Genomic DNA, 144,179 nt, shown 5'->3' on the forward strand with positions numbered 1-144,179 from the left:
AACAAGATAATGTCATATGCTATCTCTGTTCCCCTTGTTCTTGCCGTATTCAAAGCAGACTGCATTCTCGGGAATGATGAGCGATGTCTGGTACTCAGTTGTCTATCAGATGGCTGCCTTGTTCTTTGAGGCAACAGGAAGACTGTGGTACATCAGGCTGGGAATTCTCCACAGAGAAAGGAGGGTTTCCTGGCTGAAGGCAGTAACTTAGGTGCTCTGTGCCTGCATTTCCCATGGAGTTCCTATACAAAGCTAATCAAGTTATTTATGTTGCAGATTTCATGATTAATTATGCCTTGTATCCTGTGTCCAGAGTGCTTTCCTTAGAGGGACGATACTGAATTCTGAGCATGACATCTGGGCTTGTTCAGAGCTCTGTTTTAGGAAATAGCCTGCTCCAAGATGCCTATTATTGAAAACTCACACCCTTAGTTTTTGAATTGACCCCTGAATGAATATGTTAATATTATTTTTTCTGTGCTCCTGCTTTCCATATATAAAATGGAGATGATATACCAAGGTACTTTCTCTCTTCCTTTACAGCAGCTCATTTTATAACTATTGCTATAAGTACAGGACAAGTGAAATATCTGTTGTGGAGAGCCATGTAGGAGAATACTCTCAGAATGTACTATAGAAATTTGTTATGAACTTAAAAGATGGGTTGTTTCTGTGCAGCTGAGGCTGATTATAGAGTCAGCTCACGTGGGATTCACTTTAAATTTCTTTCCTACATTGGCCTATGGTGCATGGGAAAGAATTGAGGGGAAGCTAATCCAATATGCCAGTTGCTAAAGTCATAAGAAGATTTTATTTCACTCCTATATCTTTCTTTATCATCATCTGTTTCTCTTAATGATGTAGAAAGAAACTACTGAGATGCATTTTTCTTTAGAGTAATATGTTTCTGTCCATAAAACAAAGGAGTAAATGATAGGAGATATGAGCAAAGGTCTGACACTATATTTTTGTTCCCATAGGAAACCTATTTAGGAGAGAAGGGCAGTGATGGCTGTAATCTGGTTTGGTGTTTCTCATATTACGCAGGAGCTATAGTTTTGTCCAGAACACAATAGACCTATCCTTCCTGACTCGGGATTTCCCTAGTTCTGCTTTGCATGGCTTACTATGTACCCAAATATTTCTCTGATGTACATATGGGGTGTATTTGTATGGCAAATGAACATGCGTATTGTATGTATATTGTTTCCATGCGTGTTTTTGAGAAGTTATTCAGAAGGATATACCTAAAATGCTGTGTAATGGGATCTTGACAGCAGAACAGAAAAACAGCTAATTCTTTTACCTTTCTGTTAGTACTAAGTGCATGATGTTTTGCATTCCTAACGCATTGAAGAGCTGCTGGCTCATCTTACCCCCTGTAATGTGCTTGAATAAAGCATCCCAAAAAACCTAACAATTTAGAGGTTTCCATTTTTTTCTATGTTTCATGTTAGTACCTGTATGAAAAAGTTCATAGAAGGTGCAGGATATGGGAAAGGGGAAAGGAAATTAATATAGAGCAATAAATCCAAATCTCCTTGCTTTAGAGGTCCTTTCTCTCAAGTAACATTAGAAGTTTGCTGTGCCTTTGGTTTAAATAACACTTCTACAAGGTATTTCTCAATTAATTGCTTCTCTTTGGGCAGTTGGCTAGCATAAATATTATGCCAGTTCACCTGAATCCTATAGTAACACCTTCTCTAAAGGCAGCTCTCTTGCCTGTCCATTTGCTCTCTGTGTTCCTGAACATTACATTGGCCAAGTGTCAGAATGCTCTGATGTTTCAGGCTATGTTATGGCCTAAAACATTATATTGATGTACTTTTTCCAACTTCGCATGCCTTGGCAAATGTTTGATATCTTTAGGAACAGGAACGAGTAGCTATTGATTTTGTGATTTGCTGTCATCTTGGATTTTGCAACATTAATCAAAAATGTTTCTGACCTGGCTATTACAATAAACTCATTAAATTTCAATCTGGCAATTTATCCTGGAATGTTCTGACATTCTGTAGCAGCCCTTATGTCCCTACACTTTTGGTTTGCTACCTAAAGGCAAAACACACACCTTTCTAATGAAAATGTTATTGCTGTCAGGTAATAGCAGAGGAAACGTGAGTAAATGTTGAAACAGATTGTTACCTGCCTTGTCTGTTGGACCTGGTCTTGCTGAGAAAACTGCAGGAAAAAATCAACATGTTCAGAAAAGCCTTCTCATATAAGAAGAATGAGAATGATTGAAGCCACCTATCTAGTAAAAATCACTGAGGGAAAGATGATGAGGGAAAGGTTTTGAGGAAAGAATAGAAGGAGAAGAAAAGGCAGATATCAAAATTTGACCAAAAAAAAAAAAAGTGAAAAGAGTAGGCAATTAAAATGAAAATCTTTTAGGCAGACATCTAGATGCAACTTAGAAGTTTTTTCTACTTGCAAGGGAATTTCCAAGGCAAAGCATCTTAGATCTTGTCTGAAAAGCTCCAGCCGTGTTGAAGGTTTTGCTGTTTTGCCTGAGTGGGTGAGAGCGGGAATGGGAATGGGAGAGAACGGCGCTCCAGGTCTCTGACAGGCTGGGGGAAACAAAAAAGCCGTTCAGCTGAGTCCCACACTCAAATCTAAGGGAATTTCTTCTTGGAGTGAGCTCAACCTATTATTTGCCAGTGTTTGGATCAATTAATTTTAAATTAAACTAGATTTAAAATAATAAATTAAGAACACTTAATGTTCTTTTCTTGAAATGTGGTATATATTAAAACACTTTGAACTGAAAGTAAAATGTCATCAGGTTTGGAGAGCTGAGGTTTGAAGTAAGGAAGTAGCCAGTAGTATGATCAAAAGATTGTTTTCTGGAAGAAGGAAGAGGTATTTCTACTAGAACAGGAACAGTAAATATTTGGAATTGAGTTTCACTAAGGTACAAGAACTAATTGATGGCTTTGGAATTGTTTTTAAACTAAGTTACAAGATTATTCATCAGATGTTATTTAGTAATTTATTTTCTAATTTTATGTAGTGAACTATCACTTGTTTGTTTGTTTGTTTGTTTTTCTTTTAAAGGTGAAAGTAATTCAAAGAGTCCAAAATTGTTGTGTTTTTTAAGGATGTTTTGTAAAATTATATTTCATTTTTTTTGAGTCCTAATGTAGCTGAACTCTATAATCTATTGTTTTAGGAATATTTTCATGTCAGTTCCCAGTATACATATGATACGGTGATAATAATATTCTAGGAACTGAATTCTGTCTGCTAAACTGAAAATTACAAAACTTTATAAAGGTTCAGTATAGAATTTTGTTGTTATTAGTAAGAATGATTTCCCCAACAAAGATATTTTTGTTTATAGTTTCTCCTTTGCATAAGGATCTAACACCAGTAGGTGTATTGATATTTGGTTTATTGATATTTCTAACACTTCTAAATTATTTTTTAATATTAGAGCTGCTTTAGTTAGGCCCTTTGAAGCAGACTGTCTGTTCAGGCACATCTTACATCATGCAACATTTATAGTTTTTCCTATTTGTGCTTGTATTGGAACATAAATTCACTGAATGTTATGTGCAAGTTATTAAGTGGTTTAAGGCCATGAGCTTCTGGGTGGTGTGGTTGACCATATTGAAGTGTGTGGTTAATTAACTTAGAGATGATAAATGCATAATTATAGCCAGTGAATTATTCACTGCTATTTAAATAGCAATATTAGAATACTGATCAGGATGATAAAAACAATGACTTGAAATAGACTTTGTTCTTGGCACTACTAAGGGACAATTTTTGCTCTCATTTCTGAGTGTTGGAACTTCATATTTGCAAAAGCCAAGCAGATTCAGCCCCAATCAATCTACTGATTTCTGTTTCAAGGTAGAGGTGTTTCTTTATTTTGCCTAGAATTTACACCACAAATCTAATAAAAATTTTCATTTTGCTTACATTAAAAATCACTGTTAGGGCCCAGCCTGACAAATTTCAGCGGCAATATCGTGAGATGTGAATGGAATTAGTTTGCGGTACAAAACGCTACGTCCTTTCCTTCCCTAGAAAGGTTGCTTTTGGATTCACAAAGTTTGCCAACTTGATCACGTCTTTAGGTGCAAAGGTTCGGCCTCGTTCTGCGTCACTGCTCCTTTCCGAATGCCTGACTTCTGACTGTGGCCGATGCCTTCAGCTCTTCGGGGACATCGCTCTGCGCCCGCACTCCAGATCTGTCGCTTCAGGCGCTTTTTAGAATTCTCTGCGTGTCCTCAGTAGGCATTCCCTTGTGAAAAGGCATAGCTGCTAGTAAAGCTTGTTATTAACAAGGTATCTCCCTTAATTTTCATCTCGCTGGATATTAGCTGCGCAGGATCACTAGGCTTCTCAGGTTCAACAGTATGTGGGATGTCTTATTTGCTATTGATTAGGCTTTTTCAGTGAGGATTCTCAACCTTTAGCTTTTCACTTTCAGTTTGTTAACAGGCTGTTGCAATCAGTCTTTCAGCTGTCCCAGTCTTCATGGAGGTTCTTTTTCAACTCTGTAGGCTACATATAAATGCTTAAAGGATGGTTCTGCTGGAAAAGTGTTTTGAAAGGAGAAATGTGTGGGCCTGTTTTGACAGAGGAAAAGGCTTTTGCTCATTTTTTAATAAAGAAATAGAAACATGCAAACCAGTATTTTTGAAAGACATTAAAAATAATTTTGAAGTTCATATACCTCCTCTGCTGTAGTATATAGTGGCTTATGGGATAGAGAGGAATAATTAGCACTACATTCATTGCCAGAACAAAATGCCTATACATGTGTCCTTCATTAATCTTCCATCCCTCTTGCTATCCTAGCACACCAGCTGTCTGGAGCACCATTTGCTGTGCAGGTACCTGTATGTCATGCAGACAAACAGGACTCTATATAGGGCCTAAAGGTATTACCATTATTAAGGACAATATCAACTTCAAAAGTACAGGTGTGTTCTCATTTCTTTTCCATGTGTATATGATATCAAAAAATCCCAAGAAGAGAACAGAACTATATTAACTTCTTTCTTATCTGAATGAAATTATTGTTTTGTGCTATGTTTTGTATGCCAGCGGCCCTTTGTGAATGCAGTATGTGCAAGCAGGGTGGATCTTCCAAATGAGAGGAGACTGAGCTTAGCCCTAAAGAGACACAGAAGCTCTTAATTAGATGCCATGCACATGTAGAACCCTTGCTGATGGATGTGTAATTTCAGTTGGTGTGAAAAAAAAGACAAGAAGAAAAGACAGGAATATCAGCTTTTTAGGCGCGGTTTGTGTGATCACACCAGATACATCTGTGTTCTTCCTCGTCTCCATTTGTTTCTGGGTTCTGCTTGAGGACCCCTGGGAATTTCCATGAGCTACATGTCAGGTGTTGACAGGAGGATTGCTAATTTTGCTAGCCTGCCATGCTAAATACTAATTTTGGCAATTTAGCACACTGTCACTTAATAGAAGCATTTCTGTAGCGTCTTGTTTTTCTTCTCAATGTTAAGTATATACGAGATGCAGGTTTGATTTCTCTAAAAATCTTTCTGTAATGATGATTGTGGCCATGGGATGAAATAAGAGGAAGTTTCCATATCAAAACCCCCAAATTATGTTCACGTGCTGTAAGGTAACTGTTATGTTAACAGCTTTTTACTTCTAGTTTCATTTATTTTATGAAAACACAATATCTACAGAGAAGAATTGACTTAAAACATTTCCAAAGTGGTGGTTGTCTTTCTGAATAATGAATTGAACTTTAATATATTAAATACAAAATAGTAATAAATTACAATTGCACAATTTCTTACAGAGTTTTTATTAAGATCAAAACTTATTTGTTCAGACTAGATTTATATAAATAAATCACAGTACATTTTTACTTGTGTTTAGAAGATTGTAATACATATTATAAAATTAAGAAATTTTTTGTCCCTCAAACCATCACTGTGAAAGTAATCATGCATTATTTCTACTAAATGAACAAAATGCCCACCTAATTGAGAGAGCCTCGATACAGGTATGGCTCTACTCTCCAAAATTTGACATGAAACATAGAGATACCAGGACTATTTATTGAACAAGAAATAATAAAGCATAGTACAATGTTCATGTGTTATTAAAAACAAAAGTATACCAAAACAACACACCTCTCTTCACGCACCTTTGCAATGGGTATTAAAAATGACAGCTGGCCAGCATGCAACTGAGTAAAACATTCCAGTTTTACAATGTCTACATTTGAGCAAAGGAAGGAACTAAAAAACCCAGACAAAACAAACAAATGAACAGCCCAGATGCTTACAAGTTCTCATGTCATCTTCCCCTCTGTGCCACGGGTGCCGTGTTCGGTCAGCAGATGAGGTATGTCCTGGTGGTACCTTTCCTGAATAGTGTCCGTCACTGCCATCTGGATTAGTGCGCTTTACGGACCTTCAAGGAGATGGAGGTCCTTTCAGACAACTGCAGAACCCTGGAGAACTTCTACCTGTAGTTCCTGCTCCTTGCCCAACCCACTGTGTTAGGAATTAACTGTAAATGCTGATCTTAAACCCCCTCAGCCCTAAATGTGAAGCGCTCTTACGAGATAACTCCCATCTTGCACAGCCCGGTTCACATATTGTGAGGTTGTCACTTCTGAACAGAATGATGGTTGCAAGCAAGGTCTTGCACTAATTACAGCAAGATTCAAGGTGATGCTGTTACCAAGTCTGTCCTGCTGCCATTTTTCCCAGCACAGAGGGCATCTATGAAATTCTACAGTATTGTGGGTTACTTTCTCTACATGCTTTTTTCCTTGTAGATAAGAAAGACACTGTTTCTCACTGATACTGAGATGTAATCATCTGACAACACACTGTTCTAAAGTGAAGAAATCATTTAATTGATGACATGTCAGGCTGACTCAGCTAGTTATATTTTTTTTTGACTTCTGTCTGTTCAAACAAAATGCATTAACAAGAAAGAAATTTCAGATAGATTTCTAACTGGGTCAAACAGATTTTTCAACCAAATTTCCAGTCCTCTTCCTCCCTTCCCATTTATTATTTATTATTTTTAATCTGAAAGAGAGTTGTCAGCTTTCTTTTTTTTTCTTTAATGGCAAGTAGGTCCCCTCAGTGCTCTAATGTTGCCAAGTGATAAACATGTAAATATGTAAATATATCTCTTGTACCTCTGACTTTGGGTGTTTTTGTTAATATAGCTACGTATCTGGCTTTGTGTTTAAATTGATACAAATGAAACCAAATCAAACAAACAAAGAAAAAGAACTAAAACAACAAAAACTCTCTCAAGCCGAGAAGAATGAACTAAAATAACCTCTTATTTTTCATTATTTTGTGTTTGGATTGACCCAGCAGTTCTGCTACTGGTAGTTAAATTGGACCTGTATATAACATGCTTCCCATATGTACTGCTTTGTTTCATGGGTCTGTTGGCATCGAAAGCTGAAGTGTGCACTGACTGGTGGGAACGGTTTGAGCACTGGGTCTTTTATACTATATGTTTGCTTTCTCTTCTGGTAGTTCCTGCTTCCCCAGATTGAGATGCTTGTGTGTTTGTCCAATGCCAGGATTATTTACAGGGAAAAATGAAACAAAAGACAACAGAATGCTTTTAATGTCTTGTGATTTCAGTGGAAACAGATAAAGAAATATTTCAGCACTCAACTGCTGAAGGATTGTGCTGTATTTTGGCATGGGAGTATCACACAACTGCCCATTCTACTCTGCTTCAGTGTCAGTAGCCTGGAACCTCCCATTGACACTCACTGCTTTTTGATAAAACATCTGAAATGGTGGCCTGTTATGGAAAATTAAAAGTAACAGTTTAATGGCACATTGTTACTGAGTGAAGTGGGATTAAAATCTTGATGAGATGCATTTCTAAGGGATTTTCTTTTCTATTTTAGAATTACAATATTTGTCGCGTGGTGTAATTCTGCATTAACAAAAAATAAGAAAACAAATGAGAGTTGTGGGTTTGAAATTATTCTTGTGAGCCTTCTACTAATTTATCTCTCAGAATCACAGCTCAGAAAAGAAAAACTGAACAGTATTGGGATCATAGTTTTCCCTGGGCTTCCAGGTGATCTTGCAGCAGTTGATCCTCTGTTCCTTCTAATGTGCTGTTATACTATTGCAGTACAGTCCAAAGACAGCAGCAGTGTACTGGCTCACCAAAACCATAACTTGAATGTATCTCAGGTCTAGAGCATAGCACTGGTTAAGTGGAGTACAACGGTGAAGAATGAAGTATCCAAATACAGAAAATAGCTATCATTCCATATATGTGCTGCTACGATAAGGCAGATGTTTGTAAAAAGCACATAGCAATGCCACAGCCTGAGTAACAGTTTGCAAGTCATGAATCGGCAAGAATTAGGAGAATTTAATAAAAATTAGGTTTTCTTCCTCATGCCTAAGCCTTTGAAGTGTGCTAGATTCCACTTTAAATGCTCACTGTGTTCAAAATAATTCTCTTGATGCCAGACCCTTGAGCATTAAATAAACTGAGTACGGTAATAAAATAAAAAACACTGGCAATTATAATGATACTGCTTTTCAGCTGATGCCCCTTTGAGGTGCTAGAGACAAATCTTAGAAAGGCTTCTGCACTCTTCCACAAGCATAAAACGAGCCTGCTGCGCTGGTGTTTTCATTTTCGCACAAGTTACCATTGCCGGCACTGCAGTGGGAAGGCATGCAGCTGCCTGCTCTGCATTCCAGGCAGGGATGCATGTAGAATGATTTCTCCAGGAAATCAAAGAACTCCCCTCCAGAGGAACAGGTTTTCCTCCTTTGCCCAGGCACATCTCCCCTTGTTGACTCCTGGGAGATGGGCCTGAGTGAAGAGTGCAAGATTTTGCCTGAAGTGAGGATCATGCATGAACAGATAGGAACATCAGATTGTGTCATTGCCCTGCTGATACAAAGCTTCGGTAGAAAATGTAGTAAAATACTTTTGTCAGGGCAACTTTATATCTGTATTTTTCATTCTTCTGGAAATGCTCAGTTACCCATCTGAAATATTGCTTGGGCAGGTTTTGAAGAGTTGTTCAGTTGGCCAGGGGTAACTTTGTATGTGGTAGCTGTATTCTCCAGAGTATGGGATGAGATTTTTGAAAACCATTTTCTGCAAGATCCTCAGTTGATAGGTTATAAAGCTATTTTTTCAGATTTTGGATCAAATTTTCAAATGTTTTCTTCAATCTGTGCATGCACATTAGTGTCAGGAAAATTGTAAACCCAAAACGCTTGGCGCACTTTCAACAAATACAACATATGAAGCAATGCTTGCGCACATAAACTTATCTGAAATACATATGAAGACAAGGGCTCCCTATCTGTAAGTATGTAGCAGGCAACTAGATTGTATAAAACAGCCATACTTTGCATCTGCATTTTTAAAATAAAATTCCCCATGTAAAAGCTTGAATCAAATTATCCTAGAAAAGTTTGAAGGAAGAGAAAACTCTATTCATGGCTAAATAAGTGGCAAAAATGGTTCACAGGAGCTGTTGGTCTGGGGCATAGATTTAATCATGTGAAAGAGTTCTGTGCTTATTTTTTTTTTAATGGTCAGAATTTGTCAGCATTTAGGATATACCATAATGTAAGATAGCCCTGTTAATTTTACTACAAATAATCAAGACTTCACAGGCACTATATATTTGGAGCAGCATTTCAAAATGACATGAGTTGTGTGTGCTTGTGTATATGATAGAATATAGCCGCCTGTGATATGCTGCTAACTTTTTGCAGTCTCATGGACACAACTAAGAAACATCGACTGGAAAATCATCTACAAAGGTTAAGGACTAGCAGCCTCCATAATATACAGATGGTTATCTTCTTTCTAAAAGAACATACTGTCATTACAAATACCATATGTATCTTGTTCTCACCCAACAGAACTTTTTTTCAGATTTGAAGGATTTCTACAAAGAACCATATTAATTTGTTTACATATAAGGTGAAAAGAGGCACCAACTGAGACTGAGGACGCAACTTGTCATCAAAAAATAAATGTTTGATGACAATCATTCTTGAAAAAAAACTATTTAGAAAGCTATCAATTCACAATACTACACCTTTTTGTAAATACGAGAACCATATTTGTTGCTACTTCCCATATTTGTTTTTCATTGCTATCATGTTGCTTGTAAAACCTGGGTTATTCTAGTTAACAGAAATTATGACTCGAATTTGGGTAATGCTTATGACCATACAAATAATCTATCAGTAGCAATAGTGTCAGCTGGAGAATTAATGCTACAAGTGGATAACATTACGCTACTTGAGACCAATAGCTCTTCACACAGTAGAAGACTGAGGGTCCTATTCAGCAAATATTCAGGGTCCTATGGCTGTGGCCACAGAGGTTCCAGAAGCTCTCGCTGAGTCTAATCCTGATTCAGGAACCAAAATGATATGCTGTGTATATATTTCTCTGCACAGCCTGGGTGCGCTGGACACCCTCCCCCACTTGATTCCTGGGAAGGAAAAAAATATGTCTCTGTTTAGCTCAGTGACATGAAAAGCAATCCACAGTAATGAAATCTAAAGAAGTTAGTCAGGCATGTATGAAAAGAACAGGATGCCTGTAAAAAGGGAAGAGCTGTCAAAATCTAATTGTGGGCTCTGGCTGCAATAAAATTCATCAAAGAGGGAAGACAGGTCAGATGTAAGGATGCAGACAACTTCTGCTAAGAGACACCTCTCGTATTCTGGGAAATATACCATTATACTACTCCTCACGTGCTTTGTCAAGCCATTCCTATCAATGCTTGGCTACAGCTGAGAGCTTGGTGATGTATTTTCTAAACCTAACTCCCAAATGCCCAGGGCACAAACAAATAGGAAGAGCTCCCGCCCTTTGCTTCATCTTCTTTCACAGCACACTTGCACGTGGGCAGCACCCATGCTCTGAAAAGGCACAGGGGGTCCCCACCGCGACAAAGCCTGGGAGCCCTCCGAGGGCTCCTTGCTGACACCGTGCTGCTGTGGTCCCCGGCTACCAGTAAGTGGAATCGCTTATGGACACAGGGCAAGGTGTTTTGGTCAGTTTGTAGCATCTTCCTATTGCCTGACAATTATTTCTGGAAGGGCCTAGGATTATTGCTTATAACCAAGAAGCTAAAGCCCTCAGCAGTGTTCTAGTAACGTGGCTGCTCTCTGATGCATAAAGTATATTCAGAGAGGCTGCCTCTCTATGTTAGGTACTTACGGCATTATTTGTGGCTTGATATGGATATGATGGGCTTTCCTATCTTTCAGCATTGGGGGTAACTTTGTGGCTGTTCATACACATCGTATTTTCTTTTGGCTGGGATTACTGTCTGACTTCAGCTAGTGACAGCAACAATAAAAGTCAGTCGTAACTTTTAGGAAGCAAGTTCAGTTAGATCTTTGATGAATTTTTGTGTCTTATGAATCAGGATTAGCATTCCCTGTATTGGGGAGGGGATTAGACAGAGGGATTAAAAGGACATCTTTACCCCACTGGACTCTGTGGAATAGCCCCTGAGGATATGGCTAAGAAAGAGTTCAACAGGAATGCCAAATTTCTGCTGAATAGGTTAAAAGGGTGAGGAAGCCTCTTCGGCAGCCATCCAAGCGCAGAAGACCTGCATAACATTTCTGCTCAATAGGGCCCTAAAGACAAAAAACAAAACAAAACAAAACAAAAAAAACCATAGGAACCTTGAAAAGCTTTTCTGATTGCGTGGCTTCTTATCAATGCCTCAGATCTCCAGAGACACTTAAACATTTTTTTTTCCAGTGCAGTTAGGTATCCTTTGACATGTGCTAGTGGAATGGATGATATATTCTTACAAGAGAAGAAGTCAAATTAGGTTGTTATATATATATAAAAAAATAGGTCTTGGTTGTTCTGTAAACAAAGTCCATTTCTTTATATCAATTAAGAGTGAAAATTACCCAAGATCCTATTTAAAAAACAAAACCAAACCCTTGATCCAGTTTATAATGTTTGGTGTTTCCATGTATACATTAAAGCCATTAATTACTTTATGTCACCCTAAAATTGAAAGGAGCAGACTTAACTTGTGTGTTATGTTTGACTTTTAATATTGATGTTTCTGGGCCCTCTTCTAGTATTTAGTGCATGCATGTGGATCTTGGTTTTGTCCATAAAACTTTATCCGACTTCTAGTGCCATATGGAAGAATTTTCACAATTATAGTAATGGGGAAGCAGGAAATAAAAGTCTTACCTCCACAAGAGGATGCCAGTGAGCAATGGGTTTCCGAGGGTATGAGAGCATTTCGTTCCAGTGGTCGCGACCCAGACTTTCTGCATCGTTGCCTACTTGACATACTCCGATGACCTCATTGTGACCTACACTGTGAAAATGTTCCATAATATTTTTTGTCTTAAATTTTTACCTTTAGAAACATACCACTTACACACTTCATTACAAACATTAATCAAATTTTCTTAGAATGATTTCTTGCCTGAAAAATGTAATGAATTATAAAATACTTGAGTTTGCTCTTTGCATTTCCTACTAATCAGAAGAATTTAGTATAGCATACACTGTATGGCTGTGTGCATTTGTTTCTTATTTTTGCATAAAGAACAGAAAGAGTTCTTTGCCTGTGTTCTGTAATTAGTTGCAAATACAAGTAAACTCAGTTTTAGAAATGGAGGCATGTGTCTAGGAAGTTAGCTTAATTGAGCACAAACAGAACATCAGTGTATGGACTGTTTGATTATATGTTTAGTTATTTCAGTTCTGGTAAGCATATATGCAGCTTAGTTATGTCAGTAATGGATGCAAATCTGTATTTAAAAATTTAGAAAGGAAATTCTGCCTGATAATGCAAGACATTTTAGTCTTCTGCCAAAGTTAACATGACATGAATTTCCCAATTACTTGTAAAAAATGATAACTTAGTTTCTGGATGCAAATCTACTGTGCAAGATTTTATAAGCCAATAGATGATGTTATTTTACAGCTACAGGTATCTCACCGGTCATAATCCATAACAGCTATCGACAAGTTAATTTGGTCAATATTTTCTGGAGGGACGTCAAAGACTATGGCTTCATTGTAAACGGGATTAAGGGTATTCCTCTTGGTGGAAGTTTTTCGTTTCTTTAGTCGCCTTCCTTCACACATTAAAGAAACCTTCACGTAGGGATCTGTGTGAATCATAAGAACAATGTTGGTTTTCTGATGTTGTTTTTAAGCAAACATACATGGAAAGTGAAGGGAGAAGCCTTCTTGTAAGCCCATACCTGCTTGCAGAATTATTCACCTGGACCTGACTGGAATTTGAGCTTCTTTACTACCATGGAATGCCCAGGAGGCAGCAGAGCCTTGAAAGCTTTACCTGGTTGACTGCTTATAATGAACAATTTAGGATCAAGAAGCTCCTTGTTGTGTACCAACTTTTCAAAGAGTATTAAAATATCCACTGAACCGTGTTATACATGACTGTTTTATACAACAGCCTGTGTATCAGCCTATTTATAACAGCCTAATTACTTGTACGAATTTGTAGGACAGACAGAAGATGACAACATTTTACACAGTGGGATTTACTGATGTGTGGTTAAATATAATTCAAAGTGTAACAATTAGTGGCTTGTATTTCTCAAGAGAATTATGATTAGGTTTATACTCCTGAATGTAGTAAAAAAAGCTATTTCTTTGTAGCTCCTTTCTGGGAGATCTACAACTCCCTGCTAGTATTTAAAAATCATCTGTGAACTCTTATTTACATAAGTTTCTTGCTTTCACCATCAAATTTTGAAAGGGTTGCTGAAAGGAGTGTGGGATGATCCCTGTTCTGTCCATACGCCAACAACAGCAGAATTGGCTCAGTGGCTCTTGGACATGGTCAAAGAGGGTCGGTGTGTCTCTGTGCCACAGCCCCGACAAATAGTCTGCTGGACAAATTCTCACTACTATGAATGAAGTTGGGCCAACTCGTGCTGTTCTGAATCACAGTGACTTTAGAAATAATAATCTTGCTGTATTTTTAAAAGTAGATTGTTTTAAACTGTTGGTTGCAACAGAACAAACTAAAATATATGATTTACTTATCAGAAATTCCTGTACTTGAGTAACTCAAGAGCTTGCAGTGTGAGAACCCTCTTCTCAAAAATCAGTCTAGTAATTGACATTGCCGAGTTCTGTGACACAGGAAGGAAATGGGACAGGAAATCCACACTGGGCATTAAATTCATTCCTACCTGATGCTCCTGTGATATCCATTGCCTTTAAATTTCTTGCCTTTATTATTGTAATAGTTAGTCTACCAGCTGTTGGAAGGTAGCAGAGTGAAAACATCAGGTCACCAAGATCCACATTATCCTGTTTCAAGGAAAGAGAGACAATGTGAAGCAATAACAGCAATTTTCCCTGCCCATAACAGGAGCTAAATTATACCTTTAGGGATCTACAGTTATACAAGCAAAAGCTGAATTATCCTTCTGAAACATACCTGAAAAAATAGATAACCACCTGCATACAAGAGTCAAGTCACTACACTTGTTGCTACATCACCAAAGTTCTCAAGTGTAAATATGGTTATAGCTCCTAGCACTCAGTCCCTGGAGATGAAACATATTCCAGTGATGAGGTACACTGGAATACCTTTGTTTTATTTTATGTTTTGTAGTGATTTGCATTATCATTCACAAGTTGCAACAGATCTCTGTGCCTTCCCTTCTGGTCTGCAGAAGGATAACCATAGAGAAGTTCACAGAAAGCACATGGATTGGGCAGGGGAATGTTTTATGCAGCTCTCAGGCTGGCATAAACTGAGGTGTGATGGCTGTGCAGTCACTATGGTACTGGGGCAGTCTGTACTGGAAGCAGAGTAAGGACATTCTTTCCTGTGCCTTGCACAGACAAGCTCCTTCAGGTCACCTTATCCATCTGCTTCACTGACAGAATGATTTGCAACCCTTTCTTGTGTCAATGGCATCAGGGTTTCAGAAAGATAGTAGAAAATGAGCAAAACCTGTTTGCAGTTACAAAGCATCTGTCTTTTTTCTTTTTTTTTTAAGGAAATCCAGCTGTTTTATAAAAAAATATAGTGAATAAAGGATTGTAGTAAAAGATATCTGAGATTTAATTTGTATTTTTTTTTGTCTGAGCTGTGAACTGGTAGCTTTGTAGACTCATCTCCTGTAGCCTAATATTTCATTCTTAAATGAAAAAAGTTATCCTGTCCAGCAAATTCAAAGCCACATTCTAAGTTTTATAGGACAGGCAGATACAACTGTTGAGTAGTGTGTATCTTGCCCACTTAGCTTTGTGCAACAGCTTCTCTCCTTTCCCAGGTTGGCTTCTTCTGCATTAGTCACCAAAAAATGAAAGGTGACGAATGACATAGAAGGTGAGTGAAAACGCCCTGAAACAGCAGCTAACAGCTGTTTGCCTCTGAGCCAGCTGCTGTATAGAGCAATGAGCAGCCTGAGCAGCCACTTCACGTAGCTTCACGAGTTGGCCAGGGAGACATGCAGGACAGAAAGAATTGATTTCACAGAGCTGTAGAAAAATGTTATGTTGGAAGGGATTTCTAGAGGTCACTTGATCCAACCCCTTGCTCAAGAGAGGCATTTCTGCTTTATTTCTTCTTAGCTTACGCAAGGGGGAAAAAAATAATGTACATTCATTCAGAAAAAAGGTCCTTTCCTTGTGCTGTTATTGGAGAGGGCTGCTGTTGAAGAAGGAAAAAGCTGATATTATGGGCCCTTTGTCAGTAAAAACTAGCGTTTAACCCTGACTTGACTTCATCACTATCACCTTTTTCATTCTAAAGATCAGTGTTTCACGGTAGCTGTAAAGCTATTAAAGGTTGTGACAATAACAAGATAGCTGATATGACTCACCCTGTTTAGTGTCTCTTGATGGTTCATACTTGGAAGCAAACCTGCTGCAACAAACTGTGTCACTGACTCACTTGGACTGTGGGAAGATCCAAGTGCTATTTGAGAGGGTGATGCTGTAAGAAGTCCTACAGGCTAAACAGATGTCAGCACATCCAGGAGAAATTCCTGTTGTCTAACACCTGCACTTAGCATTATAGGAGGAATAATTGATGTCTGCAACTTTCCCCGTGGTCAGCCAAATTGGGGAACAGGAAGCAAAGATTTCACTTGTTCTTCCCATTGCGAGGAAGAAAATCTGTTTTAACTGTGCATCTTGGTATTCTTAGATATTGTCAATCATGTCAAAGTCATTCTGTATTCAACCCCCGTGCTCCACCTGGTGACCAGGTAATTAATTATGTGAGTACTGTGGGTACTTTATTGTTACTACCAAATACAGGAGTTTTCATTCCAGACTTGATCATCCTGAGTGAACATTTTAAAACATTTTATCAGTTCTTATAAAAAAATTAATAAGTAAATGAATTACTATACAATTGTTTTAGTTACAAATTCCAAGAAACATTTTATCTCTCTGCATAAATGAACTTCTTAGGAAAGAAGAAATCACATATGTTGGATGCAGTATTAGGAATTATGACATAATATACTTATTCACAAATTTTGCCTTATGTTTGAAAAGTAATCTTCACTTACACTGTGATGTAATTTTATCAAATGCTACAATGATAAAAATACTTTGTTAATGCTTTTCTAAAAATTGCACGAAGGATCACACAGAAAAACATTGTTAAACTGGGAACGGAGTTCCAATTTCTTCAGTCTTTTCCAGTTCTAGAAGTTGAAGGTGTTGCAGCAATAGATCACAGATGATTGTGAGATTCAGTCTGTTTGTAAGCCAGTGCTAGTAGTAATCTCACCACGGCAGTCTGAGAATGTAATTGAAGGAAAACTTGCTGGCAGAAGCAGGAAAGACATACTTTTTTGGCATGCAAATCCTCCCCTTAGTCTGAAAAAGAAAGTCTGTCTTCTCTCACTTTCATTTTGATTTGTAGGGAATTAACTAATACTCTATAGTACTGGTTACTTGTAAATGTTTTTTTAATTTTGGAAAGACAGATTTTCTAACAGACTGAGCTTTTCCCAGTGCCCTGGCTGCTCCACCCTGCTTATCTCTGAAAGGGCAACATTTTTAACTGTTTCAAACATTGTATATTTTGCTGTTGGAGCTTCATGGTTCAATTTAATGAGGGAATGCTCTTCAGAGAGTGCCGTAATCTGTGACAGCACCACAGAATGTGTATGTGTGTGTTCATCTGTCTGGGTAACTGCAGTGACTGGAGATCAGTGGTATGACCCTGACATCCAACAAACACAGCTCCTGACTACAAATTCACTTTCTTAACAGAACCAAGGTCTCAGTAACAGAGCACAGAGAGGATTATTGCACACCTGCATTAGTTTAAAATCACTGAGCCATATGGCTTAAGCCACGGATTGTCACGAAAGGTGTACTGTACTATCAAGAAATAGCTTTAAGGAACAGAATTAATAGGCATGGAAGGCAGGATCTTCTGCAAGGATTACGCTTCTCTTTGAATCGACTGCTTATGTGTTACTATATATGCTTGACAAAATGTGACGATATAAATATTACACTGCCGGAGACGTTTTTTAAATTCCTGTTCAGGAATAGATTTAATAATATTGCAGGTTATCAAGTCATGCATTTTGTACAATCCAAATTTATGTCTAACTTTATTTAGTGGGGAAATAATAGCATACTGTGCAAGTTGCAGTGCAACCAAGATAGCCCTAACATAATCAGACCAAAAGGCTGGTTAACATTTGAAAGATAATTAAATTACAATAATAATGTATTTATAGGAGTATAACCTACGTAATTTTTATTTTGGTCCTATTCAGCAGGAAAGGTATTTTAAGAACTGATCAAATATGCTGTGATAAACACACCTAAGGTCCAAGCTCCTCTCCCATTGTCCTCAAAAACTGTCCATGATTGAAAAAGAAAGCACTGCCTCCATTTTTAATCTATAACCTGCTGATTGCTGTATTCTAAAAAAGGCAGAACAAGATTGGTGTCCGCTTTGCTTTTCCAGTGCCCCAGGCTTCAGCTTCAGGCTTGGGGTGATGAGTGACAGCGTTGATGTTGTCAGCTGTGCCTCACAGTGGGCCACACAACCTCTGCGGTGGCTGTTGCTGATAATCCTGCCTGGATTTCGCTCCGAGGACACGTTCTGTTAACGTAATCCTTTATTCAACAGGACAAGAGCATGAAGTTTCTTCCTTAAAAAACTGCCCAGTGTTACGTGGGAGAGTTAGGTGTATGCAGTACCGGGTGAGCAGTCAGCTGGAGGGTTCAAATCAGAGGTGTAAATAACAACGTTCACCTGAAAACTGTGTTTTCACAAAGGGAATGAATCCCTCACTAGAACTTCAAGATTAAAAAAGACCCTTTCATTGCTGTTAGAAGCATGGAAATATGACCTCCCTCACATTATGCTTCCTCCTTGTTATGTTTCTGCTGGAAATATTTGATATTTCATAAAAATAATATTATTTTAATAATTTTCAGTGTCTTCTACTGAAAGGTTTATTGTTCTGCCTTTCCCAGAAAATATTTCTGGTTTGCTCCCTCTAAAACCAACAAGGTGATAATATATCTTTTTAAAATGCTGAATTCCAGCAGTAGTGTTAATAGCTTGTTAGTCTACAGTCACACAGTATTTATAGATTTTAAAATTATTAATTTTGTTAGAGATTAGCCTGCAGGATAATTCACTTCCTAGCACTGTGTCAACAGCTCCATGCTGGTGCTTAGGTGAGTATAACTCAGCATATTAAACAGGGATATGTGTAATTTTAAGAGGACTGCGATGATGGGCCATTAAGTGGCTTCACATTTGATTCCTCAGAGGTTGCATTAAGAAGCACAGGTTGGATCAAACCTTCTCAGTGAAACCTGGAAGTTACCTCGTAGTTAGAGAGTTTCTGACAAATGGGAATGACATTTGGGCTGATATTTCTCTGGTGGATGGGTTATCCCTTCTCATACATACATTTGGGCGCAGAGAATGGCTATGTAAAATCATGCAGAACAGTAAGGGATGGAAGGAAACAACATGAATTACAGGTTACAACTTCTGCTTTTGCCTTCAGTCTAGAAAAAGCTATGTTGTCCTTGAGTTAGGCCATCATAAGTTTTGTGCCCATTTCTTTGGAAATTTGTGTTTTGTATTTCTGGAGCAGACAAGCTGTGAGAGGCCTGCTATGAAGCAGTGCCTGTGCCACTCTAATTAAAGCATATGTCTCAATTACGCCAGGTTCCTCGGCTCCCCATCTATAAAAAGACAGACATTAGTTTTTTACTTTTCTGGTAGGTTGCAAAAAATACTCCAATTATGGATTGTGAGGTGCTCAGATGTATTTTTATGCATCTCATCAATTTACCATTAATGGGAGCACTTACAGGCAGTGAGATGCCCTTGCTTATTTCTTTTAAAGTTACTGACTGTTGAAAGAGGTTTTCAAGGCACAAATGATTACACAGATTTTATAAATTCTTATTGCCGTGTCAGAGCTGTACAGCTCAGGCAATGGTAACTTTGCACACTACCTGCTTTAACAGTTATACATGTCTCCGCAAAGGTCTCTGGAAAAGGGAAAAACAGCAGAGGTTTCATGAAATGAGATGATGTCATTTGAGCTTCTGAAGCACAGAAAGGATCAATTACCAGAATTTAATTAAATTATCCTCCTTTCCCCCCCCTCCTAGCTGAGGAAGATTAGTTGTATTTTAAACAACAACAACAACAAATCTTCCTAGTTATTTCATAATGTTTACTGGAATTAATGGAATTACGCTTATATAATGCAAGACAAATTTTGCTGTACATAATTCTGATATTTCATAAGGTGGGGTTTTGAATTTTGCAGGTATTTATTTTAGATGAGGTTCACTTTGCTAAGATGAGGATAATTTAAGTCAACTAGGTATATGTATTAAGTCTAAATGAATTAAATATACTTCAAGAAGTGCTATCTGCTTTTTGGGATATACATTTCTAAATTGTTCATCTGTGTTGAGAAAAAGTCTGGATTCAGGTTTCACAGAATCAAAGAATGGTTGGGGTTGGAAGGGACCTCTGGAGATCATCCAGTCCAACCCACCTGCTAAAGCAGGTTCACCAGAGCAGATCACACAGGAATGTGTCCAGGTGGGTTTTGAATGTCTCCAGAGAAGGAGACTCCACAACCTCTCTGGGCAGCCTGTTCCAGGGCTCTGGCACCCTCAAAGTAAAGAAGTTTCTCCTCATGTTTAGATCGAATCTTTTATGCTTCAGTCTGTGCCTGTTGCTCCTCATCCTATTGTTGGGCACCACTGAAAAGAGTCTGGTCCATTCTCTTGACATCTACACTTGAGATATTTACAAGCATTGATGAGATCCCCTCTCAGCTTCTCTCCTCCAGGCTGAACAGACCTAGGTCTCTCAGTCTCTCCCAATAAGAAATGTGCTCCAGATCCTCATCATCGTTGTAGCTCGCTGTTGGACTCCCTCCAGTAATTCCTTGTCCTTCTTAAACTGGGGAGCACAGAGCTAGATGCAGTACTCCAGATGTGGCCTCACCATGGCAGAGTTGAGGGAGAGGAGAACCTCCCTTGACCTGCTGGTCACACTCTTCTTAATGTACCCCAGGATACCATTGGCCTTCTTGGACACAAGGGCACATTGTTGACTCATGGTCAACCCGTTGCCAACCAGAACTCCCAGGTCGTTCTCTGCAGTGCTGCTTTCCAGCAGGTCCACCCCTAACCTGTACTTGTCCCTGGGGTTATTCCTCCCCAGCTGCAGGACCCTACACTTGCCTTGAATTTGAGTGAGCTAAGACATTAATTCAGTTCAGGTACATGTCCAAGACAGAAATATTACGCAAATACCATACTAAACAAATTTTAGACTCTAATGAGTTTGAGAATGATTGTAAATCTAAAATATCTAACATTATGAACTCATGAAGTTAGCTCTACATTTTTGATTATTTAGTCATAGAATTATTTTGAGTTATACATATAAGAAATGCATATTCAGAAAAACTCTTTAGAAATATTTGATTTTAATTGAATTTGCACATGACTAGAAGAGTGCCAGTTGCTTTCTCATTACACATTTTAAGATGGATATAGAGGATGTGACTGGAAAATTCTATTTTTATGACATCTTAAATCAAAGAAATGAACTCCAGTAAAATAGGCATTTATTAATGCCTCAATCAAACTGTTTCTATAGAGATATGATTAAGTAAAGTTTGTGGAAAATGAATGGTCTATCTTTTACAGTTATTATTTCAATACATCAATGTCAGGCTATATTTCATTTTTTAAGTTAATTGCAGATTGTATTAATTTCTCAGTATGATTCCATTTTTTTTTTTTGCACTTGTCTATTTCTTTTATTCTTGGTTTTCTTGAAAGCAAATAAGTAAAGAAGCTTCTAGAGCTATGTATGCAAAAATGAGTCTGATTTCATTTCCCAGAAAAGAACATTAAAAATCAATTCTGAAGCTTGGTTTCACTACAGCAAAGGAATATAAGAAAGCTGAAGTGTTTGCATGCCATTCACTCTGGATTTTATATTGCTTTGGGTACACAATATAATTTTCATGTCATGTCCCAGACTGGCTAACACCTTCTATGCCTATACAACAGTACAAAGTATATATATAGAAGCTAGCCTGATGGGATGCACAAAAAGGCAGGATAAGAAAGGGCACCTTTGAATCTCTCCATGGGCTTGTCAGTGGCACAGCATTTGCTCCTTAGCACACATCGATAAAAATGAGAGATTCTTGCATAACTAATACAGGGAAAAGTATCACCAGCTAAAGAATTTAAGTGAAAAAGCCTTACAAGGGGGAAAGAAAGCACTTAGGTCAGACAGAAGGTGTTTCGCGTTTTAATTAAAAAAAATAAAAATCCTCTGACAACTAAGTTCAATGTTGTTGCTTAACTAAATAGGTAGCTTGATTTGTCCTCCATTAGGATTTATATTAGGAATGCCAAGATGATACCAGCTCAGAGTTTCTACTGAATTTTCTCTGTGGTATTCTGGAGCACATTGTAGCCAGACAGACGTCTTGCCCGACAGACCAAATGTGAACACCACAACTGTGTGCTGTACTTCACAGGGACTGAAAGAAGTCAAAATCTTTCCTGCAGACCGGGTCGTAGAGAGCTGCTACGATTATCAGCTCAGGGAGAGTATGCTCTTATTTTAACTTACTCATAGTTTTGTCTAGCATCTTGGCAATTTCTATATAAAGACGATATCAAAAATAAAGCAGACAGCATATCCTTCATCTCTGCTTCAGAGCCTGGAGATCTTTTGATGTACTTTTTTTCTTTTCTCTCCTTTTTTCCATCATCCTTGTGTCACGAGTACTTTTCTTTAAGGCACATCCCTGCAACCCACACAAGGAGGATCCTTCAGACACAACTTTGTGTTGTGCCACTCAGTCAAGGGTAGCTGGACTCAAAGGATAAGCCTTTCACTTTCATAGATTTCAGAAAGAATCCATGTCTTTGGGAAGAACATGCACATAACTTACCCTTGCCACAATGCCCTTCATAAGTGAAGGGTAGAGGCCTTTTCCTGTAGGCAGTCTATGTACTTCTCTCTCTAAAGACCTAACATCTCCATTTGTCATCATTTATATCCTTTAAATAGGCAGACAGTGATTAACTGAAACTGCTTTTCCAATCGGTTAGTTTCATACTGTCCTCAGTTATCTGAATGCATTTACAGAATACATTTGGTCTTACTGAGTCATTTAAGACTTTATAGACAAATTATTCTGTAATAACATCCTAACTTTAAAAACGCCTCCGTTCAGTGAACTTCATACACATACTTATTTTTCAAATATGCTTAAATCTTATAGATTTTACTGTCTTTGAATCCTCTACATAGATTTTCAGTTCCAAACAACTCAAGTGTTTTGCTGAATGTGGGCATAAGAGTGAATCTAATAAATTATCCTGTAGCTATTGAGATAATGTCTTAATTTGTTCCAAACTAAATTGATGAACTAAGGAGACAGTCTGAATTGAGCTAATGAAAATTAGTAGAAACATGATTGGAAAAGCTGGAGTACTTGTCTTGTTTATATGTATGTGGCTGTGTCAGAAATTGATTTCACAGGAAAACCAGAAATGAGGAACTCTGAAAATGAAACTTCTGTAGGAAGTCAATGTAAGTAATTTTTAACTTCATTGTCAGTTATTAAGAGGAAGAAAGAGTGTATACACAGTTGTTTCTGAAGGCTTGCTAGATGGCATTGGTGATCAGAGCAAGAAGTAGTTAATTGAAGCTCAAATTTCTCCTTACAAGTTAACCCATTCCTCTGAAAACGATTCTGTATTCTTGAATTGCTTCTGTTTTATGAAACTCTTCTATGGCTTCTTGCTTTCTATAAATGAAAAAGTTCAATACAGATTTAATAATACAAAAAAATCTTAATAATACAAGAAACTCTTATTTTCCAGGCATTGCAGGCTGCTTTTTATAATTTTGATTGTACTGAGAAGCAGGAGATGTGTGTGTATGAGTGTGGAGGATGGGAAAAGCTTCAGAGCTAGAGAAGATAATTGCATCTTCAGGATCTAATGCTTAAGAGTCAAAATATCATAACCTCTAAGATATGAGTTTATAATTGAGGTGCTGTGGACAGATTTACTACTCCTTTTCTTCCAGTATATCCCACTTCAGTGTATCCCACCTTGTTACTGTTTACAGGTTGCCACCTTTGGTACTGTGCTTCAAAAGTCTTTTGAAAAGGAAGTCTCTTGAGGGTGGGTTTGATTTCACAATGCTAAAGCTTTAATGAGAGTGCTCCAGCACAGAGCTGGCTCAGACCTTTCTTTCTGCAGAGGAAACAGTGGTGCTTTGGAAATGTTGACAAGCTCAGGAACAGCAATGAAATGTAAATTGCACTATATAGGAATAGATGTTTGAAGGGCAACTGTTTACTCGAAAGGAAATGTAGAGAAGAGCTTCAGCTGGGAAACATAACAGCTTTGATGTTAGGTGAAGATGGTAAAAATGGAAGGACAAGTAGGTCAGGCAGACAAGGGATGCCTTAAAGAGGGAAGGTTCACAAAACAATCTAGCAGTGTAAAAGTGCGGACCTAAGCTTTTAATGAACGTCCAATGAACTGCCATGCCAAACCAAATATTTTTTCAACAAACTGTAATCCATTTGGAGTAGACCTCAGTTTATTCAGAAATACTGAGATTGACAAAACAAAACCAGAGGTTAATGGCATTGTAGAGTGCAGTATCTTAGAATACAACCTAACCTGGGTAGGCTAACCTTGCTGACTTAAAAGAAAACTCTTGATGACCATCATGCAGATGGAAAGAGATGAGAAAATAAACCCTCATGGTTTCAAGGCTAAATGTTGGCTTATTGTAAGAAGAACAGGCTAAATTACGTGTTAAGAGTTCACTATCTCTAGGCAAACATGAGCTTGAAGAAAATGAAGCAGCAAATCCATTCTAACGCATATTATTTCTACAGTGAATTATTTTTCAGTTACCTCTTGCTTCCATTCTGTCATAAGTAGAAAGTAATGTTTAATTATCTCAATATCCCACTAATAATGAAAACTTCAAATACATCCAAGAAAAATTGCAAGGGAGGAAGCTGGTTTTAAAAATAAGTTAACTAATCAAAATATTTTAATCCAAAATGCCTTGCCTGTTAATACTTTTTTTTTCATAGTGTGTTAAAATGAAAATGTCAATTTAAACTAAATCTGTATGCAAATTAGTGGCTTGGCCTTTCACTCTGCCTTGAGCTACAATGCGGCTGCATTTGCACTTAACAGCTCCACTAAAATATCAAACGATGCTCTCTCTTCTAACCCCACTCAGTTATCTGTTGGTGCACAGGGACTGGAAGCAATCAGTATATCAGGGTCCCCAGTGCAACCCCCCCACCCTGCCCATGGCCCAGGACCCCACTCCAGCCCAGCCCAGGGCTGGTGGTCCCTGCCCCAGTGACACTGTGGGTTGATGGTCTCAGATATTAAAGGTTTCGGTCCCACCACCAGTTTTTCACCTTTCCTTAGCACTGAATGTCATTCTCAGTGCAGGAATTTTGTGCTGTGTAAAGCAGCCGTCTTTAATCTCCTGTATTCTGAGCACATCATTCTGCAAAGGAGAGAAACGAAGTATCTGGGTAGAGCAGGAAAAAGATGGAGGGTGTCACAGTATCAGGAAAAAGGAAAAAAATATATTCTTTTCAGTCTGTGTAAGCGCCTATAGTGTTTTGTGGACATATTCATTATACCTACAATAGGTGCTCTGTACTGACTTCCTTGCTACTCAGGCTTAGCACAGGTTGTATACAAAATGGATAATAAAGAAAGGTCATTTTTGTCAATCTGAACCTACTTTCAGTCTAAGTAAAAGTTTGTTCTACAATTTTGCTTTTGAAGAAGCTGATATGAAAAAGAGAATGGTTCAAATAACTTGGTGTGCTTGAAAAATAGAAAGCTCATGTCAAACTCTATGTTGCAGCAGCATGTCTTTCTTGCCATTCCAGAGCTTTGTTCTGAGATATGCTTCATTTTTTCTTTGAAATCAGATATCTCTTGTCGGATTTTGCCATCTGCTTTGTAGCTCCATGCCACGTCCAATTTTGGCAGAGAAGGCACGGTGGGCTGCTAAACGTGTATCTGGGTATGTGTCCTGCTCAGGACTCTGGTGTAATGAATGCAGAAGCTGGAGAGGCGTGTGTGCATTCTTCATTGTAAACAGGCAGTGAAGAAGCACTTTGCCCCTAGGTTTTGATGACTTGGATATAATGGATTCCTTACACAGACAACTAAAACAACTGCTAGTGAACAGTGCGTTGCCATGAATCCAAACTCTGTCAAATAACTTTAAAATTCTTGCGATATCTGGAAATCAAATCCAATTTCAGTGAAATCCCTGGTGTACCCTTTATCTCTCTCTCTATCTCTTTCTGATCCTTTTTGGCTTCTCATCCCTCTAAAAAGTAATAAAAGAATTATTACCTCTGTTAATAAGGTATACCTAAGGCAAACTTCTCAAAAGCACTGTTTTCTATGTGTAGCTCCTTTTAAGTTCAGTGCCCATTTAGCAAGTGGGGATAGAAGCATGGTTTTATGAATCTATTTCTCTTATTTTTTTTTCCCATATGTGTTATGCAGAGACTTTTTCATATTGATTTAAAGTTATTTTTTCTTTCAAATGGGTACCTTTCCTGGGTTTTCTTGTGATTTTAAAGCCAAGGATCGAGTATCTTTCTGTTGAAGTTTCTCTATGTATTTTGTTTCTCTAGGGACAATTCTGTCGTGTAGTGTCTTGCACCCCTTCAGGTCAAGAATCACTGAGAATACTTCAAGTTTTTTTCTGGTAGAAAGTAGCTTTTTTCTAGAGCTCCCTGATGCTGAAATCCTGTTACCTTTGAAATGGACCTGGTTACTATTAAGTGGTGTAAAGAAATACAAAAAGTTGTCTTGTGATCTGTCACCTGTATAAACCATAACACTGGTGTCCTGCCAGACTCAAATGCACCATCCATAGAAAGTATCAATATAAGGGAATGGTGAAAAGGGATCATTATGGCTTCAAAACATGTCTGAGAGCATTCCACGTAACCTTCCATTAAATTGAAAGCACATCTAAATTTCACAACATGCATTTTACTAGTAACACTTCTCTGTAAAATTACCCACTTTAACAATAGTAAAGCAATTTCAATAGAAGTTTCATTTACTTCTTAGTAATTTATTTAAAGGGGTCATATAGGAAAGAAAATCACTGCCAATTTCAAAGCAAAGCAGACAACCTAAAGAGACTACTTCACTGCTGGCAATATTCTGCTAATGGATTGGGTGAAAAGGTGAGCAGTTGTACTGCTTTGATTGTCCTTGCACAGCAATTCCATTTTAATTGCAAGTTAAATGGAAGACTAATATAATCATGGACACTAAGGTTAAACCTACAAAACACATTTATTAAATACGTCAAAATAGACAAAACCCCTATATCTTCAACACTGTAAAACTGTCTCATTTTTACTTTAGAATATCTCTGGTTTTTGAATACAAAAGGAATTAAAATTATAGAAGGAGGAAGGAAGAATGAGAATGGCAATAAAATTAATGATAGCAAGGCAGCGTCAATCCAGAGATGTGAAAAAGAGGCCTGTTTTCATCCTTCATTTCTCAAAGCATGCTACAAAGAAAACTTCACATGTGAATGAGGAGAGAAGTTGGGGTTTGAGGGGTTCTTTTTTTGAGGTGCAGGGGAACACAGGAGAGAAGGGAGGCTCTTCGGTGTCCTCCCAGAGATGCTGCTAATAATTTCCTAGCAGACTGCTATGTAAAATTTGCTGACCGCATAACACACGGATACACTGTCGGTATAGAACCCTCTCAGGGGTATGTAAGCCTCCCTGACCGACCTCCTGGATCAGTGCTGTGGAATCTGTGGTGATCTAGCCACAACGGGTTACTTTTGCTGCTTCTCTTCGGCAGTGACAGGAACATTTCAGTGTTTCGCAGTATCATAGCTGCTGATGCTGCCCAAAATCTTTTGGAAATCCAGCTACGCTCTTATCTTTGCAGACATTTCTGGACTATTGCCATTAGGACACTTAGGCTACATGGATATGGTGAAAGGAGAACTTGTGCTGTTGCTGTGTATCATTCACCTACCTTGCAAACAAATAGAATATTTTAATCTTCAAGCTGTTAAGCAGTTTAGCAATCCAGTACTACATCTACTTTGAAGCTGTACAGAGAAAACAGCTTTACAATTAAACTAAAGACTGCGGAAGCTGAAGGAAGGACAAGGAAGAAGACAGAAACGCACTTCAGAAAATGGATTCTCTGAAATGAAGCGTATCATCCAGGTGTCCACAGCGTGAGCAGGAGATGTGATTGTGTAGAGTGTGATAACAGTTTTTCTGGCATACTTGTTCTCTGTCAGATATGCTTATGCCTCCCTATTTTATATAGCTGGGTACTGCGGGCGACTTTAGGACCACTTTAGTGAGCATGTTTTCTCTTAAAGAATGCACAGAGGGTAATGTAAGATGTAAGATAAAGAAAGCCCTAAATACAGAAGTGATTTAGTGCTTTAAGTCCAAAAATGTCAGTCAACAGAACTTCTTAGAAGACTTTGCTTCTAACTTGAAATGTACCCAGTCAGGAAAAGGATTTTTTCTGTGGCTTGTTCTACCCTTTTCCTGATGGCATCATGTGTATTTGTGTGAGGTGAGTCTGGGTGAGCTGTCCAGACTTTTACTTGGTTATATTTATATTCGGAATAACTAGTGTTACCATGTACATACTACCCTATGGGTAGGGAAAAAAGTTGTATTTTTAGAAAGTCTGTGAGTGACTTAGTAATCAGTACTTCACAGTCATTTAGGTGCCTTCTCAATTTTGGAGTTAGTTGTTTATAATTTAAATAATCTGATAGTTTTGAAATGAAAGAGAAGTTGTGAGCTGACTTGTCCTAAACGATGAGTTCACTTTAGAACTTTGTTACTTCAAGAATGATCAAGGATTTTGAGTACTCAATTTGATACCTTAAAAGGGCCTGACTTCAATTTTTTTGAAGTATGATTTTGAAAGAATTTAATGTAGTTATCTCTGACCATACTGACTCATAACTTTTGGAGCAAGACTGTCTGAAAAGAAGATAATATCCTTTTGTGTGTGTGTGTGTGTGTGCTGCTTTAGCACTGAAAGGTTTCCTGAGATAAGTTATTTTTGAGAAGAATAAGAGTGGCTGGATGGGTGTGAAAAGAGTGAGCATCTACTGCTGTATCTATTGGTTTGTTTTTAAAAAAATCTATATTTTCATGAAAAAAATATTGTGGTTATAGATAGCGTGAAACATTTTTTATATGTTGTTTTATAATAAAAGCTTTGTGTTGAATGAAGTTTTTCTCATGGCTTTCCCAAGAATGCTGAAATTCTATATACTCAGTAAAGTGAAGAATTTGGAAAAGGAGCTGGCAAATGAGAAACACTGCTGAGCTACTGAAAGGAATGAGTCAGGGTCCTCAATGCAGAAACCTCGAGGAAAAATAGTCTAGTCTGTTTTCATTCTATTAGGACTGCTGCAGCCAGGCAAAAATTGAAGATGTGGATGTAGAACATGGGTCATTTCTGATGGTGACATTTCTGTTTGCTTTCTCCAGGACCAAATTTTATAACTCATTAATATTTTAGCCATCAAATTTTGGGAGAGGGGGAGAAGATTTAAATCTTTGCTGAGCAGGTCATTGTCATGTATTTATTTTGCAGAGAGGAATAAAAGGATAGTAATTTGCTTGTTCTGCTGTTCTATTGAATTTTTTGTTGTATACCTCAGGTGATTTATTTACATTATTCCATGTGGCTTTTTGTACTGTTTACAAGATACTACCTCCAAACTATAGTAGAAGGATATGCATGAAATCTGAACCGCAGTGGAATTCATGACCTGACTTTACAGTAGAGTCAAGATCTCATCTTGAGTACTCCGCATTTCTACCTGCATAAAATGTTGTGGTCCCAATAGAGTGAAGTTTATTGTTAGATTAGCATTTACTGTAAGAGTCTGTGCTCAGTGAAGTACACACATTGAAAGGTTTTCATTATTTTAAAGAGATTTCTTTCTTCCTGATGATCATAAATAACTCTCTAGGGGGCTTGACACCAAAGTCTGCTGTTTTCTTCCTATTTTTTCTGTACACACTTTTGTTTCCCTTTACTGCACACTTACTGATTTTATTGTTGGGGTTGTTCTGAAGAGTTATTATAATGTAGATCAGATGGTTGATTAAACCACATCTGGCTTTTAAAAATATTTATAAAACCCCAGCATGCTTTTAAAAAGAAAACATGTAAAGAGTGCAATGAATTCTGAAAGAAAACATACGGAATACAGTGTGGGAATTGTTCTTCTGCTCTTCTGTGTTAACTTTCACAGTGTTTGGGTAGCAATTTCTATATGAATGGAAAATATTAGATATTCCATCATATAGCTGATCTCCTAATAATTTTTTCTTTTAAAGTAATTTTACTGCAGGAAATGGAAGAGGAAATGTTATGTAGGAGGAGCAGTGGATTTCAGCCACTGGTACTGTGGTTGCCTGACCAGCAAGGTTATATTTTCTGCTGTTGTGCTAAACTGCTACTCTTTAGATGCCAGACTTGGACCAAGAATCTGAGTGGGGAATTTTATCCCAATAGTTCATGTCATCAACTGTGAAAGCCTCCAGCTGTCAGTTGTTTTCTGCTTCTCTGCCCATCACTACCAAGATGCCATCACTAGTTGGAAATCTTCTTCCAGATGGTGTATGTAGCTTTAATTTTGAGTTTGTCTGATGAAAGGAGTAGCAAATGATTAAGCACTCACTAAGGTAAGCTGTAGCTTGTTACTAGTTTTCTTGAGTAAATAGAGCAAGGTGTTTAATCAAGCAAAGAAGCGCCAGAAACATGTTGTTATACCAATCTCAAATGTCATGATAGCACAGACGTTGCTAATGCCATCTTGTCATTTGAGCCTGTTGTCTCACCAAAGTAAATGGTGTGAAATACTCATTCTAATTCTCTGCTAGGGAGCCATGGGAAGGCTCAGACACTGCAAATGACTGTACGCCTCATTGACCTGTGTGAATACTTCCAGTGATGAAAGTGGGACTAACTACAGAAGTTAATATATCTGTAATTCTAGAATTTGAGTGTGCATTGTAAATTGCCCTTCAGTTTTGTGAGGACCAGTACTGAATTTGGAGCTTTGCATGTGTTTGTCACTTAATCCTCCCCAGGCAAGCACAAAGTGATGTTGCAGTGGCCTGTTTGATTTTTCAGGGAACGCTCTCCTTTTTACCTTGTTCCTGATACACATGTATCTTTCCAAATGTTTAGAGAAATGTATATGCGCATGAGTTAAAATGAAGATCTCTGCTGTAAGAAGATAGTCAACTTGGGACTAATAGTCAGTTTTGCCATTGTTTCTTTAGCTCCATTCTCAGAAAAACAGCTCAATTGCTATGAAAGAAAGATGCCTCTCTCTTCCTCTCCTCTTGGATAGTTTGGCTGCCAAGTAATCTATTTTTATGAAGTGAAAGAATGGAAGAGTGTAGCTATGTATCTTTCCGCAATAATCTGAGCAAGGTTCTCTACAGAGACTCAGAAGGGCAGGGGACTGAAGAGAGAAAAGCTGTCATGTACATCTCTGAGCCCCCCCAGGGACAATTAGGGCCTCTACAATTTCTGGTATTATACTTGTCGACCATATAACCAAATCTTAGAAAACCGTATTGTGTGCCTTTTAACGTTTCTGCTCTCATTTATGTCAGTTGAGTTGTTTCATCTTTTATTTCTTTCAAATTGCATGATCAGCTGCTAAAAGTCTCCTAGATTTTTAGGAGAAAAGCTAGAAAAGCTATACATACATATATAGGACATATTGTTTCCCCAATATGTTCTTCTCCACCAGGCAGCTCAAACCTCAACTGCAACTTCTAATGTTCCCGCAACAAAGACAGTGGGGAAGTCTGAACAGAGCCCTTGTGTGATTCATTAGCAAACAGTATAGCCTTAATTTTGGCAAGCTCCATAATTTAGCCTGTAAGCATAAAAAAAAACATGCCTCCAAAGCACTACAGTTATGGTCCAGTAATTCCTTCCTGGACAGATGATGTTTTACCCTCTGTAACAGGAATCCCAGAAGGTTAAAGTGTGAGCCAGGTCACATCCTCTAACAAGAGTTTGAAAGGGGACAGACAAATCTTCTGGTGAGAAGAAGAGCGGCACTTTCTTTTCTACCTATTTGCCTGAGATACAAGCGAACTAGAAAAGATGAAGCAGATATGTGGGGCTGTGTTAGGATGCCAGCCTGTCAGGTATGATCTGTAGGAGCTGCTTCCCAAGCAGCTGGGCTACCCCTGCACAGAAATCCAGTGTGTCTTGGGAAGCGTTCGGAGCACAGTTACAGTTAATCCCTAAGTAAATAGTACACAATAACAAAAAAGTCCACTTGCTACTTAAATATAATACCATGGGAAAATAACACGAGAACTGGGTAAACAGACACAGAGGAGAACTGTAAAACTCTGAAATACCCTGGTTGGTGCAGACAGATGCCTGGCGGCTGTGATATCTTGTGGGGATTAAAGACTAAAAATGGCTTGAGGCTTTTTCACATAAGCACAGTATGTTCAGAGGGAAGAATGCTTTCAAGTTGGGCTCCAAATATTGAAAATTAATTTAAAGAGTAGGATTTTTCAGAAATTTTGAGGAATCCATAAGCTACTGAAACACTTTCTGTGACCTCTGATGGAAAAAAAAAACACACTAACCATTCCCAAAACTATTCAATAATTAAATGTGTGTTTGAAGCAATTTCTTTCCCTGGCTGGATAAATACATGTTGAAATTGAAAGTTACATAACTCTGTAGAAAAAAAGGCTATGGCACAGTCTAATCTCGAATTGTGTGCAGAATGGTTACAGCCCAGATCACTGTAATACAGCTATTTTAGCCTTAATGCTGTACGAGTGCTCTTCGCTCATCTTGAAGAATTGCTGCCTATGAATTGTAAAATACTAGAGCAATTTTTTTGTGTGTTTGCAGCTCCCACTAACAATTTTGTGTGGTATAATTGAAGGACAGGCTTGGCTGACTGGGATCACATTTTGGCTTTGCTTTATGTGCAGCGTGTTGTTACTGTCAGCTGTTTCACTGAAGGATATCTCTGAAAGCCTTGTTTAGAGAGAGATTTCTGGAAAAAAGAATTGCCAGAGGATTGTGAGAAGAAAGGAGAAGGGGGATGTGTAGAACAGGGATAGTTGCAGACTCTTTCACGCATCTAGGAAAACAGGAATTTAGGATTGGGTCTAAACTTTTTTAGCATGCAACTGATGTGTGGAGGAAACTGTTCTTCATACACTATTGCTGTTCTGGGGCTGTGGCACCAGGGGAACATGTATGATACAAAGACAAAAGAGAGAGCTCAAGAATAGGCAGCATTGATGAGCAGGGGAAGAACCAGTGTGGAAACCAGGTTTTTACTTTCATAAGGAATTTTGAGTTATGTCAATTTTGAAGCAGAATATCCCTCACTGGACTCGAAACATTTTGCTTTGATTTTAAAAAAGGTTGTTTTGTTCCTATTTCAACTTTCAAATTATTTGACAATATTGCAAAAGAAGGGCATTCCAAATGAGAAATCAAAACATCTTACTCTGAAATTGTAGTCTTCTGAAAATACTGACTTAAAAATTCTTTTTCTTTTAAATTCTTTAACTGAAATGGTCCCATTTCTGCTACGTGTTTTGTTTGTTTCTTTGTTTCTTTGTTTGTTTTTCCCCATGCTCTAGTTTTGAGTTTGTTTCTTTTGTTTGTTTGTTGATATGTATGTATGTATGTATGTTTTTTTAGAGAAACATTCAGACTGAAAAAGTTCACTTGGAAACTGATGGCTGTAATCCCAGGTTCTGTAAACTTAAAATGGTACATACTCATACACACAATTACCTGAATTATCATTTTCTTAAGCTAGTCCCCAAACCCCAATAAATGTTAGCCGAGGCTTCAGTGATATGACAAGATTCATCCTGTTTCTGAATATGCTTGGGAGCTACAAGGCTGTTACAGGTAATCACTCACACTGAACAGTCACCATTATTTTTACAGCCAAGCTCAGAGCGCTTGTACCACTGACTCGGGACCAGTTTAGCTGCATCTCAAACCATTTCTTTTCAAGGCATTTGATATTTTTTTTACCTCAGACCCTTCCCCAGTTTTACTGAATATTGTTCTCACAGTTACCCAGTTGCTTCAAACAGAATTAGGCATCTGCTGTCTTTACGTTTTCTGAAAACATGTCAATATTTTATCTCTACCCTATATAATTGTATATAACTGCATCCAGCCTTTGTTTAGCCATGCTGAGTGCTGTTTCCTAATCATTTAAACAGATGTCATTTCTGACAAATCTTCTCCTACAAAGTAATTAGCAAAATTATTAAATTAAAAAAAAAAAACAAACCACAAAACGACAAAAGGAAAAGTCCAGTTTTGAAAATGAACCCATTTAAAAATGTGGTTATCAAAAAATGTAAAAACTGTAGGAAAAACACCGGCTGCAGCCATTCTCCACTGTATGATGACTGTTGTGCTGATGCTGAAGGCTAATTCATTACTTTTTCATCCTTACTGTGGTGATCCTTAGAAATATGAAAGATTAAAGATCTATGACTTTTCAGCATCTTTTGGCTATGAAATGATTCATTACTCTCAGACTTTCATTTTTTTCTGTACATTTGATTGAGTAAAAATAGTCAGAGAAAATCATGAAACAAAGAGTGACCTTTGTGAGCTAAGAGAAGATGAATATCCTCTGATCTGTCTCTTGAAGGCAATTCACATTTCTGTATTTTTCTGAGTACTATTGTGTTTGTTGTTTATTGTTTTTATGGGCCTTTTTTTTGTTTTTTAAATATAACTAAAGTGAGGTGAATTCTACCTCTTGCATTTACTGCCTTCATTTGTCTAGCCATGAAATAATTGTTGTTGATCCTTTTGGCATGTCTTAACGTGGGCAAGAGAGATAGGTCTGCAATCTATCTTTTCTAGAGAGACTTGCATCTACAAGTCAATTAAATGGGTATATGTCCACATCAACAACTGATTGCCTCCCTGATGCCAAAGCTTACTCGTTTTAAAGAAAGGGAACATGAGGTTAATACTCTATGTGTTTTCTATTATTACTAAAAAAATCAACTAGTGTTTCCCATTTAGTGCTACATTCCTCAAGAGTAGATACAGCACTTAACATCGATTGTTTGGATTTGAATTCATACGTAGAGCCTGAGATTTGGGTTGTTTCTTTTCCTTCTCAAACTTTTGACTCAAAAATTTTTCTCGACCATTATAAACATTTTAAATGCTTTTCTGAGATCTTGCTCGATGTCGTTGCTTTTCTAAACCAAGCAGCTTGCCAGAACAGGAATTTTAGCAATACTAGCTAAAACATCTTGACAAGCTAAACGTTTTTCAAAATGGGAGTAGGTGGACTTAGTTGACTGACTGCCAGCTACAGTATCTGTACGCTGTCGAAGAAGATAAGCGTTGCAACACAGACTGGATGAAGGCTGGTGCCAAGGATCTGCAGATTCTGGACCCAGTCTCATTCCTGCTGTTAAGCAGTGTGGTGTCTTAAGCGAGTCAGATCCTTTTTGTCCACCTCTGTTCCACTGTCCACGAATCAGGGTCAGTGTTCATCTGCTTCTTTCAAAGAAGTTAATTTTCCTCAAGTTTTGAGGATGTAAGCCCTGCACCTGTGCATGTGCATTTGGCACATGTTAAATTGCTCACAGCCTCTTAGCAGGAATGGTCCTGAGCAATGCAACCTTTGAGGAAGTTTTTTATCAGTTTGAAGATGGAATAGTTTTGAACTGCAAAAAAGTCTGGTATATTTGGTCAGATTTCAAAGTTTTACACTTTCATTATGCTTTTGTTTAGTCTCTTTCTGTCTCTCTTCCACACACACTCTGGTTGGCATTAACAACTCTGAAACAGGGAACCTGAAACTTCCTTCTGGTGATGTAACGATTCTAGTTGCATCTCAGTTATACAACATACATGCCCAGAAATACAAATTCTCAAATCTTTAGTTTTTGGGCAAACCTGAGAACAACATCAGTGAACAATTAGCATTTCTAGAATGCAGAACTTCAAATACTTATAACCATCTTACTTTTAAACTCTCTCTTTGTCAAAACACTATTATGTACACTAACATGCAACTTAATTTTTTTTTTTTTAAATATAGTTTTGTTCACTGCTTCTGTGCAAAAGGATTGAAGCATTATTTGACACTGTTGTATTCTTGACCACTACATATGCTCTAAAAGAGCTTGAAGATTCTTAAGAACAGATGCAATCAATTTCTTAGCTTTGCAACTTTTAGCATATGCTGGCTCTTTCTGGATGGCTAAGTAAACAACTTGATATACAGCTTGTGTTTCTTTACTGCTTTGAACTGTCCATAACTATATTTGGGATTTTTGGTGAACCATACACATTCTCTAAAGTCTGTGACAGGTTACTTCTCAAATTCTCTAAGTATTACCCAGGGTTTTCTCACTGTAATCCTTTCTTTCTTTCTTTCTTTCAGAAATATTTGCTTCTATATTTTCACTCTACTTTTGTACCCTCATATATTGTTTTTTAACGTTGGGGGCTGGATGCTACACTCTTCAATGCTCAGCTAGAAAGAAAAGCAGAAGGACCTCAAAATAGGCATATTAAAAACAAAGCAACATTTTGAATCCTTTCTAGTACTATGGTTTGAATTCGACCAACTGCTTTCACCTTCATCAGAGTTTCAATTTACTTCACACCTTCACAGGAGGTGGGTACAGCAAAGAGCCTCAAAGGAAGCCCAAGATAAGGATAAATGGTAGCAGTCAATATGGTAGCTATGACGTATAGAATATTAGGTGCACAACCACTGCAAATCTTATTGTAAGTATCCCTTGAGAACAGAATGTTACACAAAGATTCACCAAAACAGGTTAGTCTGGCATGTTCAGCCTCAGGGAGAGATGAGATAAAGGTGCCAATGGGGTGTTATGAATGAGATTTTTTTTTTTCAAGTGTATATATAAAGTTTAGACATTCAGAAAAGAAAAATTCATTGTACCATGCCTAGTTCTTGAGTGTAACTATATTTGACAACTGATAAGATAGCATCAGTGTCAAAAGCTGTATATACTATAAGACCCAAGTCACAAATTTGCCTCCTAAAATGAGTCGTCATTTTGGAAAATGCTGGCCCAGCTATGAATGGAAATTTACATTGTTCTTTCTTACTCCGGTTATCTCCCTGATCTAAGTGGAGGCCACTTTTAAATATTCCCCTTGTCTAGAAAGATAACCCACTTAGCAAGCGACAAAGGCCAAGTGTTTTGAGAATCCAAACAGGCAGGATGAACCAGAGCTGCATTTCCAGTTCACAGAAATCCTCCTCTGTGCCTGGTGATGGTTAACGTGCAATTCCTGAGAAAAGGTTTTCCTTTCTGAGTGCACAGCTAGTTATGCAAGTGGATACCTGGCATCCTCTGAAAAAGAAATGTCTTCTTTACCTGAAATGGGCTGACGGATTCTTGTCCTTCATAGTTGTTTATTTCATTTTGTGATAGAGCCATGTATTTTTGCCTGATCACATTTGAGTTTGCAGATCGCAACCAAGGAAATATTAACAACTATTCTCTCTTCAAAACATGCCATCAGTTTATGAACATTACAAAAACAAACAAAAAAAACCCCACCCCAAACCCTGACTATGTTTTAGAGGCTACTAAACAAAACATACCCACTACTGAAACCCAGCCTGAAAATAAAGAGCATGTATTTTTCTTGATGAGCCAGAAACCAGAGTAATCTGCCTGGTAGATATACACTTATCTAGTTCATTTCATGTTCATCTGAAGTTGATCCACTTAATTATTTCTTCCATTAAATAGTCCACTGCTGCTTTTTTCTGGTTGGAAAAAGTGTCAGCATTACAGGAGAGATTTTATGCTCAGAGGGCATGGGATTAGAAGAATAATCATTTTGATATTGGAGATTTGTGTCTGGAGGTGGATTGCTTTTGAGCATGTAGAAAATTTTTATGCTGACAGGCATCTGTGTTATGAAATAATTTCAAATTCTGGGATGGCAGCAGATGTTATAGTCCAAAGATTCAAAACTCTTGGTTTTGGATAAAAAAAATCTGCCAGTGGTATTAGAAAACAGAAGAAAGCACGTGGCATAATAGTTCAATTTAATGGCATTGTTTGCAGTAAAGCTGACGTTCCAGGCATAATCTGCAGTTCTCACTTGAAATAGGGCATTTTACTGGGCAGAGAAGGATTTGATACATTCTTTTATATTACCGTGTCAAATTGGATTAGAATATAAGAAAATGGAGATTTAAAGGCCTTTGGGACTGCTGGTTATGCATTGTAATAAAATGCACAAGGAATTAAAATGAATTTACTCTTCAGAAGTATGAGAAACTTGTCATTTGTAGTTGTGTAGACCTTCTCTTTTTCTGTTATAGTACGTTACCTTGGTTTATCCCTCTGGTGCTGCACTCCTTCTTCATCTACACTGAGTGAATTTCCTTGTGTAAATTAGCCCAGCATTTGAGTGTTTTGGAATTATCATTATTTCAAACAACAAGACATTCAAAGATAAAATGATTGAAACCGTGCTACAGTTGATACAGTTTCTGTTTGCAACCATAAATTGCCCAGTGGTGCTCAAAACTAATTTCAGAGGTGGACTAATTGTGCCTGCTGGCCTGGTTTGCAGTGCAGCCACAGAGTGTTCACTTCAGCAGCTTCTCAGTTGCTGCTGTCAGTCTGTGAGATATCTAAGCTACGCAGACAAGAAAATGTACTGAAACTTGGTTTCTTCAATGATGCTTGGAGGGCTTCTCATAACTTTATGGACTAACTTCTAACCTTTAAAATTTTGGCGATGTTAATTAGTAAGCTGAGTCCTCCACACTTTCATTTATCTGATACTCTTATCTCAGAATTCGCATTAGCCAGAATTGGATTGTGTCTCCTATGTGCTATGAATCATTTGCTTTAAAAAGGTCCCTGTTAGCTGAAAACCCGGTGGCAAGTCTAGATGGCAGGTCATGTGTTCTGTTTTGATAAACAGGGTTACACTTCACATAGGAATTAATCTTAGTAGGAATTAATAACTGACTCATGTTTCAGTCCTGGATTTAATTTCAGAAATTACAGAAAATCTGAAGACAAACTATGTGCCGCAACTCTTTTGAAATTTGGAAGGGAAAGTGATTAGAAAGAAAAAAGCAGAACCCATCTTCTGCCTAAGTTAGAGCGTAGAAAGAGGACTGGTACATATCAAAGTTAACTCCCACGTGCATGTGCATTCAACTTCCAGTGGATTGTCAAACTGAAAAGTTGAGCTTGGGACACTTAATGCTGTACGAAGGCAGGCTGTTGCTTGGAATGACTGTGATCTGCTCTGGCAGATGCTTCCTTTTCTCTTGTGGCTGAAGAGCAGTCACTTTTCACAGGAAAGGCAGGTTCATCCTTCCCCAACAGCAAGTGTCCAAGCCCCTGCCTGTCCCTCAGGTGAGGGAGCTGCTAATGCTGTTGCCACACACAGATATGTAACACTGACTAACAACACTGAGAAATCACCGTAAGACAAGAACAATATCAGTTTTCAAAAAGAAATTTTAACCAAAAATTAGATTTAATCCATTTGGTCTGACTTCAGGAAAGTAATGGTCTCAGAACATCCTTAACTTTTCAATGGTTTCTTACACTCAGCTAAGCTTATGCTTAAATGCTTTCTTGAACTGAGCGCTAACAAACTTACTCTTTGATCTTAGTGCTAATGATGTTTGGTTTATTTGACTCTAATGTGCCCTCCATTTGAGTACAGTTTGACATGGCAAATGAAATATTTACTGACTCTTGGCACTAGTAGCTTCACCTTTGTGGATTTCCGTAATGTACTATTCTCATTAAAGGTTTATTCTCCATAGGATGCACATGATTAATTTCTAATAGCACTACAAGGAGGCTGGATCATGCTTTCAGAAGAAAGCTTTCTTTTCCAAAAGTGATTTTTGTGGCTTTGTACCCAATCACTGATTGGATTCTTGCATAGAATCTGATACCAGAGACTGGAAAAACAGAAATAGACACTTATAAGTTTCCCAATTGCCTATGTAACACAGTGATGCCAAACAAAGAGTTAAACCAATTCAGTGTGTTTCATTGTTTTCATGGAACAGCATTATTGGAACTCTGTTTGCCTGGATTATAGCTGTAGTTTTATCTCACTGTATGACAATGAAGCCTTTTGAAGGACTGAAGATCACTACATAAGAAATCTGGACTGTGCAGTTCTGGCTGATTGGTACACTCTAATTTATGTGGCAAATCATGCAAAACATGGAAAGACAGGCAAAATAAGAATAGTAGTGTTTTCTTAACTAAATTTTAGATTAAGTAAGATTAAGAGAAAAACATTCTCCAGCTATTCCACCCTATGAGCAGAGCAATGACTAAACCCACTATCTCCTACATAAGACATTCTTTAATATATCCAAGGAATGAGAAATTAGGACTGAAAACGCACTGTCAGTTTCTGTGGATTAAGGTCAAAGCTTGAGAAAGAGAGAGAACAGAGTATTTTCCTTCATAAATTTACCAGACAATTTCAGTTATAATCAGATTAAAGAAACAAAATCAGAAACAAAAAAAGCTCAAAAAGAAAAATGATAATACTTACATTGGTGACATATTCAATATCCTTCCAAATATTACATTCCCTGGGAAAATCTGCCAAATCTAAAAAATTATCCACTATCACTTGGCCAATCAAGTCATGCCTGGAGAATCTGTCAAAGTCATACACAGAGAAATGGAGTTTCCTTGTGTTCAGATCATTGTAGGGGACAGTAAATAAAAAAACTTCATCAAATACTGGATTTAGGGTCTTTCTGTGCACTTTAGTCTGGTGTTTTGTTTTCCTATCAGGAAGCAGATATATCTTCACATATGGATCTGAAGTTCCAGAGAAGTCTTTTGCTGGCAGGTTGATGGCCTTGTGTATCTTCACTATCAGCTGCTCTAAATCACAATCATATTTCAGAATAAAGTTCAGTTTTCCACATGCCTTGCTATTACTTCTTCGGCCATCATCTGTGTCCACTGATCTTTGCTTATAAAGCTCTGGCTTAATGCGGCCAATTCCCGTCAGTTGCTCCTGCTTCTGAACCTGCTGGATGTTGAAGTCAGGGTTGGAGAGGTTGAGCTGTCTTCGGATTGAATTATGCCTTAAGTGAAAATGAAAGAATTTAAATAGATTGTATTGAAGATGACACGAATCTGTGTGCACACAAAAGATCCTGTTCTCATTCGACATGTTTTTGTAATGTACAATGGGGTCAGATTTTTACTCACATAAAGTGATAATGCATGATACCCAACAACCACGAGCTCATCATCAGTATTAGACTGCTAATATCACATAATTTTCTCTTCCTACATTTCAAGCTAGTGGTAGGCACCCACCAAACCTGGCTGGAGAAAGTAACATATGATATGATCAGTTACTATTTTCAAGTGATTCCTTTGGATTAAAGCCTATGAAATGAGTTACATCATGTGATTGGCAGCAGGATCTGCCCTGTTACACCAGCTGAACTTGCTGATTTCTGGTTCTAAGACAAAGCTGGACTAAGGAAGATACTTCCAGACATCTCTGTGTTTTAACTACTTGGTGATCTGGTGATCTCTCTGACTACTTCATTTACAAGTAAGATGTTCTGGGCTGAAATGGTTTGTTGACCACCGCAACAATTGTTTTCTTTTTTTCTCTCATACTTGATGTAATAAGCTTTGTGGTACTTCAGCTGAAAAGCTCCTTTAGTTTCATTACTCCTGGGAGAGAAAGTTGCTCTTAGCTTTGCTCCAGTGAAATTTATTACCTGGAGTCAGTCAGTTACTGTGATTGAAATTTCCACTTCATGAGATGATAACAGAAATCAAATTTGCAAACTCTGTCAGGAGAGTGGGATGTGAAAGTTGGATTAGGTAAAATCCTAATCTTATATGAGTTGGACTGCACTTTTTTGTGTTATTTATATGCATCAGTCAGTGTATTGGAGTAGCATGAGTGGTGGTTGAACATAGAAAGGGCATGTGGAAAATGCTAGTACAGGATTAATCCAAAGCTATTCATGTTGAATGTAATCAGCAATAGTTCCTCTGCTATCATTGTGCATTCATTCCTTGTAGATATGTGTTTATGCATGCTTAAAATAGCAACAGCCTCTTATATACTATCCTATTTTTTTTCTCTTGTTGGATAATAAATACATAATTTTCTAGCTATACATTAGTCATTTCCATGATAAAATATTACCATGTCACAAAAAAAGAGATTTATATTGCTCAACCCTTAAGCTCCTCATAGCAGTGGGAGGTACAGAATATCCTGGGGAGAAATAAAAAGGAGGCCACTGGAGAGACAGCTTAACAAGGATTGTGTAATAGCAGGGGCGGGTGCCTGGGCTCTGGGCCACACAGGGAAGCCACAGCTGGCCACCCAGGTATGCCAGAAAGCAGCAGAGACAAAGGTGAGCAAAAGAAGGATGCAGTACAAGGAAGATCAGCCCCTCCCGCTCACTGAAAGTCTTTTGGAGAAGACCTGGGCAAAAGTAAGGGGCAATGAAAGAGAGGAGTAAAGAGCAAATCCTGTATCAGTGTAGAGGTGGGACCTGGACTGGTCATGCCCTTGTGGACAGAGAGAAGAAGGACCTGCAGAGATTCACAGGGGTGAAGACACTGTCCATGCACTCAGGATGCTGAGGCAAGTTCTTTTACAGATTGGGATTGCTGCTGCTTCTTGTGAGATGACTCTGCTGCAGTGATACTGGGCATCTGTCATTTGATTAAGTACAATTGCTCCCCTGGTGTAGCAGAGAAAGCCTGTCTCTAACTCAATACTTTTACAGTATCGAAGACACACATGAGAGCTCTTGGTGTTAGATGTCAGATATGAATCTTCTGTTGTTAATGAATCTCATGACCTGCTTAATTCCCAGCAGTTTGAAAACAGAGCAGCACCAGCCCTGTGCTGTACTTCTGGGCTGCTGGTCCTTAGCTGGAATTCAAGGTTGTGCGTGGTAGAGTGCAAGCTTCGGTATCCATAATGATGATTTTGACCTCCCCATAGATTCCTACAATATAAGCACAAACCATTCTCATGCTAATCTAAGGAGGAAGGGCACCTGGAGCTTTTGCTGCATAACGTTAATGCTGTGACGGGGAATCCTCAAATTCTGAGACATGTTTTGGACAACTGGCAATTACTGAACTGGCTACTAGCTCCTGTCATCTTGTGCAGGTGTTTCTGCAGGCCAGAGTCTAGCCTAAACTCGCTCTCCCTGATGGCCAGAAAGGAGCCCAGCAAAGAGCAATGGGGCTAGTGCTGTATCTTCTCCAGCTGAAGTGCACCTGCTTTGAGTCAGAAATGTACTGGCTTTTCACAAGCTGATCCTTTTTCTTACTGTGTAAAACATAATCCTTTTACAATATTACCTATGCCTGCACACACTCCCACCCTCTCTTTTTCCTCTTCCCTCCTGTACTGTTCTCCAGTTCCCCTGAACACCTGACTGATTCTTTTTCAGTCACTTCTCTCCCCACAGTCATGACTGTGGCTAAAATATATGATTTTTAACTCCTGCCAAGTGTTTTTTAGCTTGCCCTACTTTTCTTCTTTGGCTGTTTTAAAAATATTTGAGGAGATATTACTGAGTGTTCAACATCAATGCTGTGTGCAAATGAATATGCTTTACAAGCTAAATCTAGGCTGTTCTGGTGCTTTAAGGGACACACAGTGCTTTGTCTTGTCCGGCTTCTGATGGAGAGGCACAAATTAGACAGGAGTTGAGAGGAGAGTGCAATAGTGTTGCGATGCTGTCTTTTCAACCTAAGACATTTGTGCATCTCAAAGAATAACCTTTGTGTAATTTTTTTTAAAAAAGAATGTGGCGTGTGAATTATGCATTTTTAATAGATCAGTGTACTGGATAACCAAGCTGTGCTGTTTTGACTGTATCTCTATTCATTAGTATCAGAGAGAAATTGAAGTTACTGACCGAGCAGAAGAGGTTGGTTCAGTGATCTGACGCTGCATTCGCACATTGTGTACGCAGTTCTCCTTCGTTCCTGCCTGAGCATCTAATGGAATATCAGGGGAGGTGTGGCTGATCTTCATGGAGGACTCCGGATAGGCTGTAGGCTCACCCAGATAATCCTCACTGTAGTCACGGTCATTGGTCTCTGTATCTGTGTAGTTCAGTGATTCTTGTTTGTTGTCTTTGTTCCCAAATGGCAGACCACGCTCTCGCCAAGGGATCCAACAAAGCTTCCAGGACACGAACAGAGACACACCAAACAGAGCAAGACCACAGGCTGTGACAACTAGGGATAGCAAGCTTATTGAGATATCTGCAAACAAGAAAAACACACGCATGTCACATCTTTGTGCTCTTCCAAGCTCTGCATCTCCAAGGCATGCAACATAGGAATCAAACACCTCTGGATTGCAGATCTACAAAAATTAAATTCTGGTCCCTGCAACAGTCATATAATAGAAATATATTGAATTTTCTAATCCTTCTTCCATGCTTCCTCCAAGAAAATAATTTAACTTTATTTGGAATTCCGTATTAAGGCTCATCGTGATATAACATTTTCCCTCCAAAAGCCAGGTGGGATGAAGGGTCATTCTAAATATGAAGAGATGCTCACTTGTTCACTCAGCTTTCTACTGATGCAAGAGTAATGCCTGCAGTACATTTTGTTTGTTCCTCATTTTCATTTTATGTAATGCAGTTTCCTTTATCTCCTTTAACAGATACACTATCTTCTCTTCCAGAGACTTTATTATAGTTACACAACTATGAACATATGCACACAAGCACATACATGGCATGAAATTTTTTTAGGTATTCAACTGAAGTATCTTGTTTCATTACTTTAATTCCCTTCCTTCTAATCATATCTTAGCAAATGTTTTTTTACTATCAATATGTCTTGCAGTTCACTGTTTAGTTTAGGTACCAAATCTCTTAAAACCTGACATTTTAATGGTTTTTTTAACTCCAAAGGCTCTTTTTTTATGTGACCAAGCTGGTATAAAAGGAATGTGAAGATGAGTTTTCTGTTGTTTTCCCCCACATCCCTAGCATTATCCTACGCCATAATCATATCAACACAAGTTACAGCTGGGAGAGGCTTTTTCTCTGTTTTGCGTTGTTTTAAGTTGCACATTGGGAAAATGACTCAGTGGAACAGCTGGTTTTATGGTTACAGTGTTTCTGAAATGAGTTTCTCAGTGGATTACACAATACATCATGCCTTAAACACAATTAGTAAGAACTCTATTTTAGTGCCTGAAATGATAAACACAACCTGATCAAAGCGATTTTTCACATCGCATGTTGGTTCAGCATGTCAGGCGGCATCTCTCTAGCCACCAGCTAGCCTAAATTTTCAAAGGATGGTATGAGGTTGAAATGTACCGCTCCTACTAGGACAATTATTTAAGAATGACAATTCAGATGAAACAGCCTCAGTCAATTTGAAAAAAAAAAGAAAGAAAATAATATTTTTCAAAAAAGTGGAAAAGTCAATACCTTCTGCCCCTGCTGTGAGTCTCATTCTCACTAGCCAGACAGATTAAATTTCTTCAGAGGGGGGAGTGACACTACAATCAGTTTCACACAGGAACTGTCCAGGTTATTTTGTATGCTGAAAACCAATTTCAAACAATTTTCGCCAGCATGGCCCTTTTTGTCCTTCTCCTAGTCACATGAAGACAAAGCTCATTAACAGTGGGGACAGCACAGCAGCTGTCTGGAATTATAGCAAAGAATTTCAGAGCTGAAATTAATTAAAGAAATGCCTCCTGTGCATAAAAGGCAATGAAGGAGAAAGTAGAATGGTGGTTCTTAATATTTTTGGAATATTTGCTGGTAAACAAGTCTGGCAGTGGAGGCAAAGCACAACCTCTCTGATTAAAAAGCAGCGGAACTGGGATGCAGTAGTGAAAGAAGACCTTCAGAATAAAGCAATTTGTCTTGGATTCCCTGGAGGAGAGGGAGAAATACATCAGAGGTCTGCAACAAGGTCACTTTTTCAAAGAACTGATTCAAGTAAATGATCCAGCATTGAAAGACATGAGAAATTGGAAGTTGTCAGAACCAGCCAGAAGATTACAAGGTGAGAACTGGAGACTGCTCAATGCCAGGGATGTGTGAAGATGAGGAACAATTTGAAAGGTTGACCAACAGTCCCCTACCTTGAGGATGACTTTAGCAGAGGATGCAGTCATCTAGAGAACTGACGTCATGAGAAAAAAATACATGAGAGCAAGATGAACTACTTTTCATTTGGAGACTTTGAATGGCTTTACATATACACCTTTGCATTTAATAACACTGAGAACCCTTATCTCACAGCTTACTTTCAAAGAAGCCTGGTAATAAACAGTTTGGGTAACTTGCCAAGTCACAGAATAAGAAGGGATTATTTTTCATCTTCTTGGTTTTACTTCCTTCTGACTCCTTAGGTACCATTTTTGTGTGAATTTTTTCTGTGGATGGAAAAGGGACAGTCATGTATCTGTCTTACTTCTGTGAAAAACAATGGGGCTAAAGAGCAGTGCCCTACACAATTCAATTAATTGCCAGGAATTTTCAGGTACTACACACCTGGCTGGCAGTTTTCAGCAACTGGGCAGATCAGTGTGAGTAGCTGGACTGAGTGCAGTCCTAAGGGAAGAGATTTTTGGCTACATCCTGGAGCTGTTTTTACATTAGCCATTTGTACTGTTACCTACTGTATTTTCTGTATAATTTTTACTCCATCTTTCCAGATGTCTCAGTTTTTCTAAGCCTGTTTATCTGTATCCCCATGTGGCAGCAGTACTCATCTGATGCCAGTGATTTCCTATGCTTTGGAATGAGAGCAAGATAAGTCTTTACTTGTTTGTCCTTACAAAAAAACCAGAACTGCAGCACAGAAAGCGTTCTTCAAAAATCCAGCTGCTTCTCAATTCACTCTGCTTTCACTGGAATTAGTGCAATGTGTTTTCCTGATGTAAGTCTAAACTGCAAATGTGAATCCAAGTGCAGACAGGCACTACAGGCAAGGCTGAGCAGTTTACAGATGGGCATGGACGTTGGGAAGAGTGCAGAATGGTGCTGTTTCAGAAGGAACAGCTTTTTTCAGTAGTGTTGCAACATGTAAATTCATTGTGCGCATTTCGCCACATTTTTGATGATCATCTGGGCTCATTTTTAGCATTTGGCCATCTCCATTTGCGGCTAACTAAGACATATACCCTTGTACCTACTCTGCATTGATAAGAAGCTCTTGATGCTTTGCAAAGGAGAATCTCAACACAAGAAAGGTCCCTTTGCCACAGGTACTTGCCTTTATCTCTCCTGGGACAACCATTGTGCCAGCCAAGTGTCCTGAGGTGTTGATATGAATCCAAGTCAAAATGTCATAACTACAGCTTCTTGATCATGGCTGTAGGGTGACCTGAGCTCCCAAATTCCAGCATGTCAGAATACCTGGACAGTATTATTATAATTATAATAATACCTGGACAGTGTTGATAATGGGTAATGTGTTCCGCACAAAATAAGTCCAAAATTTTTGTTAAAAACACATACTTTTAAAGATTCCATTCAAAGTTCTGACAGTACAAAATTGCAGGAGAGTGACTTATTTTTTTTTTTTTTTCTGATGTAAATGGTTGTGCCTTACCCTCTAAAACTCTGATGTTTATAAAAATTACCAAATATTAAGATGTGAAATAAAGAAATAATAGTGGTGGTTTTGTCTGTTCAAATGTGAAAAAGTAACATTTTTTTTCCTTCTTGTATTTATTAAATTACCATTTGGATTCCTAAATATTACACAAAATCAAATAGCTAAATTAGCCAACAGTGGAAGATATCAACAGCTAAAGCAGATACATGCATGTGTTCAAATATGCAATTGGAGTTACAGAGTCAAAAGTCACAAGCTAAACTATTTGGATCCAACTCCAAAAAATGCAAATAAGAGCAAACTTATGAAGAAAAAACAACCACCTGGAATTTCTGATCAACTGGACATAGACAAGACATTTGATCAAAGGAACTGCTAATCAATAATATAATTATTCATGTAATTGAGTTGTTGATTGCCTGGATGTGATCAGTATTCTATTAAATGAACTACTTTCCCAACAAACTGGCTCTAATCTGGTTTAACTTCAAGCTGAAAGAGTTTTACCAGAAATCACAGAATCATAGAATCATCTCAGTTGGAAGAGACCCTCAGGATCATCCCGTCCGAGCATAACCCAACTCTGGCACTAAACCGTGTCCCTAAGAACCTAATCTATACATCTTTTAAACCCCTCCAGGGATGGTGACTCCACCACTTCCCTGGGCAGACTGTTCCTATGCCCAACAACCCTTTTCATGAATAATTTTTTCCTAATATCCAATCTAAATCTCCCCTGGTGCAATTTGAGGGCATTTCTTCTCGTCCTATCACTTGTTACCTGGGAGAAGAGACCAACACCCTCCATGCTACAACCTCCTTTCAGATAGTTGTAGACAGCGATAAGGTCTCCCCTCAGCCTCCTTTTCTCCAGGCTAAACAGCCCCAGATCCCTCAGCTGCTCCTCATCACACTTGTGCTCCAAACCCTTCTCCAGCTCTGTTCCATTCTCTGAACTCTCTCCAGCACCTCAATGTCTTTCCTGTGGTGAGGGGCCCAAAACTGAGCACAGGATTCGAGCTGTGGCCTCACAAGTGCTGAGTACAGGGGGAATGATCACTGCCCTGGTCCTGCTGGCCAGACTATTCCTGATACAAGCCAGGATGCTGTTGGCCTTTTTGGCCATGTGGGCACACTGCTCGCTCATGTTCAGCTGCTGTCAATCAACATCCCCATATCTTTTTCCACTAGGCAGCTTTCCATCCAGTCTTCCCCCAACCTGTAGTGCTGCCTGGGTTGTTGTGACCCAAGGGCAGGAGCCAGCACTTGGCCTTGTTGAACCTCATACAATTGGCCTCAGCTGATCAGTCCAGCCAGTCCAGATCCCTCTGTAGAACCTTCCTGCCCTCCAGCAGGCCAGCACTCCCAACCAACTTGGTGTCACCTGCAAACTTACTGAGGGTGCAATTGATCCCCTCATCCAAATCATTGATAAGGATATTAAACAGAACTGGCCTCAATACTGAGCCCTGGGGAACACCACTGGTGATCAGCCACCAACTGGAGGTTTCACCCCACATCCACCAGAGGGTGGAGATTCTCCTTAGCCCTCCTTTTGTTGCTCATGTGTTTACAGAAGCATTTTTTGTTCCCTTTACAGCAGTAACCAGGCTCAGCTCTAGCTAGCTCTTCCTAACTGGAAGAGTTCTTTCAACAAGTTCTTATCGAAATAAAACAAGCTTTCTTCTCTATGCTTATTTATGTTTCTCTTTTTATTAAAATGAGTATTCAGATATTCCAGATATTCCAGCACTATTGTAATATACACATTGATCTATTAAGTGAGTTTTGGCTAGCAAGAAGTGAAATAAATCTTAGTAATTTAAGATCTTGCAATAAAGATATTTTTAGTGCAAGACAAGTAATCTTTTCTGATTTAAATCCCAACAAATTTCAAAAAGCATTCAATTTAACATTGCAGTCAAACAGAAAATGGTAAAATTAACTTGTTCTGAATAATCATGTTACTAAACGTTAGGATATATTGGGACATAAAAGTCAATCTTAGTGAATATTATTCAGACCAAATTCAATGGTAATTTCAAGCTGTTATTTGCAGAGGGAGAAATGTTCCTCCTTTTATTAAGTACTTGTTGCTTAGTGGAAGATTTCAAGGAACATGAAGTAGTTAGACATCTAACTTCTTGAAAAACAATGGAAATAGCGGTGCCTGTAGCTTAAATCCTAGCTGTTTTGAAAATCGAAATTGTCTTTCTTCCATGCAAATAGATGTGCAGAGGCTTAGCCATCATTCAGCTCACTAATCATACTGTAAGAACAACTTTTTTTAAAAACCTAGAAGTCTAAGACCCTAACTTTTCCAGAGGAGGAGTGTTGTTTGGGTGAAGTATCTGAAGTACTCTGTGAAGCAGTTTTCACCTGATATTGCAGTGTAGTTTCATTCGTGCTTCACAGGTTTTTCTTAATTAACATAGCTGGCACTGTTTCAGGATGAAAGGTGTCTCTTTGCAAAGACTTACGAGACAAAGGAATAATTCTCAGTGAATATATTCTTCTCTGAAATATCCCTGAACAGAGTTAATTATCTTTAATACTGTGTTTAGAAACCTCCTGGGAAATTCTTTAAAGTAAGGCAGCTGGAAACCAAGAGAGTGAATCTCAGATTATAGTAATATTATTACACATACATGCTCCAACTCTCATCTGTGTGACTTTGAAATTTATGAATGTGGACCAACAAAAGAGGCCTAAGTAAGATCAGGGGCAGGGTTTCATATAGTAATAACATCTTCCACGATCTAAAAATGTATTTGTAACTGGCCTTTACTGGTATTTGAGGCTAATATTAGCTGTTAGTGACTTTTTTCCTATAAGTTATGTGCTCTACATCTTACAGTGCATATAAAGCTCTTGTGTTGTTTAAGACAACGTTCTAATCCTCTGAGTGACTTGCATATTTTTTTATTCCTAAATGGTGCTACAAATTCTAGTTTACCAATTTGTGCTTTCTCTTCATCCACTTTACTTGGGTTATAAATTTTTGTAATGTTTTTTTCCAGTTATTGCTTAAAATCAATGAAGTTTCATAAATGAACCAGACAAATGAAATGTAACCCTAGGACATCGCCAAGGTAATTATCATTTGGTTTAAGTGTACATAATTTCCATAGCAAAAATTCAACATGAAATCAGAATGACTAAATGGCCATAGAAAATACACCAAAAAAGTGCATGAGCAATAGAGACTTGGTTGTTCAGAGTATTCTTCCAGCAGCGATTACTGTAATATAATTCAAAACTGGCACAAGACTGACAAAATAGTTTATTGGTAAGATCACAACATTAGAGCTTTAAGCAAAAAAAAACTTAAAGCAAATTGTTCATGGATATTCATAAACAGGAAAAAATGGACTCCAAACATAATGTATTATTCTTTTATTTTGTAGCAGCAGAAAGATTTTAGTTTTTCTTACTGACAAGAAAGCTTACGTAAGCAGAATTTTTTTGTTTGTAACTCAGGTAAGCGAACTTGCTTTTGAGATAGTGTATTAATTGCAATCCAAATTGTATGTGAGCATGACACTCAAATGTTTGCTGAAGAAAACTGATCAGTCTCCATGATAAAGCCTAACTTCTGTAATCCAGTAAGTTAAACTTGTTCTTAAAAGAATTTCTTTTTGTCTGAACATCTCTTTCCTCTTAAAATATTTAATCTGCATTAATGCAAATTTCCTTGACAGCTTAGCTGACATACAATACTCTGCTATACTCTGTAAGTGACAAAAAATTTCTTTACTAATCAGACAGCTGGCTGAATGAGCAATGATTCCTAAAGGCACTGTTGAGATGAGTCATATGTTTGAGGGCTTGTGTTTTTCCTTCTGACATCTTGCAGTAGTATCTACTGACAAAGAATTAAGGTGTTCCACTTGTGCAAACTGAAGCTTCTGTTTCACAAGAAACATGGATACAAACAAGGCATAGTCAAAAATAAAATTTTACATGACTCCATGTACACAACTGTACCAAGTTTTATCCAGGTTTCCATGCCTCAGACTTGGTTCTTTTTGGTTCGTACCATATTCTCTTTGAATACGTGCTTTGCACAACTGATAAAATATGCAAAATTATTGTATATATTTGGTCTTGTAATATCCAATGAAAAAGATATAGTATAATCTGGGAAAAAAAAAACAAAACAAAACATAAATAATAACATAACAGAAGATAGAACACCAGTTGTAGAGATACCATGCCAGATTGTCAAGTACATTACGTGTAGCGTGACATGGAGATGGTTTAAGCCCTATTGCATCCTGTTAGGCAGAATCAGGATGCTACATTTGCAAGATCCAAAATGTAGCTGGAGGGAATGAATACGAAATTTTCTAAAAACCATTTGGCATTTGAGACATGGTTGTAGCTTGTTAGTTGAAAGGGGAAGTTAGTGATATGCTGAGTGAGAAAGAAATTTTTGAGGAATACATTTATACGGTGAATTCTCATGACCCTCAGGCCTGGTAGGTCCTTCATAGTGCAAAAACTGAGTAGCTGTGCTTTGTATAGAGTTACAGTTCTGTGACTGTGGTCAAGAGCTGTAATGCATATTTCCACCCATCCACTTTCTCTGCTGCTTCTTGGGATAAGTTAAATAGCATCAGATTAATTATTTGATTGGAATAAATAATATGATACACTTAAGACTTGTAGGATCATTCACAAAGTTAACTGAGTTGCTAATTAATAACTTGAAAATGTATAGCCAGTGTTTTCTTAGGGGATGCAAAACAGTAGTTCACAGGGTTATTGAAGAATTAAACTTCTCATCTGGTGTAGAAAGTGACTAGTCACTTTTGGCAAATACTGTGCATATTCCTTCACTGGCAGAATGAAAGGTTTCATAGAAAAATGAATGATGAAGAATGAATAATGAACACACATGCTTTCTTGCAGAAATTTTTGGATAAATTGTGTGTTGAAAAGTATGAAACTTTTGAAATTTGTGAACATTTTTATGAACAAGTCATCAGAGCAAACATTAATCTTAAATGTTATTGCCCCATGAATAACAATGAAGAGAAATTGCCATTTATTTCTGCAATATATAGCCAGTAGCAGGAAGTCCCCAGGTTACGGAAGAAGAGCAAACAGCTTATTTGAACCAAGCCAGTAAGCTTGAAATTCCATTATAGTCCTTGAAAGCCCAGTAAGTTGCAATAAATACTAAAGAAGCATTTGAGAGCACTAAAAGAAATGACGCAGAAGAATTTTGTTTCCCACTTGTATAAAACTGTACAGTAATATTGTACCACAGTGCTCAAAACAGTAGTTACGGAGGAATGTTATAAAAAATAATAAGGAAGTAGCAGAATTTTCTGCAAATTTTTAACAAATTCCTTTTAATTTTGATCCCCTTTGGGGCACAATATTTCCAGGGGAAAAATAAGAAAAAATGTACTTACTCAAATGTTCTACTAAATGACATTATTTTGGTGGTAAAATTTGTGGAATTAAATGAATTCAAAGGATGATGGGAGATGTAAACAGACCACTAAAGGGTTTAAAGGTCTGCCTGACCTTTAGCAAAGTTTAAGTTTCGCATTCATATCTAAAGATATGCATATGTGACTATATATACATACACGCACATCTATAATATGATGAATACGATGTTACATGATGAAGAAATATTTTCGCCGAACTAGCCATAATGATTAATAGTTGTGTTGCTCATGTATTAAAGTTCTAGGACAAATCCGTTTAACATCTTTTTCTCTCAAATTTCCATTTTCTTTTCTATTGGAAGGACTGAATGTCATTCACCCATTGACTACTTGTCCCTTCAATATTCTTACACCCAGTGGAAACCATTAGCCTTTCTATTTTTGAACCCTACTTACTTCTCTCTCTCTCTTTTTATTTTTTTCCCCAGGAAATAAATATGTAAGAAATAAGAAGACAGTATTACTCTTCTGGGCAATTTATGCAGAATAAAACTGCAAGCTTCTCTTTAAAGTCAAATTGCTTGGAGTGGAAATGAGGTCAATTATTTCATTAGCTTCCTTTTCAGAATCAACTACTCCGAGCCTGTATTATGGGAGTTTGGCACGTCTCAGTGGTTCAATATTTACCATCCTTGCTTTACATTGAAGGAAGTGCCAAAATTCATTTGCTTTTTGTACACTGGCAGATCATAAAAAGGTTGCAACAAGTGTTGAAACCTCATGAGGGACTTCAGGAAAGTTGCCTTCATAAACTGATATGGATAAAGAGGAAATTTATCACTTATCTTGACCTTCATGAACTTAATGACATGTTTGTATCTGTTTTTCAGTTTGGCTGGTTTTGTGTGTTTGTTTGTTTGTTGTTTTTCCCGAATGACTGCACTCTCATTCCTGCATAATATCTCGACTAGAAAGATAGTTTACAATATTCTCAGACTGCTCTGGCTATGACTTCTCCATGTTAACTGATTGTCCTGGACTCGTTACACATCATTCTTCCCGAAAAGTAAACCATCACAAATCACCATCCGCTTAAACTGATTCAATAGTCTGATTTTTCTTTTAGGAGGGAGCTGTCGGCATAAAGGGAAATAAAGGAAGGTTTGAATGCATTTATCCTTCTCAGATGAAGAGCCAGATGTGCTGTAATGCTCACATTGACTTTTTTAAAAAAAGTATTACAGAAAATGAACCATGGTGAATGTATTATGTGCCTGTTGTTCTTTGTGAATTTGGGGTTCTCATTTTATAAAATGAAGCTTTTTGGCTTGGTCCATATGTATTATGTGTGTGTGATAAGAAGTCTTACTGACAGAGATATTTACTACTAGAAAAGATAATGAATTAGTAATTTACAGTCAGATCAAGCTTACTATGAATTTACTATCAGACAAAATATATGGAATATACTTCTTTCCCATGCACACTCTCTTCATTTCCAGATAGCAAAAGAAGCAAGTTTAAGGCTTCTGCAGACTGTTACTAGTGGGTAATTCTGTAAATCCTGGCTGTCAACAATACTATCTAAGAGAAAATTGTAGAACAGATATGAAAACAATGAAACTAGGAACAGAAAATAAAGAGAAATCTAAAGTGAAACAGCTTAAAAATGTAACAGCTAAAGAATAGAACTGAGGAACAGATTTGATAAATATTATCATTCAGAATGCTCTTCTGCTTTTTTGTTTCTAGGAAGCAATTATTTTAAAGCTGAGGTGCTTTTGGAAGCCTTTCTTATTTTGGCAAATCCAAATGCATAAGAGAACTTCAACTTGCTTTTTTTTGCATAGCATATAAAAAATAATATATTGGGTTAGAATTGAACATATCTGGATTTCTGCTTATCTGGGCATAACTGTACAGTTGTGCAAGACATTCCTCAATATTAAAAGGAATCAGTAAAAAGAACTAGTAGCAACATCTCTTTGAAGTTTTCTTATGAACTACACGATTTCATGCTGCACTTAGTTGTGAATGTTAAATTGAAACTGGAAAGCTTGAGGGTTTCTTTCTTCTTGCATTTAACTAGTTTTATGGAGAGGAAAGCTGATATGCTGTAATTATGATCAACAAAGCTAATATTAAACACTGGGGAGTAGTGACAGACACCCACTCATCCCAGATTAATGGCCCCACCCTGATCAATATTTGTTCCCAAGAAGAAAGCAGTAGAGTCTAATCCTGTTATTCCAGCGAGTGTTTCCAAACCATGCACTGGTTAAAGAAATTAATGCATTGAAGTTTTGTTATTGAGAAGGATGGTAATGATCTTGAAGCCCAACGTTCTGACACTTGTCCGTATTCTTACTCCCTATCATGCAGGAAACATCCAAAAATGTGGCTGAATAGCAAGCTAATTGATTGTAGGGATAAATCCAGGGCTTCACTCTCTACAGCTGCTGATATAAGCATTTTATTAAGCTATGATAGATTTAAATAATTCAAGAAAATAATAAGTCAGAACAGTGCATTTTAGCATTCATTTACTATCCGATCAGTGGAGTAACTGTGGGATTGCTACTCTCCGAAATCTAGATGTCGGTCTGAGTTGCAGATGTGGTGTGAACTGTTGTCAGTGACTGCTGAAGATTCATATATTAACACATCATTAAATACCCTGAGGAAAACTGGGCAGAGTTACACCTGGAGAAGCTTGGCCCTACCACATGGTTGAAGGGGCACGCTCAATAAATCAGGTACCGTGAAAGGTCAGGAGTTTCTGAGAACCTGTTGGATACTTAGGGAAAATAAACCTTTGGAAGGAGACGGGTGGGGGATGAGGGACAAAAATGAAAGCTTGATATAACCCTATGTGCTGTTAAATTCTAATTTGCCAATTCCTCGGGACCTTCCTGTCAACAGCACACATAGTTGTGTACTATAGAAACAATCAGATTATAGTAAAATATACATGCCAAAGAACAGTATCAATAATAGAAATTCTGGCAATGATCAAGATTAAGAAACTTCAGCTTTTATGGAAAACAGCTTATTTTTGCCCTTACACCCATATGTAAAAACAGAGACATTTTCTAACAAACGCAATCCTTCAGAAAGGCCTGCTGAGTCAGAAGTTAATTTGTTTTTCATTCATCTTGACATAAAGGTCAGGATACTAATGCTTCAGCATTTCAGGGTTTGAAGGCTAATAGTAACTTAACTGAATACATTAGCTCTGCATCTCACTGGAGGTGCCTCGTGGTGCATTTTGCACCTAAGAAAAGCAGCAGAAAGTGTTTTTATTTTAGATGTTTATTTTAGATGTTTAAGAAACACTGAGAGCTTTTTTGCGTAGTAAGGAAACATCCCTTGTGAGCACCAGAGACTCCACGGTCAGTGGAAGGATCAGAAGCTCTTACATTTCATACAAGAAGTCATTTATAGCAATGACCCTATTTACCAGTATCAACCACTGTGAACAAGCATGTTAGTGCAACGCACCTAAAAATGTTTAGCAATTAAAAACTTAACAGTTAATATTTTAAAAGTGTCCCAAAGCTTTTCATCTACTTCTCTCAACTATAATGGACAGGAGCAGATCACACACTCTATTTCACAAGCTCTGCAGACTCGGGCCGATGACTCCACACCTATTTACTCTGTTTTGTGTGTTCAAAGGTTTCTCCTTTGCTTTCTCTTCTCCTTCACTTCATCCCTCCCCTCCGATACACTCACATGTACATACCAAGTCTAAGATATGTCAGTGTGGGTGGAAAGAGAAATTCTTAAGCATATATTAAATTCATAGGAAGCAACCACTGACATAAGCTTAATAAATGATGTTGCCTCTAGGGATTTTGTGTTTTAAAAACCTGATGCTCTGAGGAGTAAAACAGATATTGAGGGGAACTTGGTTCTGTAAGGATGGAGCCACAGTTTACTGTAGGGGCCGTGCTCTGTTTTGACTGAGTTGTGATGAGTTGTGTGAGAAAATGTTGCCAAATGCAAGTGTCCCTCCTCCATCACACACGTACTGAGTCACCAGCTCTGGAAGTAGTTGAAAGATGTGTAGACGTGGTGCTTAGGGACGTGGTTTAGTGGTAGACTTGGCAGTGTTAGGTTAATGGTTGGACTCGATGATCATAAGGGTCTTTTCCAACCAAAATAATTCTATTCTATGAAAAAGTCATCAGCTGATGGCTCATCACAGTGACCTCGGAATTACAAAAATAAATCCTCTGTGAACCTATGATACCTTGATTTTTACCAGCAGCTGAATACAGGCTCAGTGTCTGCCCAGGAGTGTAACTATGCAGGACTGATTAAGATAAGGGGTCATCTGACAGCTTTCTTGTCAAAGTCATCAGACTACCTCTCTGATGCATGATGTACTTATTCATCATTACTGTTCATCAACTAACACTATGCCGCACACTCTCTTGGATGATTACAAGAAGGTCCATTCAAATAAATATTTTCCTCCAGTAATTTCAGATATCATACAAATGGGAAAAGAAATGCAAATCCAGATTTTAAAGAGAAAGATGTAATATAAAGAATTTTGGGGAGAAATTTGCAGGCGATCTTTTCTCAGATTTTGTCTTTATTTAACAGTTTAGTGACCTCTGCTATATATCTGAAACATAAATAATAGCTTTCTGTCCTTATTTAACTAATTAGTAATGTTGTCATTGTTGATAGGATGAGTAATATCAAGGTTTATTCATGAAAGCTGTTATTAACAGAAAGCATTAAAATTTTGCATGTGTTCTCTCCAAGTGTCTGGACATACACAGTTAAAACCATTGGGTGTAAACCTGGATCTGACAAATGTTAATGGAATGTAAATAGTGCAACAAAGGTTTTAGAGACTCTAATGGATATTTAAAGAATTATTTGTGGTGGTTTTCTATCCACATTACCAAGAAGCTTGTAGAACAAAGCTGTTAAACAACGATTAAACTGTTTATCACTAAGTATCTTTTTCCTTCCTTCTATAAATGTCAAAGTTATTTAAATGTCTTTATACAAATAGGCAACAGAAATCAAGATGCAGCACAGTTGCTCAAGGTGAAATTAGGTAAATCAGTTGAAAAGTTAAAAATGGAACCTGGATCTTCTCACTTCTAATTTTGAGTTTAGCAACTTTCTAGTTGCTCCTAGTGAAACAGCATGCAACACAGTAGAAGGGATGCAGCAAGTTTAATAAGCAATGCTTAGCAAACAAGCAAGATTTTGACCACTAAACAGATGGTATGGCTTTTTCAAATAATCGAGTCAGAAATGAGTTAATTAAATAATTGAGTTCTGAGAAAGCTGTCATCTCTCCAATTGCACCTGCTCTCTGTGAGATGGCAGGCATATTGCCAACACGTAAATACTGACACGAGGAACAGACAACTGAAAAGCCGTGTCACCACACTCTGCAGCACAAAGGGATGGCTGAGCATCAATTCTTAGCTTCTAAAACAAAATGATTTGGTTTTTTATCAGAGTAGCTTGAAATACCACAGAAAGCAATAATGATCAACATCGGTAATTAAAAAAAAAACGAAACATAGGTTTTGATAAAGGTAACAATGGTGGAAGATCTAAGCAGAAAATCAAATAGTGTCTATGTGCGATTCCCACAGTAAATTTTGTAGTAGCCTTCCATACCTCATGTAATATATCCCATCTTCTTTCTGTACATACACGGACACGTAACTGCTGTCAAAGTTAATAGCCTCTTTAAACTCGAAATTCTGCAGATTTCAATCTTGCTATGCTTTCTGCCAAAGGAAACCCTGCTGTATTTCTTTTATAATCTTTTATTATCAAAACACCATTTTACATATTATATAAGAACTTTAATCTGATAATTAATTAAATGGAGAATAGCAAAATAATTAAATGGATTAAAAGTAAGCTCTAAATTAGTTTGAATGTGCTAGAAATCAGTCCATGATATTTAGGCTTGTCTTTCCACTTAGGGCAGGTAAGAAATAGTCTCTGTTTTCATCTTGCATTCTGACAGAAGATATTTCTTCTATGTTAAATGTACAATTATTGTCCTTATTTGTCATATCCAGAGTCTTAAGAGACATTTTGTGCTTGCAGCAAGTAGAATCTACACTCTCATTCTACTGGATTTGCATTTTCTTTAATTAAGTTAATTTAGCCAGATCTGTATCTTATCTCCTGAAATTATTTTCTCCAGAAAAATTAGAACAGCTACTTTTATAATACGAGGAACTAAAGAGTATCTTCTGCTTTAACAAGGACAGCAAGGAAATTTATGATTAGCTGTTCCTTGAACAATCCACTATGAAATGAAAAGAGGAGGTGCTGTCAATCTAAACTTGAAGAACAGAGCTCTGCTCCAACATCCAAACACTGGGTGATATCAGGAGACAATGTAGCAGATTCCTGTCCTTTATCTGCATGAAGGTCTTTGCTTTTTTGCTTAGACTGCTTCTTGGCAAAGCTCTTTCTTTTATTAAGGTTTCTAGACAGTCCATGTTAATTGTGGAGCTTTGGCTGTTTAAATAGAAAATATTGCCAGGCTAAACTGGCAGATGAATCCATGTGAAAAATTCAGTGCATCTTCCACATTGTAACCTAGAATATGTGGAGGAAATATACTCCTTTCAAGAACTGCTGTACAGTTTCATATACAGAAAACAATTGCCCTGTCTTACAGGCAGCATAACAATTTGTTTCAGCATCTTTAGCTAGAGTCTGGTGATTTAGCATTGGAGAAAGGAGGGGGAAGGATTCTTTTTGCTGCAGCTTTGTCTTGTATCTGTACTTGGAGCCTGGCAGTACTCACTTGAGTGAGACACACCACTGGAGGGGTGTTTGAAGTTGTTTTCATCCTAGTGGAACCAAGGCTGATGCTGAACTCTGGGGTTCACAGTGTGGACGCAGGGTCCTCCTGTGGTTGGTGCTCTGGGCTTGCCTGATGCATCCCTTGGACCAGCAACTGGCACAAGCTTCACTGCTAGTAGCAGCACACAGGGACATTTGGTTCTACACCAGAATGGCAAGCAGCATATCATACTCCTCTTGTTGCACCACACAAGTCAATAATGGAGATTTATCTGTTCCGTCTTTATGCACAAGTTATGCTCTCTGAAGTTAGTGAGATTTCAAGTGGAGGAGGACTATGAGTTTGGAACATGAGCTGTGTTGAAATCTTCATGTTGTTCTACTCTGAAAACATATCCCTCACCACAAAGATCCCCTTATTTTGAATTGTATTTTTGCAAGCAATTAACTCCCCAATTTTGAGATTCAAACAAAATAGTAATGTATTGTGCGCTTTAGAATAAATACAGTATAGCAATTACAGTTAATTGCATGAGAGATTATCAATGAGACCTAGGATGGAACAAAGGTGACAAGCAATTTACCAGCTTGCACTTCCAGTGCCAAAATCAATTAGGGCATGCCAAACCCTGTAAACATTAATAGTAATTGGTAAGCTATATGTCACTGTGTATCTTTGACTGATGTCCAGCATGTACTGTCTTGTGTTTAGCCACAGGGAAGACCTACCAACAAATCTTTTAAGGGTTGGTCTACAGCACACATTTATGCTGTGACATAAGTAACAGAACAAGATATCCTCATGTATATATCCTGCCACTGCTGCTGCCAGTGGCTCGAGTGTGTTTAGGCCAGCCTCTGGGTGTCATTGATAGCATAAACTCTGAATAATAATTAATTACTAGGCAATGCTAACTAAAACAGAATGAGGCTGAATATGAAGCTGTGTTCATAGTACTGAGCTTATTATTCATTTTGGCTCATTATTAGATGATGTTAGTACCAGGGGATTACAAATTCCTCCAGGGGTTATTCTGCAGTGAAATACGACCAGTTGCGTAGTATCTTACTTCTTCAAAAACATAATTTCAAATGTATTAGGTTCACTCAAGCAATAAATAAGAAAAAGAGGATAAACAACCTTACCAGAGAAAGAAATTATATGGTATATAGCATAGTATTTTTAAGACTAGTTCAATCATAATCACTGATATACCCTCCACGTTATATGCTAGTGTCTGCAGGTGGGTGTCCATAAACATATGGGATGTAGAGAAAGGACCATCAACTTAGCGACATTCTTCTTGCAGACTCATGGCTGCTCTTCCTCCAGCCTGTTCCAAGGGGAGAACAAGTGCTCTTCTTACCTTCCTCTCAGAATTGCAATGAGAATGTAAAGAGGAAAATGTTGGCAGCAACCCCTCGTTCCCAGAAACTGTAATACCACAGCAGTGGGAGACTTAAGGAAAGAGTGTGGAAACACTGAGCCACAGTTTTCATGTCTTCTCTCCTCCCCCAAGAACTGCTCAGCTGGATTGCTCTCAGATCTAGGAAATTCCTTGGGTTTTACAGAACTCCAAGAATTCTGCTACTTCTAAGGGAAAAACAAACATATGTAACAGAGTAAACTGATGGTAAATTTCTAGCCACTGTTTTGCCATCTTCTGGTCTCTACTTTTTTTATTCTTTCCCAGAAAAAGAAAATATAACTAAAAATAGTAATGTGGGTTTCTTCTCAGCTCCCCAGAGACAGATACAACTCACTTTCCTTGCAAACTGGAATGCACTGATGGGATTTGCTGATTTTTCAGCTACTTCAGCTGAATGATTATAGGATAACTGTTTTGATCACTTGGCACCTTTTTCTTTGTCATCCAACATCATTAGGTAGATAAGACACCCATCAATTTCCACTACATACCCTGATCCCACATGGCTTCCCAAAATAAAGAAAGAAAATGAGATTAAGAAAAAAAAAATCACACTTCTGATAGTTTTATTACATTATGAAAAAGTATACCTAAAACTATATCACATTATTATAAATCTTCTCTCTAGAGTCAGGTGCTTGTATACATCCTTCTGTCAGGAACCGTCTGTGATCCTATTTCCTTTAAAATAATACTATTTCCATGCTTGGGCTGACATTTAACAACCTGTATTTGCCTCATTAATTTAGCCAAGATTATCTTTCACACCATAAATTTCAAACTTTTGCTGACAGTGTGTAGCATTTGAGGGAAAAATTGATCACATTCTTATATTTTTAAGGAACAATTTGTTAATTTCTTGTTATAGCAAACAATTATTCAAGGAAGACAAAATGGAATAAATGAGATGAGACCATTCTAAATGGATTATTATAACTCTGGGATAAGTACTTTGAACAGAAGCAGGCATTTCTTATTTTATGCAAAAACCAGAAGGCTCAGATTTTCAAAAATACATGAAGGGACTATATATCAAATTCCCACTCAGTTCCAGTGTGGTACGAGTAGTTTCACTCATGTACGTTCCTTTGAAAATTTTACTCTCCAAGTATTTTGAGTGAAAGAAATACTACGGGAGTCATGAGGTCAGATTTAGTGGCTTTGGTTTAGCAGCTTTTGAAATCTGACTCACAGAGGGATTAAGTTTTGCCCCAAAATCAGAGAAGATCAGATCAATGTAGGAAAAGGAATATTTTTTTTAATGACTAGAATGTGAACATCAAGAAACCAAAATATTTAACTAGTAAAGATAAGATTATGTTGACTTAAACAAACAAACAAACATCAAACCTGACAAAAGGGAAGAAAAAAGGAAAAGGACCATTCCAAAGCTGCACATTCCAAATGTCCAGGCTTGTGAAAGTTGGGCTGTTAGCAGGTTGCTGAGTAGTTACCTCACTGGTAAACAATTTCTCTAGAGGACTTCCACATAAAGGGTGGGTGGTTTGTTTTATAAGTTTCTTAAACATAAGCAAAACATGCACCTTGAGGAATATGACTGAAATTAATTAATAAACATATATCCTTACTAATAAGTAAATTGAGTCGGTAAAAATACACTGTTTAATCCCAAGCATGTATATCTAGGGGGCAAAATGGAGAATGGGGGCATGTTAAAAAGGCCTCTCCCTCCAAGAAACATACTTTGTGTTGTGCTTTTCTGCTACAATAATGTAAACAAGATTATCTTTATGGTAGTCCTTTCTGTTTCAGTCTCAAACGGTATTAGGCAGAGATGTGCATTTGCAATCCAACCCAGGCCATTAAAGTAAACGTTTGAAACTCTTACACTGAAAAACTGACAGTAAATGGCAAAATGCTGGGAAATGCAAAAGATAACTAAAAGTTACCATGTTAGCACTGCTGCAGTCAGATGCAGGCTGGAGTGTGGGGTGGGATTTAGGTCTGAAAACATAAATCCAAGCTTGCAAATAGATATCATGAATAAATTCCATAGCTAAACATTCAGATTAAGCTCGGCACAGAAATAGAGGTTTTGAAATCCTCCTTATGCTTTTATTTATTCCCATTTGAATGTGTATTCCATCAAATCTCTGCCTCTCAATTATGGCTTCCTCGCTGATAACAGAGGCACATTTCCATTTGCTAACGTACACAGGAGGAAAATACATTCTGTTTATTATTTATAAGAGTAAAGTGCTGAGAGGCTCCTACAAAGCACAGGCTCTTGTTGCCCGTTCACTATGAAAATACAGAGAGCCATATTCAAGAAGACGACATTCCACCCAACTCCCTGGGCCTGATGCTTTCTCTTGGCTGTTTTTAGGCAGTTTTCTGCTCAGTGCTTTACTGAAATCACACTTGAGACGTGCCCTGCTTTCTCCACTGATTACAGACAGGGGATTAGCTGCAATTTTAACTGCGTATCAGTACTGAAGAGGCAACTGAAAAGCCAGGGGAAAAGCAGCAGTGAGAGATTTCCCCAAGATGACACCCCAACGACTGGCACAGTTAAGAAAAGAGCCTTAGTTTTCACAGTCCCCAACTAGTAATCTATTCCAGTCGACTAAACCACACAGCTGTCTCTAAACAACATCCCTGAATCAAACAAGTTTGCATGAACATATTGTCAAGTAACATTTGATTCGCAGGATTTACGGGCAGACATGACCTGTGCCGTTCATAGTCCTCCTTACCTGGGCCAAGTCCTCCCTTCATCTTGAACCGAGCATATCTGCATCATTCCCTTCTTTCAGTCGCTGCATCATGAATTACTGTAAAAGCTCAGGTTTTTTACCTTCTTTTTTTTTTTTCCCCTGAACACTATCTAATAGGTAAAAGAATAAGCAACATTTGGGTTTTTAAACTCAACGTTAATATTTATTTCAGGAGTACTTAAGGACATAGCACCTCTGTGGTGACACTGGGGATAGTACTGCTTGAAACATTGTAACACTTCTATATCTAACGTTTTTTATACTCCTGTCCTAAGAAAACTATTTTTATTTATTAGCAACATTTCTGGATTTAATAATCCTGGTATGTGCTCTACTATTTACAATGAATCTAAGATCTCATGTGAATACCCACTTTGAGGTGATGTTTCTTTTAACATCAGTGATGTTAGGATTGCAATAACTACACTGGAATGGCTGCCAAGCATGTTTTGTAGTGCTGGGACTGCTACAAAAAAGTAAGAATTGCTCCTCTTTCCCAGCTTTGGAGGTTTTATACTGTTGGAATCCAAGGAGTTGTGTTTCCCAGATGCAGCTGGCTGCTCATGCATTCTACTACACTCCTTTACTGATTGGTTTATCACATCTAGATTGCTCATTTATCTTTGAGATAGCATTTTAAGGCATTAATTTTACAGCTTTCTAATCTGTTTTGCTTACTGAGAAAATAAAAGGGATTATTACATGGTAAACATGCTAGTCTTGATGCAGCAGTGATGATTTGAGAAGGGAAAATAGCAGAGGATGGAGGGACTGTACAACTTCTTTGCTCCTCCATCATACATCATACTAAATGCTGTTAAAAGGGTTGGCGAGAAGGAACAGAGAGAGAAAAGCAAAGGCAAGAGAGAGGGCCAAGCTCCTTATTGTACACTGTTAAATTTCCCCTTGGCAAAAACATCTCACAAAGTCAGCAAGACCATCCTGAGAGGAAATCCAGCGTGGGAGACAATTAGGGATGCTGCTCAAGAGAAAAGGGCCTGGTGAAACAAAAGGCAGGACTGATTTGGGGTTTTTGAATTCCCTAATTCCCCTCTCCTCCTCCCTGGCTCTCATGATTTTGAATGAAACATTAATACTGCTTCAGATGCTTCTTCCCTCCAAGGCCAATCAGCTGCTCGGCAGGGCGTGAAGCGGTTGTTCATTTGAACAGCTAACGAGGGAGTGGAAGGACAGAGCTAATTCTAAGGCTTTTCCAGCACTGCTGAAGCTCACATTTGCTTTGACACATGGGGAATGACCTGAAGAGCCTTCCTCCACTTTGGAATAAGACAAGCGGTGCTGTATTAATTCTGTGTAAACAAGTCTGACTTGTCAGAAGAGATAATTTTTCACGATACAACCATAAACAGTTTTAAGATTGGAGTAGACACCTCGTCCTGCTTAGTACCATGGCAACAACTACCACTGGAGATCTTCCTCATAGGAGGGGTACAGAAAAAAGGAGGTAAAACAGCCAAACCACTGAAAATGTCAAATTCCAAGCCTTCCATTATAACAAAATTTCTATTCCTTCTTCTCTCAGTACACAAAGCCTTTAGGATGAGACTGAATCCTGACACTCAATTTTAGATGTTCCTGAAGGTGAAAACTTGCTCCCCTCGCTATTTCAGAAGGAAAAAAAGTTGAGGTGGCTGAAGCTGTTGCTGGTTCTGTTGCTATTAAGGTCTGTTCTGCTTTCCAGTTCCCAAGAAAAATGGAAAAGAAGCAAGAAAAATGCATCAAAGGAAGAAAGATCAGTTTCTGTTCACAGTGCTGGGTCTCTACCACACAAGGACAGATACAGTAATTCCTGTTAAATTGCTCTGGCAAATCTATACCTGTGCACTGCTATTTTGGGTGCTGCTTTTAGCTATTTTATCATCACCGGTTCAAAGCAGCGGAATGTAAGAAATCATCTTGACTAGTCAAATCACTCTTGATAACATAACGACAACAGAACAAGGGACAGGTAGAGAATGAATAAGGTAGGCAGGAACAAGACATTAACTTGAGAATGAGAGCAGATATAAAAATGTTACACCTTCTGCATTGAACGGAACCTGGCAGGAACAGTGATGCTGCTGCATAGGAAGGAGCTGAGGTGACAGGTTTTCCTTATTAGATGAAGCCAGGATGGCCGAGCTTTCTCTTTCCTGCTTAGCCACAGCTTTACTGTCACTGTCAAATTATGCTTTCTTAGGCAGGCTTACCAAACAATGAACCCCCCAAAATAAAAAAAAAGAACAATGAGCATCGGATGGGACCCCAAAACATTTAGACAGATCTGCTTTCATCTATTTCTACAGTGAACTCTCCAAAGGCTTTTAAATTCAGAAAAAACAGCAAATTTTACTATAATAGAAATATAACTTCTAACAAAAGAGATATAACAAGATATATTTGCAACTTTTCCTGTCTAATATGTCCCTGTAGGCAGGTCCTCAAAATCCCAGCCTTTGATTCAGTTAACTCTAATTTTCTGAGTGGCAGCAAATCTGCTCGGTGCTCTCTGGTCCCTTAGGAACACGAGCGATGTCTCCCTCTTCAGAGGCTTGGCCGCCTCTTCTGCTCCTCATGTCCATCTCCTGAGCAGCACAAGCAACAGGCTTCCAGCTCATGCCTGCTGCACCAGGAGCTTTCACCTCTCTTTCTTTGTGGAACAGTGACACATTTACAACAAAAAAATCAAACGCAAAAAAAAATAGGTCAACCACTCATCTTTCTGTTTACCTGCTAGGCCTTATTTCTGGTCTCTATTCACAGTCTGATACTCATCTTCTTCATTAAACATGATGATTTATCTCACAGTCCTTGACTTGGACTGAGAGAATTTTTGTTTTGACTCATTGGTTGTTATTAATACTTGTCAATTAACAACAACAAGAAATAAAGAGGAAAAGCTTAAGTTAGACTTTTATTACCATGGATGCCTTAGTGACATCTGCAGAAATAGGAGCCTTTCCTGATGGTATGATCTACTGCAGAAGAGAGGACAGTAATGGAATTAAACAAAATTGGAGCTATTAGTTTAGATTTGTGTCTTCCATTACTCCAACCGAATTGGTAAGGCTTCAAATAAAAAATAGTACTGATCAGATGATTTTCTGTTGAGAGCTTTCTGTATTTTTTAAGCAATACCAGATCTGTTTCCTCTTGTACTTGGTTGCTAATGGACCTAAAAGCTCTTTTCAGCAGGTAAGAATTGCCATAATGCCACTGCTACGTATCCTACATCAGCCCTACTACTGGGAATAGAATAGCACTCAGCGAGAACCAACTCAATACCTGCTTTATTTCCCTGTAGCCAGACTCAGGAAACATTCCCTTTGTGCTGTGCAGAGAGACCTGAGCATAATGAATACTGGAGATCACCCTGTTTATGGCAGGCTTCCCCAAAAAGACAGAATAACTAGGCATTAATTTTATCCATTAAACTTCCCTAGGGAAAAAAAATTAAAGAAACTTCACTTTTAAATGGGTAAAACATCTGCTACAAATGGAGGCAGAAGATTATAAGACTGTTGGTCTCATTGATGGTTTTCTAATTAGCATTGTACATTCCTCTCTGTGTACTAGAGTGGAATAACTCTTACTGAATTACAAGTTGTAATTATGTATACAATTTGATGTGAGACACACCTTCTGTAATATCTTAATATATATTAGTGAAACCATTAACTTTAGAGGGAGGAATGTCTTGCAAATTATGAAATAAGTAGAAAGTTTTAAAAAAGAACTATAAACAGAACTTTCTATAACTCTGGTCAGATGCCCAATGAGATAATCTGTGTGTAAGACGGGTCAAACATTATATATTGATTGATTGATTGATTAAACAGCAATACAATTACGTTCTCAAATTACACTGAATGTAGGAGAAAACCATGCTGTTGAGGTCAGAGAACTAAAACAGAGGTGAATTAAAAATACTGGAAACATGGGCAGAAATAAAATGAGATGCTGCTCGAGAAATGGAACACCAAGATGAAAAAACATGTGGAACACAAGTATAAACATACAAAATCTGGAAAACAAATGGAGAAACTGGGAACAAAGTAACCTGGGTAAGAATGATGAAGGCTGGTTTACAAAAAGAGACTTCAAAAGATAAATATTTAGTGTTTCACCAGTAGTTGTATATACACCAAAGGGGTCCATCACACAGGGAAAGGCAATATTTGGGGAGTTTTACAGAGAGTAAAACAGAATTAAGAAGTTTTGAACAAACTTCCGGATGGAAACGTATTTCCAAGGGAAGTCAGGAAGGCTTTCTTTTTATGTGAGTGTAAAACTAAACTGGGGAGGAAAAGAGTGAGAAAGTACTGGGAGGAATGATCCTATTTCAATTCCTGACTCTTCTTATTTTACATGCCCTTTGAAAGTTTTAATTCCAAAGTAAAAAATGCCTTACTTCTCATTTTTTTTTGTTAGTATGGTGGATTTACATCAATAATCTAAAAGCTTTTTCTGACAGATTATATTGAGTCTTCCAATGTTTATCTCTGATAGACACACATCAACTGTAATTGGCTCAAGACATACAGGCACGTGTGCCAGTTTTGACTGCATCCACTGTATTTCTGAATTCCAACTGGCCATAGGAAGCATACAAGATAAAATCCTGTAGCGTTACTTGTCTACCAAAAGAAGTCAAACTGATTTTACTTGGCTAATGAATGCCTAAATCCAAAAAAACCCACAGCTGAACATATTGAGCAACTTAAAACACACGAATCGGAGTCATTACAATAGCTAATGTAATATGTGCAAACCACCAGCTGTTATACATAACATTTTCTTTATGTGACAGATTTTTTTTTGTACTTTTCAAATAAATAGATCAAGTACTCGCTACTTAACAGTACTACAGAATATGCAAAAAGATTTGTAAGATGATGAACTTTAGGAATTAATGATTTTACAAGTTGCAACCGACAGCATTTTTAGGAAAAATCTTTCCATCTCTAATTAATTATTCCAAATTCTTATCCCTTGAACTAAAACTTTGTTAGCAATATGAAAATGACATAAAGCTTCAGACCAAAATAATCTCCCTTTATCTCTTTGGTCTAAATAAAGCCACAAAAGGGCTTAAATTAATGACAAAATATAGCAAAAGATGGACAATACAATTTTCTTAAGGACAGCTTTGCACTAAACCAAAAGTGATCATTATTTTCAGTGGGTGGAAGAACTAAAACCTAGAAATGTATTTTCAACATAAATATGAATACATAATTTACAATTTATGGTCAAACTCTACTTTTTCCACACCAAAGATGCTATAGTGCTCCACAGCCTCAAGACTGAATTTAACCAGATCTGCTGTTATGACAGCAATAATTTTGGAATTACATTTCTAGGTCTCTGAATTGTCAGTGTAATTAAACTCTCACAAATTAGTTTGTAAAGGAAATTTCCAGAAAGCTCTCTGAGCAGGACATCTGGCCAATCATTTGTACTTGGGTCACAAAATGGATGGATCACACAAAAATGTAACAGCTGAGAATTCTACCAGTACTAAACATGAGCTTTATTGTAAACAGGTTCACATTTTTTTGAGGAATTAATGACCCATAAATCCATTACAGTAACACCTCTACTTGTAAAGTGATCAGAGCTTTGTGTTTCCAAATGCAAATGGTTGTCTGCAGAAAGCTAAGAGATATTTCTTAGGAAACTGTAATTAGTAAATTATTTTCCCTAACCCCCCTATCTTGGAAGAATGTGCAAATCCCATTGAAATAAGAGTTATGATGAATGCCAAGATAAAGTTTTAGTACAGTCATATGTACAAGGGCTAAATTTAGCCTACTGTTTTTCATCAGCAAAACTGGCATTTAAGATGAGAATTCAGGTGTAAAACAGACGGTATGCTATTTAGCCATCCTAATTTTTAAAAGGTTGATGTTTTTGTCATTACTCTTGAGGTTATTTTCAATTATACATATTTTTGTTACTCACAATTCAAAATAACCATTTTCTTTAACATTCACTGCACGTTTGGAAGAGACTTGCATAAACTGTGGGATGACTGTAGAGATAACTGACTTCTGATTCAATTGGTATGTTATTCTCACTTTTAGGATTAAGCCAGCAATCTGCTTGCAATGACTTTGGTAAATAAATAGTTTTTTCTATATATGCAATGAATATAGTATACAAGTAAACATACTGTTTTTTTCATTAAATACAAAGGGTTGTAGTTGGCACTAGTCCAACACAAGCATAACGTTGTGTATGCTATCATTTCAGTGCGTAAGTGCATCCTATAAACAACAGACATTTGGAATAATTCCCATATAAGTGAGAAGTGAAACCAAAATGGAAGTGGAAGCCCCAGTGAGCTCTTGCTTTCCACACCTATATTGGATATGGAGGGTTGGAAGCCACCTTCCTCCTGTCTTTTTGTTGTGCAGTTAAACTTTCTTTCCTCCCCACAATGTCCAAGAGCAGCCACAGGACAGCACTGGCCTGAGTTGTGGTCAAAGGGACCACAGAAAACCTATGCATGTTTATCTTCTCAACCCAGAGGAAAGTACTGTTGTTAATACACTGAAGTTGCTTTGCACCACTGAAAACTGTAAAGTAACTTCGGTAGTGCCAGGATCTGTCCTTTCATGCTGGAACAGTATTTAAGATGATTATGCTCCAACCTGATCAAAGCTCAAGATCAGTTCTATCCTAAGAATGATCTTTGTTGTCTTCCTTTTTCCTGGTTCTGAAAGATAGATTATAACTTAAACATCTATACATCTTTAGGCTACCTGTAAAAAAGAACAAAAATTTATCCTAGGAAAAAGTTATTTGCAGTTACATTAAAGTAAAATCTTTAATTTACTTTAATTACACCTTCAAGCCATTATTAAGCACACAGGTGGTCCCTTTTCTTTCTACATAAATTGTTCTTTTCTACATTTTGTTTCAAGGTTTAGCATTACTTGTTTAAAATAGATTTCCCAACAAAACCCAATACTAAACTCTTTCAGTATGACAGGAAAATCTCTGAGACACTATTTGTTTAGAGAGAAACCATCAGAGCATCTTAGAATATAAGCAACAGCAAATAATTATTTTTATCTTCTGCTTGCTTATTTCTGGCTTTTCAAAAGAGAAAAAGAATACATATTTATAGTCTAAAATGCATTACATCATTGTATTTTTTTAAACTATTGAAGTAGCACTTTAGCTCTTGAAACCCAAAGGAACTTGGGCCTCATACTTCATTCATTTGCCATCATGTCAGTGAATACGGTTCACACTTCTCCTCTATCTTACAAAGAGTTTTGCACTAGTATGACATATGGAATACTATCATTCTGGAGTGGCAGCATTTGACATTCATTTTACAGGAGGAAAATAAAATTAAAAATACAGAAAGCAATGGCTCATAATGACTAAAATAAAAACCATACTGAGAGTTATTTCACCCACTCAAATCCTTTCTGTGTCTTTACAACTGGTAAATGCTCTTTGTGTTTACCTAGATATGTCTAGATGTACTTAGCATCTTGATGAAACTGCAGCTTGAGATGTTCCTGTAAGTTTGGGGGAGGGAGGGCGGGACAAATCAGTAAATCATTTGAGTTACAAAAATTTAAAACTATCCTCTTAGGAAATTCAACTACTTTCTGCAGACAGGTTTTGGTTTTAAACTCAGTTATGGATGAAAGGGAAGCTTTCTGGGATGCTATTTAATTGCAGGTATTAGCTTCCTGGGGAGTGACCAGTCCATTGGAATGACAGTCTCCAAAAAACCCTTGACTCCCACATTCCACAGGTTGGCTGGGAGGCCACATTTATGCCAGTTCGGCGTTTTTGTTTCTTTGTACTTCTCTTTCCTGAAGTTGTAAGTATATATTAAAAATAAAGATAAGATTCTTAAATACTACTGCAACACCATAACTGCACCTTCATGTTTCCATACCCCCATTTTTTTAGTTTCTTGATTGTCAACTATCTTTACCTCCATCTAGTGCTAAAATCTGACTTTCTATCACTGTATAATATTGATCTCTTATGACCTAGTTGGAGGCCAGTTGGAGGCCAGTATCTAGTGGAGTGCCCCAGGGGTCTGTACTGGGGCCAGTATTATTCAATATATTCATTAACGATTTAGACGAGGGAATAGAGTGTGCTATCAGCAAGTTTGCTGATGACACTAAGCTGGGAGGAGTGGCTGACACGCCAGAAGGCTGTGCTGCCATCCAGCGAGACCTGGACAAACTGGAGAGTTGGGCGAGGAATAACCTAATGAAATTTAACAAGGGAAAGTGTAGAGTCCTGCATCTGGGCAGGAACAACCCCAGGTTCCAGTATAGGTTGGGAAATTACATATTAGAGAGCAGTGTAGGGGAAAGGGACCTGGGGGTCCTGGTGGACAACAGGATGACCATGAGCCAGCACTGTGCCCTTGTGGCCAGGAAGGCCAATGGCATCCTGGGGTGTATTAGAAGGGGGGTGGTCAGTAGATCGAGAGAAGCCCTCCTTCCCCTCTACTCTGCCCTGGTGAGACCACATCTGGAATATTGTGTCCAGTTCTGGCCCCCTCAGTTCAAGAAGGACAGTGAACTGCTGGAGAGGGTCCAGCGTAGGGCAACAAAGATGATTAAGGGAGTGGAGCATCTCCCTTATGAGGAAAGGCTGAGAGAGCTGGGTCTCTTTAGCTTGGAGAAGAGGAGACTGAGGGGTGACCTTATTAATGTTTATAAATATATAAAGGGTGAGTGCCATGAGGATGGAGCCAGGCTCTTCTCAGTGGCAAACAATGATAGGACAAGGGGTAATGGGATCAAGCTGGAACACAAGAGGTTCCACTTAAATTTGAGAAAAAACTTCTCAGTAAGGGTGACAGACACTGGAACAGGCTGCCCAGGGGGGTTGTGGAGTCTCCTTCTCTGGAGACATTCAAAACCCGCCTGGACATGTTCCTGTGTGATCTCACCTAGGCGTTCCTGCTCCAGCAGGGGGATTGGACTAGATGATCTTTTGAAGTCCCTTCCAATCCCAAACATACTGTGATACTGTGACCTGTAGCATACTTTATGCCTAACGGCCACCACTATACCCACACTATTCACCACATGTTGTGTTTTATCATATATTAGCCAATTTTAAAGCACATAATTAAGAACATCTTAAGACTTTACTGGCTTATCCTCAAGATGTGCAATCCAACAGAACAGAACAGGAGAGCAAGCTTTACTTTTTATTTATTTTCATTTTTTTCTGCTAAAACATTAATGAAAATCATTATGAATTAGAGCTTTTTTATACCCCTTATCTTCATAAGCATCTTTTTAATTCAGTCCTCAGGTTCCTCACAGCTTCCTCTGACCTTTTTAAAACTTTTATTCCAAGTTTTCAAGAGTTGCATACTTTTTAACTAAAGAAAGAAAAATCTATAGCACGTGCTAGGGAGATGAAGTTTTGTGTAAGGCAGTCTCGGCGTGCAACTCTTTTATACTTTTCCCCTATATAACTTAATTTACTGATATTCAGCAAACATCAGCAAACGCACAACTATGCATTAAGCACTTTGTTACTATATCTAGCAGTCACTGGAAGATATGCAGGCAGCACAAGTTGCTGCAAAGTTGGCAAAACACTACAACAAAAGGCAGTGCAGAATTCCATAGGGTCTATGAAGAGCAATGGCAGCCTACCACTCTGGGAAGCACTTTTCTTAAAAAACAATGAATCACTACAGAACAGCAAAAATCACCAGAAGAACCAGAATCACCTACACCCAAGAACTACAACAACTAGTGGCAAAAGCTTTTAAGGCTGATTTCTGAATTGCAACTTCAAAGCAGTCAAATCAGCTACAATGGAAGCGTAATTCACAGTCACATACCAGGCAGACTGAGAACGCAGCACTAGCTCCAGCCAGCAAAAGACTGTTCTGTGCCAAACTCTAAACTGCGCTAAATCAAAACCATGTAAGTCTTCCTCTTGATTCCTGCCCTCTCTCCACCCCGCCAAAAAAGAAGTGTCCATCTTTGTAAAAGTCCAAAGTCACAGGTACAAAAGCATACACACCCTTTCTGCCAGGCTTGATTCATGCCACACCAAGTTTTTCAGTTAAAAAGTTGCAAGGTAAATCTATTATAAAAATACTAATTTTGCTTTTGCCTTCATTGCTCTTTTATTGGTCAGTCTCTCAATTAAGATTTTCTGTATTCATGGTTTTGTTTGGTTTCCATGTTAGTACCATTCTAGTCAAGCAAATTCCATTCTTCATCCACCGTATTTGCTTACCTGGTGTCATATGACTAACATGGTTTTCACTGGAGTATCTCTAAGAGGTCCATATGATTCTCCCTTATGAATGTATTACATAGTTAGTGTGCTCAGACTTAGCACTTTACCCTCATAAAACCCCTCTGTTATCTAGAAATATTATCAACATTTTACAAATAGGGAACAGAGGGATGGAACCGAAAAAGATCCAGCTTATTAAAGTATCTGAATGCTTAAGGATGCCTATTGGGATTTTCAAGGGTGCTCTGACATATAACTCTTATTGAACTAATTGAATATTTTTCACTAAATGGCTAATTTACATTTTTAGTTTTCTGAAAACCTTTAAAATCTGACTCACTTATGTCACCCTTTAAATCCAGCAGACCAGTGCGTTAAACCTGGAACTCATTAGCCCTTAAACTTACGCTCTAAGCGCGGTGCAGTACTTCCCACAACAGGGCAAATTACATGAAAAATAAAGATGCTGTGCGTACCACAAGCATCCATTCCCTCCTGTCTGCCTCCCTCTTGCCCTCCCGGGCTGAGTCACACACCAAACACTCAGACAGTGGGGAGCCACCTGCATCAGATATCAGGCAAGTGCATCTCCAGGGATCTGGCTGCTCAGTGCTGAGACTGAGGGGTGCCTGAGCTTGAGCTTGTGGACAAACCCTGATATCTCACTCAGCAACCCCTCAGCTCACTTCCACCCACAATTAAGGTTTGCTTTCCCCTCCCCTACCTACCACTCACATAACAGAGCCAACGTACATGAACGGCTCAAACCAAATTTGCTGTAAAATCATCTCTATCCACCATGTAGTTGGCTTTAGGCAAGTAGCCACTTTATTGCAGAAAAACTTCTATTAGCGTGGGGAAATGCCTGAATTCCTGCAAAACAGCTGATCATGTATGTTTTCTAGCTGCACTTTTCTCAACTCTTAACAAAGTTGTACATGTTTTCAGATAGCTCTTTTGTTTGGCACAACAGAAAGGTGTTCAGTTCATCTAATGCACATCACCTTCATACAGGAAAAAAAAAAGGCTTATAGCAAGTATAGCTTCATTTTTTGCCTACTTTTGCCAAGAAGATGCTTTCAGCACAGGTTTTCTTCACACCCCTATGTTTAGCCACTACAGGCAAGTGAATGGATCAGCTGTCAGGGCTCTTCAATGTCATTGTTAAGTCAATGAAACTCACTATGTAAATGAAGCTGGATTTGGTCAATGTACTGCCCTGTGATTGTGAATTGTATTACTTCTTTCGGGGAGTCATGTACACTGTCTTCTTACAGCCCATGCCATCACATTGAAGGACCAGCTAAACAAACCTCATGGGCAGCCAGTTCACTGGGAAAATATGTGTTTTAATCAAAGAAATATAGGACAAGGTAAATTAATAAATTCCTGGCACTGCTACCCTAGAGAAGTCATTTCCAAGTCAGGGCTTATGGATAACGTGTTGCCTGCTAGACCCTCGGAGACTGGCTGCAGCTGCAAAGACTAAAAAATGGTAAAATTGAGGCCAATAGGAAGGTGCTGCCTGCAGCGTAATTGCTCACCGTTGTTGCACATTGGCTGGCGAAGGTCGTGGACTGCTGCTCTGTGTACTTGAGCAGGTTTGCAACAACACTGGAAGGCTGTTGTATAATAATGGTTTAAGCAAAACACGTAGAAATAAAAACAGATTTTTTGTTTTTAATATTTAGGTAGACCAGATAAATTTTCACTGAGCATACCATGTTTTAAAAACATTCCCAAAAAGATGCCAGGTACTCTTTTAGCCTGAGGCTGAAGGGAGAAAAAGCAGGTAGCTTCTGAAAAATATCTGAAAAACTGTTATCCAAGTAGCTGAAGTTAAAGTCCCATATGCATTTCAAGTGATTTAGTATTTAAAAGTGAGCACTGATTTAAGTAGACATTCTTGGAATCATCACATGATATACAAATATGTGATTGATCCCCTGGTAAATGAAAATTACAGAAAATCACAGGTGTCTGTCACAAAAATTACTGCTTATATGAACAAAGCAATTAAATCTGCCTATATGAACAAAACAATTACATCTGCCTAATGTTAAAGAATCCTTATCAAACATTGCATGAATCACTGTAATTTGAATATTTTTAAGGGAGCAAGAAGCCAGAATGGCTGCAAATAGCTTTGGATACAAGCAAACTGAATGTCGGAAAATTCCATATTCATGTATTGTGATAACAGGTCTCTTTTCCCCCAATTTATTTTCTTTTTACTTGTTTCCCCCAGGCCTTTTAACATATTCAAGCATTTGTCAGTAAGTTGCACTGAGTGTTACTTCAGACTCACAAAATTACAGAAAAATATTTAAGAATAGAGTGTCATTAAACTATTCTATGCTACATTAACTCATTTATTTCAGAGAATATTAAAGAAATGAAGACTGTGCTGTGATGATCACCTGATCTAACAGCAAGCCTTTCCAGTACTGCAAACATTTATCAACTTCTCTTTTAACTCTAAATTTCTCCTCATACTGAGCAAACTCTACTTGATGGTGTAAAAATAAGTAAATTAACTCCTACTTCAGATTGCAATTTGCCTTTCCCTCATGGCCAGAGATGTGCAGAACATCAATCTTTCAACATTTTTGAGCAGCTGGAGCTCAGCTTCCTTATTAAAAAGCTTCCTTAAGGTAAAGTTTTTAAGCCAGAGTGTTATGCCAAGATATGAAAAGGCAACTAGAAACCAGACACACACAAAACCACTCAGTGTACATCTTGTCAGAACTACAACCCCCACATCTGCTACAGGCAGGCAAGCAATGTCTTTTCAGCTTGTGAAATACAGAACTGGAAAGTTTGGTTACATTGTTTTGCTTTTAAACTGAGCTACAAATCCCCCCCCCTTCTCGTCTTTACAATTAAACCCAGAGTGATGGGGCGGGCCACAGGAGCCCAAAAGGAGCACCCTTCGCCTTGTGACTCTGCAGCAAGCAGGGGGAGGCAGCTCTGGGCAGGGAGGCTCCGACCCGCACCAGGGCCGGGCTGAGACGAGCGGCGGGGACACGCTGCCCACCCTAGGGACAAAGTTGCCGCCACCGTGCCCGCACCCGGGCAGTTCTCCCCGGCCCCGGCTGGGAGAGCTGCCGAGCGAGGGTTCGCATCTCCGCCAGCAGCTGGGCGCTGGACGCCGGTAACGAAAACCCGGCAGCACCGCCCGAAAGCACCGGGCGCAGCGGCGGGCAGCCGAGCCCGGACGAGCGTCCTCCCCTGGCCAGAGCGGGGCAAATGCCCCCCGCCCCGGGCTCCTGGGAGCCCCCACCACCACCATAACCACTTCTTCCCTTCCCGGCCGCTCGCACCTCGGGGCAGTCCCCGCCGTGCCGACAGGCCTCGCCCCGCGGCACCCGGCATCCGGGGGATGCTCGGGGATGTTCACCCTCCTCTCGTAGCCAGAGGACGGGGGAGGCCGCCGGTGCCCGCACCCAGCCCGCACCCCTTGACGGCGGCGGCCGTACCTGAGTCGCTGAGGCGGGGCCGGGCTCTGTCCCGCAGGTAGTAGATGAAATCCCGGCAGTTCTCGTTCTCCACCGCCCCGACGGAGCACAGCTCGGCCAGCAGCTGCAGCGCTTTCTGGCAAATCTCGTCCTCCCTGTCGCCGGGCATCGCCCCCCAGCATCCTCGGGAGCGGAGCGGAGCCCTGCGCTCAGGCGCCGCGCCGCTGCCCGCCCGCCTGCAGCCGCCCGCGCCGCCGGGCCGCCGCCCGCATCCTCCGCCAGCGCCGCCCGCCCCGCCGGGCCGAGCCGGGCCGGGCCGGGCCGCCCGCCGCTGCCCCCCCTGCCCGCTGCCGGCTTCGTCCCGCCGCCTCCTGCGCGCCGCGCCGCTACCGGGGGCGGAGGATGGGGGTCCCACCAGTTGAATGCGAGGGCGGGGAGGGCCGGCGCCGCGACCGCCCAGCCGCGCTGGCGCAGCTCTCCCCCGCGGCGGTAGCGGGCGGGGGGCCCGGCCGTGCCTCCGCCCCCGGCGGCAGAGCTGCCCCGGACCCCGTCCTGCACCCCCGAGCCGAGATCCTCGGCCGTGTCCGAAAGCAAGCGCGCAGGGAAACTTCAGAAGCGGCGCAGGGTCTGGTGAAGGACGGTCCTGAGCGCAGGTGCTGATGGGCAGCTCCTCGTCCTCCTCCTCTTCGTCACCGGCCAGGCCCTAACCTCTGCTTTGCTGATCCGCGTTTAATGCCAACAAGCAGTTTGTTAAATACCGGGTGCTTTTTGTGTCTCACTGCCTACTCCTACTTAGAAATTATTCCATTCACTCAGCTCATTGTCTTGAAATTACTCTCTGTAAATAAGGCGTGCCCTCACTGTTGGGAACCTAGTGGAGGGGCAAATATTAGAAATTTATTTTGGACAGAATGACATTCTTCAGCGAGTTCATATATTGGCCTGGGCGACGGATTAGAAAGAGTTACAGCACTGTTGGGAAAACTCAGGCACTTGAGAACCGGCCATAGCTTGAGGGAAAGGCAGGAGAACCTTGTCTGGAGGAGGTGGAGGCTGAGGAGTCGTCTGCCATTGAGCATGTTTATCCTGACAAGTAGGAGGTTTGTAAGGTTCTGCTTTGCTTTCTGGATTTGTAGGCAGGGAGGATGGTGGGTGTCATGAGGGGAAAAGCTGATAACTGGATGTGCCATTTCACTTGATTTTCTTCTCCCTCTCTCTCTTTTATAATAGTTTAAGCAAATATCAGAGGCCGTGATGAGCTTGAAAGTTCAGACTGTTGTGGATGTTCAGCCTACTGTGTAAAGACTGGTGATAACAGTTCTTTAAATAGCATAGACAGCAACATCTTCTAGTAGAAGCTTTTTTCTTTCTTAAGGAAAAAAGCGTATTGTTGAAGTAAGTTAAAATGTATTCTGCGAATGGAGTGGATGATAACAACAAAAGTTGTTTACTGGTGTAACTTGACGTCTCCTAGTGCTGTGGCAGCATTTCTGATGTCTCAAAGGCATGACTTTTTCCCCACTTTTAATAGCAAAATCATGTCTGTAAAACATGTCTGTATAAACAAGTGTAATTCCATCAGTAAACAGGCAACTCTTTCATGCTGGCATGTTCTTATTAGGAATTAATAACAGATAATAAAATTGTATGTGTCTGTTACAGTCGTTGAGGTCATATTTTTGACACCCAGAGATTTTTATGACATAAGCATATGTTTTCACATCTAAGCATGGGGAAACTTCCCACTAGTCTCAATAAATGCTGTACAAATATTTATCTTGGTACTGGAAACACCAACATGATTGCCTTGTTTCTCTAAGTATTTGGGGATAGGGGAGAGAGACAATTCTGAAGAGGCACTGTCAATCACAGCTCTTTCTCTGAAACTAAGGACCAGGCTTTAGCAGTACTGTGTCTCTTCCTACTTTAGTGAAGAAGGGGTAAAATTTAAAGAACTTGGTAGAACCACAGATACCAGAATCCCCTTTTGGGAAAAAGAGCTGCGAGATGTCTAGTGGATTATTTGTACGTATGTAAGCCCTCTGGGGGTATAAAGTTTTTAATTTCTAACACAAAATCAAGTCCTGGCCAATGCTGGTGCTATGTAATAAAGAGGAGGAAAGACAGAGGAACCATGAAAGATCACCGACAGAGACATCAGTGAAATACACTCCAAGTAGTTCAGTGATTATATGTGACCAGATTTTGAATTACTGTACAATTTCTGCACTGTGACTCGTTTAGGCAGATTATTTGGCTATATTTTGGTAATTTGGCCCTGACCTAGCTGGCTGTACTATTGTATAGTTTGTACTCCATCCAGAATGGTCAAACGTATCAACTGCAAAGTGATATTAATGCATTTACTGGAGTGTGGTTTTTATCCTGTGAGATCACAAGCCCATCACTAGCCTAGGGTTCTAGCTTGCCACGGAGTGAACTCTGGACAGCCCAGTGATGAAGTGGTAATTTCTTTATCTTTTTTCTCTAACTAAAATATTTTGCTTCATATTTTAAATAACAGCAATTTGAAGGTGCTAAGGTGTTTGGAATGCAGGTGGTGAGGGTTGGAAATTTTTCAGTCTGCTGGAGGAAAGACCATGAAATTATATGGACATCACTGCCAGTAAACAAAGGCATCTATTCTGAAAAGTTCTGAGCAATTACTAAATGCACTGCATAAGCAAATGCCCATGTCTCTTTCTGAGAGAGGCAGTAAATATAACCTGCTGTGTGTAAAGGCAAATGCAACTCTTCCTTCCTGTGGTTGTTTGTGAAAACTGGATTATATCTGCCATTTTGTTTTCATTGATTGCACGTTTCTATTTCTGCAGGCACCCTTAGTTGTGATGAGTTTACTCATGCCAGCTGCAGATTTTGCCCCTTCAGGAAACTGTGTAATGTTTAAGATCCCTGGTGAATGTTGTACTAATTAACCTTGGTCCTAGAAGGGCATTGTATAATGCAGTGGGACACTCCAGTTAACCTTATCTTGAGAGTTACAACTTGTTCTAACCAGAAGTCTGGTTTTTTTCTGTTTAGCTCAGAGCTGCCCTCATAGAGTACAGTGTACTCAGACATTAGAAAAAAAATCCCCAAAAAATCTGACACATGGAGTCAGAATAAGTTTAACTGTTTGACCTACAATAGTTCTGTCATCATCAGTTGACATATTCTTCTTTCTTTTGTTGAAATAAAGCTTTTCCCCAGTGTTCTGGCAGTAACACAAGGGTTGCTTGGCAATGAAATAATCTTCAAAGCTAAAGTGTTCATGAAATGAATACCTTTCTGGGAGAAAGTAAGGCAGCTTGTATTGGAATTTTTATTATGGCTGTGCTGCAACCAGAATGTATCAAGTATTTTTATCAAGTATTTATAATTGTTTGAATGACATTTGGCCTCAAATGGGTGGATATAGCTCAGCATGTTAATACTTCTATTTATTTATTTATTTGCTTATTTATTTGCTTATTTATTTATTTATAACAAATTAGAAAAAAGAGGCCATGTGCATCTCAGGAAATCAAGGTATCTTGTAGAGCAGTAAACTTACTAAATGCAACATGACAAAAAAGGTGGTTTTTTTCACAGAATCACAGAATGTTAGGGATTGGAAGGAACCTCAAAAGATCATCCAGTCCAATCCCCCTGCCGGAGCAGGAACACCCAGATGAGGTTACACAGGAAGATGTCCAGGTGGGTTTGAATGTCTCTGGAGAAGGAGACTCCACAACCTCCCTGGGCAGCTTGTTCCGGTGTTCTGTTTTTGTTAATGTTATTTTGTTGTTGTTTGTTTGTTTGCTTGTTTTTCAGAAGGCAAAGTGGGTGAAATTTGCAATTAAAGAGTAGAAAGGGAAGGCAGAGATCAAGGAGGCATTGCTGTGCTTAAAGGATGCCATTGTGCTTAAAGGCTGACACTTGAAGTCCGGGCTGGAGGCGGGAAATGCCCCGGTAGGAACAGAGATGGATACATCTATTAAATCTTTCTGTTACTGGCTGTGCCAGACCATTTGCCTCTGTCTCATATTGTAGATACTCTCTGCCTTCTGTTCTGAACAGATATATCTTTTTACACTACTGGAAACTAGAAAATTCTTAGGTGAGCATATAAGAAATAGGAACATAGGTAACTATTACCGAGTTTTTGTAAGATGGTGCTTTTCTGGGCAGTTTCATTCTTGAGTTGCATTAATTATTCTTTACAGAAGGATTTAAAAATGCTTTTAAGGAAAGGGTAGTTAGAAAATTGGGCTTTTTATTTACCATTGACTGCTAGAGGTCATATAGAAACAAGTTAGTGTTACCTAAAGGAAAGGTGATATCATCCTTTTGAGAAAGTCTTGTAAAACTTCAATAGCTCCTCTGGGGTGCAACTAATAATATATAGATGTTTAAAGATTTTGAGATCAGTATTAAACACGGTGATGAAGGAACATGGTATTTATAAACTCTTACGGCCTTTTAAGTGAAATCCCATGTCATTTATTGACATCTGTTCAGAGTTATAAAACATAGTGCATAAAAACAGTCTTAAACACTTGATAGTACAAAGCTTTGTTTTCTCCTCTGCAGGAGGCCTGTAAGTTGTTTCTACATCAGAATTATTAAAAGGTCATTACGGAGTTTTCTGGATGATGGTAAGTAGGTTGCATTCTCGCAGCACGTCCTGAAGGAAAAGCAAAATGTCTATCCTGTACTGAGCAGAAGAAAGCAGTATTTCAAAATCTCTTGGATATCATCAAGTGTCATTAGAAGTCGTGCTGTATTAGAGGATTAAGATTATACATCTGACAGTCAATGCCCTGCTACAACTGGGGCTCAGCTACATTTTACAAAGTGAGTTGAGGGGCTGTAGATAATGAATGGGTTGTTTGAGTGGAGGTTATGATAAAAAGCAAGACAGCTACTTTAAGTCTACTGTCGCTCATCAGTGGCATTTTTGTTTGGTTAGTTTGATTTGTTTTTTTTCCCACATTGGACAAAGCTTTACTGCCCAGGGAAGAGGCGAAACTCAAAGCATGAGATAGTGCGCAGAAGACTGTAAACATTGTAACATGAATACAAGCTATTTCAGGTGATGGATTACTTTAATGACCTCTTTATAGCAGATAACCATTTTTTTTCTTGATCTTCATTCCCTTCTAATTGTTAATAGAGAGGACTCTGGCTGCTGTAGCTTCTCATCTGCTATTTCCATCTATCTTAAGAAAGCTTCTTCAAAACTAGAGAAAGAGGGAGGAAAACACATCTTGTCTTCTGATTTTACTTCAATTCTAATTTGATAATCTCTTCCTTGACAGCTCTTGCGAACACTACTTGGAAAAAAACCCAACATTTACTGAATAATTCAGTCTTGAGAGTGAATTGAGCTTGAGGAGAGTTGTTGAATTCCCAGGTCTGTGGTCTGTGGTTTTTGTTATTGACTGCTCACATGGATTTAAAGCCCTGTCTCTGCAGCCAGTGGTTTTTATCTCCTTTTTGGAGGCTGCAGTTTTGTCTAGCTTTCCATCTTTCAATGCCAGCTCTCTGATTTTGCGAATAAATGTATGAAAAATTGTTGAAGGACCTTCCTGCTACCAAGGGGAGGCACAGCTAGTGTGCTACTCGGAGCTGCTTTCTAGCTGCAGTTCTGCATATATTTATGCAGCTATAAATCAGAATTTGACCCTGGACCTGTGTGTTGAAGGGAGTCCAATGAAAGCTGATGGAGTCAGCACACTGAGTATGAAGCCATCTTTTCTGATTTCTAAGGTCTGGTGGTTCCTTTCTCCTTCTGTGGGGTATTATTTATGACACTTTCCCTTAGTGTTTGCCTGGTAGTGGATGCTGCTTTTATTACTGAAGTTTTAATCTTACAAATACACATGAAGGTGTGGTGTAAAAGAAGGAAATTGATATCTCAGACACAAACAACCAAATGAACACTTTAATTTTTACCTTGGAAGTAAAGGATAGCCCAATAATCAAATCATGACCTGTGTGGTCTTTGTTTTACTGCTGAAGTGTGTTCCCTAAACTGCACTATAACTGTAGCTAGGTTAGAGGCATAACACCATCTTGGTCTCTATTAGAGCTAAGAGTTATTCTCAGATAAAGAGCAAAAGTGTTGACCTTTGCATTACTTGATGGACTTCTATTTAAAAAAAGGAAATATGCTGAAAAGAGTGTTCCTACCTTAACCTGGATGACCACCGCACTGTTCTTTTCTGAGGCACTGTTTCTAGTACCCTCCCTCATGCTAAGACATTCAAATTCTTAAGGAAGATAAAAACTTTATATCAAAAAAGAATCCCCTGAAAATGAAGTGTCTTACTTATTCCAGATATACCCACAAAGTCCGTTATTTATATTAACATGCTAATGGAAGCCAGATGATAACAAGATAGGAGTTGGTCCTGTAATTTATGCATCTAAGTCAACAAGTAACAAAAATATTTATATCATTTGAGTATTTGCAAATGCATTACAAATAGAGCCCATTTTGTGCAAGGTGGAATGATAATTTGATAAATGTCACTGAGAGTAGCTTGTCCAGGAAAAAAATAATGATAGGAGTCTAACTAATATTCAGAACTGTATATAAAACGTGAACCAGGCTTAGCAAACTTTAAAGCCACTGAATAAAGTAAATGTTATTATCTCTAAAGCATTTTTTTCTAATTCAAGAAGCAGAATCATCTGGGACAAAAATGAGTCTCAAAATTGGTATCATACTGTCTAGTAGGACCTTTATATAATTAACTCTTATTGCTGGTCTCACTCAGTGGTACAGTTCGTGCAAGTAAATATATAAGAGCTCAGTCATAATGTGGACTGCAGGAAAGCTCTGCTAATGTATTTCCACTCAGCTGCTTACAGTTGCATGTTACTATTTCCTAACCAAAAGAAGGAATAAAAATGTTTTCTCGTTTTATGGCTTATAGCTTGATGAATTTATAAGAGAATGCTAAGAAAGTAGCTTTCAGTGAGGAGGATGTAGTCCCTTACCTTTGAACCTTAAAAGGTTGCAGAAGCTTCAACTAAACAACAACAAAAAACAGCCAAAAGAGAACATTTTATTTTTAATTTCTGGTAATTTAATGCTTTGTAAATTATAGCTATCACTAGTATTTCTGTATTCATGGCCTTATTTGAAAGGCAGTTAAATTTAGAAAACATTTTTAATTAAGTGAGAGATCAGATGGGATCCGCTTTCAAGAAAAAGAAATCTACAAGTCCCCTTGTGGATTGATGAAAACTTTCATTTCTTTCAGATCTACCTTTAGTTCTGGTTGTGTGCTCTGAAAGTTATAATCAGGTAAGCTAGAGTCCATCCAGAAGGCAGTAGTTGTTAAAAACAGTTGATCAATTACATGAAGAATATGCTTTCTGCTAGGTATTCTTGAAGTCGGAAGTATAGAAACTATAACTGAAATAATGAAATTAATGAATTAACATTAGTGTTTTTGAGGATGCACTTGGACAGGAAGTTCAACTTTTGTATTAGAGGAATCAGAAAAGTCCAGGTGGCCTCATTTGGCATGTTGTCTTTGGTAAATAAAGTACATGGGTAGAGAGGGCAAGTGTTGATCTGTTCCTCTTCATATCCATTGAAAAGGAGTGTTTTCTTGCTAGAAGTTGTTCCTATTGCTTTATTTGAAACAGTAAAATTTCATGTTTTCTTTTCAGTTTCATTGGAGTTGTTCATTTTTCTAGCATGCATTTGCTGCTTTCTTTCTATATGTTCTGGACATACCCAAAAGAGGACAATCTGCAAGTTATGAATTTTGGTTCTGGCAGTAAATACTTATACCTCTTATTTTTATATGTTAACTAAATTCTGGAGAATATGTGATCACGGTAGTAATGTTGTTACAAGTGTCGTGTCCCAATAGGCTCATTGGATCTTTGGGATCAGGCCCTGACGTTGCAGGTAAAGGATAATTGACTGGTTTCTTGAAAAGGTTATTCAATCTTCTTTTTTCATGATAAAAGAGCAATATAAAGCAGAACAGTGACATGGCTCTTGACTGCAATATAGGCAGTGTTTAATGCAAGTAAACTTCTAATCTTCTTGAGAGCTACTCTTGACTGTTCTAAGGGTAATGGTGTTGGCCATGGCTCTTACAACACTGAGCATTGGTTTGTGTGTGTTCCAGAAACGGAGGAGCTCTGCACTGGAGTAAGAAGGGAGTGAGATGGTGCAGGGCTCTGTCTGGATTTCAGTAAGAAATGCCTGACAACAATGTCTTAGTAAGATAACCACTTTAATAAGACAGAATAAGAAGAAGGATATAGATAGTCCTACATCCCTTTGTGCCACAGCGGATGGAGCCTGGATGGATTTTCCTGTGGTGTGCTGCGTGGAGCATAGCAGCTCCTGTCCACGGAGATAAGCTCTCCCTTTAGTTCGTCTAAGCTATTACAGAATTTCCTTACAAGAAAACTGTTAATTGTGAAAGGGATCACTGACTCCTAAATGTGCGATGGTCTCTTGGTGGGGATGGGGAACATACTGCTACTCTCCCTGTGTGTGTAATTTAAGCAAGATCCTAAATTGTGACCATCTCTAGTAGGGGACAGTATTTTGTTAAACTTTTGATCCTAAATTGTGACCATCTCTAGTAGGGGACAGTATTTTGTTAAACTTTTCCTTTCTTCTAGGTATTCAATTAACACTTTCAAAATGTATGTGGCCCATGAGCTGATGGTGTGTATGGAAGTGTAGGGACTTAAAAACCTCTTCACTTTTGATGTGACATTATGCTGGTTTTTAGGAAAGGTTTTGTTTTATACATCCAGTTTTCTTCGTTTTGGTGGTTTCCTTGACTTGATTATTTTTGTAAAATCTCTGGAACATGTGTCACACCCATTGCTATTCTGGGCTCAAGGCAGAGTTTGGGTATGTAATCCCTTTTTCCATAGGCGTGGAGTCAAATCAGAATTGAAGCACATGCATGTACATTGATTTGAGTACCAGAATACTTCTGGTTTTAATTAAATGGGACAATCCATGTCCCTGAAGTTAGATGCTTCCCAAGTATTGATCTGAATCAGGGCTGCCTGTGGTAATGTTCCCAAACTGCTCGTTTGAGTAAAAATGGTAGGATACTTTTCTCAAATCTCTGGCTAAAGATGAAAAAATTTATCCCAAAACTACCCAGCTTTTATGAAAGCTAACGTGGTCAAAGCCCTGTTACTAAGCAAGCAAATGACAGAAATAACTGTTGAATTTGCTCTTCTCTTTCGCTTAATTGACTTGAAGAAGGAGATTAAGGAATCCCAGCTGAACATGATGTTTTGGCCGCACTGTAACTTGTGGTATCTCAATGCAATGGCTGCTGGATGCCAGTTCCTGTGCAACCACAGGACCCAACGCTTGGCATAAATCTGCATTAAATGGCAAGAGTTTTATTGGTAGCCTGGACATCTTTCTTCCCAACAGAATAATAAACAACTTCTTTTTCTATTGCAGTTGAAACTTTGGGTGAATAAATGAGCTGTGCTGCTGTGTGAGATACTTTTGAGGGAAAAACACGTAAGCTGTTTATTTGGCTCAGGCATAACTTAAACTTATGACTGAGGCCCTATGCATAAATGAGTTTCTTCAAGACTTACTGGAAACACAATGATAAACACTTTGATCAGAGGAGTAGTGGTTTTTAAAATATATTTCTTTGTGATGCTAAGGCAATAGACTCTGCAGGATGCATTTTTGGTTGTAATACTTACAACCTATACCTTAGAACAGCTTTTCTTCCACCCTCTGATCACTTCCCCAAACAGTTAAGAGCTATTTTTCCCTCTCTGAGGATGTTCTGATGAAGCTGATGCCATGTAGTAGGTCCTGGCCACCTGTTTTACTTGCTCATGTGAATGCTTTCTTGAGTCATATTCCCAAAATATATTGTTGCCTAAATCTAGGGAAAACTGGCAATTGGTAGCAGCTGAACTTTCATATTATGCCAGAATTTATGTTAAAAATAAACTCTTACAAATGATCAATGTCTGGAAAACATATGGGTTGTTCATGAAGAAACAAAGGGTGGTAAGCACCTAGTTTGCTGTGTGAGAAGGGTTTTTTCTTGCTATTAATTACTCCAGGAAGAAAAATCCACAGCAAATTGAGATTCATTGTTCAGTACTTTTCTTGTTAAATATGGAAGCCTTCACAGAAATGTTCCCCATCCTATGTGAGCTACTGTTAGCTTTAAGAGCCACGTTCATCCTTCTTTAGGCACCGTGGATTTTCAGTTCTTTTTGACAGAGTACTATCTTTTAAGCCAGAAGGGTTAAGGTTGCTTTAGCAACCTTAGGGTATCTGCAGGTGGGATGTTAAGCCATTCTGTGAGCCAGAACCTGCGGGCAAAAATATTTTCTGCAAAGAATTGACTCCCAGTCTTACCTCTTTGGAATGTGATCTAAGTGGGATGCTGTCCTGTTATTTTGTCTGCTATGTCTTCTGATTTTAATCTCTCTGTCTTTGGGAGAGGATTCTAAACAGTATTTCAGGTGGATGGTGGGGCCCACCTTTCAGTCTGGAGGAAATGGGGAAAATGTAAAATACTGTGCTGGTCCCAGCATCCCCTGCAGGGCTGTCCCTGCAGTGGTACTTGGAGGTGGCTGACTCTAGCAAGCTCCTCAGTCAGCAACTGAGATATTTTGAATTTTCTTGAGGGATGTGCCTGTCCCCATGGATTAATTGTGAAAGCAGATGACCCCTTTCCACCATATTAGAAAGTGGAAGGAGAAGAATTCATTATCATGTTCTCATGCTGTTTGGAATAACTAACTAGAGCAGGACTTAGAAAACAAACTTAGGATCATACGAAAAAACAAACAGAGCATCTGGACAATGTGAGACTATTGCAAAAAGAGGCAAATGTGATGATTCTACAGTTTATGATCAGGAATATTACATGGAAGAAAAGGGACTTAATTTTCTTGAAATTGCTGAAGCTTCATCTAATGCAAGTTTTGGATACTGCAATTTCAGATATAAACAAGCTGAAGAGTTTCCAGAAAAGCGAAACAATAAAAAGTCTTAGAAAACAATGTTTTGTAAGCATGACCTGTGAGCAAATGCTAAAAGAAACAGTAGTTTTTATAAGCTTTTCTAAAGCAAGAGAATGATCTTTTGACTGTGGAAAGGTTTGTTATGTTTTCTGGCCTCTTTAAGTAGATAATGAGTATGATTACATAGAAAAGTGGGACAAAATACGATCAACTCAACAAATAGTAAAGAAAACACAGCTTTCTATGCAATAAAAGACTAATAACTGGATAAGGAAGAAATTCATGTGAGCAATGCATTTTTACCTTTAATGCAAATCATGCAAAAGCATTTTGTATTGGTGTCTTAGTAATGGTTTAGTGTAGCATTTATTTTTTATTCAAAATGTTTTTTTTTCTTGAGTAAGTAAGCATACCTTTGCTGTTGCTGTTGAACATTTATTAAGCTTAGACAAAACATAAAAGCCTTGTCTTAATTGTTTCAAAAGTAGCCCATCTCAGACCATTTAACATGTAGTGCAATTCCCTTGTGAAGACTATGGTGACTATCTCTAAACTAACAGCCTTCACTCATAAAATTGGGTGAAAGCAAAGTAATCTGTATGGGTGCCTGTATTTGATATTTAGTGCAATAGGAACATTTCAGTAGGTTGCAGCAGTTGGTTTTGCTATTTGTTTCTCTGAGTGTGTCTGGGGATTGTAGTTAGAGATGGATCTCATCTAGTCCTCTGGACTGTAGGTTTCCATTTGTAAATGCAGTTCAAAGCTGACCAGTGAACCACTCAGGGTTTCAAACTCCCTCTGGGGTTAGAGAGCATTTAGTGGGTAGCTGGAGCATATTTCACTTCCCTCAGAAACAAATTCATTTCATTCACATCAGCTCTGAACTGTTCTGGTGTACTGTAAAGACGGATAATTCAGGGATTCACTTCAGTTCTGCGCTGCTGCACTGAACCAAGGATTAGGAGATGAAACCTTTATAGTTCCGCCTTCTGAATCATACAGTGGACGTTCTTATCACACTTTCTCTTTTGTTTTTACTTCAAAAATACAAAATTATCAAGCCAGACAGATATGCCTACTTTACAGCATATACTGTATCACAGTACAATGTGTGATATGATTTTTCTTAGTGGTAGTTCTCTTCACTGAACTGTCAAAGGTGACTTAAATTTCTTTATTTAACAAAGAGGTTATTGGTACTAACTTTGCTTTTTCTTGGCAGACGTTAGAAATAGGGGAATTTAATCTTATTATTGATAGCAACTAGACATTTTTAAGATATTAATCAAAAGGATCTTTGAACTTTTCTTCTGTTGAACAACTTAATACTCATAAAACAAGGAGAAATTCTGATAAAATGTGAGCACCATGTTTTTTCCAACTGCATGTCTGTCTGTCAAAGAAGTTCTTTAACATTTGATCAAAGTATCTAAAATGGTACGGTAAAGACCTCAATAATTAACAGGTCAAGATCTGCATTCAGTTATGTCTCACAGTGTAAGATGTATTGGTGTGAATGTTAAAATAGAGTCTTTCGACTTGATTTGCTGCTTCTCGCTATGGGAACTAACATTGCTTAATAAATGTTAATTAACTTACTGTAGCCTTAAATAATCGGAGTGTAACTTCTTAAGCTGAGAGTTTCTAACCTTGAAGTTGTATTTATAGTTTGTATCTGAATCCAAACTTTCCTTCTGTTCATCATCACATAAACAGATTTGGATAGAAATGTCTTTCAAATTTTTTGAAAGTTTGAGGAATTTCATGATAACTTCTGTTCCATTGTGGGCAGAAAGCATGGGTTTTTAGAGGGTTTTGGGTTGGGTTTTTTTTTGGTTTTGCTAGTAAAAAAATGGGACTGTCTTCATTTAGTTAAAGACTTTGGCAGTTGGAATACATCCTGTGAAGAGAGCACCCTGAATCAAACGCCTGATACCTCCTCCTACATGAGTTTCCTCACAGCTGGTTTGCTATGTCCAGCTGGGAGGAAGGAAGACCTGCCTTTTAAATTTCTTTCTTTCCCACTCTCTCAGAAAGTTTATTTTTCTTATTAACATTCCTAAACCAAACAAACAGATGGGCATTTCCTTACGGAAACTTGTTCAGTTAAAGCTTTCCTGGCTATTTGGGTTTCAGTCTCTCAAAGGCTTTGGATGAGTAAGGGGTAAGCGAGGCTTCTCTATTCTAGTCCCAGCTTCTGGATTTGGGTTGACTAGCAAGATTCTTCTTCCTCCCCTGAGAATGAAGATGACTTCCTATTTATCTTCATTGTTTTTGTTTTTGTTTTTTTTTCTCTTGTGCAGCTCATAAAATCTTTACTTAAAGACATAAGAGGTTGATTATTTGCTTTCCCCAGGAGTCTGAGCTCTTCAGTCCTGAATGCCTTGTTGCCATTAGGTCAGCAGGGCTGACACAAGCTTGCTTACTTCAGATTGGCTTCACCCAGTGCATCCAGCTATTTTTCCCACAAACCATGTGGAGAAGGAGAAATGATCCATAACCAGCTACAGTCTTTGTTTTTTCCCTGCTGTTATGTTTCTGTTCATACACTGGCTTTTCAATTCCATGAAGCCAGCTTTACATGAAAGCTGAAATGTAATTGCATCCTCCTGAGTAAAATGGACAATTTCTGTGCCAACTGCATTTTTAAAGAAAAAGATTACAGCATTCATTCTGCTGCCTGCTTTCTTTACCGATGAATCCCTTTGCTAATGTAAAAGGATTAAATATTCTAAAACACCAGCCAGACCAATTCTTTATAATTCCGTAAGTACACAGAATAACACCTTCATTATTTTTGTCAAGGGAAAAAGTAAAACAACAGGTAGGCCTCTTCCAATACACCTTGTTTTACTTTAGCAAATACTAGTGAGGATTCAGTTCAGTGTATGTTCTGCTTACCATTCCTCTCAGCTTTCCTTGTTAACTTAAACTTTAATTTCCATGTGGTATTTGTGGTTTTTTGAGATACCTTGTAGATCTAAGGCAAGATAATAAATATTGTGCAGTTTGCAGTTTTTTGTTTCTTTGTTTGTTTTAAACTGAAGACCTTAAGTGTGATAATATTTGTTTATGTCATGGAAAAAGAATTTTAATAAGGATGCATGGTTGCACACGAAGCAATTTCAGATATCTTTTTCCTCCCTTTTTTATACTATCTAGCATTCTTTGTATCATTCATAATACCTTTGCATAGCCTCAGGAAATGGGTGACTTTTACAGAGTTGAATTTAATACAGCATTTTGTCTTTCATTGATCCACTTTTAAGATTTCCAGGCTTAGTCATGCATTTTATACTTACTTATGGACCATCATAAAATAGTTTACTTATGTTGTGAGCATAAAAATGCTAATATGTCTCACTTTCTTTGAATAGTGTACGGAATTCTCTTTTCCCAGCCAGATGGTGTTGCAGGCTTCCCTGAATCAGTACTTCACAGCAAGATTATGCAATATAGTTCTTCTTCCCAAAAGTGTGCTTCTCCATTTCAGGTATGCACAATCCTTCCCTTAGCATCTGAATTTATTGTTGAATGCCATAGCTGATATCCCCCAGCGTGGTCCAAACCAGCTTAATGAACAGAGGTTTGGAAAAATGGTATTCCAGCTGTTTTAAAAAGGTTGTATTTGCAAAAATGGGAGAAGTGCCTAAAGTTAGGACAACCTGAACTCAAGTGCCTGGGTTATCTGGGGTGAAACAGTTCTACGTAGGGCACAGCTAAGATAACTGGAAGTATAGTTAAACTGTGAGACTTGTAGCCTCCTTCAGAAGGTGCTGAAGGGCTAATTCCCATTAACATCCAGCTCAGCAGATTCAGCAGTTGTTCTGTATCATGGGATGAAGGGAGTGACAAGCTACTTCTCCTTCAGTTATTGTCACAGCTCCATCCATCCTACCTGCTGATTGCTGCAGGAGAGACTCAGTGGTGCCACATTATTGACTTTTTGAGGACTGTGTGTGCAAAACTGTGATGGCTGTAATCAAAATGTGGGCATGAGACCTAATACTGAAGGAAGTATGTTCATCTCAACTAAGGAAGCCTTGGAGACACAGCAATAATCAGACAAGCCCTAAGGAAGTGTTAGAGTCTATGTCTATAAAATAAGATTATGTTTTGAAAGATGCTGAGCATCAACTCTGAATAAAATCAGTAAGAACAGAGAGTGTGCGGGGCAAGAAAAGGCAATGCAGAGGAAAAACTTAAAGTCTAAGAGCATTAGAAGTATGAAAGAAACTGTTACAAAATTAAAAACAGTGAGACTCATATAACTACACTCCAGTAGACTGGAATATAAACCAATGTGAACACTGGTACTTAGAGGCTTGGGGAAGGAGAAGGTGGGTAGATCATCAGAAGAACTGTAAATGCCAAGAGTAAAGACTGAAACATCATAATCCTGTAATATCTTCATTTGGGGTCAGATAAAAGAGTGAAACTTTAGAATGGGTGTTGTAATCTGTCTATCTACTTCTATATGTGGAAATCTAATGGATTCTAAGAGACTTATTAATGTGCACTTTTAAAGGAGATTCTTTAACTCCTATTTTTTGCCACTAATAATAACAGAAATTTTCTTACTGTGATATAAGTTTCTAGAAATGTTGCGATTTTTTTTTCTCATTAGGAAGCAAAAAAAAGAAAAGGTCCATAATGCATTTCCAGAGAACAGCTGGGTCTTTGTACTATGTTTTCTTACTGTTAACTTTACTGAATCATGAGGGATATAACCATTAACCTGATTTTAGCCAAATTAAAGCTAATTTACACTTCAGTCACTGCACGAACAAATGCATTCATCAGTCATCTTCATGATTTTGCAGAATCCTGAGTTTTCAGGCATTTCTCATGTATTGTGTAACCATCTGCAGATCTTAATACCAGCTATCTTTTGGCAGTGTTGTCTATCTAGGTGGAAAAATGGTTCAGAGCTGTTGCAAGAGAAGATGCAGTTGAGTTTTCTCTCTTCTAAGGCAAAACCTGCCCTTCTCACTTCTTAGCACAAATCTGTAACTATTTCAACCTCACAAAGTCTGCCTTTCAAGAGATGCTTTCAAATTATAGAGCGGTAGTACTTGAAATCTGAAGCCAAGGTTTTTTCTACCATCTACACTACTTAAGGTGTATTAAGATGATTGTTAAATGGTAAAAGCAAGAACACTTCATTGAAGGTTATTGATGATTTCTTGCTTTTTGAAGCACTGGGGTTTTTTTCTTATGATATTTGTGTACAGCATTACTTGAGTCTAAAGTTTCAGTCTTCCATGGCAGATGTTTCTGCCAGGCCTTTAGACTTTTCCTAGTCTACCTGATCTTTGAGAAGGCAGAGCCTATGCTGTAGGGCAAATGCTAACTGCACTGGCCCTATGCCTTGCTTAGCACTTGAGAAGTGTCTACTCTCATTTTGCAAGATTTAATCCTACTCTAAATCCAATCTTATCCTTAGCGTAAACTGGTATCTATGTTAAAAAGAGTGGTAGCTCAATACCATCTGCTTCCTCCAGCCCTCATTTTGTCCCTGTGAGCTTTTCAAGAGCCACCTTAATTTTGCCTTTCCAACTATCCATTCTCAGCTTTACACCAGATTAACCTCTCCTCTGGATTGTTGCCAGCTACTTTAGCAAGAGTAGTAACTCCTTTACAGCTTCTTCCGTATGTCTTCTTTTTAAATTGTTCACAATCCATGACTAGTTTCACCTCTAGAATTTCTCTTTTCCTGAGCAGTCCCAGCCCTGTATATGAGTCTCGTACCTGCTTTAGGAGGAGCGACATCACATTTCTTCCTGTTTCTTCAAGCTCTTGTTTTAGCTGTGTGAGCATGTCAAGATCTATCACTCAGCTGCATATGCTCTCCTTTTTCAAGCTCTACCTTTAGCCTAAATCCCATCTTCAGCAATGCAGTGGGACTTGACGTACCTTGCAGCCAGCGGCAGCATGTTTACATCTCTGTCCCTCAGTCCTCATGTCACCCTGAAGGCTCTCAACCCACAGCATTCATCTCACTCCTGCTTCTTTACTTTCCTGAAAGCTAACTCTAAATGTAGCCATAGGACTAATTAGTACTTGCCTTAACTGGAGTGACAGCTCATTTAGCCCTGCTTCCTCTAAGTCTCATTTTGGGAGCATCTGCAGATCTGAAGGTAGCACTGAATCTGACATGAGTGCTATGGACAGGAGAGGAAGATACAGTCCGGTTTGCAAGATTTGGGAGAAGGTGAAATGTGCGCAGGATTTTTGAAGATCTACAGGGCTAACATGAGGCAGGCAAAAGTCCTGAGTCTGGTAAAGCTTCTAGCCTTAGTAATACATTCTTATGAACCTTTTACCTGTAGTCTTGCTTGCCTCCAGTGATCTAGTGCCCACTTCAGCTTCCTAGACTCTCCTTTCTTGAGCAGTCACTAATTACAATCTAAGCCATAACTGCTGAGCTGTTATTTCTCTTTGCACGTGAGAAACTCTTTTAAAGATCTAGTGCTAAAGAATTTTCCCCCCTCATCCCTGAATATATGCCTGACCATATGACTTGTACTTCCCATTTAAATTATAAATCATTAACTTGTGCTTTTACCATAAATGTATAAGATGGAAGAAAGCTATCTCAGGTTGACACTGGAATTAGAGTTACATTTTGGAATATTGTTCTCTGGAAGATGTCCAGCTGCAGCAATGGGTCTAGACTGAACATACTCCAAATTCCTATACAAAACATATTTTTTTTTCTCATTCATCTTTGCTAGCATCAGTCGTCATCTTAGGTCTTTAACCCTTGCTTTCCTCATCCCTGGTCATAGTTTGGCCTGAGCTTTATTCCAAGTAATAAACATAGCCCAGTGATACCAACCTGATTCTCTACATAGCCAGCCAAGTAATTTTTGCTCATAATAGAGGATTAATCCAATAATAATTCTAAGTTTACAGCCCCTCCTGTGCTGATCTGTAACCTTAGTACTAATTAGTCCAGCTGCTTCTGTCTTCTTCCTAACCTTGAGGCAGCTGTGTGTGGAGTACTGAATTTAGTAGTTTATTATGTTTTCTGGAACTCAGACCTTCTCTTTGACTGTTTAGCCTAGCGATATATAACTGTTCCTTTTTACACAGTATTTACTTTGGTAAATAAATACATTGAGTGTATAACTTAGCATTACAAATCATAACTAAAATTTTAATTGAAAAGCATGCAGAAATGTATTTACTTAAACAACTCAGTATACGTATACATAGTTATGCTTAGAGATTACTATCTCTCTTACAGAAAGTTATTGCATATACTGATAGGACTAATATAAATCTATTTTTCTGTGCTTAGCCCATCTCTGTGCAATTACATTACATTTTCAGAGCATAAGGAAAAAGGCTCAAACCCTCCACCCCCTCCTTCCCTTGAGGCTGGATTTTTCCAAGAAACTCCTCTCTAGGAGGAGCACAGGGAGTACCTTGTGTGCTATGGTCTCTTGAAAAATATGTCAACCTGCTATGATCTCTACATGGCAGCTGATCTCTTAAAGAATCTGGCTTTCATCCAAGTGAACCAGCATATGTGTATGTAGTGCCGCCTTCCTCAGTGGACACATGAGCTTATTAAAAAAGCTGTACACATACCATGATTTTTCATATAGATTAAATTCAGTCTAAGTGCATTTTCACTGATGCATTCAAAAATATTTCTCAAGAAGGGATGTTTCTAGACAGCTGTTCAAGTACGTTTCTTCAACTATTTGACTGGTAGAATTTTTAAAATATTTAACCCTTTTGATGATGAAGTGTAGTTATAAAATATATTCCCTCTTGCAAAAAACCTAAGATTACTAATTTTGCAAAGGACTTGCTGTGATTTAAGTGCAGTGTCCTAGCTGTGAATGGTAGAATTTAGCTGGGAACGTTAATGTCCACAGAATAGATTGGGAGCAGAAAACCCAGATCAGAATTGAACTATAAACACAGTTTGTTAATACAACTTCTGTAACGGGACATCAGTCGTCAGATCTTGAATTTTCAGACCTAACAAGATCACACTAGGCTAACTGTATACACGTGGGTTTTGTCAACTTTCAAAAGTTGACGAAAGAGTTAACTCTTTTCTAAAGGGGATAAGGAGAAGCGTAAAAGACTGGCAATACCTCAGTTTCTTGGAGCACTACAGATGTTCTAAGTGCTACAGCCGTGCCAGCATCCTGCTGCCTTTGAAGATCACCAGCTTGGTGGCTGAAGATGATGTAGTTTCAGTGATGTTAAGCTAAGGAGTTGCACCCAGAAGCTGTGAATAATCCCTGGAAGACTGCCTGCTGCAGGGATCCTGTGCTGTCCTGCGATAAATTAGAGAGAAGTTAGCAGACTCCATAGTACAGTTTACTGCAGGTAATGAAGGTCCTTTACTTCCCTGGGATTGAGATTGACATCCAACTGCAAATATATGTTGCCTGTTTATTAGTAAATCATAAAGGGCACGCACCTAAAGAGCTTTGATTATAGTCAAGAAGAAATGCTCACTCTTAGCCAAATTATACTGCAGCTTTTGGACTTATAGCTTTATGGCATACTTGTGGTTTTGAATCTGTTACTGTGCTTTTAGTTTGAAGAATTTTGAACACAGACAGATCCTTTTTGCCTACCAGTAGGAAAGAGAAGAGCCTTTTGTAAAAGCGGCAGTTCTAGTGAGAATTCCATGGCTAAGGTTTGTACTAGTCTGACCTTTCTTTAAACTGTATGCAGCAGTCTTTTTTTTACTTTTTATGAGATGAAAAGGATTGATAACTTTGCTTAGCCTTGCTCCATGCTATGTGATTTACCTTAATAAAATACCATTTTGCCTTGGGCTTTCTGCTGGCTGTGCTGTAAGACTTGTACCCCAAAATATATGTGTCAGTATGTGTCACATCTCTTCTTATCTAGTGTGGTCTGTCTGCCTATTTTTGTAACCTTCTGTATCATCAAATGCTTATCAGCACAGGAGTTCTGGGAAATGCTCTGTCACAGAGATATCAGTGCAACAATCCTGTTTTTCCTCTTGTTTCTGTAGTGATGCTACACACCTGTGTCACATTGTACTGTACAGCTGTGAGTGCTAACGATCTCATAATTAGGTAGGGCTGTGCTTCCAAGGAGAATTAAGAGTGAGCATAGGACTGTGAACACTCAGCATTTGCTTTCTGATTTACTTCATTTTCCTTTCTACCTGAGTAGTGAGAGAGCTCACAGTAGTATGGAGATCCTCTATGAATGAGCTATATAATTTCGCAGAGAGCCTTGAGATAGGGAAGCAAAAGTGGTAACTTCAGCACCTTTTCTCTAAAAATAAGCTTTTATGTGTAGTGGCTCAGTTTGTCTGTCCTATATGAAGTGAAAGACAATCCTTGATGCAAACAATTGGAAAGGAGAGAATTACAAATCAAATAAGTGTAAGGCATGCCTGACTGTCAAGAGGTAGAACAGGGTAAAACAGTATGTATATGTCAACAACAGGGTGTATAAATGTAGAATTCTGCAGTGGAAGGAAGTCTGATTGCAGTTGGCTGTCTAAAACATCATGGATATTGGGAAATCTATGATCCGAGTAGGTGATGAGTAGAAGAACCTGAGTGACAAATCTGCTGTTGAGTTCCTAGTGGATCAAAGCCGTTCGCAATGGTAGGGGCACTGTAAGCATTCACTAACTGACTTCAATGTGGGGTTTTTTTCTGTTACTTTCTCTTGTCTATGTTTTGTGAATGGCCAGATCAAGGGGAATAAAATAACTGCATATCTTTTTTTGATATATTTATCATTGTGTGTACCGGGGTTTTGTGTGGTGTGCTTTTAAAAATCATTTATTTAAATAAACACACTTCTTGATTCTGTTTTCCTTCATTACCAATTGTGCTTAATGTCTGATCTCTTAGTCTTCTTTGAAGATTAAGCAAAACAGATACTGAATGTGTTTGGGGTTTTTGCATTTCTCATGTGCCTTATGGGGAAAGTCTTGGACTTGCATTTTTCTGGGTTTTGTTTTTTATGTGTCCTATTGCTGTTTGTGTCTTCTCAGTAATCTGGTTTGGACTGCAACCCCCAACTCTGGCATTACATGCTCACTTCTTTCTCCTGTTTGTTAGCTTTGCACTTGATTTAATGCATCTGTGAGTTTGACCTACAGCTCTCTTGTTTTGTTCAGCTTCTCTCACTTCTTATTTTCCTCAGAATCGTGGGCTCTGTCTCTGATGATCGCATTCAAAACACCTTCACACATTTATATTCTCAAATGCTTCATTAGTCAGGTCCAAAGTAACTGTCTCTTCCAACTTTTTTTTTTTCTGTCTCCTATTTCTCACACATTTTCTGATTTTTCTGCTTAGCCTATGCTCAGATACATGCTGAGGATGCAGGGATTTACCACCAACAGTTGTGAATCTCTTCAAGCCACTTTCCAAGTCCTATCACACAAGTACTACAGGGCTCTAAAGCTAATCTTGGAAACACCACAAAGAACCTGTTTATCCACTACACAGTTACAAAGTAGAACTGGTATCTAGGGCTTTCATATATTTGATGATTTCTTGGTTTCCTTTAATTACTGTCAGCTGAGATAGATTAAGGCAGGCTGAAATCAGTCCTAACTTACCTCAAGCTTGCCATTATCATGCTGTTTTTTCACAGCAGCACACCAGAGTCCTGGAGCCTCAACATCTCTATCTCTATACTATTGTATAATTCTGTCTGAAATGAATACATGGAAGAAAGTCATTAGAAATGAAGGTAAGGGATACAGGGAAGTCAAAATGTGTGCAAATGACTGGGAATGCATGGTAAACTTTAACTGGAGAAATGTGAAGCAGTTTCTCCAAGAAAAAGCTAATTCAGTTTCTAGCTAGCCTGTTGTAAACTTGGGAGTGATACTTGATAGGGAAGTGGGGGAAGACAGAGGATCTCTTTAACTGTATGCTTTACCAAAACAAATCTGCTTTTTGTAGATTAGGAGGGCATTGAAAATGTGATTATATGTACTGTGAGCTGCAGTAGGTTTCCTGAGCTTGGCTGAGGAAGAAAGCAGAATCCTCCTGAGATTCTGGAAGACTAAAATAGAGAATTGCTGATACGACATGAATGCTTGCTTCAAATAATTGCTAGTGGACTGTGAAGAGATGGATTTCAGATCACAGGAAGTTTTACCCCATGTGTACTAAAGTTAGATTACTGCCCGAATTGTTTGTTAGTTGTAGCATCCTATCTGTGCTTCCATATTGGAGGAGCCTTTCTTGCCAGTGTTTTCCCTTCTTTAAAATAAAGATTGGCAATATCTGTTACTGTGAATGCTCTGTTAAAAGGAAGCTTTTGAACTTACACCAGTAGTGAATCTGTATTAGTAAACTACCCAAGTTATTGTGCTTCAGACTAACTTGAGTTTTGAGGAGCTGATTGTCTCTGTAGCATTGAGCTACTTTCTTGTGGTTTTTGTGGCTTTACTTGCTATGCTGTGACTTTGATACACTTGTTAGGAGAAGCATAGAGAGGTCACTTGTCTCCTTGGAAACCAGAAGATAAAATTACTCTAGTTGTATCTGTTGCCTGTATTTTGGTATAAATAAGTTCTTGTTTCCCAAAGGATAGTTACCTAGACACTAAGGCATTAACTATTTTGTAATGATTTTCTGTCTTCTGCTAAGGCAAGGGGGTCTTGCAGTGGAAGAACAATAACAGCACACTTAATTGACCAGCTCAGATACACTATTTGCCTCAAGCATCTTGCATTCTAATTAGAAATCAAAGCATTACAAGGTGTTCCCTTTGCCTCATACTCCTGACAGTTTGTGGAGTTTCTCTGCCTTTCATCCAGCCTGCTCTTCACTTCAAGGTTGTTTTTATGCAAATATTTTAAATAAAAGCCTAGTAGAATATGTTCTTTCTGTAAAACTTAGACTAGTAATGGTAAAGAGCTCATTTATAATATATGTTACTGAGGTTGTTGTTATTCCCATGGAGATACTAATGCTGCACTTCAAGCAGAATGAATATGGGAAGGTGCTAAGATTGCGAGAACTGTAGGTCAGAAACACTTTAGCAGATGTAAAGGAAGAGCTATGTTCTCTTTAAAAAGTAGATATGGTGTGACAGGTGATTTTTGCTAATAGTGTAGTGGTAACAAGCAGCAACTAGACAGTTGTGGTCTTGGGAATCTTTTTTTTTTTTGTCTCTAAGCATCTTTAAAGCATCTTTATTTACTTGAATATTTCTTGTACATTGCAGCATTTAACACAAGGAAAAATAGCTACCTGCAGTGATCCTACTTGAGCTTGGTCTGTATCACAACTATTGACCTTATGCTGTGTTTTTAGGCATTAGAAAGATGATCGTGTAAGAGGAACATTTTCCAGTACAATACGTACAAATAGATACAGTTGAAAATTCTAAGGTAATGAAATTCTTCCTGTAATGTCAAAAAATTAATTATTTCATCCTTTGGTCTATCTTTGATTCCTCTCCAGATGCCACCTATGACATGTGACATAAATAACAGCGAACACCCGAGCTTCTTAACTCCTAATGTCCTTTACATCATCCTTTGCTTATAGCATGAAACTGCAAGGTTTTCTCCAGTGCTAGGCTTTTAAGAGAACTAGAAAAATTCCATTTACAAGACTGAACAGAGCATTGTTTTGGTGTGGATTTTGACTTGTGAAAATTTCAGGTGAACAAAAATGTAGTATCAATTAAAGTTGATCAGGGGAATCGGATGCCAAGACAGTCTGAAAGTCCTGTAGTTGAACAAACTGGCACCAAAGGTGTGTATCTCTGCAGAGGAGGATGTATTTTGCTTTTTATCTTTCAAACAAATTGCTAAAGGTTTTCTATAGAAATAACTAGTTTCATTGCCAGGAGTGTGGTGCACCATTCTAGAACAGCAGCTATGTTTATGCTGTCCTATGTACCTCTAGAGCTGACTTTATTGCGCACATTGCATTTTGTCGTGGGCTCAGGCTGTCCAACTGGCAGATCATTTCTCTAGTACTATGAACAGTTCTGTAATTAGTATAGCACGGCAATCCACGCTGTCTCTTGTGGAAAACGCAGTCTCCGAGGCTGCTATAGTCTTTTAAATTTACAAGCTATTAAAAAAATCAGAAAGAATTACCCTTCTGGTAAAATGCATGTTTCTTTTCCACTCCTTGTTGTGTGTCCAGGTTTTTATTGGGCTCTCGGAGGCTGTTTGCAATGATGCAGTCAGAGCACATGGTTTCCAGCAGTGTTCTAACTCTCTTTCCTGATTTTTCCTGGTCAATAGACTTTCTCCTATCACCATGCCAACCAATTGCAGTTCGTCATCAAATATCTTGTGACTGTGTCCACTGAATGCTGATTTTTGGAAGTTCAGATTTTGCAGTGTTGGGTTCTCCTTTGAGGAGGTTGCTGTAGGACTAGAAATGGTTTGACTGAAAACTGTTTCAGTGGCATTAGAATAGTTTGCTTTTTTTTTTTTTTTCCCCTCCTGTGACTTTCCAGCTCAAAACCTGATTTTTGGTTACTTTCATGTTCATATTGTCTGATAAACACTGTGTGGAGCCAGGCTTGCAGTGCTAGGTGAATACTCCTGAAGGGAAGCTTATTAATAATCTGAAATAGAAATATGAAGTAAACTACTTGGTGTCAACTACTTGCTAAGGGTTTCTAGTTGTTCAAATTAAGTTACCCATGGAGAAATGGGCATCAGTTGCTATTAGCATGGAACGTTTTGTAGTGTTTTTCTATGATAACAAAGAATAACAAATTGTGGAGCACTAAATATCGAAAAAGATATGCCTTTCTAAAACTTTAACATTTCTTACTTTTTATTCTTTTAGCCTCCTATTACTGGTGGTTTGGTGGTTTTGGTGTGTTTTTGTGGTTGTGTGTTTGGTTTTTGGTTTTGTTTGTTTGTTTTGTTTTCATTTGTTTTTTTGTTGTTGGCTTTTGTTTTGAGAGAGCTCTGACATTAAAACATACCCGTTTGCAGTGTTCTTTGTTTTATTGGGTTTTGTACCAGACATTGTAAATATTTGTCTGGGAATCTTTGTTTTCTTTTTTTAAATTAAAACAAGGCTGCCGGAAACACAACCACAGGGGAACCTTAGAAATAAGGTAGCAGCCCTTGTAATAGTGTCAGTGTTTAGCTTAATGTCTTTAGCTAAAAGAAGAAATCCCTAAAGGTCTGAGGGAGTCTGGAGGTACTGAGTGTCTTAAAGTAATTTAACAGTTTTAGTATGATAGAGAACCTTCTGAAGAAAATAAAATGATCGTGCAATTACGAATGATTGCAGATGATCTCTACGAACATTGCTCATTGTCTAAATTGCATTTCCCATTAATTTTAAGTTTTCTGACTCTATATTACAATCTTGTATAATAACACTTGCCAAAGCAAAAAACCAGTTTATTAGAAAAAGCAGTTAATCTCTGTTCAAAGGCTAACATGGCTCCATGTTGGTAATATAAATTGTGAACTTAATATTATATTGTGATGCAGATAGCTAGAAGTAAGTAAAAAATGCAAAACACAAGTCACCATTTCAGATAATTACGTTCTATTAAATGTAAGGTTGATATGGCTGCTGTGGTATAAAGAAAATCTCAAATACATCACTGTGTAAATCTCAGTTTGAAACATGTGGATTTGACTTTCAGTGAATTAATTACATGTATAGTAGTATATTAGATGAGCAAAACTGAAATAGTGAACAGAATTATCCAGATCAGAATTCTTTCATTGCTGGATAACTAATCATTGTCTATATTTCTGATGAAGGTTTGATAAGCATCTTCCACTGGCTAATTTGTTAAATGTGGTAAAATAAAGTCCAGTTACGTATGAGTAAACTTGCATAAAAAGTAATAGGCAGACCTTAGTTTATTATTCCATACCTTATTAGTACCAGCTGTGAGCTATTTTTCATTTTATTCTGTAAGCTAGTCTGTATTTAACTACTGTAAGTATTTTTTTAGGAAAACTCCACCAAAACTTTGAAATACAGCACAACACTTAAAAAGCAAATGAAACTATCTAGAAGCAGAAAAACAGGACATATGTTTGGACGTTGAAGTTGTTTTTCAAAAGACACCTGAATTCCTACCTGAAAAGATTTTGTCATGTCTTTGGATGAAAACTTACAAATTTTGAGAAGCTTACTTTGTTAACCAAGTCAACAGTACATGGACAATGTTAGGAGCAAGTGTCTGGAGATGGTTACTTTTGTGTTACATAGACCCTTAACTTGGTCAATGATACCTGGAATTAACCTCTGTGGGTTCTTGCCTGTCTCATATACTGGCCTTTGAATTTGATTGAGTGACTTGCCGGGCAAATATGTCCATATTACCTGCAGACATGACAAAACTTGAGTCTCTCAGGGCTTATTTTATTCCCAGAAGTAATAGAATGGAAACCTTTAATTTGGATAGATAGTGTCAGTGGCAATGATATTGAAACCCAGCAGAACTGGTGTGTAATGGAGACTGTTTATGTCTTCTAGTGGTTATGAAACAATTGGTATTTGTAAAATTATGGATCATATTTTGGCACTCATCTCTGCGGGAATGTCATGGAGATACTTGGGAAAGGAACAAATCCAAAGGCAGCCAATTGCACAGCTGAAGAAAAAGATTATAGAAGCTGATGAAGACAATGCAATAATATGCCGAAGTCTGCATGTAAATAGTGTATGGTCCAAATAAAACTGAAGTTGCCGTAGATTAAGTCTTATGTGCAGCATTTACAGGGCCCGGGGTAGTGTCTTATCTTTTTAAGCCTATGTGGAAAGGAAGATTGAAAAAAAAACCAACTCCCCTCCTGCCAAGTATTTTGTGAAAATTAGGAGTTTCATTGCAAGCTACTATAAGGGCATTTACATGCCTGTATCAGTTAGATTTTTCTCTTTGGAAATTGCAGAAGACTGTAGGAAGTGGAGATGAGATGATTTTTCTTATTTCTTTAAAAAGCACACAGCATTGACTTGTTGTTGCCCTTTCTGAATCAGATGTATAACTCCATGTAATTTAATTCAGCTTGCACGGAAATCAATTGTGAATTGTCTCACCCTTTTCCAGTTACTACTAAAGCATTTTAATGGTTTAGGATTGATCTAACGAGCCCTCCCTGGAATAACTAATATCAAAGTGGTTTAGTAAAGACTAATTTAATTTTTCTGACTAACACTGTCAGGTTTTTAGACCTATTAGCAATAATAAAGTCGAATGGGTGTACTAAGAGGAGCTGAGCCTGTGTAACAAAGCCTTGCTGTCTATGGGTGGTCTGATGTTCATTTCCAGATAAAACCCTACTTTACCTTTACACACTTAAGATTTTTACCTACTTTCAGTTTGTGTCTATGACACTGGTATGAGTATTTAACAGCAGAAAGAAAGCAGAATAACAGAATTAAAAATTTTACATAATAGAAATGTATTCATAGTTTGCATTTCAGTGGAAGATAAACTTTGTGCAACGTAACTTTATTTTCATTAAGGTAATTATCTGAAGTTAGCATTTTATTAATCATGATAATGTTTACTTTGTGGAGGGTTTCCACAGCTACATATATTTTAATGAATGTGTTTTTCTTTGGTATGCATGTTTATATTAGTAACTAACTGCATCTTGGCTTAAAATGTTTTTATCCTGCCCAGAGGGAACTGGGAAAAGGAGCTGGAAAACAAAAGCAAATGTTTTGTTCTAATAACAATGCTTAGTTTTCTTGAGAGTTTATAAAAACCCTGGAACTTTTAAATTATTTACTGCATAATACTGTGAATTATTTACGTGAGTTTGGGTTATATGAAGCTACTTATCAGCAATGTGTCATTTTCAATATGATTTTTTTTTTTTAAATTGGAGTGGTTAGGATGTTTTATTGGAGTAACTGAATGCTTGGGTTTTGAGAGCTTTTGTAAATAGGATCTCAAAAAAGCTTTTCCAGAAGACAGCAAGTGAACTCGCTTTCTAAAATACTTGAGGTGAATACAGTTGAAGTCAATTAAAATGTAAAATGTGATGCAGAACACCCTATGTTTGCTGTGTAATAGATATAAATGTATAGGAAGGGCAGATTGGGAAGCCCTTGTTCTGTGGAAAAGCTCTTAGTCTGTATAAAACTGTGACTTCGATAACCTGTTCATTGGTTAAAGGGCTCCTGAGCATATGGGTATCTGGTCCTAAGGTATATGTATGAAGTTTTAATAGTGTCTGAAAGAGATACATTTAGTATTATTTCAGCTGTTTCCTGTTATTTAGTTTGCATCACTAGATGTTGAGTTGTCTTTTAAATTCAAAGCTGATGAGTTCTGAAACCTTTTTAAAAAAACAAACCAAAACATTTTAATACTATATTTTTAGGTCTCTGGGAAGGCAGAGCTCTATTGGGGTGCTCTTCAAAGAAAGCAACTAATTTCCTAATTCTTGCAGTTTACTTGTTGTAGCCGCTATAGTTATAGAAGATAATTTGCCAGCTGTTACATATCCTATTGACCTGTCCTGGTTGTACAAAAACTGAAGCAGACACAGTTAAGCATACTCAGTGTAGTGCACTAAGACTAAAGAAGGGTGAATTTTTGCCATTTTTTAGAAACACTGACCTAGCATGTTAGTTTAGAGAGAAAAATCAGGATGATGTGTTTGCTGTGTTAGGATATGAAGGTGTTTACTATAATCTGGTTTTGGGCGATAACAAAAGTGCTGGTTATACTTGTGCCTTTGCAGGGAAGAGATACAACAGATATGTTCAGGAGGATGTTGGGAAACAGCCAGTGTGTAAGGTATCATTTAGCTGCTGCTTTTCCCTTGCTACGTGGGAAGAAACATGGTAACAATTGCTATTATTTTTGCCCTGTAACTCGGGTCTGCTGGAGTAAGTATGCTTGTGACTTCCTATAATTTATCATGACTAGTCAGAAATCGTTAGGTAAGAAATGTTATTTGGATTTTACTTAGACCGAATCTGAGTAGTGCATTCCTGAAATATGACAGAAGTAATCCAGTAGCTCTCTTAGATGCATATAAACCAGCATCCGTTAAATACGAATAGTGATCAAATATTAGAGCCTTTGCTGATGGGTCAGGGGAAAGATCTTAAAGACTTGGATAGTTTCCTGTAATTTTTTATGATGAATAAAAAAAGGGCCTTCATTTCTTTAAAATATGCTGTATATCAAAATGAAACCTTCCGATGTCTTCAGTTGGATGCAATATGCAGTGAAGTGGTAGTAAGACCTGAGAGTCATCAGATTAAAGTGCTGTTCTCCATTACAAGGAAATTAGTCATCTCTTTCTTTTTTCTTGAAGGCAATTTCTGAGCCAAAGAGAAATGGCTGCTCTCCGACATTTGGAAAGCAGGATTTAAGAAATGGCATATGATAGCTAGGTTGGCTTCAAAGTACAGGAAGTCCTTGGAAAAAATTCTTCTTACCTGATTCCCTTTGGAACTGTTGGCAGCAGTTGCATGGGATACAAGTTAGAAAACTCTACTAGGAGATAAGTAGTTGGATGCTAGATTTTTGCTGAGCTTTGTTTCTTTCTATTGCTATCAATTCTATCCTTTGCAATCAGTACTGCAACATATTGAATCACAGAATGAGAAGAAGGGTGAGAGTCCAGTTGTTTCTGAATGTCTCAGGTTTTTTTGAATATGGCAGTGCTGTGCTGGACACTACTATTTTGTATTTTAAAAGCATACATAATTTGAGCGCATGTGAGCAAGAAATTGTATGGACATTGACATTTTTGAAAGGCAGAACTTTTTGGCCCTAGCTACAAACTTCCTGCCTCTATACAAAGGAATTTATTAAGGACCAAGTGGAGCCTTTTGACTTCATTGTGATTTTAAATGCTTTTCCCTTCCAAGAGGTCTGGGAGAAGATTGTTTCTCCAGGACACAAACTCTTCTTTCCTCTTTGTCCTCTGGAGCTCCTGTGTTCAAAGTGTCTTTGCTGTGATATGCAAGGGGTAACTTCCAAAGTGCTGCGAAGTTTATCCTATATGCTTAGCCATGTTTTCCCCCATTCCTCACCACCTTCTTATCAAACGTAGTCATGTAGCTCCTGCTCTTCACATGCGTACTCATAGTCAAGCGAGTGGGAACAGTCAATACATTATATTTCTCAAAGTGGTCATCTTAAGAGAAGCAGTTAAGATTTTCACGTTTGGGTCTGTATATGATTAAGGGAAGCTTGTTCGGAAACTGAATTTTTCTTCTGATAGCTAGTTTGACTTGATACCTCCAGTGCTGTTTATCTTAAGCATGAGGTTCTGCTAGAATTAAACTATATAGACATGCAGGGTTAATGTGGAAGAGGAGCAAACCTATCAGAGTTCAAGGTGTGTCTGGATAATGCTCTTAGTCATATGGTTTAGTTTTAGGTAGCCTTGTGAGGAGCAGGGATTTGGACTTGATGATCCTTCTAGGTCCCTTCCCTCTTGAGATATTCTGTGATTCCATGATAACTTCTAGGTTGTGCGTTGGGGTGTTTTTTGGTGTGTGTGTGTGTGTGTGGTAGGGTTTGTTTTTGTTTGTTTTAACTACTTTTTGGCTAAGCTGCTTTTCCTGGGGCTTTGATATAAAGTTCCTGGGGAGTACTGTTACAACAAAGTATTGAAGCTTTTAAGGTTGTTTTGGTTTTCCTTTAAAATAATTAAATTGTGGGATTTATTGTTTCCGGATGCAATAGAGGGCAAAACTAGGAGTTCAGAAAGGAATTTGATAGATTTGTAATGAGAAAAAAAAACAGAGCCAGAATGTCTAGTAGGCTGAGCATCTGAGGTTCAAGAGGCTTCTAAACAGCACATTTCCAGAAGTAAGTAGGATACACAAAAAGACCTACCTTGTTTCTTGTACTTTTTTCCCAAAAAATATGCTTTGGGTCTTTTAGAGAGAGGAGCTGATGAAAACAGCTTTAGCACTGTGCTGAGGCATTTATCTGTTCCCATGTCCAGTCTAAGCTGGGCTGGCAGGGTAGGTCTGAATGTCCTCTTTCCAGCAGTAAATTTGAGACTTGAATCTATTGGATCTGAATGTGGAAGGTATGACCAGAAAAAGATGGTGTGGGGAGGAAATAATGGTCATCAGCATCCTTTGTGCCATGCCTTCCAAGGCATTCATCTGGCAGGCTCCAGACATTTTGCATCCTGCCATCTGCCACAACTGGTAAACTTAGAACAGTTTGTCCATTTATGTGTCTTATTTTGAAACATACTGATGTGTTTACAAGATAATTTGCATAAAATGACATCCGTGTACAAAACTTGGTAGCCCTGAGCCAGATGCTTTTCAAAATTGTTGACACAATACTTGCTGAATAATTTTGGCAAGAAAAATTCTGTATGACCTGCTTGTAAATTGCCCACGACAGTACTTCTCGTTGAAAATTTGAACTATTTGGGTTAGAAAGTAGTAAAATCATGTATTGTTCCTCCTTGAGAGTATAGTGCTTAACTCTGAGATAGTGGTGCTTGATTGCTACCATTTTAAGACTGTTGCTTGCAAATATGCACAGCATTTCTGTATCAGTTTATCATTCTGCACCTCTTGCTTTCAAAAATACAGTAATACTAATGTGAATAATTCATCTTATGAACACTGAAATAGCTATGGAAACACTTCTTGCAACGTGTACTGCCTTTGTATCTTTATTATCACCCTAAATATGAATACCTATATCATTTTTGAGCAAATGTAATTCAAGTATGTAATGGAGTCTTGTTAGGAAAAAATCCTGCTGCTTTTTTTTCTCCTAGTCTACATTGTTAGCGTGTTTCTCTTCTTACCTCACGCCTCTGAAACTGCTCTTTCTTCCTATGCTGCATGTACAAGAAAGATTTAGGAAATCTCTGCCTTGTGACTGACTTGCGTAGGAATCTTCAGCATCTCTCTTTTAAAGTTCAGAGGTAACTACCTGCTGGACCATCAAAAGCCATCAAAATGTGCTTCCAGGTGAGCAATACTATGTCATCTGGCTAGGAATTATTTAGTAATCCATATTTTCTGTACATCTTTCCTTGGCTTGTGTATGCATCCTACTTCTAGCACTGTAATGGGTGAAAACACTGAGCCCATGTGTCTCTAAAGTGTCAGTTTGTGGGGGAAAAAGAAGTTGTTATGGTCAGCAAATACTAAGTGGTGTTGAAAAAACACCCTGTCTTCTAGTCTTAAGGTAGTAAAACATCCTCTGAGGCATGTGTGAATTCCCACTTAGGCTGGACAACTGTTGTGAAAACAATAATGGTATTTCAAACCACTTTGAATCAGTGATGCTAGAAAGAACATCAAAGCTGCTAGCAACTTTAACGCAGGCAGGAATTTCAAGAGATAAGAGAATAACACACAGAGCATCTTGTTCCAATCTTTAATTCTGGTTCTGTCAAAACTCATAAAGGCATCTGTTAAATCTGGATAAATGAATGCTTTGGAAATGCTCTTTTCCTTGATTTCAAGGAACTATCATTCTAAATTTCCTGGACACATGTTCTCTTTGTCCTAATGGCAGAGTTTCAGAGAACAATTGACTGAATCTGTTACTAAAGACAATGCCCATGGGGGAAAATGCTGCTCAATCTTTTATCTGTTGCAATTTATCAACTTCCTTTCACATATTTTTATTCATATGAATTGCTAACATTGGTTACAACCTGTAGCTATGTTTCAAATAAAGCATTTTTGAAGGTTTAGCAACAATTTGTCTGTTTCTGATGTAGTTTCCAGATGAGTATTATTCTGAAATTGGGGCATCTTGCATTGCTTCAAGTCATAGAAGATGAGTCAGAGTCATGCTAAGTGTGCACTGTGGTCAGGTAAACTCAACATATTTGGGACTCTACTTGAGCCAGACAAGGTTCCATGGCTGCACCAAATAGTTTGGAAGAAATCACAACCTGTGTTTTGTTTTGGTTGTGTGTTTTTGTTTTGTTGTTGGTTTTTGTTTTGTTGTTGTTGGTTGGGGGGGGGGGGGGGAATGTTGGTGTGTGTGTTTGATCTTGTTGTTGGTTTTATTTGTTTTTTTGTTTTTAGCCCTTCTCTTCCATTTACCAAATTCACTGAGGTCCCTGCTTTGAAAGCAGTTTGTCTTATTAGAATGAATTAATAATACAGTTGATTGTTGCTATGTTTAAAGAAGTCTGATGTATAGTAACAGAAGGATCATCTAATTCTAAGCCTGGCTAGCTTAAAAATAGATGTGGATGACTGATTCTGTTGCAGCAATATAACGTCAAAACATATTAGCTGAAGAAAGGACAAAAAACCTAAAATGTTGACTGCATCTTGTAAAACTGTCTTGGTGAAACTCTGATGGCTTTTTCACTACAAGCTTAGTTTAGCTTAATGTTCTGTGCTCTAAAAGGCAATGATGTTTGAGATGACAGACTTATTTAATAGCAGCTATTGTTGTGCTAGTTCTGCCAGAGAAGAGTCAAACACGGCAAAAATGTTCACCAGCAGTCTTGCAAAAGAAGTCTGCAAACTACCCAGTTTTTCCGAAAATAAAACCTACCCTGAAAATAAGCCCTAGCATGATTTTTTCAGGATTTTTGAGGATGCTCAAAATGTAAGCCCTCCTCCAAAAAGAAAGCCCTAGTTACAGTTCATAAAAAAGTCAATTTAAATAGTGTCCAGGAAGCTATACATGTAAAGAAGTAAGCATCTTTTGGAGCAAAAATTGTATAAGACCCTGTCTTATTTTGGGGGGAAACAGGGTATATGTATAGTCAATGTCCCAAGTCTCACAGAAGGATTATCTACAATAAAACTAATAACACTAGATTGCTAACAGCTACTTCTGGAAGATAGGCTTTGGCATTTAGAAGACAGTCTGTTGTATTTTGATAGGTGGCTTAAAAAGGCAACCAAAATTAATCAGAAGAAAACTGAAATACCATACCAAAGTTTCATAAAGTGAAATGAGGATATAAAGGGGAGTTTTGAAATATCCTAGTACTTCCAAACCCTCATTTAAGCGGTTGCTAGCTGCTTTGAACATTGGAGTTAGCAAAGGAGACATAACCATTAAGCTAAGAACAAAGCTGTGTTATTTCAATTCATGTTTCTATAAATAGCACCCACACTACAGTATACTAAAAGGGTTAGTACCTAAATGACTTATAAAATATTAGTAAATTTACCTTGAGTTGTACTTTTACAAGACTGCTATATAGTATTAATTATGTAGATACAATAGTAATGGTTTATAAGGCAATATATGTTTGCTAATTAGCTATTAAAAACCCCCCAACAGTTTTTGGCAAAATGCTGTCTAATAATAAGCCAGAACTTTTAGAAAATAAATATAAATATACTGTGGTGTGGTGGGTTTTTGTTTTTGTGTGGTGTTGTTGGTTGGTTAGTTTTTTAAACTCAAGACTTTTTCTACTAAATGCATTATATTTGTAGAGGCTCAAAGGAGAGTTAAAAGGCTGTGGAAAACTACTCAGTTGATGAGAGGTAAATGAAAATGTTTTGGAAAATGGGCTGTGTTTGGTGGAGAGACTGGAAATAAGTTTGTTTTAAAATTTCCTGCACATAGCATCTGTTTAAGCATGAAAATTTTTCTTTACTTTATTTTGTGATAATTTCTTTAGCTACCTTGGCTCCTGATTTTAATAGCCAGCAATGTTACGTTATCAGAGCTTGGGACTGTTACATTAATAGCCTGTGACAGGCTGTGTATATAAAAGATGGAGCGCATTGTTAACTGGAAATGTTGCTTAGCAGTTTCTCTCAAAGGACAGATTTTTCTTCAAGTTATTGTACAGTTGTTAGAAAGTTAACTGAAAGTTAAGAACTAACAAGGAGAATAAATTTTCTACCCCTACACTCTAGCAGCTTTCATGCTTTTTTCGTTATTTATACTCCATGAATATTCCAATGCAAGTAAAGCCTACTTATGGGCATGCGCGTGGGAAAGACAGGTATTAGAATAAAAGATTTTATACGCTGTCTCATGATTATAATTATTTAAAGGGCAATGTTTTCGCATAGAAGAGGTTTTAATAAAGACTTTAAAACTAAGCCAAATAATGTGCAAAAATTAACATGGAGGTAATAAATCCTGACTTTTTTTTTTTTTGGTAAAAAAAATAATACAAAGAAGCTTGAAAATGACCAGGGTGTCTGGCCAAATGTTTTTTTAACAGTACTGTTGACAAAGTGTCCATCGAAAGTGGTTATTTACTGTGAGAATCCTTTGCAAAAACAAATATTTTAAAAACCCACAAACAAACAAAAAAAAATCATATTTTTGCTGCATATACTACAAGTTCACCATAGCTATTTTGGCATTTAACTCAGGACAGACACAGTTTATCTTATCAGCCTCTTCTGTCTTTCTGGGTCAGAGGCCATTGCCCAATGCGCAGCCACACGGTTCCTGTGGTGTGCGACACGTGGGAAATGTCACTCCTCTGAGTGGATGAGGAGAAGGGACCCCTGGGAGAGCTGAACCTTTGCTGGAAGAAGCAATCTCTCAATGCAATCCAGCTATCTTGGGCCCCTTTTCCTTCAAGCAGCCTTGCCCATGGGATTTCCCCCAGCAATTGCTTGAAAAGGCCAAAGTTAGCCCTGCTAAAGTCCAGGGTTGCAATTCTACTTGCTATTCTGTTCCTGCCACACAAGATGCTGAACTCCACCATCGCGTAGTCACTGCAACCCAGGCAGCCCTCAACCTTTACTGCTTCGACCAGACCCTCCTTGTTAGTGAGGATGAGGTCCAGAAGTGCACCTCTCCTAGTTGGCTCCTCCACCATCTGCATGAGGAAGTTATCATCAATACCACTAATTTGAAATGCCCCAGCAATATCTTATGGCAGCAAAGTTTTCTATATCCCTTTTTGTAAGGGTTGTAAGGGCTAGAACTGCTGTGACTAATGTTGTATAAAATAAACCCAGTATTGGCTTTAAAAATGTCATCACTTTAAACCCACATTGGAGACTTGCCTTGTGCACATCATTGCTTTCAGTCCTCCAAGGGATACAGCTGGACTGACAATATCAGTGTCTGGTGCTCAGGTCTTGACTGGCAAATCTTCATTTGCAATTGTTTTGTTTTACCCGTGTGGTACAAGTTGCAACACAGAGGTTTAAAATCAAGAAGAATTCAAGTTGCTGTTGCAAGTGTTGTGTGTGGTGCTTTTCTCCTTCTCTTTCTGTAGTCGGAAAACCCATTGCAGTATTCCTGAAATCTCCACTTAGTTTTCCATCTCCACGGGATCTTTGTTCTCTGATCCTCCTGGCCCTGTGGACCCAGGTACCTTTGGGGGCGGTTGGTTAGTCCTTCCATGAGAGAAGGAAGCCACTGGCTCGGACAAAAATGAGGCATGTGCATTAAGCTCGTCTTTCTAAGAAGCAAAAAACTGCATTAAATTCCAGTAATATTTGCAACAGTTGGCTTTTTGTCACTTGCCAAGTTCTTCAGCCCTTAGTAGGCATCCCTGCACTTGTGCCAACACCATTCAACACGCTATTTTCTTGTTATATGATGTGTAAAGAAAAATAAGAAAATGTGTGAAAGTTAGCCTTGCTTAAAGTAAGTGCATCAGATGAACTCCAGAGGTCCCTTTCAACATTTACATTATTCTGTGATTTTTACTGTGCATTGGATACATTAACTGGAAGAAACACTGTCTGTAATAATCTGTGTCCACAGATTTTCCATAGCATTTCAGGGATGACTTATACTTTCTGAGAGGCATCTCTATCAGCAAGCAAAATTTACTTACCAAGGCCTTCTACCCACTGATGCAAAACACTTCTTTGAGAATTCCACAGCTAGTTCAAAATAAAATCAAACCAGTTCTGCCACAGATCTTTTCCTCGGATCATTAGCTTGCTTGACCACAGGATTCTACACAGAACTCTGCAGCTCCATCCAGGTAATGCAAATATATTAGAGACGTCCAGATGAAGCTACTTGTGCATGGTCATCCATCCAAAAGCCAGACAGCTTTGAAAAAGGGCTTTAAAAATAATGATGATGTCCTTTAGGGATGGAAATAGGCATGCAGCTTTTTGCATTAGTCTGTACCACACAGTTTTAATTTCTCTGTTAGTTGAGTCCAGGAGAGTTGTCATCGGCAGTTACATCATGCAGGATTGTTTATATAATGCTACCAGGACTCTGAAAGCAGTGTGCCTTGCTGTAATAATGAGAAATAACCAAAAGAGCCAATAAAGAACAGGTAGTCATCTGCTGAGCCATCATTTGGCATCTGCTGAGGCATCATTTGGAAAGCATACTAAAATTCAAAAAATATTTGAGAGACTGTACAAACAGATAATGCTATAAAACAGTTTGGTTACATGACGTGAAAGTAATACCACATGTTTGAGATCTCTTAGAACTCCCCAAGGTAGCAAGCACTCTGTTCTGTATTCATGATAATACAAAGACTGTACTTTTATGTATGTTTGTTTGTGTGTTGTTCTTGGGTTTGTGTATATATATATATATATATATGTATATATATATATGTATGTATATTTTTAAGTTATGTTTCTTTCTTTGGGAGATTGATATACACAAACAGGAAAAATATTCTAAGCCACATTGTGGTTTTGTACTAGATAAGCAATTTCATGCTATAGGCAAGAAAGTATACAAGTAAAATAAATTACGTTTTAATTGTTAGTTCTTTCCTGTCACTTCTGCCAGGCTGCACTGAGAGTTAAGGAAAATTCTTCAGGTATAAACTTTGCAAAGCAGCCCTTTTCTTGGAGAGATCGATCTAATTGCTATCTGACATTGTAACTGAAAGGAATTAGCACTGGTGAAGCGTTAATTGCACGTAACCTCACCATGTGGCGCTTTGGGATATGCAGTTTTTCATAAAGGTTATCTGGATACGTGATCGAATTAGGAAAAGGTGTTTCATTTCTGAACATTTTGGAAAAAGATTTGTGAATTAACTTTAGCATTGTTATAATGCGTTTGTGGTTGTGAAATCCCTGTGCCTTATAATATAAAAAACATTGACAAATTGTAGACTCAACATTTTTTTCTGACTGTAAATGACAAATATATATTTTTTTCAGCATCTAAATTTGTTAAACTTAATCTATAGGAAACAAACTTTCAAGGAAAATTAAATTTATTTTATAATCACAAGTTTTTTGTTTACTTTTCCTTATTTCCATATTATGAGAGGCATTATAAAGAAGAACAGAGCATATAAAAATCAACTGGACATACACCCCTTTCCAGATATATATAAAACTAGGTATCTTCTTGTCTGATACTCAGTCAAACTCATGTTTTCCTTTTGGCAAGCATCTCCGTTTTCAGGGCTATGTTTTTGGTGCAGGAGGACACCTACTTGTTTTCCAGTGGGCAGAGCCCACCACAAGTGTCATTTCCCAGACCAGCATTGAGCCCTCATCCCATGGCAGGAGAACAAAACGGGTTTGTCTGGGATTGCTGAACGTGTCTCTTCCTCAGCAGAACTGTTGCTGGTAGTTTAGAGGTGGAAACGTTCAACAATGTACTTATTATCTTGGCGCTTCACCCACATCGACAGATGGAGCTTGGTCTGTGGGAACCCTGCGTTTGCACCGTAGCTTGTATTTCTTTGTGGAGCAACCGTTTGCTGAATTAGCTGTTGAGTGCAGGCGTGAGGGCTCCTGGGTCCTTCCCACACCTGCCATGGTTCCTCTTGCTCAAGCAAAAGGATGCTTGCTTTGTTCTTGACTAAATAACTGGTTCATTCTCTGCCTCAGGTCCCTCTCTGGCTGCACTGCTTGCCATAAATCCCAGAAAACATCTAGTTAGCAGTTTGGTTGGGTGTAATTAGAGTTCTTCATGAAGGGACTCTTCATTTGGTCTGGTGTCTTCATTTGCGTGGTTGTGCAGCTTAAATTTAGGCTTACGTATGTTCCCTTTCTTCCAATGTCTTTATACTGAAAATTTTGGCACCAGTTTACACTAACATTATGAATTTTAAGTCATGAAGCTGAGATTTCTCTTTTAAACTGAAGAACCTAGTCTGTGAATGGTCTGGACTTTGATAAGATAGTTAAAAAACAGTTAACACGTTGAGCTTCCCTCTTGTGGCTACACTGTGTAACTAAACACATGCTGTAAAATATCTGAGCTTAATTGTGAGAATTTTTTTTGTAGTGAAAAACTTCTCTGTGACCTCCCTTGAGTTAACATTGCTTGGGATTTTCTGGCTTTGAAGGCCCCAGTTGTTCTGTTACAGATATGTCATATAAGTTATAGTTACTGTTCGGTGACAGTTCATGCATACTTTACATGAAAAGTAAAGGGTTTTTTTTTGTAAAAAAGATAAACTAAGATAAGATAAACTAAGAAGATTAAGGGTGACAATGAGCAACGAGTAGTAATAACTAGAAAACTTCTTCTCCTTCTGACACTTGGAAAAAAAATCACGCTTACCTTGGTGAGGCATTTGGTCATGGCTATTTTCTGCTAATTCTCTTCACTCAAGGAAGCAATTTGGTATTAATGAATAAACTGTTGATCATATCCATATTGATTAATAGCGTCTACCCTGAATTTTTCCAGTTTCATATTAGCTGTAGTAGAAAGATTTTCTTTGTGTGTGTGTTGACAGTGGAATGATCGACACCCTAAGCAGTTCATAACAAGAAACTACTCAAATCCTGTATTCATGGAAATTAGGTGGTATTACAAAAGATAATGCAATGGTTTTAATTTGAAGATTATATTTACTGGTTTTCTCTTGGTATTGTGTTGTTAACCTTGCAAGACCGTGTGTAATTTCTTCCTCTTGTCACTTTGTCGTGGTCTAGAGTAGCTTCAGCCTTTGCAGTGTCAACAGATGCTATTCCTCCAGCTGGAAGGGAATCTTTGTTAATTTTGAGGAGATAGTACAATGATTAGAAAGCTTTAGATGGAGCTTTTGCAGTCCTTTCTACTATGTTGTATCCGATCGCTTGGTCAGGACCATGCTGAATGCATTTGGAGGATGTAATAATGTATATAGAAAATAGAATATTTTGAGAGAATTGAAAAATCCCACTGACAAGGGTAGCAATGAACCCCAACTGAAGGTTAAAAGCCTCTTGAAAACATGATACTTAATGAAATTTGAATGTAAACAGAAAAAAAAGTGTGTCATTTTCCATTTTATTAATCATTAAGCTTCAAGAAAAAAAATATACATTAATCACAGCTTTCCTGATTTAGTTGCAATACAGTTGATAAAGTAGAAGTTCACAATAGAAGTGATGCTTAGCTGAAAGCATGCTAGGACTCTTTGCACAGTGGAGAAATTGTGTCAAGATGCCACAAGATAATTTGTCTTAATTTTCATCTAAGTTTATTAGGTATTAAAAGATTGTAATTGCCCACCTAGAAGAAGTTCTTGTAGAAAAACAGCTACAGTATGTAGAAAAAACATTAAGGAGTTAATACTGTGGAGATATTTCTCTACATTATTCTGCCTCATTCTCTAACCCAACACATTACTATATCATTTCAGTTTAATAAATAGGAAATCAACGTATGATCTTAATCAATATTAGTAAGCAGATGTAATTTACTGGTTAGTATACAAAGCTTGACCCCTTGGGCGTATTGTGGATGATTATTCATGGTTCACAAATTATCTTACAGCATGAACTATTTTTATCTTTTTGAAAGCACATTCAAGAAAAAGCATTTATCTCAATTCACAGGAGATTTAAAAACGCACTGCAGCCTGAAAGGAGAGACAAAATCAGAGTCACAGTGTGGATCCCTGGGACAGAAGTTACAGCAACAAGTCCATCTTGGTAAGATGTTGATCCCATATCCTAGAATACTCCTCATTATTTTAGCTTGGAATTGCAGGTTTTCATTTTCTGGAGCACTTGCTTCTAAAATGTTTATTTAGCATATATTATTAAATCCATGCATTTTATCACTTCATAACTAATATTTTTATGGCCAATAGCATAATGTTGGGAGTCATTGTTTAACATTGTCAACTTCATTATGTTAACATGGTATGTATGGTTTTTCTTATTCCATTGCAGTATAACCTGAAAGGTCTGTGCTTGTCTTTGAGGGATGAAGAAACTAAGAATAATGTTTATAGGATAGAAGAAGTACCAGTGATTGTTTATCTTAAGTGGATTAGAGAAAGCAGTTTTCATGGTGCTTTAAAGCTGTTTAATATGGTGAAGGAGAGGTGCATGTGTGTGTGAGCATCATTAAAATTCCTGTTCATTCTATTGCTTTTGGGGTCAACTTAATGTGTTTCTGACTGGGGAACTGTGGCTTTGAATCTCTCTGAGGAATTGTCTGGGTTTTTTTTGCTTCTGATGTATCAGAGTGCAAGATGTAAAACCAAGGGCAAGGTTATACTGGTAAGGTCCTCTGTTACATCCTTTGGCTTTGGTGGGAGGTAAACAGGTTCCTTGGTGAGCTGTGGCTTTGTGGCACACTGAGAGAGCCAAGTTCTCTCCCAGCACATGTCAGCTGCTAGTGGCAGAGTAAACATTTTTTTTTTACATTTTTAGTATTTTTAGGTTACTTGGTTTTATAAAGGGTAACGATGGTATCTCATTTTTTTTTTTGCAAGAGTTCACAATGCCCAAGCTGGGTCTGCTTTTCTCTTTTTAAAGTAGAAAATAGCCAAATGGCACTTTGGATCCTGTAATCAATGTTATCTTGGTATCTCTAGTTTAGTATGGGTGCCTTTCTAAAAGATTACTGTTGCATATAGATTATACAATGAATGGCCAGATAATAAAATGAAAGGATTTAATTCTTAGCTGTTATGTATCATGAAGCTAAAGGGGGGAAAGCTAACTGACAAATGTAGTCGTATACAAACCTGAAGCTGGGGTATTTAAAACCATGAGATCTCTAATCAGCTCTGTGTTTAACTACTTTTTTTTCTTGTGTTACTTCACCCTTTTGTGTAACGAAATGTATGTCACAACACTGTGATTAACAGCTGAGTTACTGAAGCTATGGCAAGGATTAAGTGTGATTTTTGTTCTCAGTGTTGCAAAATAATGTCTCTTTAGAATTATAGCACTGAATTGATGGATATTAAATATATTTTCTGAAAATATTCATTGACATGTAATGTGTATCTTAAGTCATCAGAGGAGATTCTCTTTGTATTTTGGACATAGTCATAACTCACTGGAATCTCAAATATATACTGTGTTTAAAGATTGAACTTTGGCTTTTTTATAGGTGGGAACACATTTCACATGACCATGCACTGAAATTCCATCCTCTGTTTAATTTATAAAAATCTTCATACCCGGTTGACTATCAGACTCTCATATGTCCTTATAGGCTGTTTTTTGAGGACCAGTAGATAAGCATTGTTTCCTTTAGTTGTTCCTAATTCTTCCAGCCTCCTGTGATTCTCTTCTGTGCTGTGAGAGGCTAATAATTCACCTTTCATCATTCAATTACTTGAATTTTCTAGTCACAAAGGCTTTTTGAAGTCCTGAGATTCCCCAAAAGAATATTAAATGCAACTGCAACTACAGAATGCTCTCGTGGTGCTGTAAAATTTCTGGTTCTGTAAAAGTGAATACTCTTGAAACAGGATCTTTTTAGATGTCAAGAACTGTAATTTCTTTCCTCCAGACACTGGCGATCTTCAGGGGAGCTCTGCTTCAGTTCTGCAGGTCAGCAGTCTCTCAGGAGTCATTTCAGAGAGACAAGGCAGACAGAAAAGTGATGGGATAGCTGATAAAAGGGGCAGGCTGCAGCACAGAAAGCAAAAAGGAATTAGAAAGCACATCAGTAGATTTAAGGATGAAAAGCTAAATTCCATGATAAATTAGATAATGTAGGCATCTGGGAGAAAAGTAAATACAGAGATGTGATATTAGGGTGAAAATGAGAATATAAAGCAGAAATGAAATTAAATCAAATGAAGGATGTTTAAAGCAATCACCTGAAAACTGAGAGAAGGAAACTAAAGGAAGGTGGTACATGTTAGGCATCAAAATGAGCTGTAGAAACATGGATGCGTAAATTTATCTTTTAAATAAAGGAGTTAAAACTATTTAAAAGACCTGATTTGTACAACACTCTGAAAAGTGAAAAATGGATAACTTATATTGCAGTCTGCATGTTTTCTTGAGCCTAGTGACCTCATTGCTTTGACTTTTCCTGTAAGCTCTTTCCTTAATGCTCTCATGTTTACAGTTCATTCCAACAAGGATGACCTCTTTTGTTACATATTGCATGTATACTTATAAGTTCTGTGTAGCTGCAGTTTTTCCCCTTGTCAGTTTGTTCTTTTTGTCTTCTAAATATAGCTTTTATTCCCTTGAACATACATCACTGGCCTGACATACTGTCAATAGTAAGAAATATATCGGTCCATAAAGAAGCCATCAAGACTTAAAAAACCGCTAATGTTTCCCAGGTTAATTGTGTGTGTGAGGGAGTGAGCGAAATATAGTAGCGAGTATTAAAGGAATGTTTTTAGGAACCGATTTTTTAGGTTGTATTGTGAATTACCCTGCATTAAATGTTCTTGGCCTCAGATATAGTGGTCTTTTATTTTTCTATATTAAGCTATGAACTCTTTGCTGCTGATGAATGTTTTTGTGTTATGTCCTCTTTATACAAATAATGAGATTTGAATTGAATCAATTCATATTAAATATTAGCCAATTAAATATATTTGTACTTTCTCATTTGTAGTCTTATTTTAGAGATGATCTCTGAGTTGAATTAATTAAATATTGGTTAGTTATTGAAACCGCTGCTTGAAGCGGAAAACCTCTTAAGTGTTTGAAGTTAATGCCTCAGTCTTTATATTTATGCTAGACTACTTAAGTCCACAAATTAGTCTGGACAGCTTTATCTCAGGATGCAGGTTACGGTAGAGGCTCAATGCAGGGCCGAACACTCCTTAACCAAAAACTGCAGTGGAAGAGCTGACATCTCGAGTTCTCTTTGGCAATTAGGAGAAGTCAGCAAATGTTTCTGAACATTATTAATCATTTGAATATTGATACTGATAGGTCTAGAATGCAGCTGTGAAGTGAGCTAGATGTCTCCTGAAACTAAGTAGTAATGCAATTTTAGCCTCTATTAGAATATAAGATGTTATATGGGAACGTTATAAAAAGTGTGGTTATTAGAGGCCTAATTGTGCTCACAGCTAGAACTGTTTTCTCTGAACTCTGTTCTTTACTGGCTGAAATGGAAAAAAACCACTTTGAAAATCTTAAGAAGGATGCTAATAAATTCAGCTTCCAAAGACATTTTGACTTGGGAAAACCTCTTTTGTGAAAAAGAGCCACGCTGTATGTCACTTTACTGCCTTCTATGAGTTAGGGCTTCTGCCTACGGCAGAGAAGGTTTGACAGCAGGTACCAGAATTAGAAGCATCACATGTAGATTCAGATATCTGGATCCTGACATCCTAATGTGAACTGTGCGTCTTCTCTAGTACTGTCCATGAATCAGCATGTACTCCAATTAATTTAAAGAAACTTCTTCCATCAGTTCTGTTGAAGTTTGGGCTTTATTTTCTGCTTTTGTGATTGAGCTGATAGTATGTGCATGTATGTGAGGGGGTATTTCTGAGTTTTGGGGGTTTGAGAATAAACTAGAGGGATTTTTGTTTTTATTAATCTGTGACAGAATTTGTTCACTCTTCTCAAAGAGAAATTTGGAGAAAACCTATTCTTTCAGTTTATATATATATATTTAGTAGAAAATAAATTATTTGGTGAAGAACATATCCAGCTGTTTATGAAATACACTGACATTTTTTCCAGGGGTGACTTTGGAATTGGGTCACCTTATTGAACTAAACCTGTATTTTCTTCCTTGTGATGAAATTATATCAAATGTCAGGGCTACTCTCTTGCTCAAGTACTAGCTAAGGCTGTTTGCAGAGATGCAGGGCATGAGCTTTTCCCTGAAACAGCATTGAAACCCATTTAGTGCTTGTGGATGGGGTTGGATAAGGAGCTTTGGAGGCAGAAATCCTCTGCTTATCCAGAGAGCACATGTTGGAAGCACTCTAAGCTCTGACGGTCCATGTAAAATTTTGATCTGGAGAGCTTGGTACACATGGGGGTTTGATTGCATTCACCTTTGCACTCATTTAGCATGTAGCCTCGAAAAGGAAATTTTTGAGGTTTCATATTCAATTAGGACTAGAAATTTGATAGCTAAGAACTGAACTGAAAACACGAGTACTGCTCAGAACACCAGCCAGAAGGTTTTCAGCTAATGGCTTTCAGGTAATACCTGTAGTTAGTAATGATGGCTGTGTAGAAATTCTTGGCTAAGCAGTAAAACATGTGATGTCACCTCTGCGCTCATCTGATGATGTAAACTTTTAGGGGTAGTCAGAAAGTGTAAGAACACAAGTCACTCTGTAATAGGTAAAACTTATGTCTGAAAATGAAGCTAATTTTGCAGCTCTTGGAGAGTAAGTTCATTCTGCAGCTTTCCTTGCCATCAGTGGGGACTGTAAGGGCCTCTCTCCCTGAACATGTTATGAAGTTTTAAAGCATTTTCAATGTCTCAGGATTTTTACTTTCCCATTGTATTTAACTAAAATTTGCAGATAGTTTTCTAAATCATTGAAGTTATGCAGTTACAATGCATAAATCTCCTTTCCTTAGGAAATCTGGATAAGAAATAAATTTGCCTATACCTTAAGAAGAAAAAATTAAATGGGAAAAAGATTCCCTTTTTTAACAGTTTAATAGAAAGTACTGACTGAGCCTGCTTAATTTAAATGCCAGAAACTGTTACTGCAGCAAATACTGTTGCTTGTGTTAGACTCTCATTTGTTTAAAGCTATCCAATGTTTTATACAAATTCAGAAGTACAAATTGCTTTATTCCGAAATGTAAAAAGAGCCACCATGTTAGTCAATGTGTTATGAAGGTACAAATGGGAATATGCCAAATAACAGCTGGAAAGAGATATATTGTTCTGTATTGAATTATTGGGCTTTAATCCAAGAAAATGACACCTTATTGCTCTTCATATATTCGGTAATGGTCATTGGGAGAAGATTTCTTTCAGGCAGTTCAGGAATTCTTTCAGAAATATCAGGCTTATTTTGTGAATTTTTGTTTTAAATATGATTAAGAATCTGTTCTTCCTAAGACAATTTTCCTGATAATATTGGCACACAAAATGGAAAGTTAAAGTGAAATATGATTATTCCAATTCCTGTAGCCATAGAGACTCTAATCAAATTAGCTAAATCATCTCTTTTCTAAAATAAATCCTGCAGAGATCTGATGGAAGTGTTGTGTGGCTTTGTGATCCTTAAAATGTGGGGTTTATAGAAGGGTGTTGTGACTATCTATGTGACTTTTTTTACTTAATGATAACAGGCAGCAGAATTCTGTTGATGAAAGACAATTACAATACAAGAAACCTGTCTCTTAACATGGTCCCAGCCTCTGGCAAAAGAGACAAACCCATCTGAGCACAGCACTTTCCTGTTGGATTGCTTATAGAAGCCCAGTTAACTTTGGTAACTGGAGATGGGGGTCTAGAGCAGTTGGATGATGTCAATAAAGCTCCACGAATGGGACTGCTCTGAACTCCACCTCTGGCTGAGTGAGACTCACACCAAGTGGAAAGTGCCTGTGTGATTTTACTAGGGGTTGGATGTATGCTTGGTTATTAGGTTGCTGAACCTCTGTTTGCTTGTATTGATTTTTTTTTTCAAAGCAAAGACTGGTCTCTAAACTTAAAATAGTTGGGTGGGCTCTGAATCTGAAAACTGCTCACTGCTTCTCTTTCACAAACAACCTTTCTTTGAGCTTTTAAAAAATCCCTTTAGTTTTGCCCATATGTTATCTGAATCTCTAAAATGCTAAGAGCTTTGCATGCTTGTCTCTTCTGCAGTGACATTTTTGGCCTGGAACCGAGCTTTTAAAGGATACTCTTTTGAAGGACTAAGTCTTTGTGTCTGGCTAAGATTCTTTTAATTGAAACTCTCTTCATCAGATGTGTATTTTCTTAAAAAAAAATATGGCACAGCAGCGACTTTAACATGATACTGGTGGAATATACTTCAAATATATTATTAGTTTGTATGCACTTGAAATTTAATTTTACAATTTTCTCCCTCCCGATAAGTTCCCTACTGTGGATTAATTATTACTGACAGAGAATATCTATAATAATCTCAATGACATCTGGTTCCTTCAGTTTTATTAACTTCACTGAGATAAGAGCAGATATATTGGAGCCTAGCTATGTCTCAGATATTTGCAATCTTCAAAAATATTAGTAATGTCTACTAGGAATGGTTCAACCTTTTGTTCATCTGTTGCTTAGCTTTCTTATTGTTTGCAGGAAAACATTTAAACCCATGTTTCTGGTATAAAATGAGAAAATAACCTAATATTTAAATCATATGGAGCTGGAGACCTAAAGTGTGAGAAGGTGAAGGCCCAGGAGGAATCTTACTATTGGTCTTTCTGTAGGATAGAAAGAGAAGACAAAGCTCATCAGCTCCTTCTGGGAGAAGTAGCTGGACTGCAGCAGAGTTACTTTGAATGTGGCAAAAAGATGTTGCAAGAGTATTTGAATAGAGTGTGCAACACAAATAGGATTTTTATTGTGGCATCCTATTATAATTTTGAGGATCTCTAAAGGAGTTGTGCTTTCATGAATGTGCCGGGTTGGAGATTTAACCCTATGATTGCTTGTAGTTATCTCCTGGAACGAAGCACCACCAAGCTTGGGGAAAGGCCAGGCCATCTTAATACATGTTCTGTGGGTTAGGATTAACTGCCAAAGTTAAAGAAGAGTTTGAATGCGTGGCAGATACTTCATTTGCTAATCCTTGCAAGTTTGAGTTGGGATTTTTCCACTGCAGACCCAGCAGTAAATGGAAACCAGGCTATCAAGTAGCCCTGCACTAGAGCCATTGCCTCCACTTAGCTTGGCATATGTGTAAGAGATGTTGTTCTTTACTGTGCATCATCCTTAGAACTATATTGTAAAATCCATCTGATGCCACCTTCCAGTACCTGCATTTTGGCTGGAATGCCGGTAGCTATTGATATCTTCTAAAAAATAAAAAAATACATGCAGGTATGACTGAAGAAACAACAGACACCATCATGGCGAGTAAGTGGGACCATTTCTTAACCACCCTTTCAGGATAAACACAGGTATATGTTGTCATATAACCATGCTTTGTTTTGTGAGTTATTGGTAATTACATAATCATAGCCTTCTGTTTCTAGAGGAAATAATTAAGGAGCAATATTAGCATTGTTAAATAGAAATATATACTTAAAGGTGCATTTTTTTTTTTTTTAACCTCTGATTTTTTCCTCTTGCAAAGCTCTGAAGAGTACTAAAGCATTTTAAAGTTCCTCAACATTTGGTGAGCTATATTCGTTATTCATAGAGGTAACATGAATAAATAATTTTGAATGGCAACTGATAGTTGTATTTTGCTTGTAGAAGACTGTATTAATGGGGACTGCTGTTACCACATATGAAAACAAGCCTATTTTCTTGAGATGTGAATTAAGAATTAGGTGAAAAATGTTCTGAATTAAAGCAGACTCAAAAGTCTTTAGTTTATTTACTGAGAGAATGGGACTTTTTTACTTTCTTGTTTGTTTTTATTTCCTTAAGACTTGTCATCAAGGCAACTGGGTTAATAGATCAAAGATTACTATTTTATTCTAATCTGTATGTGATATAATTTTCCTTATTTCTGTCTCTGTAGTACACTTTGCTGTACAGGAAGTATCCCCTAACCTTTGCTTTTCTAGTGTTTTAATTTATATTTAGTGAAATATCGCAGAAAACAATACAGCTTAAGCTCTGAAGGGGCTATTTGTCTCTATCAATTGCTTCCATTTTATCTAAACTTTATTTGAGAACTGTCTGCAAAAATTTTAGATAGTGAAATTTCTTTGAACAGTGGAGAAGTTCTTTTGAACTAAAAATGCTTGAAGTGATTTCTGCATTATCAACAATATTCTAGATTATATTTGTAAAACAGTGTCAGAAAGGAGAGAAATTAATTGGACTAAAAGTAGGCAGTTTTAGATGACTACCAGGTGTTTGGCTAACAGCTTGGGTGAGAGAGGACCCCATAGGTTCCCAGTCATGTCTTATAGGCCACTGAGGTATCTACGGTGGGAGTAAGGGTGGTTGGTAACGTTTGGGTTTGAAAAGTAAATCAATTGATAATAGGAAAAAAAGCCATGTTGTGAAACTAGTAAGAGAATGGAGGGAAAGGCACTGTTGTCCACAGACTGAGCATAATTTATTAATGCTTCAGAAGTCTGTAACTCCAACTATAATAAATGAATAAAGAATCTGTTCATGTTTGACAGGACTAAAACTTTTGCAGGGAGTGTTACTGGTGTTGCAATTACTGGTATTCAGAAGCTCTGGACTTGAAAACACAACAAAATAAATAAAATATACAATACAACAAGATAAAAGCAACAAAGCACAGTTCTGTCTATTCAGCTACTCATTGCCATAATAAAGCCAGATGGGGAGAAGAACAAAATGAATTACTTTGTGTGTACGGACTCTAATGTACTTTCCCCCATTTCTTCCTTTCTCTGTGTGGGGGGGTTTCTGATAGTATTGCCTAACAAATGTCATTTTAGTATCTGTCAAATGTCAGATTTAGTGGGGAGAATTTGCTCCCTTCTACTCCAATCACTGCTCTTGCATGCAAAATATCATGAGAGATTTTCTAGCACGTTAAAACAAAATAAATGAGAGTTTGAACTTTTGTTCCATTTGAAGTTGTAATGATTGTTTAGGGAAAGAACATTTGAAATGAGTGTGAAAATAACTAATTTCAAATCAGCAGGATGAATTTGGTTTAGCTTGTTGTTTAGGAGCAGTAGAATTAGCACACAGTATTGATAAAGTTGCCTACAATTCATAGGGTGTGATGGTGGGAAAGTGCCTGTTTCTTTAAATCCTTCCTATAATACTATATTTTTCCAGCCTTTAATAAATACATAGCAATATTTTTATTAATTTTGTTCTATTAAAGTAGTGAGGAAAACACTGTTTTGAAACAAATGAAACATTGCTGAATGTTTGTTACAAAGATTAGTTTTACCCTGATTTGCTGTTGTGTTCCCTGCTGATTAAACTACTGCATGGGCTTTAGTTCAGGGCCTGATTTGTTTCTAACAACCATGAAACTGCTCTTTGCTTTTGCACACCTAAGTTTTATCTCTTTTTCCCATATGGCTGGTAGGTTGAGCTGTCAGTAGTGTGGTACTTATTTGACTACAACTCATTACCAATCCTTTGATATAAATCTTCAGATGCTGTTGTGGTTTGGTGGTTGGAAAAGGCAGACAAAAATTAGCACATTTCTTGGTATCATGCCTTGGACATCTCTTCCCATTGCAAAGGGAAATGAGTCCTACTTCTGCAGTTATCAGCTCTCATATTATACCATTTCTGTGGACACTGCTTCTATTCCCTAAAGTAGCAATGACAGAAATTCTGCTCTTTGAGCTCAAGAAGTCAGAAAGTGCAAAAATATTGACCACTGAGAACAAGAGATACAATTGGCTTGCTCTCCCTAGATCAGCACATTGAGAGCTTCACTTAGCAGAACAAATGCTCCGCTGAAGCAGTGTAAGCCTTTATTAACACACTTTAACAACGCGCTTTATTAATGATCTCACCGAATTCGTGCTGATTCTGCGCACAAGTAGCTAATCTGGGATAATGGCAACATCCAGTACAGTCATAGGCCACTTGAGGGCTGAAATGAGAGATTCATACTGTACTTGGCCCTTTTCTGCAGTCTTCAGCCCCTGATTCTGCTTGGAAGTCAGCACAAGTAAGGAGGTGGAGAGGCTGAGTCTCTGTGTGCAGCTGGAAGTACAGGAGAGCGAGCCCACAAGGATGAGGGGAATAATTTAATCAGGGTTAGGAAAGTGCCTGGAGTAGTAGAAGCCCATGCAGAAGGGATGGGCTTATCTGAACAAATAAGTGATTAAAATGCTAGCACTTAAAATTTGAAAGGATATAGAATTGTCTTTAAACAAAAGCTAATTTTTTACAAGCAGGATGGGGAACTACTCAAGGGTGCCATACCAGACAGAACTAACATAGTTATCAAAACGTTTGGAAAACAAAATGAGAAAGGCAAGTGGCATTGTTAAAGAGCAGAATAAGGGGGCTGTAAGGAGCAAGAAAACATCCTGCCAAGAGGTGAATCTGTGTTCAAATGAGAAACATAAAATAGCTGATAGACTCTGACAGGTTAAATGTAAAAGCACAAGATAGGGGAAGGGGGTAAAAAAAAAAAAAAGGAGAAACACATTGCAGACAGAATAATAAAGCATTTTTTAAAATGCATCAGAATCAGGAAGCTAGCGAGTAAGGCTGATAGATGATCAAGGTGTAGAAGGAGCACTCACAGAAAATAAGCCCACAGCAGAAACTTAATCTTCATTTTTACTTCTGTGTTCTTCACTCAATGTAATCGGTCTGTGGAAGCCTTTGCAATAAGATGACATAAATTCTGAAAGCTTGAAAGCTTACACAGCTTTCAAGAGCAGATCAAAGAAAGTAATGGAAGAGGAACTTACTGAGGGCTAAATACAAAGGTGTTCTCTGTCTCTAAAGTTGCTGGAGCCACACATCACAGGATGCTGGGGGGGCACTTTGCAATATGTTACATACTTTTTGTACATATTTCCATTAGCATCTTGCCGCCTTGTTTTCCTCTCCCTTTCCTGAGAACACTGCCAAGCTTTACTAAGTGACTTGGCTATGGCAGGATCTCTGGAGACTGGAACAGCATTCAGGATTTGAAGTGTCGGTGTTACTCAGCACGAAGCATTGTGCTGCATGCTCTTCTGACAAACTCATCTTACAGAGCCACTACAGCACTGCTGGGCTGGCTGCAAGTGCTGTGGAGCAGAGAGGGATGTAACATTAAAGTTGGTGCAACACTGGAAAGGCAGCAGCTCAGAAAAGGGAGTTTGGTTCAGGACTCCCCTGCCAGCCCCCAAAGAAAGAGCACGATGTTTCGTTCTCAATCAGTTTTCTAAAAACATGAAAAATCCCAACAAGTGGGTTTTGTTGGGTGTAGATGCCAGGCTGGCTAGGTAGACCTCTTGTCTGCCTGTACTTATCTGTAGGGAAGGCACAGCATTTACCTTCCACAGGTACAGTTCCCGCTCATTACCAGAGGGAAGAGAGGGCTCACTGACTGCCGAGGGACTGGATCACTCATCACCAAGCCATGAACGGAAAAGCTGCAATTCCTCCTGCTGTCATCTCCACCGCAAATTGGGTTATGGCAGGGCTGTATGTGGCCTAATGGAGCTAGAAAAAGTGGCATTAATCTATCTTATTGATGAATGAATGGAAAATTCTGGTGTAAAACTTGACATTCTCCTTTTTCTACAGTATTTCACATTACATAGTCTGTTAGACTGCAAAGAAGCTTGCACGCTTCACTCTTCTTAGGACAGATTGCATATCAACTGTCTGATTTCTGTTTCCTAGAATTTACCTCATGTTAGTCATTTTAGGCTGCTGTAGAACAAGTTACAGGGACTAAGCAGGTTTTATTCATGACTAAAATAATACTGCCTTTATTTCCAAATAAAGGATTATTCTTCTTAGGAATTTTGCATACAAATAACATAAACTAAAATCTGATATCTGTTCCCTTACTCTGCTGTCACTCATTGCATTTGCTTATTATGTATCTTGTCTCTTAGATTACAAGCTTAGTAGAAGGCAGGGAGCAGAGCATGTCAGAGATGGTGGACTCTTTTCTGCTTATTACATACTGTACAGCAAAATATTTAGTTTTCCTATTTGTATTTTGGTAATGTGCAGTACAGGAGTGAAGAAAGTATTGAACTCTTAGAATAGGATATACTATTTCAGATGGAAAGGACCTACGACAGTCATCAAGTCCAACTGCCTGGCCAGTTCAGGGCAGGCCAAAAGTTAAAGCATGTTGTATAAGTACATTGTCCAAAAATGCTTCTTAAACACTGACGGGCTCATGGTATTGACAGCCTCTCTAGGAAGCCCGTTTCAGTGTTTGACTACCCATTCCATAAAGAAATGCTTCCTAATGTTCAGCCTAAACCTCCCCTGGTGCAGCCTTGAACTGTTCCCATGTGTCCTATTGCTGGATCCCAGGGAGGAGAGACCAGCACCTCCCTCCCCATGTGCCCTCCTCAGGAAGCTGTAGAGAGCCATGAGGCCCCTCAGCCTCTTTTCTTCAAACCAGACATCCCTAAAGTCCTCAGCAGCTCCTCACAAGACATTCCTTCCAGCCCTTTCACCGGCTTTGCTGCCCTCCTCTGGACTCAATTGAATACCCTAACCACCTTCTTAAATTGTGGGGCCCAGAATTCAGTTATAAACAGGCCAGGTGGTTGCTTATCTCTTTTCATGGTCCTGTAGCATCACATGGGCTGCTCTGTAATCTAATTTGAATTTTGCTTATCAGTGTGAGATAAACTGTGAGATAATTTGGAATAAGGAGACTTCAGCTTCATGATTATGCAGGCATAGATATGCCATACAGTGTACCTGGATGACAGAAGGTCTTTTTACCAGTGGATTGGCAGCAATCTCCTACAAGAAGGAAGAGGTATATAAGTAATTGGGCCAAGGGTTGGAGAAGGTATTTCATGGCCTTTAGGCAGGGAAACCTCTCGGGGCAGACATTCAAAAGCACTGTATGGCCAGTTGTTTCATCACTGGGACTGATTGAACCTGGGTTTTAGTTTAAGGGATAGAAACTATTTTTCTAATGAATATTATTTCCCTGGAAGTTGGACAGGATGTTAAGGTGGTCCTGAAAGAGGTGTATGGTGCTCAGGCCAAAATCTGTGGACCAGAAGTTCAGATTTGTGATATTTCAGAAAGGACTGAATAGGAATTAAGTAAATACATTCAGATACTTCCAAATTTGATCTATGTGGAAAAAAATTAATATACACTTTTTCAAATAAAATATTTCGTTTTGTCCGATTGTGTACGCATTTTCATTTTTCAGCTAGTTTATAGTTAATTATGGATATACTTAAGTTATTGTCTTGCTCCAGTATTTATGTAAATCTTTTATAGGCAGAAATAAAAGAAGAAATGAAGATTAGCACTATAGGAAAAGGCTCGTGGTTGTCCAATTTCAACATGCAGAAAGTGACTCCTAAATGACTAACAAATCTTGACAACCCCAGGCAATTGGTTTGATGCGGAAGTTGCACAGATTTTTCTATGAGGGTTTAGGCTAAGAACAAATGATTACTTTTCTTCGATTGATAATTTTGAAGTGAGCAGGTTATGGAACTGAACTGAACTGTTCTGCTTCTGGGGATGAGGAATTTGTAGCTTAATGTTTGCCACTTGTTACAGAATATTTTTAAAATTTTGAAAAGTGAGAATGAAAAAAGCTTGATAGTTACTGAGTAAGACATTCTGTCTTGCTAGCTTTTGCCCATTGATATTGTGATTCTGCCCCAACTTTGTGCCAGTTCAACTTAATTGATTTCAGTGGCACTGCATCAATCTCATTTCAATGTAACTGCTTACAAATTCTGAAACATGTTTTCAAATACATTCTCAATTGCCTTTTATAATTGCCTTACAATTGGAAGATAGCGATGTTTGAAATGTTAATAGCTTATTATTACGCAGGCCTTTTTTGAAGGTTATGTGTCTATGCTGTCACAGGTTGAAGGCTGAGAATTGTAAATGAAACTCTACTGTTGGGCTTTTTCCTAATATTTTCCTTTACTGTTGCAAGAAAAGGGCTAAATGAGGAAATGATGCAATTTTAATCTGTTTATTTGATAGTTGCTGTATAGTGTTTGAGCTGCATTAACAGGAGACAACAGGAACAAGTGAATAACTGGGACTGGTTTTTTTAGTTATACACTTATATGTATCCAAGACTAAAGACGAGATGAGATTTTTAATAACTAATTTGTTCAGGGTATCTGACCCTATGAAATGTGTAGTGGACATTCTTAATTCTTAATTCACAGTGACTGTAATGCTTAATCTGAGTATCCTGCATCACCTGCTAATGTAAGGAAATAATATTATTCTCTATGTTGCAAATAACATATTGAAGTGCAGAAGGGCCTAAGGCACAAACCCTCAACCTTATTTAGACATCTGTGCAGGGCAGGGAATTTCCTGCCTTATACAAACCGTGTTTGCCAGGTACATTTGAGCCATGGCCACTGACCAGGGAGCCTGTAGATATTTTTCTTGCTTCAAGTTAATACTGGAGGTTCACTGATGCACATCTGCAGCTCAATAAGTGGCTCTATGCCAGTCAGTTCTTAGGTATTCACCTATTGGTAGTTTCTTTCTAGAATCCTTGTCCCGTATTGTCTTCTACACCTCAGCAACTGCAAATTGATAAGAAAAGATTGTCTCGACTAGAACTATTCTTTCAACTCAGCTGTTAGTTACTGTCTCATTTGAGCTCTGGCTACTGTCTGAGTGATCACTGACAGTTGGTTTCAGTGCAGTGTCAAATAAATTAATATAAATCACTGTCAAAAGTAGTTCAGCCTAGCCTGTCTGAGCACAGAAATGGACTAGGGCCATTCATTAAATCAGTTCTGGTTAATGCAGTTATAGAAACTGTTCTTATGACCTCTCAGCCATGAATTTCTGCTGTTCTTCTTAGTGGTCTATTCAGTCTCCAAAGATGCAAATGGGAGGGAGCCCGAGCACGTAGGAGGTTGGCTTCCTGCTGCCCTGGGCTCTTGGCGGCTGCCAGGCATGGTCAGAGAGGCACCCGATTGATTACTAATGTGGAGGCATGCCAAACCTCTTGGCAAACTCGGGTGTAATAAAGAGTTATAAAATTAAACCTTCACTTGACTAAGTTAGTGTGAATGGTGATAAGTGCTTGAGCCAGAGGTCATCAGTGATGGAGCTATTCACCTATGCTAAACATAGGTATGAATTATGCATTTTCAAATTCATATTTAATAAATGCCAATATTAAATATGAAATTCAAAACCATACCTAAGAAAAGAGTAATTTCATCATCTTCAGGCCCATTTGAAGGAAGTACTTTGTGAATGTTTGCGATGGAGTGAAATTTTTTAAAAGTAAATTTTTCAGCGCCCACAGACTTGATACTGAATTTAAGTTGATCTAAGTACCATAGGAAACAGGCCTCTGGTCCAGAGTAATTTATAATTCTGAAGTTCCCTGCTCAGAAGTGAGTTGATTTCTGTTTTAATTAGATACAGATAACTAAATAATCCTCTGCTTATTTTTATTTTATCTGTTTCAATTCTGTTTATCTTCAAATACAGTATCAGTGTTTACCTTCTTTCTATTAGCTCCTCCTTCCACAGCACTGCAGAGTCTTTGATGGCCATGCCATCTCAAGTGACCTGCTTTCTCCTTGGACCTGCCTGTCTTCTCTCCACCTAAAATCCTACCAGATTCTTTACTTCTCTTGGAAACTTATCCCACATGTTTGCTCAGTCTCTGCTTGGTTTAGCTCAGTCTTATCTCTTTCATCTACAGGTAAGTTGAGCTGCTTCCAGCTCCTCTTGCCCATCTATGTGGTGGTCTCTACAGCAGCATTGGGCAGGGAAGAGAGAAGTTTCTGGGAAGCTTCTGCACCCACCTCAGGAATATCCTCCTGGTGGGGAGAGCAGGGAGAAGGTGCTGCTAACAAGTCTCCTGTACACTCCAGGATGGCTGTATCACCCTTGACTGCAACTTCCTCTCTAAAGGAAAAGTTGAGACTCTGGGGGATGGGCTGTCTTGCTCTGTGTAACCCAATTATTATTTAATTGTAAAAAAGTGACAACCTAGAGCTGTTAGTTCTGATACAAGAAAATGTATCTGATGCTTTAATTGTTTTTGTTTGACTTTGCTAATGGGAGGAGGGTGATATCAAACATCTTAGACCACCACAGAAGTAACTTCTGTGGCGCGCACTCGGTTTTCTGTTGTTTCTCAGGTCACAAGTGACTTTTGGTGGGGGAGGTCTATACTGCAAAAAACCCACAGCATTCATTTTACTCTTAATAACACTGATTTTGTGAAGAATGAAGGGGCTATACTGGTGACAAATACTGGGGAATTCATATTCATTGAGAAATTTTGTCTGAGAAAGGCTTTGTCAGATGCTTTCATAAAGTTCACGTCAGAGAAGACAACATTTTTTTAATCAAAAGAATGTGTAACTGGAAGAACATAATTTTGTTTTCATTTTATTTTTGCTAAACTGAATCATTAAAAAGTGAAGGCAAGACATGCAGTTACACCTATATAACTGTACCAGTATGTGGCTTATTAATGAGCAACCCGAGGGAGGTCTTGCCTGTCTCTGAGTGTGTTATACTTCTAAAATGTGTTGTATATTTTGACTTCTTACTCCATAAGGAGCTTGACAGATGGCCAAATTTGCATCAGGGGAATACACTGATGTTAAATTAGTCTAAAGATGGTATAATGACTTGGAATTTCTTTAAAGTTCCCTGTAGTTCAAATTAAAAAACAAACAAACCCAACCCTCTGTTTTTCGAATTGTCTGTATTTGGGTCACAAAATGTTATTCATAATCTTGCAAGTCACTTTTCTTATTGCACAAACCAATCTTTAGTCCTGGAGAAGTGCTACCACACGTGCTCTTACTGCAGTTTTGTAGGAAGAAAAGTGGCCTTTAGCAAGGAGAGTTTTCTCCTTTCCTTGCCTACCAAGGACCAGCTCTTGAGACAGATATCAGCACTTTGCTGAGCTATGATCTCAGTGCAACTTGCTGCTTTCCCTTACCACTGATCTATTTCTCAGCAGAAGCGTTACTTAGATTTTCTTGACATATACAACAACTCGGCAAAAGAAAAAAGGATATGAAGTAGTCACACTCTGACAGCATTACCTGGAGAGAACAGTATGGTAATAATGAGAAAACAATTCTGCTGCCTGGTTCCAGTTCATTCAGCCCCTCTAGTGTGTGTCCATCTTGCAGGTGAAATGTTTTATTGAAATAAGCTGTGCATTTCTAAAAGCCATTTCTCAGGTTTTATACCCAGGCTTAAGTTAAGTTTGTGAGGACTCTCATAGACTGCTGTGATAAACTCCAGGTGTGCTTGCTGTGCACAGGCTCAGATTGTTCGTTCTGCTTTTTACAAGGGTGTTACTTCTGGGCAATGCTTGAAAGCCGAAATGCAGGAGGAAATGCCTGACTTTATCCTTGGGAAATGTTGCTACATGGATTTAATTTTTTCTTTCTTTCACCTTTGTGAACAATATAGTTACAGAAGTTGAAGAAAACAGTTTTCTTGTGCCAGCTCTTGTTAGCGAGTTACATAAACCATGCATCATGCAAATTCCAAATACATTACACGAAGTGTTTCAGGCTAATTGACAATGTTCCATTAATTTCCACTGCTGAAAGGAATCTGGAACATTTCTAATGTAGTTATTTGTCTTTCCAACTCATACATCACCATAGGCCTCATGGTGCTGGTTTTGGTCCATTCTCTTCCAATTTTAAGAAACATATATCACACAGTAGTAATTTATCATGTTTTTAGCTACCTGCCTACACTGGGGAATTTAGTTTAGTCTGCTCACAGCAGGGCCTTTTATTATTTCTTCCATTACCATGCACTGGTCTGGTGTATTTTCAGTTTCTGTATGTGACAATTATAGTAACAAAGATTGCATAATATCTGTTCACTTGAAGACACCTACCAGATATATAAGCATAGTAGAAAAAAATCCTCTATAAGTCTGACTTCTGCTGTCTGTAAAGAGAAGTGACAAAAGAGTCCAAATGTAACATAGGCTAAGACAGTCTATATTTCTTAACAATAAACCATCTGTTTTAGATTTTTTGTAATTTTGAAATTTTACTTTACCTGAAAATCACCAGCAGAGAATAAGCTGCAGCTGCGGAAAAGAGGGGTACAGAGAAACCACCTTGATGTTTGAAAAGTCCCAAACCTTATAAGCAAGAATGATGAATAGTCATAAAAGAGATATTTGATGGTTTTTTTTGTACTAGCATTTTTTAATACTGATTTGTTGAAGACCACGAGTTAGAAATATGTGCTGGTTAAATGTATTCTTTTTTTTTCTTCTTTGTAACAGTTCATTTAGCCACCACAATATTTGCAGATTTGTAGATTGCTTCAATATCAATTCTTTCAAAAAGGTTGAGAAACGTTGATTAAGATCAGATGGCATTCAGACTGGTTACAGAGTCTCCAAAACAGTTAAAACATGTGATATAAATTAATAGCAGTTTGTTAATAGAGACCACGTATGAATAGTTATTGTGTAAAGCAGTGGCAGATCCCCATCAAGCAGAAGTTGTAGGAAAAATCAAAGCATGTTTTCAAATATTTTATTTTGCTAAAGCTGCTTTGTTTTGTTTCTCTCTCACTTGACGGTGTAGGTTGTGCCCCTCCTCACGTTACCTCATGGACTGAGCATATGAGTCATCAAGTGCATCTGGCACGGTTTCTTTTTAGGACAATAAAGCAACTGCAGCTTCTGCTGTACACTTCTATGAGCCCTACCCAGAAGTTTCCTAAAGTTCAAAATCTGCTACTACCTATTAACTTTCAACTCCTAAACCACCTACAGAGATAGGTCTTTAAAAATACACAGACCCTACCCAATGTTCTCGGTAATTATTATTGTGCTTCTGAAGAAAAATGTTTCATGCAAGCATGTATGTGCAACAAATGTTAATATTTTGAGCAGGTGTTACAGACTGAAAGCATGTGACAAAGCTTCAAACCTATGGAGTCATGATCTTCCTTCTGGAAAATGGTTCAAACTTGCAAAGCTTCACAACACATCTGGAATCTGGCATGTTGTCCTATTTCTGTGCTAGACACCTAAGGTACTGTAACCATTTGGCAAAGCAGGAATGAGTTTCTGTGTTATAATATTGAACGTGTAACATCATCCTACACTAATGTCTACACTAATTCGTTGTCCTAAATGTGTTTCAGAACATGTGCATGTGAATTATTCAGGAGTCTATATTCTCTTTGGCCTCAGTCTTTAAGGATAAAGCCTTAATCTCCTTAATCTTCAGATAACATTTATTTCATTGTTTCCTCATCAAAAACTTGTATGTCTACAGACATGCTCAAATGCACTGTGCTTTTACTGCATTATGTGCTGTTAAGAGGCACTGTGCTCCTTTGCATTCCTTGGGAATTCAGTCTGCATTTGGCTTTTGACTATGAGAAAACCTGTAAGGAAAGGGCTACACCAAATCATAAACTAGCTGATCTGTTCCTAGAGAAAGGAGGTTAAGCTCTGTTGGTGCCTTTTATAATCATGTGAGCAAAGGATGGAACAGAGGAAACTACTTGCTACTTACTACCTCAAACAGATTCCTAAGCCTGATGTAAAGCCTCTAAGGGGCAGAGTACAAACTTACACCTTTTGTGAGGGGAATGGGTAGGACTTGATGATGTAACCAGGGTTACAAAAACATGTGCTTTTGTCTTTTTACACAGCTGCAGCTGCCTGTATTGCACAAATCCTGTAATCATTGCCATAGCCTTGCAAGCATCAGATCAAGCCATCATCCACTAAGCATTAATGTCAGAGCAATGTAACTGTGTGCTGCCTCGTCACCAGGCAATCCCCCTGCACTAACCACAATATGTGCTTATGGGCACACGTGCTTGCTGTCCAGCTGTTATCTGGGTTTGGTAACATCTTGCAGGAGCTTTTCAGAAAAGCTTGAGATTTCATGTCAGGTTAGAAAGGGAATGTTCGTAGTAAAAACATTTACGATTGCGAAAGGACAGTGTTAAAAACTGTAACTAAACATTCATACCGGGATGTTACTATCATCTGAGCTTTTAGGCTACTGCTTGAATAGATGAAATGAATTCTCTTTCCATTTAGCTCAGTGGCCAAATTTACTTGCTTCAGTGGGAATGGGATTAAACTCTTTGATAACAGAATTTCCTGAGGAAGAAAAGTATAGCATGGTCATGGACAAATCTAATAATTTTTCTGCTCTAATCATCTTATGCCTCAAAGAGGCACTTATACCCTGGGGGGGCTAATATTTACATAATTGTAATTTATTGGGTAAAGATTTTCCTAACACAAAGAAACATCAAAGTGTTTGTCTTCATCAAGTTCCAGAACAATTTTGAACTTCATGTGGAAATGAAAGGTAAAGGAAAATATTTTTTTAACCAAATAGAGAGAAATGACACGAGATTTGAAATCACGTAGACTGAGTATTTTTAATGGAACACAATTAACATCTTGTGACGAGCACTTATCAGTGCTGTCACTGGGCACAATGTATGTGGCTCTGGGGGTTTTGCTTGGGCATCTGATTAAAATAATTGGTTATGTGTTTGAGCAGGGTATTTGCGCGAACTCGATAGGCAAAACAGTGTTTATGTATTATAAAAGAGAGCTTTCTCTAGGGTTTAACTTCTCTCTAAAGAAAAATATTTGGTATTGTAATTTCAGTAATTCTACCACAAAATATATGCTCAGGTGGAATACTGATTGTTTATTGGTTACCTCAGGCTGTAATACCTCTGCTGCTTTTCAGTATTTAAATGTAGGCTTGTTTATTTAATACTTTTACCCTTTTTCATTCAAATTCTTGATCTTTTAGTTGGTCTCAGGTAAATTTAATTCAAATAACCTACCAGTGCAGCTCTGTACTGCTTCTTGTATAATAATCTTGAAATGCTTTAAATATATGAATTATTTCAGCTTAATTGATTAAGCTTCCCACAGATGTGGGAAGTACTATGTTCTGCTTTTCCCTGCTTTCAGAAAGAAGTGGAACCGCAGGCTTAGGAAATGAAACAGGAAAATCCTCAAATTCAACCATTGCAGTTTGCATTTGGGTTTTCTTATAGCCATAGATCATGAGTTTTCAAAATTTTTGGGGATATGCATAAGACCATTGCGAATGTCCCAAAGACCTTATTTATTTATTTATTCATTTTTAATGAGGGGAAAGAAGGCTGTTGAGAAATATCTTTTATTAGATTCACAATGCAGTTGCAGAAGAGTTAGGAGAGCTCACACACTGCAAGCATGTGACAAAAAGGAGCAGAGGAACAGCTCAAGGGGGACTTGGGAGCAGTTTCCTAAATAGGCTCTCAGCCTGAAGTGTTTTTCCTCCTGTTAAGACTTAGTAGGTGATCTTAGCCATCCTCCAGTTTGAAGAGGAAGGCTAGGAGATTTAAAATGTAAGGCTTGGGCTTTTGTCATTTTTTTCCATTTGAATGAGAGAGAGATTTGAGCTCAACCTTCAGTTTTCTATAGATTTAGTATACAATATAAAAATTGCCTAGGAGACTTGAACTTTTTATGGTACAAATGCAAGTAGGAAAAACCCCAGATACAATGCACAGTGTTTTGTTCAAACATTTTAAATCAAAATAAATTGGTTTCAACAAAATTCTTACCTGCTCTCATTCCAGGTTTATTGATTATTCCACTGTCAGAAAAGCTCATAGAAAATTATTTTTTTTTTAGCTTTCATGTTCAGATCTGATGGTGGTGATTTCTAGATTTGCTTTATACTGACATTTATGCTAGATGCTTCACACTGGATTTTCCTATTTTCTAGCTGAGGTACAGAACCATTCCTATTGACTGATTTACACTCCACCCAGGACAAAGCCCTACCTGATCAATGACTGAAAGGAGAGCTTTAGATAAAGGAGGTGCTAGACAATTCAAACTTCTGAAACAATGAAAAAGTTTTTCTCATATTTTGTGGGCAGTCCTCAAAGAAAAGCAAAACCAAACATTCTGTCAATAATGTGCTGTTCCGAAAAGATGACTCTTCTGAAATTTAAGCACCCAGCCCATTTGAGATGATAAAGTTCTATTACTAATGGGTAATTAATGGTTAATCAGCAGTGGGCTCCATGAGTTACAAGTGGGAGTAAAAAGTTCTGCAGTTTCATCCCTGGCAAGGGTTTTATTATGTAAGTTTTGGTGGGGTTTTTTTTAATACTGATTTAATCATGGGCAATTCAAAACAGATAAAAATGAAATAGGAGGAAAGGGAATGCAAAAATTACTAGTAAAGCTGATGAAAGCAGCAAAGTAATGGCTCTGCTTTTACTTTGCCACCTTCCCATAAAAAGGATTAGCTTTTTCTAATGAGCACCTTGGAAGGAAGATCATGACTCAAGGGCTCGTGGTCCTTGAGCCTGCATTGGATCTCATCCCTGGGCAGACGCAGTGGCGTATGAGACTGTAGGATATGCAGATGCTGGGTTTCTTCTCCATGGAAGAAAAGAGTTTGATAAGGGTTTGCAATCTACCTCAGCTCACAAGGTTCAAATTGCTCCTGGATCCTGTTGATCCATAGTGATTTGCTACAGAAAATTAATTAGTATTCATGTAAAACACTGCAGTGGTGGTTTTGTTCATTTTTTTAAAAAGTAACTAGGTGATCAGGATCATTTTTCAAATATTTTTTTTTTCTCTGCTTTTGTTTATTAATGGAAATAATAAATAGTGAAAGTAAATTATTCTCCACAAGCATTTTGATAACATGCTTATACATGTGTTTTGGTTTTGTTATTAATCCTCTCAGTGAAATTCCTGCTCCATCTCTTAACAGTGGTAACAGTAATTGCCCTAACCAGTTTTATTATCTACAAACTTTGCAGTCAGTGGCAAATTCTCAGTGATTCTTGAGGATTTTGTTGTTTGAATACCAGGGGTGCCAAACTCCTTTTCACCGGGGGCCACATCAGCCTCGCCGTTGCCTTCAAAGGGCCAAACGTGATTTTAGGACTGCATTAATGTAACTACTCCTGCATTAATGTAACTACTCCTGCATTTACACAGTCCTAAAATCACTTCCAGCCCCTTGAAGGCAACGGTGAGGCTGATGTGGCCCCCGGTGAAAAGGAGTTTGGCACCCCTGGTTGAATATAATACTCCTCAAGTACCTCATCTATGAAATACAGAACTTGAATTTTCCTGTTGCGGTATATTCTAGTGAAAGATTTAAAACCAAATATGCATGACAGAAATAGCTGTATGAGGCATAGTCTTAGACCTTGATCCATCATATGTTGTAAAAAAGTTTAAAATGGCCTCTTACAATACAGTTCTTCCGTCAGATGTTTATTTTCACATTTTCCACTAGATTTTGTTGCAATGGGAAGTTCAGGAGAGTAGCATTTGGGTTTAGTGACCAAGCCTTGGGTAAAGGTTGTTATTGTCATTATTATTATTAAGCATAACCAGCGTGAGTATTCAGGTGGTGCTGGAGCGAGGGATGGATTGCCTTGCTCTGATTTGTACTCAAAATGCCACTGAGAGATTTACAGATACGGCATATATTGTGGTATTCCCTGTTTAGGCAGGAGATATACAAATAGAGTATGTTTTTGTTGCTCGTACTAGCAGTCTCCTAAACAAATCCTCACACTTGTGATGCTCAAAGTCTGGCAGTTTTCCGTGGAGGCAGACTGGGTTTTTCTCCTGTGCTGCTAGCCACCTCTGACCCCCATGTTGTTATGGTACTTCTAGCTGAAACATTGAATTTTAACTAATTTTCTTCACTGGCAGAATCTTAATGTGACATTTTTGCAGACTTTTTTTTGTTCCTTCTCTATGACTGATTGAATTATATTCAAAGCAGCTTGATAGTAGCTAGAATTAAGGAAGGAGTTCCTGGAAAAAAACCCTTGGGGATCCTCCTATCTCCTCTGCCCTCTGGGTACCCATGCTGAAATGTCCTCTCCAATGGCTCTTAAAAATGTAATTGCCTGTATGTGAGGAGAACATAGGGAAAAAGGCATAAAAAGTACGCGTGATTCACTGTGTACTCATTATTGAGAGAATTACTGTTTGGGGGGGTTGTTTTGATTTTGGCTTTTAGCATTTATTTTAGTGGTACATTAATTATCACTTATATATTTGTCTCCTGACCTGTTTCACTGTCGGTAACCTCTAATTACCCTGTCTGTTCTAATTAAATATCAAAGTGCAACCCTTTTGACTTCAAACCCCTGTAACTGTTATTTTTCTTTCTCTCCCCGCTGTACTTTCTTGCTCTGTGTCCCCACTTGGAGGGTGTTTTCGGCAGCCCCCGGCGGGATGCGCGGCTGCCATGGATACCAGCAACACAGGTTGCGGAGGAAATTGTCACAGTGGAAGCAACAGAAATAATGGGTGAATGTCCAACCTTGTACAAGTGTAAATTGTCCTCCTGCAGCTTAAATTAACTATGCATATATCAGCAGTTTATTTTCTGCCTCTTCCAGGTGTGAGTTTGTATTTATGCATCTTTGAATAACCTTGTTTATTATGGGTAGGAAGTACAATTTCTTCATGAAATGATTCCCTTTGATATTAGATTGGTTTAGAAAATATAAAACCAGTGGTGGTTTTTGAAGTTTAAGCCTGTGAATCAGCAGGAGGGGCTAGTTGGAGAATTGAGACTTAAGTGATGATCTAGATGAACTGGAGGTGTATTTGCATATTCAGATGCTGAGAAATGAATGACTAGAGGGTTGAAGACACATTTAAAATGGGAAATAAAAGCAAAGTAAATACTCTGAGTTTAAGGTGGTAACATAGAATTGTACATGTTGCACAAAATATGAGCAGTATGCTCAGTGGTGAAGAAACTTGCAATTCCTCAAAGCGTGGGTTGAAACATGGGTGAGAGAATTGTAGAATTGTGTCATTTGCTAATCACAGCAACGTGCCTAATTTCCTGTGCAAACATGCATGAGTAGGAGGGCAGCTATGCTGCAGGTGAAGATAATAAGAGACATGGAAAATATTTCTGAAGGAACTGTTGACACAGGCCATTTTAGCTCTGAATGACTTAAGATAGCCTCATTTACCTCAATCTATCCTGAAGAGACGAAAAAATATTTTCAAGCTGGGGTTCATCATATTTATTTGTGTGGTAGTCCCTTGCACAGCAGGCTACTAAATAGGCTGTAAGTCAGCATGCCTTTAAATGTTTTTCATTATTTCTTTCTAGCAGGTTCTGGGGTTTAGGTAGTGAGGAAGCTGATTTAATGCTAGTTTGTTGTGGGATTCAGCTTTCTCTGATGGTATGTAGGCAATTTATTTTGCATTTGTTTCAGCCAATTCCTGTGCCCAGAGAGATGGGCAGGATGGGGATACCCATTTGTTTTTACCACCGTGGGATTTTGTAGACTTTAGAAACAGAAGTGTGGCTAAAATGTCACATGATACAATTGAGTGAATGGGTTTGCCTCATTGGAAATGGTTTAACTTCCTCAGGTCCCAGTTTTTTAATAAAGAAAGCAAGAGTGTGCTGTCAGTTTCCCCACTTTCCATTTTGTGTCTGAAGCAAGACTGCCAGGAAGCGGGAGCAGGCAGAATTTGGCAGGTTCCGTGCTTCTGTTTACAGAGGGACTGCAAGTTGAATATGCACCTTGGGTTTTTTCCCCATCTGGGGAACCTGTCATTAGTGAGGATTGAAAGTGGCAGATGCAGAGAAGAGACTGTGGCTCTGAGAGTCCTCAGGCACTGGTGAAATCTTTGAGATGTGACTTAAGGTAGCTTTACAGCATCTGTTGTGTCTCATTGCTTAGTGCATGTGCAGGCTGAAGGACCAGGTTTTGTAAAGGGTACTGACCCATGATTCAAAAGATGTGATTTCTAACCCTGGCTTGACTATGAACTTCAGGCGAGTCTTTGTAACTTCATTTTTCTCTTCCGTTTCTTCTGCATGGTCAATTAGTATGGTAAGCCCCTAGGGCCAGGCACAAATTCTTGCTATCAGCACATACAGTGTGTAGCTCAGTGTGGCTCTGGCCTCGAGGTGGGTCTCTTGGTACAGTTGTAATGTGAATA

The 144,179-nt window shown here is 38.2% G+C and overlaps 1 protein-coding gene across 1 annotated transcript; it reads right to left on the reverse strand.

The window, feature by feature from the left end:
• Positions 1-11,528: 11,528 nt before the first annotated feature.
• SYT9 (synaptotagmin 9) lies at positions 11,529-77,621 on the reverse strand (the record flags this gene model as incomplete). The annotated part of the gene is made up of 7 exons (XM_080345856.1): positions 77,438-77,621; positions 43,625-43,976; positions 40,246-40,792; positions 14,205-14,325; positions 12,977-13,148; positions 12,217-12,346; positions 11,529-11,636 (listed from the first exon to the last, which is right to left on the reverse strand). The coding sequence occupies exons 1-7, from the start codon at positions 77,583-77,585 to the stop codon at positions 11,529-11,531; spliced, it is 1,578 nt and encodes a 525-aa protein (XP_080201982.1). The 5' UTR covers positions 77,586-77,621.
• Between the last annotated feature and the right edge of the window lie 66,558 nt (positions 77,622-144,179).

Source organism: Nesoenas mayeri (assembly GCF_963082525.1).
Source record: "Nesoenas mayeri genome assembly, chromosome: 5".
In the NCBI taxonomy this organism is placed as follows: domain Eukaryota; kingdom Metazoa; phylum Chordata; class Aves; order Columbiformes; family Columbidae; genus Nesoenas; species Nesoenas mayeri.